This window comes from Rosa chinensis, chromosome 1 (genome assembly GCF_002994745.2).
Source record: "Rosa chinensis cultivar Old Blush chromosome 1, RchiOBHm-V2, whole genome shotgun sequence".
NCBI classification, from domain to species: Eukaryota; Viridiplantae; Streptophyta; class Magnoliopsida; order Rosales; family Rosaceae; genus Rosa; species Rosa chinensis.
The window spans coordinates 14,996,285-15,129,655 of record NC_037088.1 but is presented as its reverse complement, the minus strand read 5'-3'; the positions used below and the strand labels follow the sequence as shown (position 1 = coordinate 15,129,655).

The window sequence follows — 133,371 nt, the reverse complement described above, 5'->3', positions numbered from 1 at the left end:
GGTAAGGTGCACCCGAAATAAGCCTTACCCACTAAAATTCGACACCACATTAAAAGAATATACATATATTTTTAATCGGGGCGGTTCGGTTTTCTCCTATCGGTTACGGTTTTTTTGAGTGATTCGACCAAAATACCCTCAATAGTAACAGTGTGTAGTAAAATGTTTAATAATAATGACTAAAATGAATGATAGTTAAACTTGAGTGACTAAAGTGAATGACGGAGTTAAACTTGAGTGACTAAAGTGATATATTTGAAAAGTCAATGACCAAATGGTCGAACAAGTTAAAGTTCAGTGACCAATTGTGATATTCTCCCTCTTTGTATTTTAACAAAAACCCAGCTTCTTCTTCACCACCATCACACAACCCACAAAGACACCGGCCATGACAGACACAATTGACCATTTGTATTGAAAAATCACCCTTCTTCCCCACCATCGTGATTTCGTGAACTATGTAATTAGTTAACATATAACATTAAGGGAAAAATTTAAAGCCCGTTTTTATGTTTTGAAATAAAGTTGTGATTTCTATATGTTGATTTCTATGTTGCTTATGTGAGATTGCTTGATTAGTTTTGCTTTACAGAAAACTTTTACATGTTTATCTTATTTGGGTCGACATTTATAGGATTTGCATGTAATTGGAGCTAGATTGAGGTAAACAATTTACCTAATAGTTTTGTAAACCTAAATCATAAGTAGTAAAGGCTTTGGACAAAAGTCAAAACCAATTAAGGAGGATTGCAAATAGATGAACTTTTTCTTTGTTCTTTATGCATTGAATGTGTTCTTGAGTAGCTAGCTTTCTAGACTATGATTGCTTGTTCAATAGGTTTAATTTAGGTGTTTTCACTTAGATTAAATATTTAAAGAAAGTAAAAAATGGGAAATCGTTTGCTTAATTATTAACGTTTCACATGGTCAACTTCTTTCTCATGACATAGAAGATTAACTATAGGATTTGTGATTGGATTTCATTCATATGGATGTGGTTTTGATCTTTGTTCCATGTGTTCTACCCTTATATATATGTTTTTACATTTTATTTATTTTAATTTTTGATTTTATAATCCTAAAACCCCCTTATTTGTATTTACTTGTATATATTTCTATTCTTGATTTTATTTTTTGTAAATAATACTTTATACTTATATTAATTTTTTATTTGTTTATGCAATTACAAAGTCCTTCTCTACCCCACTCCTCTAAAGCATACCTCTAAAGGCTTTAAACCCTTTTTCTTTTCTTTTTTTTTTTTTCTTTTTTTTTTTCAAAGTTGAAGAAAGCAGAAAAATCAAGGGTTTAGGTTTAGCCACTAATCAAGCTCAAGATGTGGTCAAGTTCACAATCACATGTTAATGTTTTGCGGCTCTTTGCTGGGTGAGTTGTTGCTCAAGAAAAGATATATGCCAGTTTATCTGGCACCAACATAGAGCAAATAGCACACTATTGGTAGCCTCAATCTCTGTCTTCCATAGGGGGTATCATGGCCTCTATTAACGATAATGATTCTAGTAGCCTCAATCATCTTTCCAATGGCTTTATTCCAAAGTCATAAAAATTTAGGGAAATTAATCTGCTATTAGCTTTGTGATTTTCATGAGTTCTTATGTCATTGAGTGCATGTCACCTGTTCAGGGCCCTGCTAAGCTATTGGAGTAATAGAAAGAAGTTTGATTAAGTGCTCAAAGCTAATGTTCCTTAGAAGCACGTTTAAAATATGCAAGAGAACTGCATTGTATTCTTATATTCAAAAGTGAGAGTTTCTAAAAAGTAATGAAATGCACTATTATTTCAATCTGGGCGTTTTGATGGGATTAATTTATGTAAAACATTGTGTGAATTTTGACTTATTTTTCTCTCATTGTGTGAAAAACATGTCAAACCAGACGGTAGAAGTGTAAAGCCTCATTAGAACTAGATATCAGCAATGTCTAGTTAAGCTGATATTTTTGAGAAGTTTAGAGTTCAAATAAATACTAATATGTTGGATATATAAACTTGTAATCGAAAATAGTTTTATATATATTGAAATATGTTTGAATTTGAATTTCAAATTGTGTGGTTATCAATATCAATCCAATCTGACAAGGATAAGGAAGTTATGCAGCAGTTCCTTAATGGATGGAACTGCATAACTGTTTTGTCTTATATAAAGGATAAACAATGCCTGCATTGATCCTTGTTAGAACACCAAACCTCAATCAAATTGTCCCATTAACAATCTGAGATCAAGGGTGGATCTAGGAGAAGAATAATGGAAGGAGGCAGTGGAACTAGTTAGTCTCTCTACACACCCTTTGTCTTTTATTTTAATTCATATCGTCACTGCCATATATATGTGTGTGTGTGTGTGTGTGTGTTTATTGTCTTATAGGATTGCCACTACTACAAAAATCGAAACACACAACACTCATCACACAACAGAACTAAAATCTGCTGTTGTGTGTTAACACAAACTCTATCATACAACAGTACAATTATGTTTTTGTTGTGTGAATATAAGCAAATTGAAAACTTTTTTTTTTAAGAAGATATTGCACAACTGAATTGAGAAGTTTCCGTTGTGTGAATGTGAGGCCTAGATGGAGGGAAATGAGCACATAATTCCCTCCCAGAAGGAGCTCAATTTGAATTATCCACACAACAGTTTTTTTGATATCTGTTGTATAATGAAATGTTGCATGAACTTTGAGAAATCCTCTAGGTACACCTAGTGCAAGTTGCAAAAATTTGTACAACCGATTGTGATAGTGCTGTTGTCTGAGCATGGAAACAAATTGCACAGCGCGGCAAAATTTCACTCAAATGAAACCTATAATCACAGGCAGCAAATTTTCCCTCTCAGCCTGCTTTGTAATTATATGCTCATACAACGGTGTGCTTTAATTTTCTGTTGTTGGAGAAACTTGGAAGTCCCCCACGTACTAAACAACTCAAGTAGTCTTTATTGAAATCAATAGTCTCGATTGGGGTTTACTCCTCATTTCTTCTGCCAGCTCCCATTCTTCTTCTTCTCTTCCGTTCCCAATATCCCTCTCTCTGTCTCTCTCCCTCCCCCTCCGTCTCTCTCTCTCCAAATCTCCCCCAAATTTTCGATCTTTGGCCCTAAAGCTTCGACCTGTCTTGAATCAACCATGGATCTGGCCCCGGAAGAACTTCAGTTTCTCTAAATCCCAGACATTCTTCGAGAATCGACCTCTCCCCCCAAACAGTCCCCTAAGGCCTTCTACCTCATAAGCCTAATCCTAATGTTCCCTCTCTCCTTCGCAATCCTAGCCCACTCTCTCAGAAGGTAGTGTTCAGTTGGAGTTTTCCCTGGAGGTTTAGCAATGGCGTATTCTCATTAATCTGATAGATGTATCTTTCATGTTAATGGTGGGTTTTTCCAATTCCACACTTAATTTCAACCCCAACCTCCCATCATCATAGACCCCCTAAATCCCTAAATCCTGCACCTTCACGGGGAACCAACTACGATGGCCTCGCTTCTCAATCCATCTAAGTGGGTGATTCTCAATCCCTAAACCTCGCTTCTTCTATGTCAATCTCGCCAACTCGATCTCTCTCTCGCTCTTTGCAAGTCTGAGTTGCAACAGGAGCTAATACTCAGCGTCTATGGAGGTTCTTTCATTCTCGTAAGTAGCTTTTTGTTTTATGCAGAATCAATTTGGCTCAAGCTGATGTTGCTTCTATGTTCACTGTTCAATTTCTACTACAAATTGGGTGCTGAATTTATATTTTTTTTGCTATAGTTTTGAGCAGTAGAGCTGAGAAGGCAGGCAATTTTCTAGATGCAGAGTCTATTTTTGGTCCGGTATTTAATTTAACTAATTTTTCCCCTTAATTTCTTCCCTTTGTTATATTTCTGCGTGATCTGAATTGAACTAGTTGTTTGCGTAGTGAAGAAAGCTCTGTATCCAATTGGCAATTTCCCTTAAAGTTTTGATCTTTATCATTCTCATTAGGCAAAGCATTCTTCTTTGATAATTTTCAGGTACAATTGACCCTGGAGAATAATGTACAAGAAATGAAGAGTCCGCTGTCACATATTCTCCATCTCCAGTTTCGATGGAGGCTTAAGGGTTTTTTTTTTTTCCCAGTTATTTAGTCATATTCATATTCTTTTGGTTGATCATCTAGGACATCACCTTTTCAGGTTCTACTTTTCATGATATGGGGATTTAATTGTTGCAAGGTCAGTGTTAATTCTTTTGATCTTAATCACATTTGTTATGGATGCTTTTGAAGCATTGGTTTGGTAGATATATGATAAATTTTGTCAATATGCTGATACCTAAGTTGTTCTTTTGAAACAGATTGGATGGGATTCTGCCATGAGAATGAGTGCGAATTTGCGTAATTTATTCTTATATGAGGCCTTTTTGTATTATAACCCACCTCTCATCATGGTGAGGCTTGATTGTTGGTGTTTTTTTTTTTTTTAGTCTTATAACGTTCTTGACTTTGTAGCAGCTTATCTTTTTAATTTTATTTTGTTCCAGACTTTGATGGTTTGGCTTTAGGGAGTGAACTTATGGGTATTTTTGCAGGCCAACATTGGCAATGCAAAAATATTTGATCTTGATCAAAATCATCTCACTCACAAAGAAGTATGGAAGATACTAATGGTTCATTCGATTTTTCATTGTCCTCCCCTCCCCCCATCGTCTCTGTAAGTCTCTTCTCTCTATTAAAATTTATGATGTCGAGGTTTAAATGTGACTACTGCACTCAAACCATAATCATGTGATAGCCTTTCTTGAGGTTTTGTATGCAACAAAAAGTTTGTAATTTCACAGGCACAGTAATGTGCCAGCACATCAGATGGACTGCTGGCACATTAATCTGTCTGTCATGTCATATGATGTTGTAAATTTCACAGGACATATAGATAGGTTCAACTCTATATGAATGTTCATCTGTATCAGTGCTTGTACATGTTTCTAATACTATTTTTTTATATATGTAATGTAATTCTTGGATCACAAATGCTATACCATGTCAGTGCACATTTGAGCCAACCAAGGCCTTGCTAAATTGCAATCTCAAGTCTCATATGGTCTAAAGCCATATGTTAGACCTCTTCTACTTGCACCATTCATATGTTTTATTATTTATTAGTGTCTGGAATAGCATTTCCCTGAAAATACATTTAAGTGATTATTGTATTATAGCAACTTATGTTTTGTGTCATTCTCTTTCATCTATTCATGGTTTGATATTTACTGCCAATTCTTGTTATTATGTTAAACTATTCAAGAAAGAGGCACAACACTGATGATGACTATGATGAAGGTAAACTATTTACAAAAGTTTGACTTCTCAAAAGACAAAATAATTATATATTGTATTAGCTAATAGCTATAAGTGTAATCTTCTACTTTTGTTGTTTTATTTCTGTAAACTAGGATATTTTATTTAACTTGAAAGAAAGCAAATTGATTGTGAGAAAAACATAGATGCATACTTTGAACTTAAGCAAAAAAAAAAAAAAAAAGAATGCAATTTGATTGAGAGAGAAACATGCTAACAGACATATTCATTGTCAAAAATTTGTAGAGCTGTTGGGAATAGATCTTGGACCTCTCACTTTCAGTTTTTCTGAACTGAAGGCAGCTACAAATGACTTTAGTCTAGATAATAAGCTTGGAGAGGGAGGATTTGGGCCCGTCTTCAAAGTAAGTTACTTGCTGATTAAGGATTTTCAATTTTTCATGGTGTGTCTACCTACATTTGAATGCTTTAATGTTTACTGCTTGATGCAAGAATATTGTATATCTACTTCATATGCATGAGTGTAAACCTTGACATCTTGAAACACCAGATTCTTTGTTTCCTTCTTTTTTCCTAATAAACTTTCCAAAGTTTTTCTTCATGTCCCTTATAAAATATGTTGCTCTTGTATTCATGAAATGGCAGCAGTACGCACCTTACCAATCATGAGGTTTGGCTTATAATTGGTAGGATGCCAAGCACTTCCATTTGTGAAAATTAGGATGATATGAGAAAAAGCATCATCCTTAAAATAGTTGAAGAGCATAAAGCATAAGCATCTCATAAAGCACATGGATCTCTTGACTTATCTGAAATTTTGAAATCAAAGAGTGTTTGTATTAGGATCAGTGAAGTACGAACTCCATCTGGAATGGTATTTAGATGCTTGAACCTCTATTATGTAAAGTTTGACATATGTTCAGATATGGGACAGGTGTGGGGATGGGGATATGGAGGAGAAGGGTAGCTTGGTCTGGGCTCACGGATGCATATGGTGTCCTCCCCTCATCCTATACCTTGTATCAAGTCCTCTTCTTATGGCCTTGTATCAAGTCCTCTTCTTATGGGATCATGAATTTTCATTTTGCAGATTTTAAATGCATCATTGAAGGTTTTAGCAAGTCAACACCTTTCTCTATACTAATACAAATCATTAGTAGTAGGTCGTGTATTAGCAGTTTCCCTTCTTGTTCTAAGCTTTCATCAATGATTGTAGTGAACTAGTAATGAATAAAAGAAGATAATTTTTGTTCTTTATTCTTAGGCATAGGAACTTGTCTTGGAAAAAAAAAAGTTTATTTTTATTTAGTTTTTCTGTACTCAGTGAGTAGGTTGTTAAAGCTTCAGGTCTGAAGATGCTCAGACTTTGACATTACAAACCTTAAGGTTTCTCTGACCTATACGTAGCCAATAAACTTATATAGAGTTTGATGTAGACTGACTGATCTTTGAGGTAGGATTAGATCTTTGTTTGAAATGCACATTTACCCTCACGATCTTGTCTTTCATGTATTTACATTTCCCAAATTTTCTGAAGTTTTATATGTTCTAGTTTATCTGGACAGGCCTCATACTAGCAGTCTCGTGAATGCCTTCAGAAGGAACTTGAAGGATGCTGGTTTGATCATATCCCAGAGATCATGAAAAATGAATGGGCAGGCTGTAACGCAGGTACTTTTGTCATATCTCAGTTATTTAGATATGGATGCATCATTTGTTTCTTTTGGGGATAGTGTTGGTATCATTGTCTCTTAAATTTTTCTAACAGTTTATCTATTAATCCTCTGTGTGCAGGTGTATGTTAAGAACTCCTTGTTTCCACACTCTTTCTTCTTGTCTCAAGTATGAATCTTAACTTAGGTTTCTTGTTACTTTTTTTTTTCTAGTGAACTAATTGCTTAAGTAGTTATCTTATATTGATATTTGTTTTGGATATCAAAAGAATTATTAGCTTGTATGATATCTATTTGTTTCATGGATTCTTTTAAGAAAGAGTTAAATCGATTTGATTGAAAGCGTCTATTAGTTGGAATTTGCATGAATAGAATGATGAAGCATATGGAATTGCATTAATATAGGACTAACAGAATTTGATCAAGCCCTTGGTGCTGCGTTTTCTGTTACACATTTATATAGGACTAAAGGATATGAGGTATTGAAACCAATTAAGAATCTGATACTTCGTTGTATTTTTGAGAGAAACAAAAAATGAAGGATTTTCCTGGGACTTTGACTAGGCTTCTTCTAAGGATTTCACAATGCGTCTTTGCTAATACTTTATGCAGAAATATGATGCTGAAACAGCAGCAAAGGCAGCTGCTGCAACTGTCCTTGGCATCCAAGTTGGGTGTGGATTCAGGCCTAAGATTCCATGTAGGAGATGAATCTAGAACTAATGCTGCACCAGATAATGAACTTTTCCATCAGAATCCTCAAGCATATGCTGCACAAGATGGAAATTGGATTGCTAGTATTGCAGCATTGCTTATGGGTGAGGATCGAACACAATCTTCTATAGCTTATGAAATTGGAAGGCTTAGTTCAATGAAATGTTTAAATGCTTATAAAATTGTATATTGTGAATCGATTGGAGTTTGTTTTGATGTATCAAAGTTACTTTTAGCATTAATATAAAATTATTGCTCGTTGGTAATAATCTCTAGCATTGACTTTGTATGATTTCACCTAGTATTGATCTCATACAACACAATACAAAATAATGTATTGTATGATTGTAAATGATTTCAAAATTAAGGCTTCTCCTACAACAGTAATTGACTATTAGTCAATATGATTACAATATTCACACCACAGCTAACCAAATATAGTGGTTGTGTGAACTAACAACCAACAACAAAAGAAAACAAAGTTCTGTTGTGTGAGATTCGTAACACACAACAGAAATGAAATCATCTCTGTTGTCTGAGTAATCAACAGACAAGGGAGATAATTTCACTTCAGTTGTGTGTTGCATATCTCAGACAACAAAGAATGAGTAATATCTGTTGTGTGTTGCATATCTCAGACAATAAAAAATGAGTAATATCTGTTGTGTGTTATGAACCTCAGACAACAAAGAATGAATTATATCTGTTGTGTGTTATGAATCTCAGACAACGGCAAATTCCTTCTTCTGTTGTCTGAATGTGTCGACACATCCCCGTGCATGTCATGGCAGGCACATGCCTGCGCAGAATTCACACAACGGAAACAGGTATTCTGTTGAGCAAAGTATTGTCACACAACGGTGAAATCACCGTTGTGTGATTTTTCAATCACACAACACTCGTTTAGACCACAGTGAGGCTGGTCATCACACAACACAAAATGTCTGTCGTCTGATTAACTTATTGTAGTAGTGTGCAATGATTTACGCATCCTAACTTAGGATCAGAATAACATATCAGTCCTATATTTGTCATAGTTGATTTTGTTCATGTAAATTTGCAGACATTAGGACAGATATACTGTTACAGTCCTAAATTATGATACGACTATTACAGCAATCCTAACATGCAAATTATAGTATAACATCTAACAATTGGTATCAGAGCCTACTATGCTCAAATTAGGATTGACTATGATACTGTTTTAGTATGTTCAATATGAATATGTTTCTGAAATTGCTGCAAATGTTCCATTGTATCTTAGTATGCTGCCAAAGTAGCCACTAATACAAATTCATATGCATTCTGCAATGTTCTCTAGAATTGTTCATGCACATTATACTTCCTGCCATCAAAGTGGCTGCTGTGTAAATGCATGAATCAATTCATTCATCAACAGAGAACAAAGACTCACATAAACTTAAAATAAATCTGATGATTTTGATTTCCAAAGAAGTTAGTAATCATACATTTGGTTATTTGAGTCAACATATGCACTTCAATGAACATTCATATGATATTAGAGAAAAGTGTGTTACAAATAACACCAAAACTTCTTGAAAATACCATAGTTTGTTGTAATGTGTATTTGCATTTATTCAAATGTTATTTCATATCTTGATATAGCATTTTGGGACATATATATACTTCTGGTGTATTCTGCAAACACTAGAATGTCATACTGACTTAGATTAATTGCATCACATAACAGCAATGCATTTTCCTATGAGCATTAATCATATTGAGTTGCTTAATAGACTGAACTACAACAAGTGGAAGAGTGATATAGAATTGAATCTGGGGATCTTGGACTTTGATCATGTGTTGAGGGAGGAACCACCTGCAGAATTGGCCGCAAATGCAAGCAAAGAAGCAAAAGACAAGTATGCTCAGTGGCATAGGCACAACAGAATGGCATTGATCTGCATGAAAAAGAGTATGACAAATGCTGTTAAAGGAGGAATCCCTGATTCTGAGTATGCTAGAGTTTATTTTAACTCTATTGCTGAGAAGTACAAGGTGTCTGACAAAGCAGAAACAGGGAATTTGATGAACAACCTTATTAGGATGAAGTTCAATGACCAAGGGAGCATCAGAGAGTATATAATGAAGGGCATAGACATTGCTGGAAAGCTGAAAGTTTTGAACATGACCATTGAGGACTCCTTTCTGGTACACCTATTGCTCAACACACTGCCAGATCAATACAGCCACCTCAAGAGTCTCTACAACACTCAGAAAGAGCTAGAAATGGAGTTTGAATGAACTCATTTCAATCTGTGTGCAGGAGGAAGAAGAGATAATTAAGAAAGGCAAGGCAGTAAGTGTGAATTTGATGACAAAGCCAAAATTTAAGAAAACTTTTGGCAATAAGAAATTCAAGGGCAGCACTTCAACGAATGCTGTGAAACCTGAAAATGATAAGGGAAAATGTCCCAAAATCTCAGGTCCTGTGAAATGTTTCTTTTGTAAGAAGTTAGGCCATTTCAAGAAGGATTGTGAGGGATTCAAGAATTGGTTGAACAAGAAAGGTACTTTTCTGTCGAAAACTATTTTTGTTGTAGAGTCTAAAGTTTTTAATTTTGACAACTCATGGTGGTTTGATACTGGCTCACCTATACATATTGTCAATTCACTACAGGGATTATCAAGGATAACAATCCCAAGAAGGAATGAGACAAGAGTTTGCGCAGCAAATGGCCAAAGGGTGGCAGTTCAAGCAATATGAGTTGTTGAATTATGTTTTAGGAATAAGTTTGTATTAGCACTGAACAATGTTTACTGTATTCCACCAATAAAGAGAAACCTGATCTCAGGTTCTCAATTTGTATTAGGTGGTGACTGTGGCTTTTCCAGTAATAATATAGATATGTTTTTCTATTTTAAAGATGTTTGTTTTGGTGATGCTAAGTTGATAGATGGTCATTGGTTAATCGATTGTGTCAATAACGCAGTATCTCAACCTCTAGATGTTCTGTCAATAAACAAATCATCAGGATCCAAAAGAAAGAGCAATCCTAGTTCTTCATCTTTTCTATGGCATAAGAGGTTAGGACACATTTCCAAGTCTAGGCTGCAATAACTTGTTAAGCAAACTATTTTACCTCAATTAGATTTGGTGATTTTGAAACCTGTGTGAGTTGTTTGAAAGGAAAGATGACTAATGCTAGAAATTTTGGTTCTAAAAGAGCTGAAAACTTGCTTGAACTGATTCATACATATGTATGTGGTCCTTTTCCAGTCCAAACCATTTGTGGAAATTGTTATTTTGTCACATTCATTGATGACTTTTCTAGGTATTGCTTTGTTTATTTAATTTCTGAAAAGTCTCAAGTGTTAGATGTTTTTAAAGTGTTCAAAACTGAAGTTAAGAGACAAACTAAAAAACTTATCAAAATGGTAAGATTGGATAGAGGTGGTGAATACTACGGAAAGTATACTGAGAAAGGACAACACAAAGGTCCTTTTGCCATGTATTTGGAAGAATGTGACATTAAAGCTCAATATACAACACCGTACACACCTCAACAGAATGGTGTCTCTGAAAAGAGAAACAGAACCTTAATGGATATGGTAAGGAGCATGTTTGCAAGATCTGGGCTTCCAAAGTATTTATGGGGAGAAGCCTTAAAGACGGCCAACTACATATGCAATAGAACACCAAGTAAAGCTGTTAAAGGAACTCCTTTTGAGCTTTGGTGTGGATACAAGCCTAACTTGAATCATATACATGTATGAGGCTGTAAAGCAGAAGCAAGAGTCTATAATATAGAGAAAAATGATAAGTTGGACTCACTCTCTGTCATTGCTCATTTTATTGGTTATTCAGAAAAATCGAAGGGATTCGAGTTCTACAACTCAAGAAGAGTCACTAGAATTTTTGAAACTCACAGAGCCACATTTTATGATGAAATATTTGATGATATTGAAAGGATAGATGAAGGCTCAATAAGCACAGAACAATCACATCAGAATATGGAAGAATGGTTCGTCTATCAGGACTGTAGTAATGTTTCAGTCCTAAATCAGGACTACAACAATGTATTAATCCCAGATCAAGATTGCAGTGTTACAGTAATCCTAGACAATGGAATACAACTTGCAGAAGCAGTAGCACCTGAGAATGAAAACGCAGTAAATTAAAATCAAGTTCAGCATTTTGAAAGTGTGGAAAACTTAGAAATTGATATTCTTGGTACATCAGAAGTAGTGAGAAGATCTATCAGAACCAGAAAACTAGCAATTTCTAATGACTACAAGTTGTACTTAACTGAAGCTGACCTTGATTTGGGGGAAGAAAATCCTGTGTCACTAAAGGAAGCTATGCAATCAAAGAACAGTGAGCAATGGAAGATGGCAATGCAGGATGAGCTTTTAAGCATGTCCAAAAATGAAGTTTGGACTTTGCTGGATAGAACAGAAGATATGAAACCCATAGGTTGCAAACAGGTTTTTAAAACCAAAAAGGATGCAAATGGAAAGGTAGAGAGGCACAAGGCTAGATTGGTTGCAAAGGGATATAATCAAAAGGAAGGTATTGACTTCAATGAGACATTTTCTCCAATTTCAACAAAGGATGCATTTAGAGTGATCATGGCTTTGGTGGCACACTACAATTTGGAGTTGCACCAAATGGATGTCAAGACAGCTTTTTTGAATGGAAGTTTGCTTGAAGAGATATATATGTTACAACCAGAGGGATTTGTTGATGATGATGAGAAGGTTTGCAAGCTTCAAAAGTCCATTTATGGACTCAAACAAGCATCAAGATAATGGTATCTAAAGTTTGATGAAGTCATTACCAAGTTTGGATTTGAAGAGAATAAGTTAGATGAATGTATATACTGCAAGGTCAGTAGGAGTGAAGTGGTGTTTTTAATCCTACATGTAGATGATATTTAGCTAGCTAGTAGCAATATCAATCTACTGAAATCTACCAAGGAGTTTTTGCAGCAGAATTTTGATATAAAGGATATGGGAGAAGCGCATTATGTTCTTGGAATTGAGATTACCAGAAATAGAAGCTTGTGCACAATTGGTTTGTCTCAGAAAAACTATATTGATAAGATGCTGCAGAGTTTGGTTTAGAGAAATACAGGTCTGGTGAATCACCTATGTCAAAAGATGATAAATTGCATAAAGGTCAGTGTCCTCAAAATGCATTACAAAGGAAAGGAATGGAGAAGATACCCTATGCTAGCTTAGTTGGGAGTTTAAATGTATGCTCAGGTTTGCACTAGACCTGACATAGTTTTTGCTGTGAATATGTTGTCAAGATATCAATCTAATGCAGGACATGAACATTGGGTGGTTGGGAAGAAAGTTTTGAGGTATTTGAAGAACACAAGAGATCATATGCTTGTGTATAGAAAATTGGAGGATCAGGAATTGAGAGTAGAAGCTTACGCTGATGCATCATACAAGCAAGACTCAGATGATTTGAAATCCACATTAGGTTATATTTTCATGCTAGCTGGAGGTGCAATCTCTTGGAAAACAAACAAGCAGTCCTTGACAGCCACTTCAACGTTTCAAGCGGAATACATAGCCATTTATGAAGCTATTGCACATGCTTTGTGGTTGAGAAATTTCATTTTGAGATTGGGGATGGTGGATTCCATAGAAAGACCTCTGCCTATTTATTGTGATAATGCTGTAGCAGTATTCTTCTCAAAGAATAACAGAAGAACATCTGGTTCTAGAAACATAGATGTTAAATACTTCTCAGTTAGAGAAAGTGTCAGAGATAAGGAAGTGGAGGTGATTAAGATAGGCACCAAAGAACAGCTAGCAGACCCCTTAACCAAGGCATTATCAGTTTCTGTTTTCATTGATCATGTTAAGAATATGGGAGTATTAGACTCCATAGATATGCGATGCATTTTATGTGAACTAGTTGTGTCAACTATTATATTTTAATCAGTCAGTATCTTCATGAAATTCATCATCTGATATCTTATCATTTGAATAAAATTAGTTTTCAACATTTAGTTGTTGTATAGGTAGAACATGTACATTTGCATAACCATATACATATAAGGAACTTAATAATGATATACCAAATCATTGAATATGTACATATGCAGAAGAACTTGATACTGATGTGCCAAATTAGTAGGATAATGCAGCTCTTCATCTAGTTGAAATTAATTTTGGATCAAATATATGTTACAAATCAATTACTGTACGTAAATATTAAACAAGTACAAATCAGACTTGAGGTAGTTTCTGCAATTTTGCTTGCTATATTGTGATTGCAGAAGATCAATGTTTTGCTAATTCATTATATAGTCTTCTGTAGTTCAATGTAGTTCAGGAAAATTGACAGAACTTTGAGGACAGATAATGTTTTTGAATTCTGGTGCACACTTAAGAAACAACTCATTAATACAATAGATTATGTGTGATGTCTAGTTCAGTGGGAGATTGTAAAGCCTAATTAGAACTAGACATCAACATTTTCTAGTTAAGATGATATTTTTGAGCAGTTTAGAGTTCAAATAAATACTAATACGTTGTATATATAAACTTGTAATCAAAATAGTTTTATATATATTGAAATCTGTTTGAATTTGAATTTCAAATTGTGTGGTTATCGATATCAATCCAATCTGACAAGGATAAGAAATTTATGTAGAAGTTCCTTAATGGATGGAACTGTATAACTGTTTTGTCTGATATAAAGGATAAACAACGCCTGCATTCATCCCTACTAGAACACCAAACCTCAATCAAATTGTCCCATTAACAATCTGAGATCAAGGGTGGATCTAGGAGAAGAATAATGGAAGGAGCCAGTGGAACTAGTTAGTATCTCTACACACCCTTTGTCTTTTATTTCAATTCATATCGTATACTGCCATATATATATATATATGTGCTTATTGTCTTATAGGATTGCAATGATTTACGCATCCTAACTTAGGATCAGAATAACATATCAGTCCTATATTTGTCATAGTACGTTGATTTTGTTCATGTAAATTTGCAGACATTAGGACATATTTACTGCTACAGTCCTAAATTATGATACAACTATTACAGCAATCCTAACATGCAAATTATAGTATAACATCTAACAAGAAGTTCCAAGGACCATAATCCAAATGAAGCAGAAGGAAGGATTCAGGATACGACTATTAATTTGGGGATTGAAAATCAGGGAGATGAAATAAATTGTGCAAGTAGCACAACTGAAGTCACATATCTAACGGAAAAGGTTAGATTACAGATGTTTGGCTCCAAAACCAGTCTAGCATGCAAACAATCTCCTTTGAGTACGCAAGCGTGCCAGCACCGTAGGGTGCAGTCGTCGGGACATCCCTTGACCTGACTTCTTGATCAAACGTTGTGGACGAGGAGAGCACCAACCTCGTCACCAAGTTTTTTTCTATGCCTTTCTTAAAAGGACTTCTTGCCTTATGGATAAGGGCTTGTGTTGTGATCTCTTGCGTCACCGAGTCGATACTTAGTATTGTAGACTAAGCATAGCAATCACCGGGAAGTAGGAGAAAGCACGGGTTTTACTAAAGCGTGACTTTAGCTTCGCTGGGTTGCGAGGGCGTTACCCTTGCTTCACTTGTTTTCAACTAAGTTGAACGTAGATTTGCTCCGGAGAGGCTTTGATAATCTGAGAGATTAGTTGATTGAGAGTTTTGTTTTTTCTATATCATCTTTAGCCTCTATATATAGACTACTGCGGATTCTCCTTCCTAATAGGAATGAACTACTATATTTTAGGCCACAGTTATTGGACTTGAATCAAATCAAAACACTTATTCATAGTTTTGATAACTATCGTAAGCAATAATTAATGATTATCCTCTGTACGTGGCTAGAATGTAGGCACAGTTGATTGATTCAGTATATATAAGCCTCTAAATAGGCCATGAAGCTTGAATGCCATCAAGAAGTCTTTATGGACAGATCTCTCATAGACCTATACAGGAAAAGACCGTAGGTATTGGCCTTGAACGTTAATGATCAAACACGTATTCCAGATGGACTAGCTTGATCGTAATAAGTTTCCAAAACCACACTTTAGCTTTGACAGCTATTGCGATCCAGGCTTAGATATGTATAAACATATAGGCTAATTAGTAAAGCCTCATTGTTTGTAATGGACAAGAGTGTGCTGTAGCTATGCATGGCTTAGTCTACTATTGCACAGAATCAGCCGCGAGTAGCCATGAATTTGACCAAGAAGCAATGCTGCAGGCTGTTTTCATGTAAAACAACAATTCATGCACATGAAACCTGTTCAATACTTCAATGCAATTCTCAAGATGGGATAAAGGCCATGTAACTTGAATTAATTATCAACTAGAGCCACTTGCTGGCACAGCTAATAAATTAATCTCCAAACAAATCCCAGCCACAAGTGCAAGTCAAAGTGCAATGCGAAAGACTACTGTGGAGCAAAACTAAGAACTTTCCTTGGTAGTTTTGGTTCACGAGCTCTTGTTCGCTATATGTTCATCTTGTCTCAATTCACAGACTTCATGCGATTAATAGCTTGTTGTGAAAGTTTTCTCTTGCTGCGAAGGTTGTTTCAGAAAGTAAAAATTTGATTAAGGCCACAGGTGTTGGCCTCAGTGATATCAAGACAAAACAAGTCTTCATGACGCGTGACGGTGACCACATAAGTTTTAATCATGCTCAATTAAAAAACATCAGGCCACTATGCTGGCCCTACGTTTGTAGGGAAAGGTGCAATGCCATCATTCAATTAAAGAGCAATCGTGCTTTGCAGGAGATTCAAGATGGAACTTTGATAGGCAGGCCATTCGCCTCTTTTTGGAATGACACGTATCAAAAGAAGATTGATGAATATACCATCCACTTTTTGACCAAATGAATCCTAGCTTTGTTTGCCAGAAAAACTTTGGTGACAATGTTCCTTGCGAACACTCAGCGACTTTTGATATCTTTCGTTAACTAACTTTCTGGGGTGGATGCTATCATTATTCTTTCTGGACTCTTCGCGGTGACCAATCTCTATTTGCAGAGTGTTTTACACCGGTGTCATCATTACAAAAGGCTTCTTCCTTATAACCTCATCACGTCTTTCAATGAAGGCTACGTGTCATCGGCAAGTGCTGACAATTAAGCCAGCTAGCAGTATCTTAGAATTGTTCATACCAAAGCAGAGGGATATATCAATGAATGAATTATGGCTCAATGCAAGAATCATAATGCATGCACGGTTGCACCTATTAATGCTGCATGTACACATGTTGGACCGCCGCGTACTCTCCTTAATTATATGTGAACAGCAAACACATATAAGTCACCAATCTTCCTTTGCGAACCGTTCAGTTGCGAGACCACATGTATATTGAAGCCTCTTCGCTGCAAACAAGTCGCAACCCTTTTTTTTTTTTTTCTTCGCCACAATTATTGGCAAAAATATTGATTTGACCTCTTCCATTACTGATACCATACTAGGCATATTAAATGCCTCTTGTATATGTGCCCAGCCCAAAACCAATGGCCTCTAAGTATATCAGAAAGTTCAAGCCATTGTTAGGCAAGAACACAATTTTTGCATCCTCCGCGACGCACAAACTTGAAACTCTTTTTGTATTTTTCTATTATTTTTTTTTAAATCACGAAGAGATGCAAATTGAAAATTGACAGGAAATTAAAAGCAAAGAAAGAAAGAAGCTAGCAGCAACACGTTTGGCTAACCTCTAGAAAGTCATGGGGGAGGCCATCTATGCTTCACTCCAAACTCTGATGTGTCAAAATTTATAGCATGAAAACCCTTCTTGCGGGAGCTTGCAGGAAAAGAACAAAGGTACTTCACGTCGAAGACTTGGGAGAAATTTGGCTCGTAGGAGGAGTAATCTTGCCCCCCAAGTATCCTTGTTGGTTGGCGAAAGATGATCTTCAATTTCACTTTTGGAGATAACAATGTCTCAAGATCGGCTTTGTCACCAACGACCATGTCATAGAACATGGTGTCTTCAGAATCAACCACGAATTGGCTTTTGCATTTGACCACTGGTTGGTCTGAATCCTCAGGACCAAGAGCTTTAAAGGACTTGGACTGCTGCATGTGATTTTTGGAACCAATAATTGAATTGTAATCATCATCATACTCATCATAGATTGGCTCTGCATTGAGATCATACTTAGAGTCACCAAAAAGTGGTGAATTGATCTCTTCTTCAAAGATAAGCATATCAAATTTTTGTTTGCCTCTATTTTCTTTCTAGGCATTATATTGAGACGGCTCTATGGACTGTTTAGTATCATAGACAAATTTCTTTTGTAAGAAATTAAAAGCTGTATAATTGTAAACAAGAGTTAACTTGTATTGATGATACTCAAATTTATAGTCGCGAATGACAAATTGGCCACTAGAATAATTATTCTAGCCATTCTTGCAAGGTGGCCTTGAAACATTGATAAAGAATTTCAAGTTGAATTGACTAATAAAGCCACAGAATGGCTTCTCCAGACCACAACTTAATCCATAATTAAGTTGATCATGATTGTGACCATCTTCACCATGAGGTCCAGTAGCATGGCCAAGGCTAGATTGATAGTTATGTAGACCATGCCTTAATTGGTAATTAAGTGGACCATACTCTTGACCCTCTGCATGATCATGATAACGTCTAGCCACTATATTCCATCTTGATTGATAATTGAATGGACCACTTTGATCATGCTTTTGACCAAGATGAAGTCCAGTAGCAAAATCATAATTAAATTGATTATGCATCTGCTTCTGGTTATCAAGGGGGTGAACCTAGGCAATATCTTGCCCCCAATGCATCTGATCAGTAGCCACGTATTTGGTTTGATCAGTGGAGAAATCAGCTATCTGTTCAAAGACAATTTTCTTGTCAGAAGAACAATCTCGTGGACCATCTTCTCCATGCACAGCCTCTGTAAGGCTGTGATTCACCAGTGAGGCATTTAGGTTTATCGCCACCTGTAGGCAATTCAACCTCAGAAACAACCTCTCCGCTTGCAGATTCTTCACTTTCCAATTCGCTTTGCTGTGAACTGACTTGATTAGCCAAGATGGAACCTTCCTCGCGCAAGGTCACGAACTCTACTGTGGTGTTCATGACATGGTGAGCAGCCTATTTGTTACTGCTTGAGAAAAGCTTCTGTGATTGCTCTCTAGCTTCTTGAGCATTCTGTTCCATTCGCTCCTGTGTTCGCCGTGACCCTTGCTCGAGGTTTCGGGCCTTATTCCAAAGGTCATCCATCCTCTTTCGATCTTTCGCAAGGTCCTTTTTCATCTTCGCATAGAATGCGGCGTTGTTCTTTTGAAATATGGCGAGTCACTCCTTTATACTCGCATTCTATGGAATGGGAATGGGCACATAGCCTTCTATCGTCACTTCGTCATCTGCGGCAGCAGCGTCACCATCGGTGCTATTGGCCATCTTGCCTGTCTGCGAGTCTAGAGAAGAGTTCGTAGACACTTCTTCCTTAGAAAGACCACGACAAGCATCAGTTTTATGCGACTAGTAACTGAAGGTCTTGCACTTTAAGAAGTTTAGGAATTTGCACTTCTTCTTGAGAAAGACAGGCATGACTTCAGGAATTTCTTTTGGTAAAGATTTTCCTCTGCCATCCCAATGATGGCAAACACAAAAAGACACTAGTGCGGTCCCACTGGGCGTGCCAAAATATTTGGCTCCAAAACCAGTCTGTCGTGCAAACAGTCTCTTTTGACTTTCAGGCGTGCCAGCACCGTAGGGTGCAGTCATCGGGGCATCCCCTGACCTGACTTCTTGATCAAATGCTGTGGACGAGGAGAGCACCAACCTCGTCACCAGGTTCTTTTCTATGCCTTTCTTAAAAGGACTTCTTGCCTTACGGATAAGGGCTTGTGTTGTGATCTCTTGCGTCACCGTGTCGATACTTAGTATTGTAGACTAAGCAGAGCAATCACCGGGAAGTAGGAGAAAACACGGGTTTTGCTAAAGCGTGACTTTAGCTTCGCTGGGTTGTGAGGGCGTTACCCTTGCTTCGTTGGTTTTCAACTAGGTTGAACGTAGATTTGCTCCGGAGAGGCTTTGATAATCTGAGAGATTAGTTGATTGAGAGTTGTGTTTTTTCTATATCATCTTTAGCTTCTATATATAGGCTACTGTGGATTCTCCTTCCTAATAGGAATGAAATACTATATTTTAGGCCACAGTTATTGGCCTTGAATCAAATCAAAACACTTATTCATAGTTTTGATAACTATCATAAGCTATAATTAATGATTATCCTTTGTACGTGGCTAGAATGTAGGCAAAGTTAATTGCCTCTTGGAACCAATATATTGGATGCGAATCTGTTGGATATGCCCGTCTTAATTGCAAATATATCTCCGCGAAGACTCCCGTAGCTAAGTGGCATGCAATCATAAAGGATAAGATTGTGTATATATATCTTGTTTATTGCAATTAAAGGTGATTGCATGTTTCATGAATTGTTCCACTTCCCTTGATTGCCACGTATGTGGGAGACCTTGATTCTTTGCTATTAATTGGTCCACCATAGGACTTAATTGCATGGGCTATATATATACACCTTCCTTGATGACCACAATCAAGCATGATTGCATGCTTCTATCTATTGTACGTGCATGCCATTACACATTAATTGCATGGGAAACTTGACTATTCGCATGGCTCGCGTTATTGTTCCCTCTCGCGCAATACTTGGTAATCAAGTAAACAAATCACCATTAATTATCAAATATTTGATAATTACTAGTATATCAAGGAAAATCCATATTTGCTTCAGGATTGCTTGGCCTCCAAGTAGGCTTTATTGAGCCTCTAAACAATATATTCTGAACTTGTAAAAAATATATAGGTTGAGCCACGGACATTGGCCCGATTCTCTTTGAGTCGTCCTTGTCAGGAAAAAATGTTAATTGTAGATTCAAACAACAGAAACCCTCACACCTTCATTGACATAGCACAATTCTTAAATGTTTAAGCACCGGAAACTAACCGTACTATTCTAAAGAATCTTCAGCATTGGATTTTAAAATAAGTGAACACAAAATATGAATCTAGAAGCTTAAGGATTCATCATATAAGCGGGACTCGCAAAATCAAGTAATAAATGCACACGTCAATGCTTAATTACTCTTTGCCTCAATTCCAGAAATTGAGGAATCTTGATTTTAATCACACCATAAGTGCAAAGCAGAGTCGCAGAGACATGCATATGAAACAAGTGTCAAAACAAAGATGGCATCTCTAATTAGGTAGACAATTCAAGGCTGACAATGCCAAGTCACAACAGATACATTGTGGTGAATGAAGGACATTTGTTTTGGTGGTTGCTATGAGAGGCTGCCCAAAACACATCACAGTTGTTACTTTTATTCCCTGTAATTTTGTCAGGTTCTACTTTCAAAAATAGTTGCTGTATAATCGGAAATCAATTTGAAACGTCCAGGTCCCTCTTTTTGCCTTTATTGGATGAGGTTTGTACACCTGTTTTAGAGATCATATATTAGGAAAAATCATTCTTCACGACCCCATTTCCAAGCGATATATGATTAAATATTTTCTATAATAATTTCGTGCTTGAACCCCCCATATGGACATAGTAGTATAGGCTTTCCACAAATTGAGACTTGGCTATCATGTCAATCCTTAAGTAATGTTTCCATTAGTTTAGATTTATTTTCATATTCTTTCATAACCTAAATATTGTTAAGATTAGAGCCCCTGCTGTGAAAGCAAAAAAGTTTGTGACGCTGAAATAGGCCTCCCGATAGATTGGCTAAAATCGAAAATGCCTTTTTATCTCATACCACTATTTCGATAAGTAATCTAAGGGTTAAAAAAATAAATAAATAAATGTTTTAGGGAAACGAGATTTGAGAGGAATTTGCTCTGTATTCTCATTGATAATAGGGGCCTCTTTATATAGACGATTACAATGTATAGAATCTCAATCATATAAGGAAAGTAATCGTACATTGAATAGGAATCTAGATCCTTCTAATTCAGCCCTATTACCACTAGGTCAAGTAACCTAGAGTTTGGGCCAAACACAAATAGAGTTATCCTTAAACACTCCCCTTTGTGTTGTCCAAACGCGGTGCTTCTCTCGTTGCCTCTTTAAAAACCTTGCCGAGTAACAAAAACCCAGTGGGACAAAAATAACCTCTGTCGAAGGGGAAAAAGAGCACAACACACCCTTCACGTTTCGAGGTGAACATGTAGACATCTCCCCCTGATGTCTGCGTCTCCCCCTGATGACTACAATCATGGGAGTTCAGATAATTTCCGCAAGTCAATTCTTGCCACATGTTTCTCAAACGTGGATTTAGGCAATGACTTAGTAAACAAGTTTGCCATATTTTCCTCAGATTGAACCTAATTCACTTTGATCTTGAGGAAAGTCTATTGTTGCTGATTATGCTTGGTGTTGTTGCTTTTGATGTAGCCTAGCTTCATTTGTTCAAACGAACAACATTATCCTAAATGCTCGTAGGCTCATCTTGTGGTAGACTTCAAACCACAATTGTTCGAACATGCGTGATTATGGATCCAATCCATAAACATTCACGAACCACTTCGTGAAGAGTAATAATCTCTAAATGGTTCGAAGATATAGCGACGGTCTATTCTGTAGACCTCCAAGATATCGTGGTCTTTTCCCATGGTGACCATTTAACCAGTTTGGGAGCGACCTTTGTGTGGGTTAGAGAGGTACCCAGCATCAGCAAAACCTTCCAAAACACTCATATCGTTTTAGGATGGGGATAGAGAATGCAGGCCAGGGTTGGCGGCGTTCCTGGTGTGTGATGAGTCTGAATCCATCATCTCTTTATAGGGATAGAATAAGTCCATATCAATCGTACATCTCAAGTACTGAAGGATATCTTTTACATCAATCTAATGGCGTCGCGTTGGCGCAGAGCTATATCTTAGCTAACAAGTTCATGGTAAATGAGATGTCCGTCTTGTGCATTGAGCTAGGTACAATAATGCGCCTATTGTACTTAACTAGGGCATTTCTGCCCCTAGCGCGTCTTCGTTATCATCCTTCGAACGAAGAGGATCCTTTTTAGGATCAAGACTACGGACGATCATGGGGGTGCTTGAAGGCTTGACCTTGTCAAAATGCCTAAGCATCTATCAACACGATGCTCAAGTTCCAAACCGAGACATAATCGTGTTCTCCCATAATCCTTCATCTCAAAATCGGATTTCAAATGTTCAGCGGTTTCCCTTAACTCTTTAAGGCCTTCTAATAAAGATCATGTCCAACATGAACCGCGATAGAATCCGAAACTTGTTATGGAAACGCATGGGCATATCCCTTCCCAATCAAGTAGTCACTTTAGTGAGTGTTTCAACCTCTTTGTAAACGCGCTCCGTGGTCTAGAGCTACTTGACTTGGGTAAATGAAGTTCACCATGAACCTTCTTGTATATTCCGTATCTAGATCCCTATAGAGATACGTAGTGACCACATTTGTAAGCTGCATGTTTAGTTATTCAGAAACTACCAAATTGACAAGGTAGTGGAGTGAAATGACATCCATTACGAGAGAATATGTCTCATCGTAGTCGATTCCAGGGCGTTTTGTGAGAAGCCTTGCGCCATAAGGCGAGATAGCCATCCCTTTTTCTCATCACGCTTTCTAATGAAGACCCCTTAGTCAACAGGTTTTATGTTAGGAAGTATTGGCATCATTGGCTAAAAAACCTTCCTCTTCATTAGAGAATCCAACTTAACCTGGATCGCATCTTTCCATTTAGGCCAAAATCTCTCTACATTGGCATTCATACATCAACGGAGTGTGGTTCGATATCATCAGACTCAACAAACTCATGCGTAATGAAATGCACAACTACATCATCAATTATGATGGAGTTTCTATCCCACGTCTCAAGTACACTAGTGTAATTTTTATAGAGTTCTATATTCTCAGGGATAGGTTCTGACGTTGAGGCGTCCCCTAACGATAACCATAACCTGGAAGATTCTCATGAGACGGATTTTGAGTGTCGATGATTTAACGATTGGTTTGTGCCAATGTATCCTTCGAACCCACGGGCCTCCCATGCATCATAGCTGGGGCCATGGCCTATAACGCCTGAGTGCCACTCTCTTTGGCGTTGGCGCCATGCCTACCTCAGTGTAGGGTGGCGCTACGTCCTCTCGTAGGGACGTCCTTCCTTGCAGGCATGTTTGCAGCATATTTGTGTGATCTCGTCACTTTAATAGGGATCGAGATGAGACATAGTAGGGACAGGCCATGACAATATCTGTCGTTCCTGCTGAATATCCGTGTTCTTATCTCCCCCTAACGACAAGAAGACTGTCTCATCAAAGTGACAACCCGCAAATCTAGCGGTAATGAGATCGCCTTGCAAGGGCATTAAGTGGCGGACGATTGTTGGAGTCCCAAATCCAACTGAGTGGCCCATTCGTCTGTAAGGACCTATCATAGTGCATTGTGGCGGCACAATGGGCACATAAATGGCTCACTCAAATGTGCGTAAGTACAAAATACGTGTACCCAGTCACTAGCTATAACGCAGAGGTACATTGAGTGGCGGTAGGTCGTAGACGAATTAGCATAGCTGCATGAGATATTGCATCACCCCAAGCGGATGTAAGAAGATTGGTCCGCATTACCAATGTTCGGACTACCATCGTAGTCGTTTCTGCGAGACCAATTGGGTGTGTTCATGGGAATATAACGTCCAACATTAGTCCTAATGCAATAACCATCGAAAGTCTTCGATGTAAACACTCTAGCACAGTCAAATCCAATTGACTAAATAGGATGATCTGGGAAGTGAGCCCGTTGTCATATGATATGTGCTAGGAGTGTAGCATAAGCAGCATTTATAGGTGGACAATGGCACAACACGTGACCGGCGTGTTTACGTGTCAACCAACATCATGAAATATTTAAGCGTCCGCAAGTTGGTTGAATCAATTCACAGAATCCCCATGGATTCTATGTAAGAACATAATGAGTATTGTCATATCCTTTGCATAGGATGGTCTCAGTCCTAATTTCCCTAAGGAACGGGCTTTGTAAAATGAGCGAGAGGCTTTAGAAGCAACCAATGAGAATTTTTGTCGGGCCTGAGCAGCTTAAATGCTATTTGAAGCAAGTTGGTGATTGCAGCATCACCTAGGGCGCCATCACAATGATGGACGCCATCCATGGCGTCATGGATAGGGACTGCGCCAACCCTAGGCTGGTGGTGGACGGAGGTAGTGCCCTAGGCAGCAGCGTCGGTCACACTTAGTCCAGGAATCAACTTTTGATTCATGCTTCATTTCGCTCGAGAGAAAGGATGTCCATGTGAAGTCTTTGGTAGACAGATCATCATATCATGACTAGGATGATCTATCCTGTCGTGACAAAGCCAATATGTGTCTAAATCTAAGAGATCTTCTCTCATAACTTTTATTGGATTAATAGCTCGAATAGTGACATAGAGTCCACTAGAGAGACACATAAACTTCTCAAAGAAGCGTCTTTGTTCGCAATCATTAAAGGTATTGCAAAGGAACTCATTTCCGTTCTCTACATGCATTTTCTCATGGAATTCGTTGGCTATTCATAGGGTACGATTTTCCCTAAGAGCGTAGAGAGTTTCTGTGACAGCTGTAATCAAGGTGCCATTTGGCAAGTGGAACTAGGGCTATTCCATGTCCTTGAATTAATACTGATGACCCAGCCATCGTAGTCACAAAAGTCATATGCTCAAAATCAAAATGGAGTCATAAAGAACTCGAAATTTTATTCATAAGCCAACATAGTACATCATTGTCTCTTAACCATTAGGAGAATCTAATCCAAATGCTAGCTAATGCAAAACAATGGTAGTCGTCTAACTTCTTTTAGTAATTCCAAAATAAATGTGACCAGGTGAGTAGAGAGATGTCGGTGGAGCAAGGCTCGCTTAAGTACCACTAATCTCAGAACCTTCCTAGACATCACACTTACTTTGGGTGAGCCTACTTTGAAGAAAGACTACACCATTGGCATTTACTACAAAGTATATATATGGTAATTGCCTATTACATCTCTTGGAAAAATAAAGACTTAAACAGAATTGGCGATCTATTGATCCCAGCCAGATTTGTAGTCTTTGACCCTTCACTCTAGATCATCTTCATGATCTTCTTGTTCCACATAGTGAGCTTCTCTTGCTTCACAATATGCTTTGTAGGCAGTGATGATATCTTCACGAGCTCTACAAATGTGTGCCCAATGATTGGATACTCCACATTGAGAACATACATCTCTTCTCTCAGACTCCATTGATTGAGGCGCTTTGAAAGCGTCATTTAGATGGCTCTTAATGTTGGTGGCACCACCAACATGGCCAGAGGCGTTGCCTCCCTCTCTCTTTCCATGTTTACCTCTTCGGTTCCGTGTTTGCCTATTTTGAATATTACATTCTCAAGTAGAGTGATTATATGGACCAGAAAGTCCAAATGTATTCCTAAGATTAGGGTTTCACTCTTGGCGCCCTCTCTTTGGGGTGCGACTATAATTGGATTCCGGAATATGCTCTGTTCCCACGGATCTCGAATTATAGTTCTTTACAAGAATGTTGTCATACTTTTCAGCGACATTCATAGCTCCAATGAGCTCATGAAACCTTGTGACTCGTCTTGCAGTAACATCGATTCGATAGTTCTTAGCAACCGTCAATGCAGAGATGGGGAAAGTAGAGAAAGTCTTCTCAATCAACATCGCATTTGTGATCTCTTTACCACAGAATTCCATTAAGGATTTAATGCGAAGAGCTTCCGAGTTATAGTCAAGAACTGACTTGAAATCACAGAAGCGGAACCTATGCCATCTCACTTCTAAGGCAGGAAGCAGGGAGTCACAGACGTTACCAAATCTATCTTCGAGTGAGACCCACGGCCTTCTGGGGTCTTCTTCGTTCATATACTCGTACTGGAGCGAATCATCCATATGACGAGTCATTAGGATGATGGCTTTCGCCTTATTTGCCACTAAGGCTGCTCTATTTGCTTCCAAAGCTTGAGCTTGCTCAACAGTTAGCACGTCCTGGCTAGGCTCGAGAATCATATCCAGGATTCTATCAGCCTTGAGATGCTGGCGGATATTACGAACCCACCTGTGATATCCAGAGCCAGTTGTTCCCAATGGAGCAAAGTCTAATTTGTTCAGGTTTACTCATCCTAAAATAGAACAAGAAATTAGGGTTAGTTTCGGAGCGAAATAGGCTACCACGAAAACATATGAAATTTCTGAGCGTAATCGCTTCCAAGGAATTAGGAATTTCCAAGCGTAGTCGCTTCCAAGAAATTTGATTCCAAGAGATATTGGATTAGATCGAAACAATGATGTAAGTGGTCGATCATAAATTCTCTACAAACTCTAAGTTTGGAGATCTCAACAACCTCTAAGCTTGGAGTGAGCACGAACCCCCACAGTTCGGCTTAATTTGGTCTCCCCTATAATGAAGAAAAGGGGGTAGAAGAAGGGAGGTTGCAAGTCCCTGAAAAAGAAGAGAAATTGAATTTAAAAACTCTAAAAAAAAGGGGAACGTTTAGTAAAAAATACCTTAAAATAGGTTGCCGGAAAATGTGTCCGGAAAAAGGTTGACCGGTCATTGACCGGAGGTGCTGACGTGGTAGGTGATTGGATGACGTGGCCGCTGACTGGGCTTGCACCTTTCTTTCTGGTCTTCTAGTGGCAAGTGGGCCGCGGGGCCCATTATTTTCTTTTCTTCTTCCGTTTCTTCTTCTTCCTTTCTTCTTCTTTCTTATCTTTCTTTTCTTCTTCTAGGGGCCCGCTCCTTCTCTTTCTTTCTTTCTTTTTTTTTTTTTTTTTTCTGGTGGCAGGTGGGCTGCGGGTTCTCTCTTTTCTTTTCCTTCCTCTTCTGCTGGGCGCCGCACTCCCCCTTTTTTTCTTTTTTTATGCTGGGCCCGCCTCTCTCCTTTCTTCTTCTTCCTCGTTTTCTTCCTTTTTTTTTTCTTTTTTTGCCCAGCACGTGGGCTACTCCTTCTCTATCTTTTTTTTCTTCTCCTTCTTCTGCCCAGCACGTGGGCTGCTCTATTTTTTTTATTTTTTTCTTCTGCCAATGTGCGCAGCATCTGTTTTTTTTTCTTTCTTTGCTGCCTCTTAGCGTCTTGAGTCTTTTTTTTTTTGTTGACGGCAGCAACGTAGTAGTGTGGGGGAAGCGCAAGCGAGGTCGGTAACTGGGCTCCTGAGATTGAAGGCTACGATATTAGGGTTTCAGGGTTAGGGCTTCGTGCTGATAACGTGTTTTAGGGAAACGAGAATTGAGAGGAATTTGTTGTGTATTCTCATTGATAATAGGGGCCTCTTTATATAGAGGATTACAATGTATAGAATCTCAATCATACAAGGAAAGTAATCGTACATTAAATAGGAATCTAGATCCTTCTAATTCAACCATATTACCACTAGGTCAAGTAACCTAGAGTTTGGGCCAAACACAAATAGAGATATCCTTAAACAATAAATAAATAATAAATTTCATATCGAATTCGAAGTGCCATGCTATTATTACTTAATATCTTCCATGAGATTTGGTTATCCCTTCCTATTCTTAATAACTATAAATGCCTAAACCATGAAGTCTCTTGCAACTCATCAAATGGATAGATGAATTTTCGAATTGTTAAAGAAAATAGTGATCCATTTTCTCGTCGTATGTTATGAATAAACCTTTTTTGTAAAATCTCACCTACTAATCTAACGCGAGCACATCCGGTAAAGGCATGCTGTCCGCCTAAAAGATCTCATTTCCACCCCTAAGCTTTTTTTTTTTTGGTGATTTAAATATTTTCAGTAATAATTTCGCACTTGGACCACCCATATTGACATAGTAGTGGAGGCTTTCCATAAATTGAGATTTGGCTATCATGTCAACCCTTAAGTATTGTTACCAGTAGTTCGATTCTTCTTTGTACAAGTTTTGAACTCGAATGTGAATCATGATTTTGGTTAGTGGTATTCTCATATGTTGTTAATAGCTTTGTGCAGGCAACTGTAATGATAATTGGCTCATTCCATTTTCTTTGACAACCGAGTATGGACCTCCAACAAAGGATTAATGTACTTCCTTTGTGCTCTATAGATAGCTTGAGTTCTTTTGTTGGTAGATATAGCTAAAGAGAATATTAGTAGCAGTTTCATTCTTCCTTTTTTTTAAAAAACACCAGCGTCTATAATATGTAAATGGTAAAATTTTCAGTTTAACATTTCTTAGCTTATGGTTGCGACTCCATTACAAACAAATTTGAGGAAAAGAAAAAAATGAACCCGCAGCATTGTGCGGGAATAATACCTAGTTCAAAACCAAACTTCAGAATGCATGTTACCAGCTGTGTATGTAATATATAGGTACGTCGGCATGCCTTTGTGGACTAGCAAGTCCTCACGACTCATTTAGTCATTTGTAGACTTGGAGGCTTAGACAAATAGTAGAGATGTAATTGTCTCTGTTAAGAATCTATCTGCGTCTCCTCTGTCCTTTCGTGTACTGGTCCGGTTTTTTTTTTGCTTTCCCATTGATTAATTGATTAGTATCTTAATTTTTGCTTTCAGCTGATGTGGACGATTTTGTCTGCCAATGACCGTCTCCACAGCAATTTTCTCACCACTACAAATTTGATCAAAAGCCACGTACAAGAATGTGCCTTTGACCCCCCAACACCCACGATTAATTGTTGCTATGGGTAAAGCAACGTTGCAGCCACTTTTTAGAGGGTCAGTGCGCTGTGGACCAGTTGCTTTGATAGAAAAAACACGCATGTTTCTCTCGTGACTTGGTTTCAAATTCAGACATGTGGGACCCATGCAAGTGGCTTTATATTATTATCATATTCTTGTAGTCACATTTGCTTTTGTTCGTGTCTTCTTTCATTAAATATATATATATATATATATTGATGAGAAATAAATTATGGGATATTCAATTTCAAATTCACTTAAATACAAACACTAACTTTCATACTAATTACAATACATCAGTACTTTTACTTCTACTTCTACTTCTACACGTCCAAGTCCCTTCTGCTCCATATGAAAATCTTCTCAATGTTGTCAGTTTCTGTACAAGTGTATATCACCGGAAGCAACAATCAAACATCAATTGGAATCCTCCTCATTGTTTCTGATCATAGACAGGAATTCCAGCTTAACCAACCATCAGAGGAAATACTAGACTAGATCACAATACATGGCAAATTGAAAATTAGAAAATAGATTCAAACTTACCCGAGAAGAATTTCAAACAAATCCTAGAGAAAGAACTGAATTTTATGCATAACGCACCTGAATTGAAGAGGGATTGAGGAGATGGTTCCATATACTCTGATGCGTCGGTGACTGATATGAACAATAACACCACTTACAGAAATCAAAGCTTAAGACATCAAAATAAGCCAAAGATCTTGTAGCAGATCCAATAGAACCCAGATATGAACAACAATACCACTTATAGAAAAAATAAAAATAAAAAGAACATGAGCACATATAGATTCAGTCTAAATGATTGAGAAGTAAAACAAAATGACCCACCAGTCATAAATCACTGTTTTCTGTTCAAAGATTTCATTGACTGCATGAAAAACTCTCCACAGATCTAGATGAAAGCCCAAGCTCCAGTTGCTAGCTGAGGAAATGAGGTAAAGTCAGAAATTTTTTAAGCTCTGAATTGCTTATTTTTAATCATGAAACAAAAATTCCCAAAAGCAAAGAGACAGCTACTGAACTAGTGAGCTTCTCTGATTAGCAAACAAACTCAACAAAGTCTGGAAAGATTGTAGCTATATCTTTAGCTCTGCAATTTTTCTTCTATTCAGAAAAAATCAAACAGAGAGAGAAGCAGGGGAAAAGATAAGGAAAGAAAAAGAACGAAGGAAATGAAAGGCTACAAAACGAGATCCATTTGCGGATCTCCAAAAGAACAGTAAAGAAAAGTTGGGAGTGCGAGCCGCGTCCAATTTCTTATTGCATTTGTCGGAGTAAGTCAGCTTTTTGTTGAAGGTAGGGCCACAATAGCTTATAAAACCATAACCTATTCTCAAGTACAAAAAAAATACTATAAACTATTCCACACCCACGATTATGAACTGTTAGTGGAATGAATAGAAACTCAAATACTGTAAATGCCAAAAGTTAAGCCCACCTCCACAATTGTTTCTATCCGTGGCAAAACAAGTGTGGCCTTAGCCCATATTTGTTGTGGTGTCTGCTTTGCTGAATTTAAAACCACCCGCTTTCCTTGAACTCATATGGAGATCGGGGTTCTGGGTTCATAGGTTAATTCCCTTAGAGTAATATGCAGATCTGATATCTTGTGGGTTGTGAGTTGGTGGTTTTCTGACCAATTTTTGGGTTTAATTTGTTCCTCAGTTTCATTCTTTTCTGGGATTTTTGTGGTTGTTTTTCATTTTCTGGATTGTTAGTGGCCGATGTAGTCTCTAGTCTCATCTGTGAACTTACACTAGCTTCAGTGAGTACAAATTATATTTACCTTTTAGTCCAAGGCATGAACCTTTTTTTCCTTCGACCTCTTCTTCCTCTGTCTCACTGTTTCCGAATGGGGTGGCTCTTGTGTTACCTTGTAACAGTGCTCTTATCTCATATCCTGCCATTCTGTACCTGCCAAGACAAAATTGTACCAGGACAGCATATCAGTGGTAACCTGACTTTGGTTTCTTCCCTTGGGACCTTTTCATTAGGCTTCTTCAATCCTGAAAATTCTACTAAATACTTCCTTGGTATACGATTCAACAAATCCCCAACTACTGCATTAGTATGGGTAGCTAATAGAGAATCTCCACTTGATTCTCCGGGTTTCTTTATGCTCAGCAGTGATGGAAATCTTGTGGTGTTGGATCAGACTAGAAAACTTGTCTGGTCAACTAAAGCATCCGTATCTGCTTCTGCAATGAATCACACAACTGGATTACTAGAGGATACCGGAAACCTTGTTCTGAGCTTTGAAGAAGTCACTTTGTGGCAGAGCTTCGATCATCCCTCTGATACTGCGTTGCCTGGCATGAAGATTAGCTTGAACAAAACGACTGGCAAACAAAGGCGCCTTACATCCTGGGCAGCGCTTGATGATCCACAACCCGGAAAGTTCACCTGCGGCATAGATCCTAAAGTACCATTTCAGGCCTTTATCTGGAAGGAAACTACTCCGTATTATAGAAGTTCTGTGTTCATTGGCAAGGCTACAAGAACACAGTTTCAAAATCCAGGTGGAACCGCGTTTTTCTTTTCATACAACTTTGATGTTGATGAGGTCTATCTTGTTTACAGTGTCTCGGATAGCTCAGTAAAATTGAGGGTCTGGTTGGATCCTACGGGGCAACTTAAACATCAGTTGTGGCAGAATTCTAGTAAAACGTGGTTGGAAGTAGTGAATCCATGGCCCGTTGATATCTGTGATTTTTATGCTCATTGCGGTCCCAATAGTGCCTGTCGTAGAGGTGAACCCCTGTCATCACCATGCAAGTGTTTGACTGGTTTTACAGCCAAGTTTCCGAACCAATCGGCGGTAGGGGATTGGTCCAGTGGCTGCATTAGGGAAAAGGTGTTGACATGTGGTAACGGCAAACAAGGTTACTTTTCAAAGCTTGAAAAGGTGAAACTGCCGGATCATTCTGTTCTGTTAGAGAATAGGAGTATGAGCGAGTGTGACTCTGAATGCCAGCAGAACTGTTCTTGTACAGCTTATGCTTATGTAAATGCGACAGATGGAAGTAATATTGGGACTTGTTTGGCATGGTTTAGCGAATTACTGGATCTAGTAGAGAATAAAACTACTGATGCAAATGATATTTATATTCGTGTTCATGGCTCCGAACTAGGTATGTATTTCGTTTTTGGCTATTTTCTTTGTGGATGTGTGAGGTAAATTCCTTGGCATACTGTTAAGTTGAGATTAAATTCATTGGCCAGAAACTGACCATTACTTAGAGCTACCTTTATTAATAGTTGACCACCAGATCATTTGTCTGTTTTGCAGGCAAAAAGGGTCTTTCCGTTAATTCCTTGAAGCGGACCCTTGTAATTGCAATAGTCTCTGCAGCTGCAGTTGGATTGCTTACAATAACTTTTGGCTATTTCTTTTGGAAGAAAAAATTGGAAAAGAAAGGTAAGCAGAATATAAGTAATGTTAGTGCAGGAGGTGGGAAGAATGATACAGAATTACCACTCTTCAGTTTAAGGAGTATGCTAGCTGCTACAAACAACTTCTCTGAAGCGAATAAGCTTGGAGAGGGGGGTTCGGCCCTGTTTATAAGGTGACACTTCTTCATTTTGGTACTTTCCCCTTGTTAGTTTCCTAAATTAGTTTTGACTTTTGAGGGTAAGGTTTGGTTGTCTTTGCTTTGTTCTATAGGGAATTTTGCCAGAAAATCAAGAAGTGGCCATAAAGAGGCTATCAAAGAAGTCTGGGCAAGGACATCATGAGTTCAAGAATGAGTTGAAACTTATAGCCAAACTCCAGCATACCAATCTTGTAAGGCTATTGGGTTGTTGTATGGAAGGAGATGAAATGATATTGATCTATGAATACATGTCTAATCGAAGTTTGGACAAATTTTTGTTTGGTAAGTATGCTTATGACTTTTAAGATTAAGTTTTGACAATGCGACGTCAAGTTTGATTCTGCTAATTCTTTTGTTAAGACCTATCCTTTACAACTTTTCGTATGAATGCAATTCAACATTCTACTAATTCTGCTTCTCCTTCTTTATGATATGTTCAACAGATGCCTTTGAAAAGATAAAGTTAGATTGGGATACACGCTTTCGAATTATACAAGGTATTGCTCAAGGAGTACTATATATCCACAAGTACTCTAGATTGAAAATCATCCACAGAGATCTAAAAGCAAGCAATGTTCTGTTGGATGGAACAATGAACCCCAAAGTGTCTGACTTTGGAATGGCGAGAATTTTTGACATAAATCAAATTGAAGCAAATACTAACAAGGTTGTTGGAACATAGTAAGTGTATATAGCCCATGATTTCTATCATCTAAACTTATAAAAAATCAATATTGATGCTCATTCCTATACTATTCTTGCAGCGGCTATATGTCTCCTGAATATGCACTCTTTGGTCATTTCTCCGAGAAATTGGATGTATTTAGCTTCGGAGTGTTGTTGTTAGAGATTGTAAGCGGAAAGAAGAATGCTTCTTTTTATAGCTTTGAAAATTCACTAACGCTTGCTCAATGGGTAAGTACAAGAAATTACTTGTTTGTTTCTACATTGTTTTTAAGCCTTGCATTTTAATTATGCAATTTTTAGACATTGTGAATCGGAATGCAATAGGAAGATTAATAGGATTATTTGTGTAAATCTTAGGTATGGGAATTATGGAAAGAAGGTAGAGGAGTGGAGGTAATTGATGCATCAGTAAGGGAAACATGTCGGATTCATGAAGCTTTGAGGTGTATCCATGTCGGGCTTTTGTGTGTTCAAGAAGCTCCAGTTGATCGACCAACAATGTCATCCGTGATTCATATGCTCGAGGTTGACGAAGCTACATCACTTCCACCCTCCAAAGAACCAGCTTTTTCAACATGTAAAAATTCAAGTCCTGTTACCATTTTTTCTAACAATGTAATCACCATTACTTTGCCAGAACCTCGATAGAGCTTAATAATGTTTGCATTGAAAGTCGTATATTTAAAAAAAAAAAAACAGATATTGACATGTCCATTGCTTAGCTCATGCTTAAATAGCTTGGGCCTCATCAATTGTACGTCCACGTTTCCTTTTTGTGCTTCACAAATGGAAGCCTCGTTTGTATTGAATCGAAATTGGAGGGAGGGAAGCATTCGCCGTTCACGGCACTTCTATGCTGGGTTGGTCGTGTGTTGTCAATGTCCTTAATTTCGATTCTCAAATTGATCTTGTATTTCTCTTTCTTCTGGATAAGGAAATCTTGGCTGATTACTAATGTCTAAGAATTTCTTAAGAAACAAATATTGTTTGGTAAAAAATTTCATAGTGTTGAAGGATATTCAATTTAGCACATGACCAAAGAAATTTCAAAGTGCTGATTATATGTAATTTGTTATATTTAATTCATGTGTGCCTTACCAAACTAGAATTACTTTTCTATTGTTGTAATTGGAGAATATTGTTCTAGATTTCTAGTTCTAATTAGAATAGGATTTCTTGTACTCGATTACGTACTTGTCCTTAGGGGCTCCTATTATCAATGAAAGACACAACTATTCTCCCAATTCTCTCTAAAATTCTCTTTTCCTAGCCTTAATTACTTTATCAGCACGAGACTTAACTCTGGATCAGAAGCCATAAAATCTCCTTGTTCTCTGATCTTGTCGTGATACCCTAGAACCCTATCCTAGGACTACCTCGAGTGCACCCTTGTGCCGCGCCACCACCTCCTGAGCGCCGCCATCTAGCATGCTCCAGGATCGAAGCAGCCCCTAAAATCGTATAAACTTGCACCAACACGCGCGCGTATAAAGGTTTCAAGCTTCGAATTTTACAAGTAAGTTTTTACATTAAAATTCCCGTTTATGAAATTTAAATTAAATTTTGTTTTTTCTTGGGGACTTCCAAAATCTCTTCTTCTTAAACCCACCTTTCTTAAGATTGATACATTGTTGCAATCCCTTCATATTTGATCTATATATTGTCGTTAAATTATGTTTATATATACTATAATTATATATTGTATTTAGCAATAAAGATGATATGGGGCTGACCAATCCCCACTTTTGTAACAGTAAGAATCGGGAGACATGTGGGTACGAAGGTTGTGGCAGGCATCGAGGATGTATGACTTGTGAGACAAATGCTTGAGGTATAAGGCAGAGGCCCTATCATTGCGACACAGGACTCGAGTCGAGATACCAACAGCCCAATGATAGTTGCGAGTATATTGCGACCCAAGTTGTAACCAACTCATGGACCAGGCTTTTCACCCTTAACTGGGTTTGGTAAGGCAACCAATCACTCTTACTCACTCAGTTATAAGAAGATTTCTCATTTAGGCAGCGAAATATTTTTCACCAATTCCCCTTTCCCTCATCTCTTCGAGAATGTTGTTACGAGTCAACATTCAAATCACAGTCAAGCAATCAAACTCCTGCTCCAGTTTGATTCAAGTGGTCAATGAAAGTCGTACCAAATTTTCTTGCACCAAGAAACAGTGTCACCAACATTTGGTTTTTCTATAATGCCCTTTTAAAGATATTATTAGTTGAGTGCTTCTATTCATACCTCTAATATTTGTATTTGGACCTCCTACAATATTTTTATAACTATATTTTCAGTTTTGCCCTTATTAGTTTCTGTCTACACCTCCCTTTCTACCTCCCTTCCAACCTCCACTACAATCTGCAGTTCTGCACCATCAACGTCTTCACCTGAAGAGATTTTTCTCCTCAAAACAACTGATTGTTTCTTTGATAAGAAATTGAAATTTCTTGGAAATTGAAAAATTTTCTAGTTAGAGATTTTTCCAATTCATAAATATTGATAGTTTCTTTCTTTGAGAATTTAAGATTTTTGGATTGCGGAATAAGTTTTGTGCAATATCTTTGATGTTCATACATAATCAGGTCCATCTCAAGGCCATGTGTAACTATTGTGATTAAAACCGGTCTCGGAGTATGATTTGAAGATAACAAATGGTGATGGAAAAATGTAATTGAGAGTGCCAATTCGTACTTTAGCAAGATTGTTAATAAAAATAAAAATAAAGTTTCAAGATTGATGCATTCCTCATACTGTGATTGTAAACCCAGATAGATGTTTATGTCAACTGAGAATACAGTAAAGCCATAAAGATGTTTATGTCAATTATAGTGTCCATGTTAACATGACAACGCCCATATCAAAACCAATCCAATACGGTATTCAACTTGAGCAATGAAACTATCACTATTTATGAACTTGAAAAATAGAATTCAGGGAAAATCCTTAAAAATTGTACTCTGTTTGTATGAGAGAAAGATGAATACAAACTGGAGATATTATTATTTTTCAGCTTAATTATATTAAGGGTAAAATAGGATTGTGAAATGTTCAAAAATTGAAAAAAGTCTAACTGCTGATTTTGGAAGTATGAATAGAACTTCCCTTATTAATTAGATTGATCTAATATTTTCTCAAGATAAAATTGTTAACCAATATAATCAAGTAAAGGTACACATAGATGTGGTTATTATTTTTATATAAAGCATTTGTTTTCCCTAGGATGCATGATGTTTAGTATAATGCATAATTTGTTTGAGTTGCCACATCAATTTGGCCTTTTGTTGGAATGTTGCCGTCGAAGATGGGTAAGTGTGAACATTACAAAACCAGAAGAGATTGATGGATGATGAACAACTAGCAAGTCGTTTCAATAGAGATACTTTTCTCTTGTTTCTTTCCCGATGAGATTGGTGTTTTACACACTACTACGTATTATCTTATATCACATTGCATTTGATACATTAGGTCATTTTTCGAGTCATAATTGATGGCAATCAACAATCTCAAAGCAAACACATAATATATTAACAACACCAAAAAGTAACAAGACCAAAAGAGAAGTCTCTAGGAGATTAGAGATTGATTTTCAATCTAGGACTTTGCAGTGGCTATCAGATGAGATGAGATGGACTTATTACTTTTAACATATAGTACGTAGCGTCATACTTGTAATGTTTTAAGTAATTTGAATAAGAGAAAAATCCAGCTACCGTCCCCAAATTATTTTGCCAAGACCAATTTGATACCCGAACTCTCAAAAGTATCAATGTGATACCCAAATACCTAAATTGGCATCAACGTAATACTTCCATAAAAAAAATCCAACAGTTTCGTCTGTTTGCTGACGTGGAAAACAAGTCAAAAAAAAAAAAAAGCATAATCAGTGGCTGCCATAATCAGTGGCTTTAGCAATGAGGACTGCACACCACAAACAAAATGCAGCAACATCAACCACAATCAAAGCACTGGATATAGCCACCTCATCATTAAATTGAATGAGTTCAAAGTTAATGAATTAAAAGAGAGTGGTTAATATAATACTGATACTTGTCATTTTCTTTGAAAACCTTTAATTATTCAACCTTTTTTATTTATTTGGTTCAAATGGAAGCTTTAGGAAATGACCTTTTTTTTTGTTTGAAAGAAACATCTTTTGAAAACACAAGAAAAACATAGCACAATGAGTCCACCAAAGATAAAACTTGACAACTATAACAAATTAGTTTCATCTAACAAGGGCTCAATGCCTGTTAAAGATTCATAATTTATACTAATGAATGGTGAACTCTTATATATAAGGCAACACTTAACACTCCACTTGTCCTCTAAAAAGAGAAAAATAACTATTAAGGGGAGTCGAAGATATCTGCTCTTTCATCTTTTACAAACTTTGGTGATGAACCCCATAGTCCCATTTACTATGTCAAATATATGAAAACTTGAACAAAAATTTAAACCTCAGCTAAATTTTGAGCAACTTTTCAGCTCATAGCTTTTTATTTCTTTGACATGTAAGCAACTTGTTTGACAATAGACATTTTTGATTGGCCACCTATGAGCTCCTTATGAGCTACTCACACAGAACTGTTTTAACTAAAAGTTTTGATTGGCCACCATCTGCACTGAGAACAAAATTGAACATAAAGACTCGGAAGCAATCAGACTAAGATTATACACAGAAAACAAACTAACATGACATATGCATCGCTTATATTACATTACAAGAGTTGTAAGCTGCAAGCCTACATTTTCAATTTCAAAGTATTGAAGCCATGATTTTCGTGGTCGTAAAATATAACAGTAATTATTTTCGTAATTTAAATTCGGAAGTGTGTCATGGGAGGAGTCCTCCTGAACACATCAATTCCAGCGGCTAAATCCTTTTTTTTACCTTTCACGGGGGCATGTTGCAGGAAGAAACAAACTTTATTAAATCAAAATCAAAGTATCAAACTCAAAATTGATGAATTGCAGAAAAGAGTTTGCACATGAAAAAGAAATTGCAAAACCTATGAAACACCAGAAAGAAAACTTGAAGAGAAAACAGTTGCTGCCCACCCAATTCCACAAAATGGAATACAGAGGAGCACCGCCAAAGGCTGCTGAAGCAAAAGCCCAGAAAGATGACCAATAAAAAAAAATCCCGCAATTATGCTCCTCAATATCTGATTATTCCTTTCCAACCAAATGACCCATAAACCACCAGAACTTTGCATTTCCACAAGGCTTTTGCCCTACTCCATCCTCCAAAAGCCCCTACACCTTGAACTTAACAGAGGATAACATCCCTCTGGAGGATCCCAGACCATTTAAACTTCCCTGAAAGGATTAGACCAAATCTGATGACCAACTTCACACATAATCAACACATCTTCCTAATTCTGGGGTATTCCTCCTCAAGTATTTGCTTAGAGGTCAAATATGCTGAAAACAAAAGAAACTGAAAGCAACATCTATACTTCATATTTTATTTCTTTTATTTTCCTCCACTTTGTGTTGCAAGCAGTCACTTACGACTAGCAATAGTATATACTGGAAGTAGACATATATATTCCCAAACTCATTCCTTTGAAGGTAGATTAAGATTCTTCCCTTAACCAGGCTAAACTTCAAGCCTTTAAATACTCTATGAACATTATTCTACCAACTAAATTATGTAACGATGACAGTATACAAGATTGATTTATCCACTAGCTCCTACAGTCAGAAAAGAAGTCACAATTACCTTAAACAACCAACAGTTTGACAAAAGCCCTATCAAATTAGTCTTTTCTTGGAAACCCAATTCAATTGACAAATTGGCGAATACAAATCACAATGAGAAACAACAATGTATCTAAGGCACTAACTTTTCTATGATGACCAGGCAAATGAAAACAAACACGAAGAGAGGGCATGTAAAATATAAAAATACCTCAGCAAAGTGGAGGAATCTGCGACAAGTGGTGGACAAGTGAGATGACATGGGCTTGGTTTGGACTCACAAAGAGATGCATACCAGTATTGGGATAAGAAAGGGACTGAGCCACAGACCTGAACATAGTGAGTGACCTCTCAATAGTACTGTGAAACAGGATATTTCATTCAGTACTATTAACCCTGGAATGTAGTTAAGCCTCAATAATACAACGTAATTGATTGTTCACATAAAACATACTTTTGCTGTTTAACCATACAGTCTCTCGACTTGAACAAAGAAGCAACGAGTTCCATGTGAAATAATCAGGAGTGATACCCTTTCCTACCATTTGCAAAACGAGTTTTAAAGCTTTCTGAAAATCCCCCTTCTGGCAAAAAGCACCTACCAAATGACTATAACTTTCTATATCAGGTAAACAACCTCTACCAATCATCTCATCGAGGAGCTTTAGCGCACTACCAACTTTTCCTTGCTCACAAAACCCGTTAATCAGAACATTGAAAGTTGATGAAACAGGAAAGTAACAATGAGCAATCATCTCATTCATAAGCTCATAGGCTTGACGAACACACCCTTGTTGGCAAAATATATGGATTAGATAGTCATAAATCAAAACACATGGGACTGCCCTTTCCACAATCATCTGATCATAGACCTTCTTTGCATTCTCAGTGGCACCCTCCTCACAGAAACCTAAAATCCTAAAGCTCCTATTAACAGCTCTGGGAAATAGTTTACCCATATTGGCAAGAAACTCAAGTGCTTCGTCCAAACGTTTTTCCTTATACATGCCATACAAGACACTATTAAAAGGACCTATTTGACCCCTACAACCATCTTTGCTCTCATTCATCAAATCCAAAATTTTTAACCCATCTTCAGTTCTTCCTCCTGAACACAAGCCTCTTATTAACGTATCATATGCAGCAAAATTCCAATTGATGCCATCTGTTTTCATATCATTAAACAGATCAAGAGCTTTATCCAACATCCCAGACTCACAAAAACCTGAGATCACGACATTGTAGGTATCAACATTTGGAAGACACCCTTTCCTCTCTATCTCCTTCAAAATGCGAAGACCCAGTTTTGCTTTCCCTAATCGACAGTAACCCTTAATCAGTATTATATGCCACAACGTCAACCAACCCTCCATTGCTCTCCACTCTCTCTATAACCTTGACAGCCTCCATTACCCGACCATCATTGCACAGAATTTCCAACACCTTGGTTGTCGTGACAACATCAGGCACATACCCCAGACCAAAGCACTTGTCTAACATAACAAGCGCTTGCACCAAATTCTCTTCTCCACAATAACCAGATATCAAAATATTAAAAGTCACATCATTGGGGTCTTCCATCTCATTCATCAAGCTTCTGGCTCTCCCAACTTTCCCATTCCTGCAAAGTGCATGCAGCAATGTGTTATAAACCACAGTATTCGGCGCAACTCCTCTCGACTTAATAGCCTGCAAAAGCTTAAACCCATCACCAATCCGATTCGTCAAACAAAGACCTTTCATCAAGATACCAAAAGTATAATCATCACCCTTGACGCCACTTGCCATCATCTTCTTCCTATAAAACTCCCTAGCTATATCTATATCCTCCTTCACAAGAACATCAAGAATCGAATTGAATATCTTGAGAGAAGGTTTCTGGTTATACCTGCGAACCAAGTCAAGCACCTTGATCACTTGCTTCACCAAATGGGCTCGGCCGAGGCCGTGAATGAGTGTGACGAAAATGTGGTCATCTGGGGGGAGGCCGATTGAGTGGGGCATTTCGTCGAGCACTTGGTGGGCAATGTCGAAGCGGCGAAAGGTGCAGAGCTTGTGGATGAGGGCTCGGTGAGTGGACGGGGAGTGGGTGAAGCTGGGGAGTTTGGAGGCCCATTGGAAGGTGTCGAGGACCTGGGTGGCTGATTTTTGTTCGAGTAGAAGATGTGATATGTGGTTGTGAGATGGAACAGCAATGGATGAGAGAGTTCGAAGAAGATGGGTGAGAGAAGAGATTGGGGGAAGCTTTGAGGGATTGGAGATTAGCATTGGGCACTGGCCATTGCAAAGCTTTTTAAGGATGTGTGGAAGTCGTCTGAGCTGCCGGGTATTTGAGACCAGGGGTCCAAGACTAAAACTGTGAGAGAGAGGCTCCTCCTTCTCTCTAGAAATTTTCTCAGATCAGCCATCATTTTGAGAGTCTCACCTTCCCCTCCGTTTCCACCACCCACCCCACCATTACTTTTACCTCCATCTCCACTCCATCCACCCAGCCTCTTTCTTGACCAGATCTGCCCCTTCCCTTCATTTTCCTCCTCTTTCTCTTACCTCTTTTTCCTTCATATTCTCCACCTACCCATCATATGCTGCCATCATGAGCTCCCTCATGACTGGGCGAGCTCTCACTCTCATCAACCCCATCACCTCTCCACCTCTTCACTCCATCATCACAACCCAAATCCTATCTCAAATCAACGTTTCATAAGCTTTTTTGCACAGATTTTCCTCCTCCTTTGTTATTGTTCTTGTTTGGCAGGTTTGACCGATTTAGCTTTCAGATCTACTCCCTGCTCCACCACCTCTAAACAAACTTTCACCCGTTGGCGAATTTTTGTTATCTCAAAAGAGGGTGTTCAGATTACCTTGGTAATCACTCCCTCTTCGGTTACTCAGTTTCTATTGGGCGTTCCTGAGCCTGGCGTGTGTCACAACCGGTGGAGAAGGCGGTATGATCTGGTGCTGCGGCGGCGAATTCATGTCAAGCAACAGCTTGATTACTGTGGCAGGAATACTTTGCGGCTGATGAAAATGTGGTGGCTGTTAGGAATTTTAGGGTTTCTTTCTTTTAACTTTGGGCTTCTGAGATGTAATTTGGCAAAACTCATTATGGGTTTTATTTTGTTTATGCTGGGCCTAAGTGCCTCTATTGCTGGGCCTATGTGCCTCTTGTTGCTGGGGCCTATGTGCCTCTTATTGCTGGGGTCTGTTGTACCTCTTGTATTTTGATGTACCTTTTGGATCATCTAATACAATCGACCAAAAAAAAAAAAAAGACTAAAAGTGTGAGTTAAGGACTTCAAGGACCTTAATTGCTCATTTTTCATTTTTCATGAATGTCAATTTACCCCCTTCACTTTTGATGAATTGCAGTCAATTTAGTAGTTTAGTTTAGGCTTATCTTAAATCGTAAGCAGTTGTAACTTTTAGCTTATAAAAATTATTTTTGTCAATTTTTATAAGCAACAAGTTAATAATATAATCAGTATTAATTAAGCAAACAACCCTTAAGGTTAAATTTTCAAAATACCTGAAATTGCCCTTCTTTTATTAAATTTTAAAATTTGTAGTTGCATGTATATAGGCTATAATAGTAACTTTAAACTGAGGCAGTTTTGTTTTTGATTTAATGTTGAGCTTAGAAAAATAATTTCTCTGCAGGGAAGTCCAATGCATTTACTTTTGACAGAAAATAAAACTTCAGCATTCTCGAGATTCCTGAACAAAATCCCTTGCTGCCTTGAGAATTGAGAATTTGTTTTGTTGATGTCTAAACTCCTTCCGTCGTGTTTGCACAAAAAAGAACAATTCATTATTGCACTCTTCATTAGTTTTGCACTCTTTATAAGTTTTTTTTTTTTTTCGCAAATCATTCTTGTATGCTACAAAATCTATTCATCTCTTTATGTTCCATTATTGTTTTCCAAAGTATATCCTATAAGTCTCTCCGTGACCCTGAACATTTTGTCATCCTATGCAGATCCTCATTTGACAATTGTAACATCCATTACTTCTGTTATCGTTTCCACATTTGCCATTTGATGTGCAGAATAATGATAGAAGGGTCAGTATTATGTGTATTTTTGATTTTCCAATGGATAAAAAATTTCTTAGTGGGCATTTCCTAGAGCCATTGAGTTTTTATTTGTCCGAAGTCCTTCTCTACCCCACTCCTCTAAAGCATACCTCTAAAGGCTTTAAACCCTTTTTCTTTTCTTTTTTTCTTTTTTTTTTTCAAAGTTGAAGAAAGCAGAAAAATCAAGGGTTTAGGTTTAGCCACTAATTAAGCTTAAGATGTGGCCAAGTTCACAATCACATGTCAATGTTTTGCCGCTCTTTGCTGGGTGAGTTGCTGCTCGAGAAAAGATACATGCAGAAAAGATATATGCCAGTTTATCTGGCACCAACTTGGAGCAAATAGCACACTATTGGTAGCCTCAATCTCTGTCTGCCATAGGGGGTATCATGGCCTCTATTAACGATAATGATTCTAGTAGCCTCAATCATCTTTCCAATGGCTTTATTAATCCAAAGTCGTAAAAATTTAGGGAAATTAATCTGCTATTAGCTTCGTGATTTTCATGAGTCCTTATGTCATTGAGTGCATGTCACCTGTTCAGGGCCCTGCTAAGCTATTGGAGTAATAGAAAAAAGTTTGATCAATTGTTCAAAGCTAATGTTCCTTGGAAGTAGTACGTTTAAAATATGCAGGTGAACTGCATTGTATTCTTATATTCAAAAGTGAGAGTTTCTAGAAAGTAATGAAATGCACTATTATTTCAATCTTGGCGTTTTGATGGGATTATTTTACATTGCGTGAATCTCGAATTATTTTTCTCTCATTGTGTGAAAAACAGGTCAAACCAGACTGTAGAAGTTCCAAGGACCATAGTCGAAGCAGAAGGAAGAATTCAGGATATGACTATTCATTTGGGAATTGAAAATCAGGGAGATGAAATAAACTGTGCAAATAGCACAACTGAAGTCACATATCTAGCGGAAAAGGTTAGATTACAGAAACCCTCACACCTTCATTGACATAGCACAATTCTTAAATGTTTAAGCACTGGAAACTAACCGTTCTTTTCTAAAAAATCTTCAGCATTGGATTTTAAAATAAGTGAACACAAAATATGAATCAAGAAGCTTAATGATTCATCATATATAAGGGGACTCGCAAAATCAAGCAATAAATGCACACGTCAATGGTTAATTACTCTTTGCCTCAATTCCACAAATTGAGGAATCTTGATTTTAATCACACCATAAGTGCAAAGTAGAGTCGCAGAGACATGCATATGAAACAAGTGTCAAAACAAAGATAGCATCTCCAATTAGGTAGACAATTCAAGGCTGACGATGCCAAGTCACAACAGATACATTGTGGTGAATGAAGGACATTTGTTTTGGTGGTTGTTATGAGAGGCTGCCCAAAACACATCACAGTTGTGACTTTTATTCCCTGTAATTTTGTCAGGTTCTACTTTCAGAAATAGTTGGTGTATAATCGGAAATCAATTTGAAACGTCCATGTCTCTCTTTTTGCCTTTATTGGACGCGGTTTGTACACCTGTTTTTTAGAGATCATATATTAGGAAAAATCATTCTTCACGACCCCATTTCCAAGCGATATATGATTAAATATTTTCTATAATAATTTCGTGCTTGAACCCCCCATATTGACATAGTAGTATAGGCTTTCCACAAATTGAGAGTTGGCTATCATGTCAATCCTTAAGTATTGTTTCCATTAGTTCACATTTATTTTCATATTCTTTCATAACCTAAATATTGTTAAGATTAAGAGCCCCTTATGTGAAAACAATAAAGTTTGTGACGCTGAAATAGGCCTCCCGATAGATTGGCTAAAATCGACAATGCCTTTTTATCTCATACTACTCTTTTGATACTTAATTTAAGGGTTAAAAATAAAAAATAAAAAAATAAAAAATTCTCATATCGAATTCGAAGTGCCATGCTATTATTACTTAATATCTTCCACGAGATTTGGTTATCCCTTCCTATTCTTAATAACTATAAATGCCTGAACCATGAAGTCTCTTACAGCTCATCAAACAGATTGATGAATTTTCGAATTGTTCAAGAAAAAAGTGATCCATTTTCTCGTCCTATGTTATGAATAAACCTTTTTTTGTAAAATCTCGCCTACTAATCTAACGCGAGCACATCCGGTAAAGGCATGCTGTCCTCCTAAAAGGTCTCAACCTTTTTTGTAAAATCTCGCCTACTACTCTAACGCGAGCACATCCGGTAAAGGCATGCTGTCCTCCTAAAAGGTCTCAACCTTTTTTGTTAAATCTCGCATACTAATCTAATGCGAGCACATTCGGTAAAGGCAGTTTGTCCTTCTAAAAGGTCTCAACCTTTTTTGTAAAATCTCGCCTACTAATTTAACGCGAGCACATCCGATAAAGGCATGCTGTCAGCCTAAAAGATCTCATTTCCACCCCCAAGCATTTTTTTTATTTAAATATTTTCAATATTAATTTCGCTCTTGGACTACCCATATTGACATAGTAGAGGAGGCTTTCCATAAATTGAGATTTGGCTATCATGTCAACCCTCAAGCTTTCCATAAATTGGATAAAGCCTCTTCTACTATAGGTACGTTCGCATGCCTTTGTGGACTAGCAAGTCCTCGCGACTCGTTTAGTCATTTGTAGACTTGGAGGCTTAGTCAAATAGTTGAGATTTAGCACCCAAAAAAATAAAAATAAAAGAGAAAAATATTAGAGATGTAATTGTCTCTATTAAGAATCTATAAATCGGGATGGATTCATCTCCTCTATCTTTTCATGTACTGTTCTATAGTCCCATTGATGGATTCATCTCCTCTATCTATTAATCGGTGTTTTCTTGCTTTCCCATTGATTGATTGATAAGTATCTTAATTTTTGCTTTCAGCCGATGTGGACCATGGAAGACATTAGGCTATAGCTTAATGTAAAGAAGGTATTGACGTTTAGTTGATTCTCTAAAATGGTGAAACATTATACGTAAATACACATGGTCGAAATTGGTGAAATATACTCCTCAATTCTTCAACCAAAATATCCTCCGCCATAAGATTTTGTCTGCCTATGATCGTCTCCACAGCAATTTTCTGCCTTGCTGAATTTGAAACCACCCGCTTTCCTTGAACTCATATGGAGATCGGGGTTCGGGGTTCATAGGTTAATTCCCTTGGAGTAATATGCAGATCTGATATCTTGTGGGTTGTAAGTTGGTGGTTTTCTGACCAATTTTTGGGTTTAATTTGTTCCTCAGTTTCATTCTTTTCTGGGATTTTTGTGGTTGTTTTTCATTTTCTGGGTTGTTGTACTTAATAGTGGCCGATATAGTCTCTAGTCTCACCTGTGAACTTGCACTACTTCAGTGGGTACGAATTAAAACTAAGGCATAATCCTTTTTTTCCATCCTCTTCTTCCTCTGTCTCACTGTTTCCGAATGGGGTGGCTCCTGTGTTACGTTGTAACAGTGCTCTTATCTCATATCCTGCCATTCTGTACCTGCCAAGACAAAATTGTACCAGGACAGCATATCAGTGGTAACTTGACTTTGGTTTCTTCCCTTGGGACCTTTTCATTAGGCTTCTTCAATCCTGAAAATTCTACTAAATACTTCCTTGGTATACGATTCAACAAATCCCCAACTACTGCATTAGTATGGGTAGCTAATAGAGAATCTCCACTTGATTCTCCGGGTTTCTTTATGCTCAGCAGTGATGGAAATCTTGTGGTGTTGGATCAGACTAGAAAACTTGTCTGGTCAACTAAAGCATCCGTATCTGCTTCTGCAATGAATCACACAACTGGATTACTAGAGGATTCCGGAAACCTTGTTCTGAGCTTTGAAGAAGTCACTTTGTGGCAGAGCTTCGATCATCCCTCTGATACTATGTTGCCTGGCATTAAGATTAGCTTGAACAAAACGACTGGCCAACAAAGGCGCCTTACATCCTGGGCAGCGCTTGATGATCCACAACCCGGGAAGTTCACCTTCGGCATAGATCCTAAAGTACCAGTTCAGTCCTTTGTCTGGAAGGAAACTACTCCGTATGCTAGAAGTTCTGTGTACATTGGCCAGGATACAAGAACACAGTTTCAAAATCCAGGTGGAACTGCGTTTTTCTATTCATACAACTTTGATGTTGATGAGGTTTATCTTGCTTGCAGTGTCTCGGATAGCTCAGTAAAATGGAGGGCCTGGTTGGATCCCACGGGGCAACTTAAACAGCAGTTGTGGCAGTATTCTAGTAAAACGTGGTTGGAAGTAGGGAATTCATGGCCCGTTGATATCTGTGATTTTTATGCTCATTGCGGTCCCAACAGTGCCTGTCGTAGAGGTGAACCCCTGTCATCACCATGCAAGTGTTTGACTGGTTTTACAGCCAAGTTTCCGAACCAATCGGCGGTAGGGGATTGGTCCAGTGGCTGCATTAGGGAAAAGGTGTTGACATGCGGTAACGGCATACAAGGTTACTTTTCAAAGCTTGAAAAGGTGAAACTGCCGGATCATTTTGTTCTGTTAGAGAATAGGATTATGAGCGAGTGTGACTCTGAATGCCAGCAGAACTGTTCTTGTACAGCTTATGCTTATGTAAACGCGACAGATGGAAGTAATATTGGGACTTGTTTGGCATGGTTTGGCGAATTACTGGATCTAGTAGAGAATAAAACTATTGGTGCACATGATATTTATATTCGTGTTCATGGCTCCGAACTAGGTATGTATTTAGTTTTTTGCTATTTTCTTTGTGGATGTGTGAGGTAAATTCCTTGGCATACTGTTAAGTTGAGATTAAACTCATTGGCCAGAAACTGACCATTGCTTAGAGCTACCTTTATTAATAGTTGACCACCAGATCATTTGTCTGTTTTGCAGGCAAAAAGGGTCTTTCCGTTAATTCCTTGAAGCGGACCCTTGTAATTGCAATAGTCTCTGCAGCTGCAGTTGGATTGCTAACAATAGCTTTTGGCTATTTCTTTTGGAAGAAAAAATTGGAAAAGAAAGGTAAGCAGAATATAAGTAATGTTAGTGCAGGAGGTGGGAAGAATGATACAGAATTACCACTCTTCAGTTTAAGGAGTATGCTAGCTGCTACAAACAACTTCTCTGAAGCGAATAAGCTTGGAGAGGGGGGTTCGGCCCTGTTTATAAGGTGACACTTCTTCATTTTGGTACTTTCCCCTTGTTAGTTTCCTAAATTAGTTTTGACTTTTGAGGGTAAGGTTTGGTTGTCTTTGCTTTGTTCTATAGGGAATTTTGCCAGAAAATCAAGAAGTGGCCATAAAGAGGCTATCAAAGAAGTCTGGGCAAGGACATCATGAGTTCAAGAATGAGTTGAAACTTATAGCCAAACTCCAGCATACCAATCTTGTAAGGCTATTGGGTTGTTGTATGGAAGGAGATGAAATGATATTGATCTATGAATACATGTCTAATCGAAGTTTGGACAAATTTTTGTTTGGTAAGTATGCTTTTGACTTTTAAGATTAAGTTTTTGACAATGCGACGTCAAGTTTGATTCTGCTAATTCTTTTGTTCTCTTATCCTATCCTTTACAACTTTTCGTATGAATGCAATTCAACATTCTACTAATTCTGCTTCTCCTTCTTTATGATCTGTTCAACAGATGCCTTTGAAAAGACAAAGTTAGATTGGGATACACGCTTTCGAATTATACAAGGTATTGCTCAAGGAGTACTATATATTCACAAGTACTCTAGATTGAAAATCATCCACAGAGATCTAAAAGCAAGCAATGTTCTGTTGGACGGAACAATGAACCCCAAAGTGTCTGACTTTGGAATGGCGAGAATTTTTGACATAAATCAAATTGAAGCAAATACTAACAAGGTTGTTGGAACATAGTAAGTGTATATAGCCCATGATTTCTATCATCTAAACTTATAAAAATCAATATTGATGCTCATTCCTATACTATTCTTGCAGCGGCTATATGTCTCCTGAATATGCACTCTTTGGTCATTTCTCCGAGAAATTGGATGTATTTAGCTTCGGAGTATTGTTGTTAGAGATTGTAAGCGGAAAGAAGAATGCTTCTTTTTATAGCTTTGAAAATTCACTAACGCTTGCTCAATGGGTAAGTACAAGAAATTACTTGTTTGTTTCTACATTGTTTTTAAGCCTTGCATTTTAATTATGCAATTTTTAGACATGGTGAATCGGAATGCAATAGGAAGATTAATAGGATTATTTGTGTAAATCTTAGGTATGGGAATTATGGAAAGAAGGTAGAGGAGTGGAGGTAATTGACGCATCAGTAAGGGAAACATGCCGGATTCATGAAGCTTTGAGGTGTATCCATGTTGGGCTTTTGTGTGTTCAAGAAGCTCCAGTTGATCGACCAACAATGTCATCCGTCATTCATATGCTCGAGGTTGACGAAGCTACATCACTTCCACCCTCCAAAGAACCAGCTTTTTCAACATGTAGAAATTCAAGTCCTGTTACCATTTTTTCTGACAATGTAATCACCATTACTTTGCCAGAACCTCGATAGAGTTTAATAATGTTTGCATTGAAAGTCGGATATTAAAAAAAAAAAAACAGGTATTGACATGTCCATTGCTTAGCTAATGCTTAATTAGCATGGGCCTCATCAATTGTATATCCACGTTTCCTTTTTTGTGCTTCACAAGTGGAAGCCTCGTTTGTACTGAATCGAAGCAGACGAGGCTTATAAAGAAGATTGACGGAGACTTCTATGCATCGATTTCCAAGAGTGGGGATCGGTTAGCCCCAGATCATCTTTATTGCTAAATACAATATATAATTATAGTATATATAAACATAATTTAACGACAATATATAGATCAAATATGAAGGGATTGAAACAATGTATCAATCTTAAGAAAGGTGGGTTTAAGAAGAAGAGATTTTGGAAGTCCTCGAGAAAAAACAAAATTTAATTTAAATTTCATAAACGGGAACTTTAATGTAAAAACTTACTTGTAAAATTCGAAGCTTGAAACCTTTATACGCGTGCGTGTTGGTGCAAGTTTATACGATTGTAGGGGCTGCTTTGATCCTGGAGCATGCTAGATGGCGGCGCTCAGGAGGTGGTGGCGTGGCACAAGGGTGCACTCGAGGTAGTCCTAGGATAGGGTTCTAGGGTATCACGACAAGATGAGAGAATAAGGGGATTTTATGGCTTCTGATTCAGGGTTAGGTCTCGTGCTGATAACGTAATTAAGGAAAAGAGAATTTTAGAGAGAATTGGGAGAATAGTTGTGTCTTTCATTAATAATAGGAGCCCCTAAGTACAAGTACATAATCGAGTACAAGAAATCCTATTCTAATTAGAACTAGAAATCTAGGGCAATATTCTCCTATTACAACAATAGAAAAGTAATTCTAGTTTGGTAAGTCACACATGAATTGAATATAACAAATTACATATAATCAGCACTTTGAAATTTCTTTGGTCATGTGCTAAATTGAATATCCTTCAACACTATGAAATTTTTTACCAAACAATTTTTTTTTTTTTGAAAGAGGGCCAGAACAGCTGCCCTTAAGCCTTGATCATTAATGAAACTTCAGAATACATGGGGGGGACATAATACCTGAACCCCAAATTACAATAAATATAAGGAGAACAACTCGAGATAATAACGAGAGTCTCCACTAAAGTATGTATTCTAAATAGGCACCAACTAGCGAAGAGTGCACTTCTGGCTACTCTATTCGCTTTACAGATACGGCGACATACCGGAAAGTAAATGCTTACTTGAAGCCATAATATACTAATAAGATCAGCTTTCCCACTATGTTGCCACCGGAAAACTATTCCGGTGACACGTAGTTTCATCCTGCCACTAGGAGGTTGCGACCATTTGGGAACTCGCAGCCTAACTAGGGCAGACCAAGCACACAAAAGGTGCAGTCCGGGACAGAGCCCACGTCGCCCTACCACTACGCGGTAGGGACTTATTGCCGGCATAAAGCCACATTTAATTGAAAAAAAGCTATAAAACATAAAATAAAAATAGTGTGAGACCTGAGCCCACACCCAAGCCCAAGCTCGAGCCGAAGCCCAGGCCCACACATCATCCAGCCCAAGCCGCGAGCGCTGACTTTCAGAGTCACCGAACTGCCATCTCGCACGCGTAGCCTGCAGTCTTCCACCGTCGGCGGCATACCCACCACACCGTCGACGGCATACCCACCATACCGTTTACCAAACAATTTTTGTTTCTTAAGAAATTCTTAAACATTAGTAATCAGCCAAGATTTCCTTATCCAAAAGAATGAGAAATGCAAGATCAATTTGAGAATCGAAATTAAGGACATTGACAACACACGACCAAGCCAGCATAGAAGTGCCGTGAACGGCGAATAACACCCTCCCTCCAATTTCGATTCAGTACAAACCAATCACTCTTACTCACTCACTTATAAGAAGATTTCTCATTTAGGCATCGAAATATTTTTCACAAGTCCCCCTTTCCCTCATCTCTTCGAGAATGTTGTTACGAGTCAACATTCAAATCACAGTCAAGCAGTCAAACTCCTGCTCCAGTTTGATTCAAGTGGTCAATGAAAGTCGTACCAAATTTTCTTGCACCAAGAAACAGTGTCACCAACATTTGGTTTTTCTATAATGCCCTTTTAAAGATATTATTAATTGAGTACTTCTATTCATACCTCTAATATTTATATTTGGACCTCCTACAATATTTTTATCACTATATTTTCAGTTTTGCCCTTATTAGTTTCTGTCTACACCTCCCTTTCCACCTCCCTTCCAACCTCCACTACAATCTGCAGTTCTGCACCATCAACGTCTTCACCTGAAGAGATTTTTCTCCTCAAAACAACTGATAGTTTCTTTGAGAAGATATTGAAATTTCTTGGAAATTGAAAAAATTTCTAGTTAGAGATTTTTCCAATTCATAAATATTGATAGTTTCTTTGTTTGAGAATTTAAGATTTTTGGATTGCGGAATAAGTTTTGTGCAATATCTTTGATGTTCATACATAATCAGGTCCATCTCAAGGCCATGAACTTGTAACTATTGTGATTAAAACCGGTCTCGGAGTATGATTTGAAGATAACAAATGGTGATGGAAAAATGTAATTGAGAGTGCCAATTCGTACTTTAGCAAGATTGTTAATAAAAATAAAAATAAAGTTTCAAGATTGATGCATTCCTCATACTGTGATTGTAAACCCAGATAGATGTTTATGTCAACTGAGAATACAGTAAAGCCATAAAGATGTTTATGTCAATTATAGTGTCCATGTTAACATGACAACGCCCGTATCAAAACCAATCCAATACGGTATTCAACTTGAGCAATGAAACTATCACTATTTATGAACTTGAAAAATAGAATTCAAGTAATGGAAAATCCTTAAAAATTGTACTCTGTTTGTATGAGAGAAAGATGAATACAAACTGGAGATATTATTATTTTTCAGCTTAATTATATTAAGGGTAAAATAGGATTGTGAAATGTTCAAAAATTGAAGAATGTCCAACTGCTGATTTTAGAAGTATGAATAGAACCTCCTTTATTAATTAGATTGATCTAATATTTTCTCAAGATAAAATTGGGAACCAATTTAATCAAGTAAAGGTACACATATATGTGGTTATTATTTTTATATAAAGCATTTGTTTTCCCTAGGATGCATGATGTTTAGTATAATGCATAATTGGTTTGAGTTGCCACATTAATTTGGCCTTTTGTTGGAATGTTGCCGTCGAGGATGGGTAAGTGTGAACATTACAAAACTAGAAGAGATTGATGGATGATGAACAACTAGCAAGTCGTTTCAATAGTTTTCTCTTGTTTCTTTCCCGATGAGATTGGTGTTTTACACACTACTACGTATTATCTTATATCACATTGCATTTGATACATTAGGTCATTTTTCGAGTCATAATTGATGGCAATCAACAATCTCAAAGCAAACACATAATATAACAACACCAAAAAGTAACAAGACCAAAAGAGAAGTCTCAAGGAGATTAGAGATTGATTTTCAATCTAGGACTTTGTAGCGTCATACTTGTAATGTTTAAGTAATTTGAATAATCATTCAATTCTAATCGTAAGAAAGGAAATCCCCGCTGGATCGTGGAAGAACCACTCACTTCTAAATTCTATCAAGGTAACAGTAATAATTATGAAGTGTTGAATTTGGAGTGTTAGATTTATCTATTGGTACAGTAACACAGTACAAATTCTGCTGTCGGTGAACAATCCAGATACTGCTAAGTCTCCGTCAAACTTAGGCAACAAGAGAGTACACAAGTCTGCAAAATGAACAGCAATTTATGTCCATCTCGTCAATTTCAAATGGCAATTCTATCATTGACATGTATGTCTTCACTTGTGATTCAGGAAGCCGAACACAAGAATGACCTTCTCCTGCAGATGAAATTTCTAATTACATTGCTTTCTGGTTCTATTACAGCTCCCATCAGATCCCACTCTTGAGGAGCATCCCTTGTTTATAACTACACGACTGAGCCAATATTCCAACTACCGGGGAAGCAAATGATGCAAGTATGGAACGGAAACATCTGTCCAAAACATACACATTTCTTTTGGGGTCTCTCAAGAACTACCTCTGCAAAATCTGAGACAAGAAAGAGTAAAGATCAGAAATCCCCTTTTTCTTATGGCATGTTGAAGATGTTTATCATTAATTTTTCTTAATATGGAAATAACTATGATATCTACCAAATAATTTATTCCCATTCTTAAGTTTTGGTTAGTGGCAATGCCACTTTTATATAGGAGCCATCTGGAAAGTGTGAATTGTTTCAAATTAGAAGCCTGCCGCTGTACCACATTATCGGTTGATTCATGCATAGATGTGTTTAAGTGGTTAGACAAGAAATACGTTTCAAAGACTTACTTGTTTGTAGTGTGATCATTCCAAGATATTAAGAATCCCATTATGAGCAAATGATGATAGACGTTGATGGATCCAGTGATACAAGCAGAAGAATTGCTGAAAAGGGATGGAAGATGCCAAGCAGATATGTGCTAGAATTTTCCTTCCAGCATTTGGCAGACGCATGGAAAGGATATAACCCATACTGCCCAAACGAGCCCCCAAGGGAATTACCAGTATGTCACAAACAAGGCAATGGGCAATGCAGACCACACGAGAAGCATGTAAATTCCAGCCACATGGGTGCAAACAATGCTGACCAAGGAAACGAGAAGTAACATCCTAACCACAAAAATATGGAAAGGAATTTCTAGTTATTGACTTGCCTTCCTGAGCAAGCACCTCTACTTCTGACAGGTTTACTAGAAATGTAATGGCTATCTTTTGTTGCACCATCGTGAAACTGTGGATCAGATAGCATGGAGACTAACTGAAGACAAACTTGAACACTAATCGGTCCAACACGATGAAGGAGACTCGTCCAACTAGGTATTTCACTAGAGTTTAGTACTGTCAATGTTCTATATAGCAAAATTATCGAACCAGTTCCAAAAGCTGTACCTTGGCTGCCATAATCAGTGGCTTTAGCAATGAGGACTGCACACCACAAACAAAATGCAGCAACATCAACCACAATCAAAGCACTGGATATAGCCACCTCATCATTAAATTGAATGAGTTCAAAGTTAATGAATTAAAAGAGAGTGGTTAATATAATACTGATACTTGTCATTTTCTTTGAAAACCTTTAATTATTCAACCTTTTTTATTTATTTGGTTCAAATGGAAGCTTTAGGAAATGACCTTTTTTTTTCCTTTTTTTTTTTGAAAGAAACATCTTTTGAAAACACAAGAAAAACATAGCACAATGAGTCCACCAAGGATAAAACTTGACAACTATAACAAATTAGTTTCATCTAACAAGGGCTCAATGCCTGTTAAAGATTCATAATTTATACTAATGAATGGTGAACTCTTATATATAAGACAACACTTAACACTCCACTTGTCCTCTAAAAAGACAAAAATGACTATTAAGGGGAGTTGAAGATATCTGCTCTTTCATCTTTTACAAACTTTGGTGATGACCCCCATAGTCCCATTTACTATGTCAAATATATGAAAACTTGAACAAAAATTTAAACCTCAGCTAAATTTTGAGCAACTTTTCAGCTCATAGCTTTTTAGTTCTTTGACATGTAAGCAACTTGTTTGACAATAGACATTTTTGATTGGCCACCTATGAGCTCCTTATGAGCTATCACACAGAACTGTTTTAACTAAAAGTTTTGATTGGCCACCATCTGCACTCAGAACAAAATTGAACATAAGACTCGGAAGCAATCAGACTAAGATTATACACAGAAAACAAACTAACATGACATATGCATCGCTTATATTACATTACAAGAGTTGTAAGCTGCAAGCCTACATTTTCAATTTCAAAGTATTGAAGCCATGATTTTCGTGGTCATAAAATATAACAGTAATTATTTTGGTAATTTAAATTCGGAAGTGTGTCATGGGAGGAGTCCTCCTGAACACATCAATTACAGCGGCTAAATCCTTTTTTTTACCTTTCACGGGGGCATGTTGCAGGAAGAAACAAACTTTATTAAATCAAAATCAAAGTATCAAACTCAAAATTGATGAATTGCAGAAAAGAGTTTGGACATGAAAAAGAAATTGCAAAACCTATGAAACACCGGAAAGAAAACTTGAAGAGAAAACAGTTGCTGCCCACCCAATTCCACAAAATGGAATACAGAGGAGCGCCGCCAAAGGCTGCTGAAGCAAAAGCCCAGAAAGATGACCAATAAAAAAAAATCCCACAATTATGCTCCTCAATATCTGATTATTCCTTTCCGACCAAATGACCCATAAACCACCAGAACTTTGCATTTCCACAAGGCTTTTGCCCAACTCTATCCTCCAAAAGCCCCTAAACCTTGAACTTAACAGAGGATAACATCCCTCTGGAGGATCCCAGACCATTTAAACTTCCCTGAAAGGATTAGACCAAATCTGATGACCAACTTCACACATAATCAACACATCTTCCTACACATAATACACATTTTGGGCTTAAACAAGCATCTAGGTTCTTCTCAGCATGGGCTGCAATCCATGCCAAAACTTTGACTCTGAGCTAGCGTACTTGTTCAAATTTAACAAATTTTTTTTTTTTTTTTCTGGGGTATTCCTCCTCAAGTATTTGCTTAGAGGTCAAATATGCTGAAAACAAAAGAAACTGAAAGCAACATCTATACTTCATATTTTATTTCTTTTATTTTCCTCCACTTTGTGTTGCAAGCAGTCACTTACGACTAGCAATAGTATATACTGGAAGTAGACATATATATTCCCAAACTCATTCCTTTGACGGTAGATTAAGATTCTTCCCTTAACCAGGCTAAACTTCAAGCCTTTAAATACTCTATGAACATTATTCTACCAACTAAATTATGTAACGATGACAGTATACAAGATTAATTTATCCACTAGCTCCTACAGTCAGAAAAGAAGTCACAATTACTGTAAACAACCAACAGTTTGACAAAAGTCCTATCAAATTAGTCTTTTCTTGGAAACCCAATTCAATTGACAAATTGGCAAATACAAATCACAATGAGAAACAACAACGTATCTAAGGCACTAACTTTTCTATGGTGACCAGGCAAATGAAAACAAACACGAAGACAGGGCATGTAAAATATAAAAATACCTCAGCTTAATAGCCTGCAAAAGCTTGCAAACCATCACCAATCCGATTCGTCAAACAAAGACCTTTCATCAAGATACTAAAAGTATAATCATCACCCCTGACTCCACTTGCCACCATCTTCTTCCTATAAAACTCCCTAGCTATATCTATATCCTCCTTCACAAGAACATCAAGAATCGAATTGAATATCTTGAGAGAAGGTTTCTGGTTATACCTGCGAACCAAGTCAAGCACCTTGATCACTTGCTTCACCAAATGAGCTCGGCCGAGGCCATGAATCAGTGTGACGAAAATGTGGTCATCTGGGGGGAGGCCAATTGAGTGGGGCATTTCGTCGAGCACTTGGTGGGCAATGTCGAAGCGGCGAAAGGTTCATAGCTTGTGGATGAGAGCTCGGTAGGTGGACGGGGAGTGGGTGAAGCTGGGGAGTTTGGAGGCCCATTGGAAGGTGTCGAGGACCTGGGTGGCTGATTTTTGTTCGAGTAGAAGATGTGATATGTGGTTGTGAGATGGAACAGCAATGGATGAGAGAGTTCGAAGTAGATGGGTGAGAGAAGAGATTAGGGGAAGCTTTGAGGGTTTGGAGATTAGCATTGGGCACTGCATATTGCAAAGCTTTTTTAAGGATGTGTGGGAGATCAAAAGAGAGGAGTCTACTGGTCTGAGCTACCGGGTGAAAGTCTCTCCTTACTGAGGCAGTTTTGTTTTTGATTTAATGTTGAGCGTAGAAAAATAAATTTTTTTTTTTTTTTGTCACAAGGGAGCCTACAAAGGCCTGGTAAAAGAGCAAAGCAAAACAAACTAATCAATTAGCCTATCATTAGGCCTAGCAGAAGATCTTCTAATTCTAAAAGTTTCCTCAAGGTCTTCAAGAAAAGCACTAGCAGCATGAATAGGAGGAAGGTCGAGCCAAACCATATTCATGATTGATGCTATTTTTGACCAAAGAGTCAGCAACCATATTAGATTCCGTGTAGATATGCTTCAAAGTGAGAGATTGGAATTTTTCCATAAGGGCTTTGCAGCAATTAAGTAAAGAGCCAAGAGGATGATAATCAAGGTTGTAATCCTGCATCAGATTTACCAGAATGGCAGAATCAATTTCAATTTCCACATTATTTATCTGACAATCAGCAGCAAGTTTGAGACCATAGAACAATCCCCAGGCTTCTGCATTTAAGATGCCTCCAATGCCAAGATTAATTTGGAATCCTTTGATCCAATCACCTGTAAAAGAAATTTTAATACCGCCAGCACCAATCTTCCCAAAAATACCACTTCTTGTGCCATCAACATTTAACTTGTAAACACCATGAGGAGGTTTACTCCAATTGAGCATGTTAAGACAATAATCTATGTTCTTCAAATTATTTATCTGGACTCTACCCCACTCCTTCACAGCAGACCAAATAATCACCTGAGGCATACTAGGATAATTGAAATTTGGTTCAAAGATGTGTTTGTTTCTCCATTTCCAGATGAACCAGCAAATAAAAGTAAAAAGAGTAGCCTACTGAGTACTGGATTCCACATAACTAGAACAATGGAGGTGAGCAAAGAGCCACTCCTTCCAGTTCATAGCAAAGGTATTAGCAACGGAAACAGGAATAGAGAAAGCATTCCAAATATATTTCACACTAGGACAATCTCGAAAGAGATGAGCTAAAGATTCCCTACCTCACTGGCAGATTGGACATGAATCATCTTGTGTGATGCCCCTACGCATCCGGTGAACATTAGTTAGCAGTTTTCCATGACTGAGCACCCAAAGGAAAGTTTTCAATTTAGGAGGGATTTGAAGCTTCAAAATATGCCTCCAGGGAGAATTATTTGTACAGTAAGAGTCAAAAAAGATGCTAAAAGCATATTTAACAGTGAACAATCGATTAGAAGTGTGCCTCCAAATTTGAATATCATTATCACAACCATCAAAGCCAGGGGGAACATTCAGAATTTGGTCAATAATATTTTGGGGCAACCAAGTAAGTAATAGATCAACATTCCAACCATTAGTATCCCAGGAATCACATGCCAAAGCATTAGTATCAACAACAACATCAAAAGTAACATGCGTAATAAGGGGAACAGGAGGCAGCCACACATCAGTCCAAATTTTGATTGTTCTCCCATTACCAACTCTCCATATCAGACCTTGTTTTAGCAGATTCGCCCCATGAACAACACTTCTCCAGGTACTCGAACAATCTTTAGGGGTTTGATACTCCAAATTAGTCAAAATTTCATGTCGTAGATACTTCTCCCTATAAATTGCAGCCCAAAGACCAGGATCGTTATGGTACAGTCTCCAACCAGCTTTAGCCAACATGGCTTGATTCATATCACATGTTTTTTTTATCCCTAGACCTCCAAGGGCTTTAGGAAGACACACGGTCTCCCAATTCACAAGATGGACTTTTTTCCCTCAGTAGTATCACCCCATAAAAAATTCCTATTGAGTCGATCAAGGTCATCACAGATACTCATAGGGAGCTTAGCAGTTTGCATAGCATAGGTAGGTATGGTAGCAGTGACGGAATGAATCAAGGTTAATCTTCCAACTAAGCTTAGGTTTTTGCATTTCCAGCTGGAAAGCCTGCTTTGAACTTTATCTAAAAGATTAGCATAAGTGTACTGTTCACTTTAGAATGAATAAGAGTCATACCCAAGTATTTTCCCAGATCATTGGTGAGAAGAGAGCCACAAGTATTGCTGATGTCAATAGCCAATTCATGATCAGTATTCGGAGAATAAAAAATAAGAGATTTTTCATAACTTACTGCCTGGCCAGAAAGGGAGCAAAAAATATCTAAGCATTGCTTGAGAACATCAGCTTGGCGCTGGGAAGCCTCAGAGAATAACATCAAGTCATCAACAAAGAAAAGATAGGAGATTCTAGGCCCAGATTGAGATGCTTTTACAGCTTTCCACTCACCAATCTCAACAGCAGAATGAATTAAGTGCGACAACTTTTCCATACATAAGACGAAAATATATGGTGAGAGAGGGTCACCTTGTCTAATACCTCTTTGCGCATTGAAAGATTCAGTAAGTTCTCCATTGAAGTAAATCTGGAAACTAGTGGATGAGATGTAGCTCATGATCAATTTAATTATCAAGGGAGGAAGAGAGCTTCATATATATAGCACAGATTCAATAAAATGCTAACTAAGCCTTCGAGAGATCCACTTTCCAAGCAAAAAAACCTTTATGTCCAAGAGATTTTCTGAATTTAAAAAGCAATTCCTGAGCAATCATAATGTTATCAGAAATATGCCTCCCAGGTACATAGCTGACTTGATTAGGACTAATGAGCTTCTGCATTAGAGGTCTAATTCGATCCACAATTATTTTTGAAATGACTTTATAAATGGTAGTGCACAGACTGAACGGTCTGAATTGAGCCATAGATTGAGGTCCAGGAACCTTGGGGATGAGAGAAATGATAGTGTGATTCAACCCAGCAGGGATAACTCCATGACTGAAAGCATTTTGGACGGTAGAAAAAACTTCAGGAGCATAAATGTGCCAAAATTTTTGGTAGAAAATAGCAGGAAATCCATCATATCCAGGGGCTTTAAGTCCTCCAATGGAAAACATAGCTTGTTTAACTTCACACATGGAAATAGGCCTGCAAAGATCATCGAATTGATTAATAGGAATATGAGGAAAGAGCCTAGGAATGACAAACCTCACATTAGTTTCCCTAGATGTAGAAAAAAGATCTCTGAAGAAGGTGACAGCAATATTCTTCATAGAACTTTTATCGGTGTGCCACTGCTGTTGATTATCAAAGAGCCCTTCAATCTTATTTCTTCTTCTTCTAACAAGAGTAGTAAGATGAAAGAATTTAGTATTTTTATCACCATTTTGCAACCATCTGCCCCTCGATTTTTGCTTCCAAAATAAGTTCTCTTGGTCTCTCAGCATTTCATACTCTTTTATTAGCTCAGCTTCAAGATTGACTAGGAAAGGATTAACAGATTTATCCCTTGATTTTTGTATGCCACCAATTCTGGCAAGAAGACGTCGCTTTCTTTGGAACAGATTGCCAAAAGTGTGAATGTTCCATTGATGCATTGTTTGTGATAGAGAGGCAGTTTTATCCATAAAGGAGCCACTATCAGTGTTCCAAGTATTGAGCACGAAGTTAGAAAACTCACTATGGGTAAGCCACATAGTTTGAAATTTGAAGGGAAGCATGCTTTTGTTCACAACATTATTCGAGTGAAGTTGGAGAAGAATTGGACAGTGATCAGATTTCATTCGAGGCAAATGTCTGATAAAAGCCTCAGGAAATGAGGTTCTCCAATCACAATTACAAAACGCCCTATCAAGTCTCTCCTTAATCCTATTGTTAGTCCAAGTATAGCATGATCCCTGAAATCCCAAATCAATTAAGGCATTCTTGTTCACCCAATCAATCCGACCACCAAAACGACCAACAAGGGAGCCAAAATTCTTATTAGAACTAGAGAAAAGTTCATTAAAGTCCCCGATATAAATCCAAGGCAACTGATGAATTTGATAGAGATTTTCAAAATACGACCATAAGGATTTTCAAACAGAAGAAGTAGGACTTGCAAAGAGAGCAAAGAGAATCCAAGAGCAATCTCTATGCATGGTAATTTTGATAGAAATGGACTACCTATTAGAATCAATGACATTAACAGAGAATTTGCTGTCCTTCCAAAACAGCCATATGCCACCAGAAAAACCATAAGCCTCCACAATTTTGTGATCAGTGAGCCCAAGATTTAAAAGAGTATCACTAGCCTTTTGAAATTGAACTCTAGGCTCACAAATAGCTAAAATATCAATATAATAAAGTTTAACAAGATCAGTAATAGCAGATCGAAATTTCTCACTACCTGCACCTCTAGAATTCCAAAAAATGATTTTAATCATTGAAAAAGGTAGGAGAGAGGGTGGAGTACCCAAATTAGTTTTCAGACATACCCTCAGAACTAGAGGGTATGTAGGTGCTACCAACAGTAGCCATATTATCATTATCAATCATTGCATTATCATTAACAGGGTCAGAACAAACCTGGCCACTGCAAGGAATTCCACTTTGAGGCATGCAATCAGGAATAGTAACGGAAGAGCACACATTTAGAATCTCAGGAGGGCAATGTCCAAATATAGCTGAAGAATTAGCATGAAAATGAGGCACTTGAACACCCAAAATCAAAGCATTAAGGCTTGGGAATTGAGGCTTTTTGGCTGCATCCTGCTTAGAAATTGACTTTTTCTTAGGAATAATAAAAGCTGAGGCCTTAGTAGTGGTTGACTTACCATGAAGAGTGGTGCTATTCAATTTTCTACTGTAAACTGAGGGCTTATTGTTTGAAATATCCTTGAGAACTCCAATTGAAGGACCTGTGTAACCAGTTTTTGAAGTGGAAGCACCCATATCCATCTTTGGCTTATGCAAAGAAAACTCTGGAGATTCAAGCTTTTCTTGCACTTTCTTCCACACTTTCACAATTTTAGGCTCAGTGTTAATCATTAGAGTAGCAGACTTCTTTGTCTTAATAGCAGTAGAATTAATCTTCTCAGTCTCCCCCTCATCATTGAGATTTTGAAGTAAAGCAAATCTAGAGCCAGGTTTAGATGGGGCAACATTGCTAGGAGTCTTTGCAGTATTTATCTTTTTATTCTTATATGACATCAACATCCAAGGCCCATGACCCCCAGAGGGAGTTGGATTGGTTGATTTGTTGTCTGAGGAGTCAGGTGAAGCATTAGTGTCCATATTGGTAGGCTGTTCAGCAACAAAAGTTTCAACATGTATAGTAGAAGATGAGGAATTTTCAACATGCATAGAATTGTCAGGAACATGATCATCATTAGCTGTGGTAGGATTTTGGTAAGTACAACTCGCTTTAACATGCCCATAACAACCACAGTTAAAGCAAATCATAGAGATCCCCTCATAAACCACACTGTAAGCAACTCCTTCAACTTCAACATAAGGCAATAAAGGTTTCTGCAGATCAATTTCAACGCATAGTCTAGTAAATTTACCTCGAGATTGAGCTAAAGTGAGCTTATCCACTCTAATCGCTAAGCCCAGAACTTTTCCAACCATGTTAAGAGTGTAATCTTTGAAATATCTCACTGGTAATCCCAAAATCCTGACCCAAACAGCCATTCGAGTAATTTCGTCATTATGAGGATCAAAATTAGGTCTCCATTGCTGAACCACTAGGGTTTGTCCTGCAATAATCCATGGTCCTCCGCACAAGGCATTATTCATATCTTCATCAAGGGTAAACTTAACAATGAAGTAATCATTAGGCAGATCAATCAGTTGCCAAGGACCATGAGTATTCCATTTTCGAGTAAGACCATCAAACATAAATTTCCAAGCATTACTGGTATTAGGCTTACCCATTAATTTGATGATAACTGCACATCTCCAATCCAGGTCCAGCTTATCCTTGACTCTCTGAGAAAGCATATGTTTGGCGCCAATTTTCCTTCAGAGATCTGATAATCATCATCGGTCATTTCAAAGCTATCAACTGCAGCGCGGCCATAATTGCTAAGAGGATTCAGTAGCCGAGCGGCGTAGCTATTAGAATTTGATGGCATCTCAGGAATTGACAACTCAGGTTCAGATGCACTGACCTGAACAGCTTGAAGTTTGTCACAGATATTATCATCGGTTTGGATACGTTTAAACGCAGAGGAATCTCCTCCGCCGATCCCCGATGGGAGGGCGGAAAAAGCAAAGACGGGAGAGCTCGCCGTTGCCAAGATCGAAGTAGATCGGAGTGTTACGAAAGGTTGGTAGAGGTTGCGGCCAGAGAGAAAAGTCAAAGAAAAGCCAGAGAGAAAAGTTAGTTCTGCCACTTACATTTATTTGTTTTTAGAAAAATAATTTCTCTGCAGGGAAGTCCAACGCATTACTTTTGACAGAAAATAAAACTTCAGCATTCCTGAGATTCCTGAACAAAATACGGTGCGTTTGGATGAGAAAATTATAAAATCCGTAGGAATTTATAAATGATGGAATCTCTAACTCCATCAATCTAAAATTCCATTAATTGCAATTTCTATTGTTTGGCTGCATCTATTTAGGATTTGAAATGTGTAATAAATTAAGAAAGTTTAAAACAAATAAAAAGATAAAATAGAAAAAAGTTTTGTTTTAGAAATAAAAATTGAATACTGCAATGAATTCGTAAATGACACATATTTTGATGGAAATTGAAGTGAGAAATTTAAATAACGAATTCCTGCATTTTTTCCACAGAGAAATTTAAAATTTCCAATCTAATAATGCCAAATGAGGGAATTGGCTTTTAGGAATTATGAAATCCTCACTATCAATTAAATTCCATCATTTTTTCTCTCATCCAAACACACTTTGCTGCCTTGAGATTTGAGAATTTGTTTTTTTTTTTTTTTGGTACATAAAGTTTAGGTAAGAGGGAGGCTTCTCTACACTACCAGGGCCAGGGCAAACCTAAGACCTCAACCCAACAGGACTTACGAAACTGGCCAGTGTCCCAGCCCAGCCCATTGGTATGGAATTATGCAAGACATTTTCTAGATTGCCCACCAAATGTGAGATTGTTGGTAGCGAGGATCGAACTTGTGTGGGTTTACACCTCAAGTCCGCCCTTACCAACTAAACCAACTCTCATTGGCATTTGAGAATTTGTTTTTGTTGATGTCTAAACTCCTTCTGTCGTGTTTGCACAAAAAAGAACAACTCATTTTTGCACTCTTCATCAGTTTTGCACTCTTTATAAGTTTTTTTTTTTTCATATCATTCTTGTATACTACAAAATCCATTCATCTCTTTATGTTCCATTATTGTTTTCCAAAGTATCCTATAAGTCTCTCTGTGACCCTGAACATTTTGTCATCCTATGCAGATCCTCATTTGACATTTGTAACATTCATTTACTACTTTTGTTATCGTTTCCACATTTGCCATCTGATGTGCAGAATAATGATAGAAGGGTCAGTATTATGTGTATTTTTGATTTTCCAATGGATAAAAAATTTCTTAGTGGGCATTTCCTAGAGCCATTGAGTTTTTATTTGTCCAAAGTCCTTCTCTACCCCACTCCTCTAAAGCTTAACTCTAAAGGCTTTAAACCCTTTTTCTTTTCTTTTTTTCTTGTTTTTTCAAAGTTGAAGAAAGCAGGAAAATCGAGGGTTTAGGTTTAGTCACTAATCAAGCTCAAGATGTGGCCAAGTTCACAATCACATGTCAATGTTTTGCCGCTCTTTGCTGGGTGAGTTGCTGCTCAAGAAAAGATACAAGCAGAAAAGATATATGCCAGTTTATCTGGCACCAACATGGAGCAAATAGCACACTATTGGTAGCCTCAATCTCTGTCTGCCATAGGGGGTATCATGGCCTCTATTAATTAACGATAATGATTCTAGTAGCCTCAATCATCTTTCCAATGGCTTTATTAATCCAAAGTGATAAAAATTTAGGGAAATTAATCTGCTATTAGCTTTGTGATTTTCATGAGTCCTTATGTCATTGAGTGCATGTCACCTGTTCAGGGCCCTGCTAAGCTATTGGAGTAATAGAAAAAAGTTTGATTAAGTGTTCAAAGCTAATGTTCCTTGGAAGCACGTTTAAAATATGCAGGTGAACTGCATTGTATTCTTGTATTCAAAAGTGAGAGTTTCTAGAAAGTAATGAAATGAACTATTATTTCAATCTTGGCGTTTTGATGGGATTATTTTACGTTGTGTGAATCTCGACTTATTTCTCTCTCATTGTGTGAAAAACAGGTCAAACCAGACGGTAGAAGTTCCAAGGACCATAGTCCAAATGAAGCAGAAGGAAGGATTCAGGATACGACTATTCATTTGGGAATTGAAAATCAGGGAGATGAAATAAACTGTGCAAATAGCACAACTGAAGTCACATATCTAGCGGAAAAGGTTAGATTACAGAAACCCTCACACCTTGATTGACATAGCACAATTCTTAAATGTTTAAGCACCGGAAACTAACCGTACTATTCTAAAGAATCTTCAGCATTGGATTTTAAAATAAGTGAACACAAAATATGAATCTAGAAGCTTAAGGATTCATCATATAAGCGGGACTCGCAAAATCAAGTAATGAATCCACATGTCAATGCTTAATTATTCTTCAGCATGAGGAATCTTGATTTTAATCACACCATAAGTGCAAATCAGAGTCGCAGAGACATGCATATGAAACAAGTGTCAAAACAAAGATAGCATCTCCAATTAGGTAGACAATTCAAGGCTGACGCTGCCAAGTCACAACAGATACATTGTGGTAATGAAGGACATTTGTTTTGGTGGTTGTTATGAGAGGCTGCCCAAAACACATCACAGTTGTGACTTTTATTCCCTGTAATTTTGTCAGGTTCTACTTTCAGAAATAGTTGGTGTATAATCGGAAATCAATTTGAAACGTCCAGGTCTCTCTTTTTGCCTTTATTGGACGCGGTTTGTACACCTGTTTTAGAGATCATATATTAGGAAAAATCATTCTTCACGACCATTTCCAAGCGATATATGATTAAATATTTTCTATAATAATTTCGTGCTTGAACCCCACATATTGACATAGTAGTATAGGCTTTCCACAAATTGAGACTTGGCTATCATGTCAATCCTTAAGTATTGTTTCCAACTTTCCATTAGTTCAGATTTATTTTCATATTCTTTCATAACCTAAATATTGTTAAGATTAAGAGCCCCTTCTGTGAAAACAATAAAGTTTGTGACGCTGAAATAGGCCTCCCGATAGATTGGCTAAAATCGAAAATGCCTTTTTATCTCATACTACTATTTCGATACGTAATCTAAGGGTTATAATAATAATAATACTAATAATAATAATAATAATAATAAATATAAAATATAAAAAATTTCATATCGAATTCGGGTGCCATGCTATTATTACTTAATATCTTCCATGAGATTTGGTTATCCCTTCTTATTCTTAATAACTACAAATGCCTGAACCATGAAGTCTCTTACGACTCATCAATAGATAGATGAATTTTCAAATTGTTCAAGAAAAAAGTGATCCATTTTCTCGTCCTATGTTCTGAATAAACCTTTTTTGTAAAATCTGGCCTACTAATCTAACGTGAGCACATCCGGTAAAGGCATGCTGTCCGCCTAAAAGATCTCATTTCCACCCCAAGCATTTTTTTTTTTTTTGTGATTTAAATATTTTCAATAATAATTTCGCGCTTGGAACACCCATATTGACATAGTAGTGGAGGCTTTCCATAAATTGAGATTTGGCTATCATGTCAACCCTTAAGTATTGTTACCAGTAGTTCGATTCTTCTTTGTACAAGTTTTGAACTCTAATGTGAATCATGATTTTGGTTAGTGGTTTCTCATCTGTTGTTAATAGCTTTGTGCAGGCAACTGTAATGATAATTGGCTCATTCCATTTTCTTTGACAACCGAGTATGGACCCCCCAACAAAGGATTAATGTACTTCCTTTGTGCTCCATAGATAGCTTGAGTTCTTAATTTGTTGGTAGATATAGCTAAAGAGAATATTAGTAGCAGTTTCATTCTTCCTTCTTTTTTTTAAAACACCAGCGTCTATAATATGTAAATGATAAAATTTTCAGTTTAACATTTCTTAGCTTATGGTTGCGACTCCATTACAAACAAATTTGAGGAAAATAAAAAACAAACCCGCAGCATCGTGCGGGAATAATACCTAGTTCAAAACCAAACTTCAGAATGCATGTTACCAGCTGTGTATGTAATATATAGGTACGTCCGCATGCCTTTGTGGACTAGCAAGTCCTCGCGACTCATTTAGTCATTTGTAGACTTGGAGGCTTAGACAAATAGTAGAGATGTAATTGTCTCTGTTAAGAATCTATATGCATCTCCTCTGTCCTTCCGTGTACTGGTCCGGTTTTTTTTTGCTTTCCCATTGATTAATTGATAAGTATCTTAATTTTTGCTTTCAGCTGATGTGGACGATTTTGTCTGCCTATGATCGTCTCCACAGCAATTTTCTGCTTTGCTGAATTTGAAACCACCCGCTTTCCTTGAACTCATATGGAGATCGGGGTTCTGGGTTCATAGGTTAATTCCCTTCCAATCACAGATCTGATATCTTGTGGGTTGTGAGTTGGTGGTTTTCTGACCAATTTTTGGGTTTAGTTTGTTCCTCAGTTTCATTCTTTTCTGGGATTTTTGTGGTTGTTTTTTCATTTTCTGGGTTGTTAGTGGCCGATATAGTCTCTAGTCTCATCTGTGAACTTACACTAGCTTCAGTGAGTACAAATTATATTTACCTTTTAGTCTAAGGCATGAACCTTTTTTTCCTTCCTCTGCCTCACTGTTTCCGAATGGGGTGGCTCTTGTGTTACCTCGTAACAGTGCTCTTATCTCATATCCTGCCATTCTGTACCTGCCAAGACAAAATTGTACCAGGACAGCATATCAGTGGTAACCTGACTTTGGTTTCTTCCCTTGGGACCTTTTCATTAGGCTTCTTCAATCCTGAAAATTCTACTAAATACTTCCTTGGTATACGATTCAACAAATCCCCAACTACTGCATTAGTATGGGTAGCTAATAGAAAATCTCCACTTGATTCTCCGGGTGTCTTTATGCTCAGCAGTGATGGAAATCTTGTGGTGTTGGATCAGACTAGAAAACTTGTCTGGTCAACTAAAGCATCCGTATCTGCTTCTGCAATGAATCACACAACTGGATTACTAGAGGATACCGGAAACCTTGTTCTGAGCTTTGAAGAAGTCACTTTGTGGCAGAGCTTCGATCATCCCTCTGATACTGCGTTGCCTGGCATGAAGATTAGCTTGAACAAAACGACTGGCCAACAAAGGCGCCTTACATCCTGGGCAGCGCTTGATGATCCACAACCCGGAAAGTTCACCTTCGGCATAGATCCTAAAGTACCATTTCAGGCCTTTATCTGGAAGGAAACTACTCCGTATGTTAGAAGTTCTGTGTACGTTGCCCAGTATGCAAGAACACAGTTTCAAAATCCAGGTGGAACTGCGTTTTTCAATTCATACAACTTTGATGTTGATGAGGTTTATCTTGCTTGCAGTGTCTCGGATAGCTCAGTAAAATGGAGGGCCTGGTTGGATCCCACGGGGCAACTTAAACAGCAGTTGTGGCAGAATTCTAGTAAAACGTGGTTGGACGTAGGGAATCCAGGTGATATCTGTGATTTTTATGCTCATTGCGGTCCCAATAGTGCCTGTCGTAGAGGTGAACCCCTGTCATCACCATGCAAGTGTTTGACTGGTTTTACAGCCAAGTTTCCGAACCAATCGGCGGTAGGGGATTGGTCCGGTGGCTGCATTAGGGAAAAGGTGTTGACATGTGGTAACGGCATACAAGGTTACTTTTCAAAGCTTGAAAAGGTGAAACTGCCGGATCATTCTGTTCTGTTAGAGAATAGGAGTATGAGCGAGTGTGACTCTGAATGCCAGCGGAACTGTTCTTGTACAGCTTATGCTTATGTAAATGCGACAGATGGAAGTAATATTGGGACTTGTTTTGCATGGTTTGGCGAATTACTGGATCTAGTAGAGAATAAAACTACTAGTGCAAATGATATTCATATTCGTGTTCATGGCTCCGAACTAGGTATGTATTTCGTTTTTTGCTATTTTCTTTGTGGAAGTGTGAGGTAAATTCCTTGGCATACTGTTAAGTTGAGATTAAATTCATTGGCCAGAAACTGACCATTACTTAGAGCTACCTTTATTAATAGTTGACCACCAGATCATTTGTCTGTTTTGCAGGCAAAAAGGGTCTTTCCGTTAATTCCTTGAAGCGGACCCTTGTAATTGCAATAGTCTCTGCAGCTGCAGTTGGATTGCTTACAATAACTTTTGGCTATTTCTTTTGGAAGAAAAAATTGGAAAAGAAAGGTAAGCAGAATATAAGTAATGTTAGTGCAGGAGGTGGGAAGAATGATACAGAATTACCACTCTTCAGTTTAAGGAGTATGCTAGCTGCTACAAACAACTTCTCTGAAGCGAATAAGCTTGGAGAGGGGGGGTTCGGCCCTGTTTATAAGGTGACACTTCTTCATTTTGGTACTTTCCCCTTGTTAGTTTCCTAAATTAGTTTTGACTTTTGAGGGTAAGGTTTGGTTGTCTTTGCTTTGTTCTATAGGGAATTTTGCCAGAAAATCAAGAAGTGGCCATAAAGAGGCTATCAAAGAAGTCTGGGCAAGGACATCATGAGTTCAAGAATGAGTTGAAACTTATAGCCAAACTCCAGCATACCAATCTTGTAAGGCTATTGGGTTGTTGTATGGAAGGAGATGAAATGATATTGATCTATGAATACATGTCTAATCGAAGTTTGGACAAATTTTTGTTTGGTAAGTATGCTTATGACTTTTAAGATTAAGTTTTTGACAATGCGACGTCAAGTTTGATTCTGCTAATTCTTTTGTTAAGACCTATCCTTTACAACTTTTCGTATGAATGCAATTCAACATTCTACTAATTCTGCTTCTCCTTCTTTATGATATGTTCAACAGATGCCTTTGAAAAGATAAAGTTAGATTGGGATACACGCTTTCGAATTATACAAGGTATTGCTCAAGGAGTACTATATATCCACAAGTACTCTAGATTGAAAATCATCCACAGAGATCTAAAAGCAAGCAATGTTCTGTTGGATGGAACAATGAACCCCAAAGTGTCTGACTTTGGAATGGCGAGAATTTTTGACATAAATCAAATTGAAGCAAATACTAACAAGGTTGTTGGAACATAGTAAGTGTATATAGCCCATGATTTCTATCATCTAAACTTATAAAAAATCAATATTGATGCTCATTCCTATACTATTCTTGCAGCGGCTATATGTCTCCTGAATATGCACTCTTTGGTCATTTCTCCGAGAAATTGGATGTATTTAGCTTCGGAGTGTTGTTGTTAGAGATTGTAAGCGGAAAGAAGAATGCTTCTTTTTATAGCTTTGAAAATTCACTAACGCTTGCTCAATGGGTAAGTACAAGAAATTACTTGTTTGTTTCTACATTGTTTTTAAGCCTTGCATTTTAATTATGCAATTTTTAGACATTGTGAATCGGAATGCAATAGGAAGATTAATAGGATTATTTGTGTAAATCTTAGGTATGGGAATTATGGAAAGAAGGTAGAGGAGTGGAGGTAATTGATGCATCAGTAAGGGAAACATGCCGGATTCATGAAGCTTTGAGGTGTATCCATGTCGGGCTTTTGTGTGTTCAAGAAGCTCCAGTTGATCGACCAACAATGTCATCCGTGATTCATATGCTTGAGGTTGACGAAGCTACATCACTTCCACCCTCCAAAGAACCAGCTTTTTCAACATGTAAAAATTCAAGTCCTGTTACCATTTTTTCTAACAATGTAATCACCATTACTTTGCCAGAACCTCGATAGAGCTTAATAATGTTTGCATTGAAAGTCGTATATTTAAAAAAAAAAAAACAGATATTGACATGTCCATTGCTTAGCTCATGCTTAAATAGCTTGGGCCTCATCAATTGTACGTCCACGTTTCCTTTTTTGTGCTTCACAAATGGAAGCCTCGTTTGTATTGAATCGAAATTGGAGGGAGGGAAGCATTCGCCGTTCACGGCACTTCTATGCTGGGTTGGTCGTGTGTTGTCAATGTCCTTAATTTCGATTCTCAAATCACTTTCTTCTGGATAAGGAAATCTTGGCTGATTACTAATGTCTAAGAATTTCTTAAGAAACAAATATTGTTTGGTAAAAAATTTCATAGTGTTGAAGGATATTCAATTTAGCACATGACCAAAGAAATTTCAAAGTGCTGATTATATGTAATTTGTTATATTTAATTCATGTGTGCCTTACCAAACTAGAATTACTTTTCTATTGTTGTAATTGGAGAATATTGTTCTAGATTTCTAGTTCTAATTAGAATAGGATTTCTTGTACTCGATTACGTACTTGTCCTTAGGGGCTCCTATTATCAATGAAAGACACAACTATTCTCCCAATTCTCTCTAAAATTCTCTTTTCCTCACTACTACAAAAAAATCATTTTAGGACGTTCGAAAAACGTCTTCGAAAACTTAAGATGACACGCAAAAAAAAAGTCATCTATCAAGGAGTCATTGTAAGTCACTTACGAGGACGTTCAAAAAACGTCCTCTAATGTTTATAAGGACACCAAAAAAACGTCCTCTAATCTAAAAAAAAAGTCATCTAATGTATTTAAGGACACTAAAAAAGCGTCCTCTAATGTCTTTAAGGACATTAGAAGAGCGTCCTCTAATGTATATTAGGACGCTAAAAAAACGTCCTTATATCTATTATAGAACACAAAAAAAAAAAATTCCTTGAAACAAAAAGAAGACATTTACAAACAAATAATCTTTACAATCCCAAAACAAATGTCATTGTATCTTTTACTCGTTACAATATACTTGGACTATAAGAACAATCCAGTAATTAATTCCTACTTATAAGTGTTCTAATGTTATGTAATCCTAGATGACAAGAGACATACATACTTGGCCTCTCATCATTTGAACTTAACTTACAGCCACTTATCTGTAAGGGAAGAATGGCATGGTTTCTGTAATGAGCTTTTTCAGAACTTCCATAACTCATGCTTCTTCATGAATCCTTTTTACCTTCGCTCCACCTGATAAAATAAAATAAAAAAAGTTCAGCGATTAACAAAGCTTAAGTGTGTACTTATATATAGCAGGCAACCATACCTACCAATATACTTGACTGCTATGATATGAAATGAATAAATAAGATCATCATATAAGCTAATAAGCATATACACGTGAATACATTTATCAACAAACTCTAATTTACCTTTCAGATTTCCTTCCTCTTAAACTTTTGTAAAGCTACTCATAGCATGAACCAATGTACTATTTGAAGTCTACACCTGCAATGGAAAAGATAAGCATCAACCACGTGACACATGACAACCTACAACAAAAACACAGCATACAAATGTACAGAGCTTATCTAGAGAAAAACATATAACACAACACTATTAAAGAATCTCCAGGGGTATAGTTTGTTTAATGTATCTCTATTCACAATTACGATTTATGCAGAATTCTCTCAAGGGAACAAAACCTACAGCTTAAAAAAGAACTTGACTTTGACAACTGAACTTGTGGATAGCTCAATCAAATAGGGTGGAGGGAAAAAAATTACTTTTCAGTACAAAAGAACCAACCAATATTGGTAATCATAATCTTGTACAAGTGCCCCTTAGACAAAATTGCTTAGAAAACACATTAGAGTGGAAACAAATGTGCCATGCAGAGACATACATACGGCCATGATATAAGAACGACCTCTCAAGTGCACATGAATAACTATGTTCCACAATCTGAAACAGTCAAACACAAAGTATAATTATCCAAAAAAATAAAAAGTAATTATTGGATTAAACTAAAAGAGCCATGCACATGGACAAACATTAGACATATCTCATAAATAACTCCACATATTAACATATACAAAAATTCAACCCAAGTCACCTCATTTGGAAGTAGATCAAACATGGTTTGATGGGGTCCTGGCTTTTGATGAACAACTGTGGGTTTTTGTTTATCTAAAGGTGTGCTTCGGCCACCACCATAACCATTCACAACCCTACCACTGATTTCAAGGTGATAAGACATAAAATCAATAAAATAGTAACAATAACAATATTAACTAAGAAAGGAAAGGAGTGTGGAGTGTACAATTGTCTGGTTCCACTTAAATAGTACAATTTCCATCAATAGTATGTTTTTGTTCATGGTCTAGAATAGTGAATCAACAAAGCATAATTGAAGGAAAAAGAAGAGTAACAATAAGCCAACTGTGGGTTGCAATATGGAAAGGTAAAGCTTGTAGTCTTACTTTGTGCAATAAATGGAAAAGTGAAAGCAATTTTGAAATCAGAAGTTTCATATCATCATACAAACAGTAAAATGAAACTCAGGAAATATATTCATTTCTAGGCATGATTAAAAAGAAACACAAACATCACCAGTAATGTTCTACTTCTAAATTACACAAATAAAATAAATGGCTCTCAAGATAAGATGAAAGAAAATGTTGAGAAATATAAATGAGAAAGGCTACCTTGGAGAAGTTATGGGAAGTTTTATTGATTTTATATGGAGACAAACCTGACAAGCATCAAGAACACTATTGGTAATCATACACTAGACAAAATTTACCTGATCAATGACCCTTCTTCTTTTTTGTGTCCTTAGATTTCAATCAAGATTTGGATCTTTCATTCCTTGAGAGAATTCTGTTCAAGAGTTGCTGATCCAAGAAGCAATCCAAAAATACAAAACCAATGATCAGCCTTTTTATTAAGGTCTCAATGAAAAACAAGCATAAGTAAACTTACTCAACCAAAACTGGAAAAGAAAAGAAAATTGAACAACAGTGGACTGAAGTACCGTTTCAATCCCAGCAGTTTGCTTCCACGTAAATTCATGGCAAGTGTTTGAAAATTTCAAACCTGTGATTCAACAAAACACTTCATATGATAGACTTTACAAAACAAAACAGAGCAACAAAATCCATAAAGCACCATAGCAGATTAATGCAAAGAAAAGAATATAGACAAGATGATAAATTTATACGAGTGGAGGAGACAGCCAAAAAAAAGAGACACAAACAATACATATTGTAGACTCACTCTAGGCTCATCCTAGGATTTACCAGTTACCACCATATACTATTAAACCTAGAGGATACAATCATATCTTCACCAAACTGTACTCAGCTAAATCAATTCTCTAAAGCATAACATTTAAATTATATCTATCAAGACAGCTTATATTTTGTATCTAGTTACCACCTAAAGAAACTTTTTATTCTTAGAGTTAACAGTCCTCACAGTAATCCAAATTATCATAGAGCTCTTACCTGAAGTAACAAAGTCTTTAAGGCATATATGATCATGCAGTACCTGTGAACTCCACCAAATTTTCTAGGCTGTAATTGATTCCTCAAGGGCACCTCCATTCAAAGCCCCATACACATACACTGCCAAGTTCAAAGAAAAAAAAACTCATATAGTACAGAAAAGGAAGCAACACTAAGACAAAAATATTGACTTTACCTTCATGTAGATTTGTATGTGTTTAGCTTCAGATACAGATTCAAAGGGGACAAACATTCTTTTTTTTTTCTTTCATAAGAAAAGAAAGAAAAAAAAAAAAGCAATTTCAGAGGATAGGGGAATGATAGATGGAAACAGACAATTAGTGCCAGTACTAGCTAAACCACACCACGATTGAAATACCTAAGTTCTCTGATCTTGATTATCAGATCTGACCAATTCAAAAAAAGTTAAATTTCCACACCCTCACCAAAAGAAAAACCAGATCTGGAAAGGTATTACCATAGCCCATTGCCCAAAACCAAATCGCCTGTCGAAACGCTTGCTAAACCAGAAGAATAGCGTGAGAGAGTGGTTGAATAAAGATACGACGGATCGAGATACTTTGGGGAGAAGTCTCCATATGGGTATCTAATTTCAAAAGAAATTGAGAGAGAGAGCGCGAGAGGGCAAAAGCCAGAATTTGAGAATGATAAATCGAGGGCCTTCCATGAATTTCGATCACCAAAAGAGAGCACTAGGAAGACCGAGAAGATGTAGGGAGACGATCTGGTAATAGTCGTCGCGAATGAGGAGAGAGAGTGTATTGTTGTTCTGTGTTCTTTCTGATAGACTACCTCTCTTTATTTTTTTTCTCCTTCTAAGTTTCAGCTGTTTTGGGCCCAACGTCATTATATGGGTTTCATGACACTCAACATAAAAAGATGTCCTTAAAAAAAAAAAAAGGGTGTCCAGGATTGTGTTTTGTGTAGTAGTGCCTTAATTACGTTATCAGCACGAGACCTGACCTTGGATCAGAAGCCATAAAATCCCCTTGTTCTCTCATCTTGTCGTGATACCCTAGAACCCTATCCTAGGACTACCTCGAGTGCACCCTTGTGCCGCGCCACCACCTCCTGAGCGCCGCCATCTAGCATGCTCCAGGATCGAAGCAGCCCCTACAATCGTATAAACTTGCACCAACACGCGCGCGTATAAAGGTTTCAAGCTTCGAATTTTACAAGTAAGTTTTTACATTAAAATTCCCGTTTATGAAATTTAAATTAAATTTTGTTTTTTCTCGGGGACTTCCAAAATCTCTTCTTCTTAAACCCACCTTTCTTAAGATTGATACATTGTTGCAATCCCTTCATATTTGATCTATATATTGTCGTTAAATTATGTTTATATATACTATAATTATATATTGTATTTAGCAATAAAGATGATATGGGGCTGACCAATCCCCACTTTTGTAACAGTAAGAATCGGGAGACATGTGGGTACGAAGGTTGTGGCAGGCATCGAGGATGTATGACTTGTGAGACAAATGCTTGAGGTATAAGGCAGAGGCCCTATCATTGCGACACAGGACTCGAGTCGAGATACCAACAGCCCAATGATAGTTGCGAGTATATTGCGACCCAAGTTGTAACCAACTCATGGACCAGGCTTTTCACCCTTAACTGGGTTTGGTAAGGCAACCAATCACTCTTACTCACTTAGTTATAAGAAGATTTCTCATTTAGGCAGCGAAATATTTTTCACCAGTTCCCCTTTCCCTCATCTCTTTGAGAATGTTGTTACGACTCAACATTCAAATCACAGTCAAGCAGTCAAACTCCTGCTCCAGTTTGATTCAAGTGGTCAATGAAAGTCGTACCAAATTTTCTTGCACCAAGAAACAGTGTCACCAACATTTGGTTTTTCTATAATGCCCTTTTAAAGATATTATTAATTGAGTGCTTCTATTCATACCTCTAATATTTGTATTTGGACCTCCTACAATATTTTTATAACTATATTTTCAGTTTTGCCCTTATTAGTTTCTGTCTACAGCTCCCTTTCTACCTCCCTTCCAACCTCCACTACAATCTGCAGTTCTGCACCATCAACGTCTTCACCTGAAGAGATTTTTCTCCTCAAAACAACTGATTGTTTCTTTAATAAGAAATTGAAATTTCTTGGAAATTGAAAAAATTTCTAGTTAGAGATTTTTCCAATTCATAAATATTGATAGTTTCTTTCTTTGAGAATTTAAGATTTTTGGATTGCGGAATAAGTTTTGTGCAATATCTTTGATGTTCATACATAATCAGGTCCATCTCAAGGCCATGTGTAACTATTGTGATTAAAACCGGTCTCGGAGTATGATTTGAAGATAACAAATGGTGATGGAAAAATGTAATTGAGAGTGCCAATTCGTACTTTAGCAAGATTGTTAATAAAATAAAAATAAAGTTTCAAGATTGATGCATTCCTCATACTGTGATTGTAAACCCAGATAGATGTTTATGTCAACTGAGAATACAGTAAAGCCATAAAGATGTTTATGTCAATTATAGTGTCCATGTTAACATGACAACGCCCATATCAAAACCAATCCAATACGGTATTCAACTTGAGCAATGAAACTATCACTATTTATGAACTTGAAAAATAGAATTCAGGGAAAATTCTTAAAAATTGTACTCTGTTTGTATGAGAGAAAGATGAATACAAACTGGAGATATTATTATTTTTCAGCTTAATTATATTAAGGGTAAAATAGGATTGTGAAATGTTCAAAAATTGAAAAAGGTCTAACTGCTGATTTTGGAAGTATGAATAGAACTTCCCTTATTAATTAGATTGATCTAATATTTTCTCAAGATAAAATTGTTAACCAATATAATCAAGTAAAGGTACACATAGATGTGGTTATTATTTTTATATAAAGCATTTGTTTTCCCTAGGATGCATGATGTTTAGTATAATGCATAATTGGTTTGAGTTGCCACATCAATTTGGCCTTTTGTTGGAATGTTGCCGTCGAAGATGGGTAAGTGTGAACATTACAAAACCAGAAGAGATTGATGGATGATGAACAACTAGCAAGTCGTTTCAATAGAGATACTTTTCTCTTGTTTCTTTCCCGATGAGATTGGTGTTTTACACACTACTACGTATTATCTTATATCACATTGCATTTGATACATTAGGTCATTTTTCGAGTCATAATTGATGGCAATCAACAATCTCAAAGCAAACACATAATATATTAACAACACCAAAAAGTAACAAGACCAAAAGAGAAGTCTCTAGGAGATTAGAGATTGATTTTCAATCTAGGACTTTGCAGTGGCTATCAGATGAGATGAGATGGACTTATTACTTTTAACATATAGTACGTAGCATCATACTTGTAATGTTTTAAGTAATTTGAATAAGAGAAAAATCCAGCTACCGTCCCCAAATTATTCTGCCAAGGCCAATTTGATGCCTGAACTCTCAAAAGTATCAATGTGATACCCAAATACCTAAATTGGCATCAACGTGATACTTCCGTAAAAAAAATCCAATAGTTTCGTCTGTTTGCTGACGTGGAAAACAAGTCAGGAAAAAAAAAAAAAAAGAAGAGAAAAGACCAAAATGACCCTGATGTTAAATCTCATCACCAATTTTTTTTTAAATCTTCTTCTGGGTCTGCTTCTTCTTCCAGCTCGGTGGTTGGATGCTGAGAAATTGAAGAGGATGGGTTGGGTTGGCGGCGGCGGCGGTGGAGGGTGATAGGAGAAGCGGAGTTCGGCAGGGATCGGGAGTTGGGGTTGGCGGCGAGGTCGAGGCAGGAGATGAGGGACTTGAGGGAGGGGTCGCGGTCGATGAAGGCGGGGAGAAGGAGAGGAGAGGATATCGGTGGGGTTAGTGATGGTTTGGGTGGTGGAGAAGGAGAGGAGAGAGAGGTGGTGGAGAGAGAAGAAGAAGAGTCAGGTTGAAGAAGAAGAAGAAGAAGAAGAAGAAAAAAAAGAAATGAATTAAAAAAAAAAAAAAAAAGGGTAAAAAGTCTATTTTGCCCTTCTTTTTTTTTGCCCATGTGCTTGCCACATCAGCAAACAAACGGAGCCATTGGATTTTTTTGACGGAAGTATCACGTTTATGCCAATATAGGTCTTTAGGTATCACATTGATACTTTTGAGAATTCAAGTATCAAATTGGCCATGACAGCATAGTTTGGGAACAGTACTTGAATTTTTCTCTTTGAATAATCATTCAATTCTAATCGTAAGAAAGGAAATCCCCGCTGGATCGTGGAAGAACCACTCACTTCTAAATTCTATCAAGGTAACAGTAATAATGATGAAGTGTTGAATATGGAGTGTTAGATTTATCTATTGGTACAGTAACACAGTACAAATTCTGCTGTCGGTGAACAATCCAGATACTGCTAAGTCTCCGTCAAACTTAGGCAACAAGAGAGTACACAAGTCTGCAGAATGAACAGAAATTTATGTTCATCTCGTCAATTTCAAATGGCAATTCTATCATTGACATGTATGTCTTCACTTGTGATTCAGGAAGCCGAACACAAGAATGATCTTCTCCTGCAGATGAAATTTCTAATTACATTGCTTTCTGGTTCTATTACAGCTCCCATCAGATCCCACTCTTGAGGAGCATCCCTTGTTTATAACTACACGACTGAGCCAATATTCCAACTACCGGGGAAGCAAATGCTGCAAGTATGGAACGGAAACATCTGTCCAAAACATACACATTTCTTTTGGGGTCTCTCAAGAACTACCTCTGCAAAAGCTGAGCTGCAAAATCTGAGACAAGAAAGAGTAAAGATCAGAAATCCCCTTTTTCTTATGGCATGTTGAAGATGTTTATCATTAATTTTTCTTAATATGGAAATAACTATGATATCTACCAAATAATTTATTCCCATTCTTAAGTTTTGGTTAGTGGCAATGCCACTTTTATATAGGAGCCGCTGTACCACATTATCGGTTGATTCATGCATAGATGTGATTAAGTGGTTAGATAAGAAATAAGTTTCAAAGACTTACTTGTTCAGTTGTTTGTAGTGTGATCATTCCAAGATATTAAGAATCCCATTATGAGCAAATGATGATAGACGTTGATGGATCCAGTGATACAAGCAGAAGAATTGCTGAAAAGGGATGGAAGATGCCAAGCAGATATGTGCTAGAATTTTCCTTCCAGCATTTGGCAGACGCATGGAAAGGATATAACCCATACTGCCCAAACGAGCCCCCAAGGGAATTACCAGTATGTCACAAACAAGGCAATGAGCAATGCAGACCACACGAGAAGCATGTAAATTCCAGCCACATGGGTGAAAACAATGCTGACCAAGGAAACGAGCAGTAACATCCTAACCACAAAAATATGGAAAGGAATTTCTAGTTATTGACTTGCCTTCCTGAGCAAGCACCTCTACTTCTGACAGGTTTACTAGAAATGTAATGGCTATCTTTTGTTGCACCATCTTGAAACTGTGGATCAGATAGCATGGAGACTAACTGAAGACAAACTTGAACACTAATCGGTCCAACACGATGAAGGAGACTCGTCCAACTAGGTATTTCACTAGAGTTTAGTACTGTCAATGTTCTATATAGGGCAAAATTATTGAACCAGTTCCAAAAGCTGTACCTTGGCTGCCATAATCAGTGGGTTTAGCAATGAGGACTGCACACCACAAACAAAATGCAGCAACATCAACCACAATCAAAGCACTGGATATAGCCACCTCATCATTAAATTGAATGAGTTCAAAGTTAATGAATTAAAAGAGAGTGGTTAATATAATACTGATACTTGTCATTTTCTTTGAAAACCTTTAATTATTCAACCTTTTTTATTTATTTGGTTCAAATGGAAGCTTTAGGAAATGACCTTTTTTTTTTGTTTGAAAGAAACATCTTTTGAAAACACAAGAAAAACATAGCACAATGAGTCCACCAAAGATAAAACTTGACAACTATAACAAATTAGTTTCATCTAACAAGGGCTCAATGCCTGTTAAAGATTCATAATTTATACTAATGAATGGTGAACTCTTATATATAAGGCAACACTTAACACTCCACTTGCCCTCTAAAAAGAGAAAAATAACTATTAAGGGGAGTCGAAGATATCTGCTCTTTCATCTTTTACAAACTTTGGTGATGACCCCCATAGTCCCATTTACTATGTCAAATATATGAAAACTTGAACAAAAATTTAAACCTCAGCTAAATTTTGAGCAACTTTTCAGCTCATAGCTTTTTATTTCTTTGACATGTAAGCAACTTGTTTGACAATAGACATTTTTGATTGGCCACCTATGAGCTCCTTATGAGCTACTCACACAGAACTGTTTTAACTAAAAGTTTTGATTGGCCACCATCTGCACTCAGAACAAAATTGAACATAAGACTCGGAAGCAATCAGACTAAGATTATACACAGAAAACAAACTAACATGACATATGCATCGCTTATATTACATTACAAGAGTTGTAAGCTGCAAGCCTAAATTTTCAATTTCAAAGTATTGAAGCCATGATTTTCGTGGTCATAAAATATAACAGTAATTATTTTCGTAATTTAAATTCGGAAGTGTGTCATGGGAGGAGTCCTCCTGAACACATCAATTCCACCGCTAAATCCTTTTTTTTACCTTTCACGGGGGCATGTTGCAGGAAGAAACAAACTTTATTAAATCAAAATCAAAGTATCAAACTCAAAATTGATGAATTGCAGAAAAGAGTTTGCACATGAAAAAGAAATTGCAAAACCTATGAAACACCAGAAAGAAAACTTGAAGAGAAAACAGTTGCTGCCCACCCAATTCCACAAAATGGAATACAGAGGAGCACCGCCAAAGGCTGCTGAAGCAAAAGCCCAGAAAGATGACCAATAAAAAAAATCCCGCAATTATGCTCCTCAATATCTGATTATTCCTTTCCAACCAAATGACCCATAAACCACCAGAACTTTGCATTTCCACAAGGCTTTTGCCCTACTCCATCCTCCAAAAGCCCCTACACCATGAACTTAACAGAGGATAACATCCCTCTGGAGGATCCCAGACCATTTAAACTTCCCTGAAAGGATTAGACCAAATCTGATGACCAACTTCACACATAATCAACACATCTTCGTACACATAATACACATTTTGGGCTTAAACAGGCATCTAGTTTCTTCTCAGCATGGGCTGCAATCCATGCCAAAACTTTGACTCTGAGCTAGCATACTTGTTCAAATTTAACAAAAAAAAAAAATTTCTGGGGTATTCCTCCTCAAGTATTTGCTTAGAGGTCAAATATGCTGAAAACAAAAGAAACTGAAAGCAACATCTATACTTCATATTTTATTTCTTTTTTTTTCCTCCACTTTGTGTTGCAAGCAGTCACTTACGACTAGCAATAGTATATACTGGAAGTAGACATATATATTCCCAAATTCATTCCTTTGAAGGTAGATTAAGATTCTTCCCTTAACCAGGCTAAACTTCAAGCCTTTAAATACTCTATGAACATTATTCTACCAACTAAATTATGTAACGATGACAGTATACAAGATTGATTTATCCACTAGCTCCTACAGTCAGAAAAGAAGTCACAATTACCTTAAACAACCAACAGTTTGACAAAAGCCCTATCAAATTAGTCTTTTCTTGGAAACCCAATTCAATTGACAAATTGGCGAATACAAATCACAATGAGAAACAACAATGTATCTAAGGCACTAACTTTTCTGTGATGACCAGGCAAATGAAAACAAACACGAAGAGAGGGCATGTAAAATATAAAAATACCTCAGCAAAGTGGAGGAATCTGCGACAAGTGGTGGACAAGTGAGATGACATGGGCTTGGTTTGGACTCACAAAGAGATGCATACCAGTATTGGGATAAGAAAGGGACTGAGCCACAGACCTGAACATAGTGAGTGACCTCTCAATAGTACTGTGAAACAGGATATTTCATTCAGTACTATTAACCCTGGAATGTAGTTAAGCCTCAATAATACAGCGTAATTGATTGTTCACATAAAACATACTTTTGCTGTTTAACCATACAGTCTCTCGACTTGAACAAAGAAGCAACGAGTTCCATGTGAAATAATCAGGAGTGATACCCTTTCCTACCATTTGCAAAACGAGTTTTAAAGCTTTCTGAAAATCCCCCTTCTGGCAAAAAGCACCTACCAAATGACTATAACTTTCTATATCAGGTAAACAACCTCTACCAATCATCTCATCGAGGAGCTTTAGCGCACTACCAACTTTTCCTTGCTCACAAAACCCGTTAATCAGAACATTGAAAGTCGATGAAACAGGAAAGTAACAATGAGCAATCATCTCATTCATAAGCTCAAAGGCTTGACGAACACACCCTTGTTGGCAAAATATATGGATTAGATAGTCATAAATCAAAACACATGGGACTGCCCTTTCCACAATCATCTGATCATAGACCTTCTTTGCATTCTCAGTGGCACCCTCCTCACAGAAACCTAAAATCCTAAAGCTCCTATCAACAGCTCTGGGAAATAGTTTATCCATATTGGCAAGAAACTCAAGTGCTTCGTCCAAACGTTTTTCCTTATACATGCCATACAAGACACTATTAAAAGGACCTATTCGACCCCTACAACCATCTTTGCTCTCATTCATCAAATCCAAAATTTTTAACCCATCTTCAGTTCTTCCTCCTGAACACAAGCCTCTTATTAACGTATCATATGTAGCAAAATTCCAATTGATGCCATCTGTTTTCATATCATTAAACAGATCAAGAGCTTTATCCAACATCCCAGACTCACAAAAACCCAAGATCAAGACATTGTAGGTATCGACATTTGGAAGACACCCTTTTCTCTCTATCTCCTTCAAAATGCGAAGACCAAGTTTTGCTTTCCCTAACCGACAGTAACCCTTAATCAAGGTATTATATGCCACAACATCAACCAACCCTCCATTGCTCTCCACTCTCTCTATAACCCTGACAGCCTCCATTACGCGACCATCATTGCACAGAATTTCCAACACCTTGGTTGTCGTGACAACATCAGGCACATACCCCAGACCAAAGCACTTCTCTAACATAACAAGCGCCTGCACTAAATTCTCTTCTCCGCAATAACCAGATATCAAAATATTAAAAGTCACATCATTGGGATGTTCCATCTCATTCATCAAGCTTCTTGCTCTCCCAACTTTCCCATTCCTGCAAAGTGCATGCAGCAATGTGTTATAAACCACAGTATTCGGCGCAACTCCCCTCGACTTAACAGCTTGCAAAAGCTTAAACCCATCACCAATTCGATTCGTCAAACAAAGACCTTTCATCAAGATACCAAAAGTATAACCATCACCCTTGACGCCACTTGCCACCATCTTCTTCCTATAAAACTCCCTAGCTATATCTATATCCTCCTTCACAAGAACATCAAGTATCGAATTGAATATCTTGAGAGAAGGTTTCTGGTTATACCTGCGAACCAAGTCAAGCACCTTGATCACTTGCTTCACCAAATGGGCTCGGCCGAGGCCGTGAATGAGTGTGACGAAAATGTGGTCATCTGGGGGTAGGCCGATTGAGTGGGGCATTTCGTCGAGCAGTTGGTGGGCAATGTCGAAGCGGCGAAAGGTGCATAGCCTGTGGATGAGGGCTCGGTAAGTGGACGGGGAGTGGGTGAAGCTGGGGAGTTTGGAGGCCCATTGGAAGGTGTCGAGGACCTGGGTGGCTGATTTTTGTTCGAGTAGAAGATGTGATATGTGGTTGTGAGATGGAACAGCAATGGATGAGAGAGTTCGAAGAAGATGGGTGAGAGAAGATATTGGGGGAAGCTTTGAGGGTTTGGAGATTAGCATTGGGCACTGGACATTGCAAAGCTTTTTTAAGGATGTGTGGGAGAGCAAAATAGAGGAGTCTACTGGTCTGAGCTACCGGGTGAAAGTAGTCTGAGCTGCCGGGTGAAAGTCTCTCCTCATTTGAGACCAAGGGTCCAAGATTAAAACTGTGAGTTAAGGACTTTAAGGACCTTAATTGCTCATTTTTCATTTTTCATGAATGTCAATTTACCCCCTTCACTTTTGATGAATTGCGGTCAATTTAGTAGTTTAGTTTAGACTCATCTTAAATCATAAGCAGTTGTAACTTTTATAAGCAACAAGTGAATAATGTAATTTTTAAAATAAGTTGTTTTCTTTCATTTTACCAAACACTTTTTATAAGTTAATTTATAAATTAAACATGTTTTTGTAAAACGTAAGCTATGTCAAAATGAGCCGATCCAAATCTTCCTTCAAGCTGGCTTCACATGAATGAGGGTAATTTCGCCTTAATCGTCATATTGATAATCAACAGTACTCTTTACATCCATTCGATTGATTTCATGTTTAGATGTAAAAAATCATTCACAATTTAAAATTAAGTAAAATTATTCACACTTCTTCATTAAATTTTGATTTAGGGATGGCAAAAATCCCCAGCGGGGCGGAGCTCCATTGGATACCCGCCCCAAATGGGGGGAGAATTCGGGAACAAATGGGGAATGGGGATGGGGATCCCCAATCCCCGCTATCTAAGATCAGGGATGGGGCGGGGATGGTATTATGATCTCCATCCCCAAACCCGCCTCAATGATATATATATTGATATATATATATATATATATAAATTAAATATATATATATAATTTATATATATATTTATTTATTTTTATAATATAAATCACAAATATATACATTTAAAGTAGTTTGACTTTTGCACTCACCAAATTATGATTTATGAATTTAATCATGTTTTAATTTTACTTGTTGTAAATTTTGATTTTAAAAAAGGCAATATGAGAAATAAAAATAATTCTATTTTTTAAATTCTTATTGGGGATTTGGGGCAGGTTTGGAGCTTCGTCCCCAGTGGGGATGGGGACGAGAAATCCTCAATATATTTTTATTGGGGATTGGGGCGGGGATGGGGGTGAAGAATTACCCCGGGGATGGGGATGGTATTCTGATCCCCATCCCCAACCTGCCCCATTGCCATCCCTATTTTGATCCAACAATTATGGGGCACAACAGACTAAAAAATATATCGAGTTGAATAGCGAGTACATGACCAGAACTGTGATAATCCAAGATGATGGAAAGTGGGAAGACAGACGTTGATGAATCCACGGCATGGCATGGGATGAATCAGAAGATATTACAAAAGTCTGGGTACATTTTATATCAAAGAACCAAAGGGGATGAACAAGCATGAAAAAGGTTTAGGCAAAACCATATTATCCAAGTCTATACCAATTGGTTGTTAGAATAAATTGAGACAACTATATTCAAGAATTGTTTTTGATCCAATCCATAGAAATCAATAGAAAAGGCAAATCCTCGGTTATACGAAAAAATATTTTGTGAAAAACAAAAAAACACAACAAAAAAAAAAGAGCAAAGAATAAACCTTTTTTCTTTTTCTTTTCTTCTATTTCTATTTGTTTTACCCCTCTTTTAAATGCCACAAAGAAAGGTAAGTACACAGAACAGGCATGCCCATTTAAAAGCAGTAACAAGTTAAGAAGATACTGGGCAAATCAAACTCCACTGATTTCCCATTAGAAACTTCATTACGAAAACCAGGTGTCCCTATTTCATAGTTTATTTAAGGTACCTTAGCATGCCTTAGGAGCAACATGCATAATAAGCACCATCCTAACTACCCAATTCTCTCACACCCAAATTGTTCTCCAGTCAACCTCAAGTCAGCTTTACAGGTTGAAGCTACTTAAATATTTGGCAGACAATATTTTACCATTGAGCCAACTATTTATATCTATTCTGTGTGAAACAGATACCTCACCAAGCAGCTAAAACCATATTTGCTTCCACAAGGAGACAACCCCTACTTCCATCCTTTTCTCTCTTTTTTTAGCCTTTTTTCTTTTTTTCTACAGAAGAATTTCATAAGACGCTTAGGATACCATACGATCACGAAATATCTTTCTTGAGTTACGCAGACGCCCATTCAAAGTAATGGCAGCGGGCACCTCTAGTGGCAGTCCAGTTCCCACAGCCAAAGAAGACACTCCCCTGTTTTGGCCCTGGCTTCCTGACCATTCCTCTGCTGCTCTTCACCCCACAGAAACAGAATGGGTGATGATACTGGCATACAGGAATACTCATATCCTTCAGTTTCAGAGTGTGATGAGGCGGTGACAGGTGTTCTGGGGACTGCTTCAATGTTAGAGGACGATCAGCCGTCTGCCACAACAATGAATTTGTTATGGCAAATTTGAAACCCCTACGCATGAGGACAGAAAGTAGGCGAGCAGTGTTTTTGGCATCATCCAGGCCACAGTGAGCCCGTCCCTGCCATGCTAAGCCTGCCATTTGAACTGCCTCCTTCAGATTGCACCTCATGCCACCGAAAACCTCACGGAAAGGCACCTTCAAGTTGATCCATCTATCGAGAATCAAGAGAAAAATATTTGAACAAATAGCTACAATATTTTCCGTATATACATCAGATAAAAAAGACAATTATTTATCTCGTGAATGGCTAAAATGATCAATAATTACTCTCATCCACATTTCTTACCGGTTAAAATAAGGAGGCTTTCGAATTTTCTTGAATCGACACTCAGATTCCAACATAACCCGACAGTCCCAGTTTGACCACGTAACAACAGCAAAGTTGGTGTTCTTTATCCCCTTCTTCTCAAGCCATTTATCATGCCTAAGAAGGGCCTCACTCAGAGTTACTCCTCTGTCCACCTGCCAAAGCCCAATACATCAAAATAAATTCAAAGGTTCACACTAAAGAGGGAAAAAACAAAAAAAGCCACAGTTTAGTTTACTAAGAGCATGCTGTCAACACAAGAATTCAACTTTCACCATTGCAACCGTGAAAGCTAAAAATTCGAAAATGTGTTTACTTCCAAGGCCTTAACTGCACACAACCTATAATGCTCAATGAGAAAAAATAATAAACTAACAGCAATATTAAATAGCCATTGCAACCTTGAATGCTGAAAATGTGAAAACGTGTTTACTTCCACAGGTCTTAATTCCACACGATCTAAGTACCCAATACGTGTTTATTTTCTCAACAGTCTAATAAAGATTTTGTGTTTCTCCTACAAATCGAATACATGAGAACTATTCCAATCTCATCCAGGACATCACCTAATCCATTTTCTCGTCAAACCATTGTAAATGCATGAAAAGCATGGCAGGAAAGCTCAACATGTCTTAATCAAAGCAATCAATAAAACATTCTTAACATTTAAGACAAGAATGAAAACCCACAGCTCAATAGAATCAAGGAAAGCTAAACATTAGGGCAAGTATCAACCAACAGATCCTACAGGTTCGTTATAAGACAAAAAATGATGGTTTTTTGGTGGGCCCAGTGTGTGAGACTCCTGCCTTTGTGGGTTAGATGCGCACAACCAAACACCCACTTGTGGAGACTTTCCTGTTTGAATCCCAATTATAGGAACCTTATGCCAAAGTTTACACTCTCTTTAGTTGGTTGGCGAAGTTAAAATCAAACATACATATTACAAAAACCAGTGGTCAAAAAGTGTTGTAACCAAAGCAATTATGGACCAAAAAGAGTAATCCAAGAATCAAAATAAGGTTCCAATATACACAAATCAGCGTTTCAACAAGTACAATTTGAAGTAGGTCTAGAGGAGTGATCCTGAATTACAATACTTTCTATAGTACTTTTGTCAACATGTCCAGAAGACTTCAAAATCTGGAACATCGCATTGCAACCAAAGACTTGTATACTAATACACCTCAGTTGCGGGGTTTTTCAAAAATGAATAGTTCTGTACAGTGTGGATGTCATTTGAAAATAAAAAGTTTCAAGAAAGTCAAACTTTCAATTGAACAAGCACTTGGGATGGATTCTATGAATGAAGACTTGGTCTCTCTTGATCCCATTAAGTTAAGCTGAGTATGACTACCACTAAGGTAATTAAGAGTTGACTCAAACTGGAAGAAAAGGCAGCTTTGCTTCTCAACTCATCAATTGAATAAAAAATTACAGTTAAGACAGAATAAGGGAACACAAAGACACAAACCTTCTTAGAGGCTGTTTATCATGTCATTTTCTGATATAACATCACTTCTGAACAAAAGTGAACTTTTTAGTGGGTTTGGTTGTCAAGTTAAAATCCAATTTTGGAATCATTTAGCGTAAAGCTACTATAAAACAGACCACTTATTTCTAAATTGAATTTTTTTTTTATCATTGAAATCTAATTTTATAGCACCTTAGAGAAAAGATATCCAGTTGATGCAAGATGGCCCATCAAGTTTTCTACACTCCTAGCAATTCTCCATATCCCTTCCTCGCCAGTACTCACTTTCAGACCCCTTCAGTATCTTACAGACAACCTTTTCCAACTATTTTCCAGGGTACGCCAAAAAAAGATAAGCAAAGAAATTAAAGCCTACTTTCCCACTCCTGTTGACTCCTCGCTAAGTCGGGACATCTTCAAGCATAATTGCATCAAATCCGCCATGCAGCCACAACAAGAACGACCATATATTCTCGATGCCTATTTCAACCGAGGAAGGGACCAATCGATTCAAAGTGATAATCAATTTATCATCCGCAGGAAATAGATACCAAAAGAACGAAATATAACAAACAAATTGGCATGAAAACAGAAAGATTCATCAATTAGAAAAGTCAATGAGCACCAGTAGCATACAATATGTGCAACAAAGGCATCAATCTTGAGCATTTCGCAATCCACAATAGTAAGCTAAGAAACAGGAAGAGTAACTATCCCAACAAAGAGGAAACTATTATTAAGAATACAACTTACTGGTCGAAATACATAACATACTCAACCAACATTCCATCTTCTGATAACAGGCAATATATTACTGAGCCAAGACAATGAACCATTAAGTTCTTTTACCAGAATACCCCAATGGCAAGAAACATGCATATCATTTCTTAGCATTGTGGACAATATCAATTAATGAAGCAATCAATAAATACAGCCACAAATCAGTCTGCACAGCATTTCCGTCCCAGTGGTATGTAAATCATGTAAGCCAAGTAGAACAAACCTGAATTTGCTGTATGCCTGTCAGATCCTTGCAGAAATCACTCAGCAGATGATTGCAGGTCGGCCGCACATAAGTTTGAAAACATGCTTCCAATTGGCCAGTCACGCTACTCACTATCACAGATGGAAACTCAATTATCTCTTGAGGATGGGGATTTCTATCCTTATCACATGTAGCCTCAAAGTCTATTACCACAAAATACTGAAAATCTTGGAACTGGAACTCGTTCGGGTAGCTTTGAGCAAACACATTGAATGGAACATAATGAAATCGATTGTCGACAGGAAGCTGATAAAATTGGCTCTCAAAAGCATTCATCTGGCACTGTTGCAACTTTTGAGAATCAAAATGAAAGGCTGACCAGTACCCAAAATCATGATGGTAGGTAGGTTTGTTGTGACGTTCAGTTGGGGGTTCCAGAAATTCGCTGCCTAATGGACGGTCGGACTCAGAATTATCCCCACCTGGATGGTTACTAAGTTCATCTTTATGCTCTGGAAATCCTTCTATGGGATTTCCATTACATTGTAGGTTGTAAGGGAATCCCTTACTGTGGAGGCATTTTAAGGAAGCCTCACAGTTCCTTTGCATATTTTCTGCACCAGGAAAGAAAGGTAATGAGAACAAATCATTGGCTAGTCCATGACCGACATAACCATGAGAGATCATTTTCTATCAAACAATAAATACAAATGAATATTATGCATTTCCAGTGACAAAAAATGAAAAGCACAGATGAACATGAAGCATTGCACAGACAAAAAGTATGAGTGAGACAATATACAACTCCAACAAAAAACCAACTCCCGGGTGTCCCAAAGAAGAGAAGAGAAACCAGGTGTTCATATGGTCACAACACAATATCCCATCTGTTGGGATCAGACTATACGAAACGTATTCTTTAGATGCACTCAGTCAAGGACCATATCCTCAATTAGAACATAGAAAACAGTATATCACTGCCTGAACTCCCTTTGTACTTTTTATTTTAAGTGGAAATCGTAAAACGTAGTGCTACCTTAGAAATTGGCATGAACTTAAACTGATACCCTGATGAAGAACGAGCTCATAATATTCAGAGGAAAAGTAGGTTTTCTCAATGTTCCATCAACTTACCAACTTACCAACTTACTAAAAAAAAACAAAAACAAAAGAAATTTAGAGAAAAGAAAATATAAAGACTAAAACAAATCCATCTCTCTGGATATGTAGGCCTTCCTTTTCTGAAAATATTTGCTAGACTCAGTGTTATGCCTAGTTGGGTAGTGGATGCAGGTCCTGTGCACTGCTGCAGAAGGTATTGGTTTGTCGTAGCCTCCTAGGAGCTTGGCTGCTCTACAGACTCAGGGAAACAAAAGAGAAAAAATTGAAAAGGACACCTGAGGGAAGAGAAGAGAAGAAAGCAATCTATAGGAGTGATTATATTACGGTTTTAAAAGGACTCCTCAAGGAACTACTTTCCAAGGTTTCTAAATTGCAATTCCAGCCATTTCTCAAAAGAGAAAAAAATAATAATAATAATAATGAAAGAAAATGAAGATTAGACATCATTTTGCAAATTTCATTTATAATCTTTGTAATCAGTAGTAGAGAGCTACATGGTGAAGGGTGCTCACACCTGAGGGGAGGGAAGAAGACAATCCATTGCAGTGATCATATTGGGAGTGGGATGCCTTAGGGCACTATATTCCAAGGTTTCTCTAAATCTATAATTGGAGCTCTTGGATTTTATAAAGAAAACAAAGATTTAAAATTCAATGTGCAATCACTTGCTTTTCTGTACCGTTTTATATTTAATAGTACAGCAGCTACACAAAGGATGCTTACCCCTTACCCCTCCCCAAAAGTAACAAGCAACATTAGCTATAAGGATGTCTTTTTAAACACTTTCCTTTTTTTCACTTAAAGGAGCTAAAACAGAACTAAAGGGAAACCACTGAACCAAAATTGGAAAAAATTTATATTGCTATTACAGTCCTTGAAGGCCTGGGTAGATACCAAATATTAGCATAAATTGATCAAAACAGAGCCTGCATAGCAGTGGCACTTCATAATTTAGAGACAGAAATGTTCAGTGCTCTTGCAAAAAGTCCTTGCAATAGTATGACTTCATTAACGGCGTAGGGAGAGATCGGCTAATTCAACCAAAAAGTAATCCGCAGCCCTACCTAAGAAAGGATGTTGATGTATGGCCGACAAATAATGGAAGACTAGGAATACAAAAACTTTAGATATAATAAGTCACCACCTCCATCTCCACCTTGCTTCACTAATATATTATCATTTGAGCAAAAAGCAATCTATAGGAGAGACCATTATTGAGGATTAGAAGTGGGACTCCTCCAGGGACTACATTCCAAGGATTCTCTATATTGCGGTTTGTCCCTTTCCCCAAAGACAAAAAAAAAGAGACAGAAAAAGGAAGAAGATTAAACACAAATGGGGTTTGGTATTTCGGAGGTTATGCTCAGTTGTGTATTGGATTTGCAGGCCAATCTCTCAGGCTATATAGGGCTCCAATATTTTACTAATAATTATATCCAACGCTGTGCCTAGTTGAGGATCTTAGAAAAGGGTCTTAATTGATTAACGAACTTAGTAAAGCAGTATCGGAAGGGTAAACACCACTAAAGTTCAAATGCTATACGCAGCTTCTGCTACTATTTTCTTTATTTTTCAAGAACAGAGGAACTTTATTACTTCAATCTCAAGAAAAAGAAGACCACAAATGAAAAATAAGTTAAAAAAACCTGGCTTGGAAATTCTAATATCACTGACATGGCTCTAGTTTGTGAGATTTCTAATATGATTTCATGATACCATCTAAAACACCTTTATTCATAAATGAAAACAGTTAGGGCCATGTTTCTCCAGGTTAGATCGGCAACCCTAATTTGCAGCATACAGAGCCAAGGTAGTATCGGTTACTTTTACACTGCTGCTAACCCAGTGTAATCAGAATTTCAGTCAATATAAACAGGCCAAGGAATGTTTCTTCTATTTTTCGATTTAAAAGTTCAGTCTTCTATGATTTTGATTGAAAACCTCTAACAACCTTTTCGCATCTCAACTCCACACTACAATCAAAATCTCACATTGCCCCACCGACTACGCAACCACATTCATCTATCAAAGAAACACAGAAGCCACTATCATCCACACAGTTCCAACAGCCCAAAATACCCTACCCCATTGCCGAAGCTCTTCTCCTTCACATCTCCCCCAACCCTAATTACACCTAATCAAGCTCACGTAACTGTTCCCAAACACTCAAGACCAAAAAACGGAAAAGAAAATTACTTGCAACAACACAATTGGCCATCCAAATCAAAATTGCACAAATCACTGAGAATTGGAACCGAATAATTTCGTAAAGGAAACCAAAAAAAATTTACAAATTGAAAAAAAAAAAAAAAAAAAAAATCGAACCTGTTTGTTCAAGGGCCATCATGATCTTTGGTGTAGTTGAGATCCACCAGCAAGTACATCAGATCTTCCTCTATAATTTCCGCCTGTAAATATCAATTACAATCAGCGAATTAAAAAAAATAAAATCCAGCCAGAAATTCATAAGAAAAAATTGGATAGATAGAAAAGAGAAGGGGGGACCTGGTTTGGTTAGATTAGAGAGAGAAGAGGGAGGAAGAAGAAGAAGAAGAAGAAGAGGTGGAGCTGTGAAAATAAGGTGGGCTGGGTGCTGTTGGAGAAGATTGGGCCCCACGCAAGTGAGAAACGTATTCCGTTAGGGGTTGCCACGTGTGATGGTGGCAGTCGGTCGTTAGACTTTGGAAACTGGGCAAGTACAGGAGAGGGGGAGAGCGCGTCCCTAGATTTTTTTTCTGTGAGAGGGCACTCCAGAGGAATAAGAAAATCTTGCAAGAGTCGATCAGGGCCGTTGATTTTGTGGCTTTTGTCCAGGTGAACGGGTTGGATTGGAGAATCTTTGGGGTATCGCTGGTGGGCCCTCTACGGACTCCTTGTAAGATGTGCATAAAGTAGTCATGTTACGGAACAACTAGTTGTTGAAAGACCGTGAGCTCAAATAACATGGTTGACCTTATTAATCACAAAAAAAATAAAATTAAACGACTCATATCGAAAGAGTCGAACTCCATACCTCCTACTTATAAAGAGAATATATATACAACTAGACCAAATGGTACTGAATCGAACAAAAAAAAATGTTATAATTTCATATTTTAAAGTTAATACATGTGGCTGAGATTTTTTTATCACTCGTAGGTGCAACACTGAAATACATAGTAAAATATGTCATGTATATAATATGGGGAAAATACTTAATTGTATTGTTCAAACAATTTCATTTAGTAGTTTGATGAAAAATTCAGGATTGTTCAAGTAAAACCCTAGTTTGTGTTTGACCCAAACTCTAGGTTACTTGCTCTAGTGGTAATAGGGTTAAATTAGAAGGATTTAGATTCCTATTCAATGTACGATTACTTTCCTTGTATGATTGAGATTATATGCATTGTAATCCTCTATATAAAGAGGCCCCTATTATCAATGAGAATACACAGCAAATTTCTCTCAATTTCTGATTCCCTAAAACACGTTATCAGCACGAAACACTAACCCTGAAACCTAATATTCGTAGCCTTCAAACCACAGAAACCTCTGCCGCCCTCCTTGAAGCCACAGTCTCTAGGAACTCGAAACCGGCGGCGCCACCCCCAGAATCGGGCGGAATCCACCTAAACCGGCCGTCGGAAGTGACTGAACCGGCTCCAAGAAGAATCCTTTGGTTCCCTACCTGGTTCACATCCTTTCAGTCCACTTTTCACAGCCATCCTCTGTCAGAAGTTTCAGCGCCACCCCAGTTTTCGGGAATCGGAAAAACCCTTCCCGGAACTGGCCGGAAAGTACCCGAACCGCCCACCGAATACCACTGCACCGTGAACCGCTGCCTGCAAATTCCATCTGCAGGTTCTCTATGTCCCTCAGCCCAACCCAGAATCAACAGATCTGCCTTCGGCCCAGAAATAGAAAAGACAGGCCTGAAGCCCACTGGCACCAGCCAAGCCGCCAAGTTTCTGCCACGCAAGCGTCCAATCAGCCTGCCACGTCAGCATCGGCAGCCACGTCATCACTTGCGGTCAACTGCCGGTCAACACTTTTCCGACCACTTTTCCGGTCAAATTTTCCGGCAACCTATTTCGAGGTATTTTTTTTATTAAACGTTCCCGTTTTTAGAGTTTTTAAATTCAATTTCTCTTCTTTTTCGGGGACTTGCAACCTCCCTTCTTCTCCCTAGGGGTGTGCAAAACAAGGTACAAACCGGTCAAAACCGACCGGTAAATATGGTTTGGTTAAGGTTTTTTAACTTTAAAAATTGAAAGCCGGTTCAATACCGAATCAAACCATTTATGAATTGGGTTGGTTTGGTTTCTCTTTTGCTTAAACCGCGGAACCCGAACCGACCGGTATGTTTGAAATATAATAAGAAAAAGTGTTATATATATATATATATATTCATTTGTCCAGTCGTTGTAAGTAAGTATCCAATTATAACTTTATTCTCAAATGATATACTACCATATCGAATCCAATGCCCAAAGGCTTAGAAGTCTAATATATAATCGCTACGATTAATTTGATCCTCTCATATCACATATCTCAATCTCTCATTCTCTAACCTTTAATACTACCATATTAAGCTAGTATTTATAGCTAAGCCATCAAATAATTCAAACACTTTGAAACTATTCTAGATTTTGGTTTTTGAATATTAGTTTTGGATTTGATTATTGTATTTTAAATTTAGATTATGCTTATTTAATATAATTTTTATTATTTAGATTGAATTTTACTAGAATTTTTTTTTCATAAATAGTATGTTAATATAATATAGGTTAAAACCTACTAACCGACCGAACCAAACCATCTTTAATTGGATTGGATTGGATCGGGTTAAGCTTTTTTTTTTTTAATGACCGGTTGTCCAAAATGCTTAAACCGCTCACTTTAGTATAGAGACGGTTTAAAGACAAAACCGAACCAACCCAATCCGTGTGCAGCCCTACTTCTCCCCCCCCCCCCTTTTTTCACTATAGGGGAGACCAAATTAAGCCGAACTGTGGGGGTTCGTGCTCACTCCAAGCTTAGAGATTGTTGAGATCTCCAAACTTAGAGTTTGTAGAGAATTTATGATCGACCACATACATCGTTGTTTCGATCTAATCCAAAACCCCTCTTGGAATCAGATTTTCTTAGAAGCGACTGCGCTCAGAAAATTCCTAATTTCTTGGAAGCTACTACGCTCAGAAATTTAATAGTTTTTCATGGTAGCCTTTTTCGCTCCGAAACTAACCTAATCTTGTGTTGTTTTTCAGGATGAGTAACCTGAACAAGTTGAACTTCGTTCCACTAGAGACAACTGGCGCAGGATACCATAGGTGGGTCCGAGATGTGCGCCAACATCTTAAGGCTGATGGACTTCTGGGAGCCATCTAAAAGCCTAGTCAGAACGTGCTCTCCATTTAGCAAGCTACTGCTTTTGAAGCAAAACAAGCTAAAGCCATAATTCTCATGTCAAGACACATGAATGACGTGCTCCAAAATGAATACCTTAATGAGGAAGACCCAAGAAAGCTATGGGTAGAACTTGAGCAATGATTTGGCAACGTTTGTGACTCCCTACTTCCTGATTTAGAAGTGCGATGGCATAGCCTCCGCTTTTGTGATTTCAAGTCTGTGCTTGATTATAACTCGGAAGCTCTTGGTATCAAGTCCCTGAAGGAGTTTTGTGGCCAAGCCATAACTGATACGATGTTGATCGAGAAAACTCTCTCTACCTTCCCCGTCTCTGCACTGATGATTTCAAAGAATTATCGGATTGATGTAAATGCAGGACGTATCACAAGATTTCATAAGCTCATTGGCGCCATGAACGTAGCTGAAAAGCACGACAATATTCTTGTGAAGAACTATAATGCTAGACTCGTGGGAACTAAGTCTATTCCGGAGTCTAACTATAGTCGCGCCCCCAATGGAGGACGCAAGGAGCGAAACCCTAAGAGTATGAACAATTCTGGACATTCTGGTCCATATGTTCGCCCTAAAGAGGAAGGAAATCGCCAAGAGAGGCGTGCACGGAACCGTGGAGGTCAACGTGTGAAGAGAGAGAGAGGCGGAGCCTCCGACCATGGTGGTAATGCCACCAAGAGCATTGGTCGTCCAAATCGCGCCCCAATGGTGCCTCGATCAAGAGAGCCTGACCATAATGATGTTTGTTTTCGATGTGGATCAACTGAACATTGGGCCAAAGCATGTACAACACCCCAAAATGTTGCAAACGCATACAAGACGTATCGTGAAGCAAGGGAAGCAAATTACATGGAACAAGAAGATCAAGATGGCGTTCTCGATCTAAGGGTGGAAGACTACAAGGATCAAGACCCAGAAACTGACGATTTTGATTAAGTCTTTTTATTTTCCAAGAGATATAGGCGATTGCCACATTACTTTTGTAGTAGATGCCAATGATATTAGTCTTTCTTCAAAGTAGGCGTACTCAATGTAAGTGTGATGTCTAGGAAGGTTTTGAGATAGGTGGTACTTAAGCGAGCTTTGCTCCACCGACATCTCTCTACTCACCTGGTCACATTTACATTGGAAATACCGAAAGGAGTTAGACGACTACCATTGTTTTGCATTAACTAGTTTATTGGATTAGATTTTCTTTGATCAAAGAAACAATGATGTACTCCATTGGCTTATGAATAAAATTTCGAGTTCTTTTCATTATGACTCAATTTTGATTCTGAGCATATTACTTTGTGACTACAATGGCTGGGCCATCAATATTAATTCAAGGACATGGAATAGCCCAAGTTCCACTTGCCAAATGGCACCTTAATTATTGTCACAGAAACTCTCTTCGCTCTTAGGGCAAATTGCCCTATGAATAGCCAATGGATTCCATGCGAAAACGCATGTAGAGAACGGAGATAAGTTCCTTTGCAAATACCTCTAACGATTGCGAACAAAGGCGCATCTTAGAGAAGTTTATGTGTCTCTCTAGTGGACTCTATGTCGCTATACGAGCTATTAAATCCAATAAAGTTATGAGAGAAGATCTCTTGCATTTAGACACATATTGGCTTTGTCACGACAGGATAGGTCATCCTGGTCATGATATGATGATCCGTCTACTAAAGACTTCACTTGGACATCCATCCTTTTGAGCAAAACGAAGCAAGAATCTGATGATGCCATAAAAGGCGCCAACCATGAGCATAACGTTATGGTTGTTCCTCCTTGTGGCCATGACGCCATACATGCTAATTTCCATGGCTCCAACGCCATGATGGGTAGTTACACATTTTGCTTCTAATAGCGCTACAAACGCTCAGGCCCAACCAAAATCCTTATTGGTCGCTTCTAAGGCCTCTCGCTCATTTTGCAAAGCCAGTTCCTTCGGGAAATTAGGACTGAGATCGTCCTACACAAAGGATATGAAAATACTCATTCTGTTCTTACATCAAATCCATGGGGATTCTATGGACTGATTCAACCAACTTGCGGACGTTTAAATATCTCATGATGTTGGTTGACACGCAAACACGCTAGTCACGTGTCGTGCCATTGTCCACTTGTAATGCTGCTTATGCTACACTCTTAGCACATATCGTATGACAACTGGCTCACTCCCCAAATCATCATATTCAGTCAATTGGATTTGACTATGCTGGAGAGTTTACATTGAAGACTTTCGATGGTTATTTCATTGGGACTGATGTTGGACATCATATTCCCATGTACACAGCCAATTGGTCTAGCGGAAATTACTACGATGATAGTTTGGACATTGGTCATGCGCACCACTCTCCTTATATTTGTTTGAGGTGATGCAATATCGCATGCAGCTATGCTAATTCATCTACAACCTACCGCCACTCAATGTACCCCTGCCTTACAGCTAGTGACTGGGTACAAGTATTTTGTACTTACGCACATTTGAGTGAGCCATTTATGTGCCCATTGCGCCGCCACAGCGCACTATGATAGGTCCTTACAGACGAATGGGCAACTCAGTTGGATTTGAGACTCCAACAATCGTCCGCCACTTAATGCCCTTGCAAGGTGATCTCCTTACCGCTAGATTTGCGGATGTCACTTTGATGCAACAGTCTTCCCGTCGTTCAGGGGAGATAAGAACACAGATGTTCAACAGGAACGACATGAATTGTCGTGGTCTGTCATCACTATGTCTCATCTTGATCCCTATTAAAGTGACGAGATCACACAAATATGCTGCAAACATGCCTGCAAGGAAGGACGTCCCTACGAGAGGACGTAGCGCCACCCTACATGGAGGTAGGCATGGCGCCAATGCCAAAGAGAGTGGCACTCTGGCGTTATAGGCCATGGCCCCAGCTAGGATGCATGGGAGGCCCGTGAGTTCGAATGATACTTTGGCACATTCCAATGCTTTGATCATCGACACTCAAAATCCGTCTCTTAAGTATCTTCCAGGTTATGGTTATCGTTGGGGGACGCCTCAACGTCAGAACCTATTCTTGAGAATATAGAGCTCTATGAAACTTACACTAGTGTACATGAGACGTTGGATAGAAACTCCATCATGATTGATGATGTAGTTGTGCATTTCGTTGCGCATGAGTTTGTTGAGTCTTGATGACATCGAACCACGCTCCGTTGATGAATGAATGCCAACATAGAGATATTTGGCCTAAATGGAAAGATGCGATCCAGGTTAAGATGGATTCTCTAACGACGAGGAAGGTTTTTTGAGCCAGTAATGCCAACACCTCCTGACATAAAACCTATTGACTAATAGGTCTTCGTTAGAAAGCGTGATGAGAAAAAGATATGGCAATCTCGCCTTATAGCGCAAGGCTTCTCACAACACACTCTGGAATCAACTACGATGAGACATATTCTCTCGTAATGGATGTCATTGCGCTCCACTACCTTGTCAGTTTGGTAGTTTCCGAATAACTGAATATGCAGCTTACAAATGTAGTCACTACGTATCTCTATGGGGATCTAGATACGGAATATACATGACGGTTCATGGTGAACTTCATTTACCCAAGTCAAGAGGCTCTAGACCACGGGGCGCGTTTACAATAAGATTGAAACGCTCACTAAAGTGACTACTTGATTGGGAAGGGTTATAATAAGTTTCGGATTCTATCGCGGTTCATATTGGACATGATCTTCATTAGAAGCCCTTAAAGAGTTAAGGGAAACCGCTGAACACTTGAAATCCGAGTTTGAGATGAAGGATTTTGGGAGAACACAATTATGTATCGGTTTAGAACTTGAGCATCGTGTCGATAGATGCTTAGGCATTTTGACAAGGTCAAGCCTTCAAGCACCCCCATGATCGTCCATAGTCTTGATCTTGAAAAGGATCCTCTTCGTCGAAAGGATGATGACGAAGATGTGCTAGAGACAGAAGTGCCTTACTTAGTACAATAGGCGCATTATTGTACTTATCCCAATGCACAAGCCCGGACATCTCATGTGTTGTGAACTTATTAGCTAGATATAGCTCTGCGCCAATGTGACGCCATTGGATTGGTATAAAAGATATCTTTCGATATTTGAGATGTATGATTGATATGGGCTTGTTCTATCCCTACAAAGAGATGATGGATTCGGACCCATCACACACCAGGTACGCCGCCAATACTGGCCTGCGTCCACTATCCCCATCCCAAAACGACATGTGTTTTGGAAGGTTTTGCTGATGTTGGATATCTCTCTGACCCACACAAAGGTCATTCCCAATCCGGTCAAGTGTTCACCATGGGAAAAGACTGTGACATCTTGGAGGTCTACAGAATAGACCCTAGTCGCTATATCTTCGAACAATGCAGAGATCATTGCTCTTCACAAAGTGGTTCGTGAATGTATATGGATTGGATCCATAATTACGCATGTTCGAACAATTGTGGTTTGAAGTCTACCACAGATGAGCCTAAGAGCATTTAGGATAATGTTGCTTGCATTGAACAAATGAAGCAAGGCTACATCAAAGGCGACAACACCAAGCATATATCGCCCAAATTCTTCTACAATCAGCAACAACAGAAGTTCCTCAAGATCAAAGTAAACCAGGTTCGATCTGAGGACAATGCGGCAGACTTGTTTACTAAGTCATTGCCCAAATCCATGTTCGAGAAATATGTGGCAAGAATTGGCTTGCGGAAATTATCTGAACTCCCATGATCGTAGTCATCAAGGGGAGGCAAAGACATCAGGGGGAGATGTCTACATGTTCATCTCGAATCGTGAAGGGTGTGTTGTGCTTTTTTTCCCCTTCAACCGAGGTTATTTTTGTCCCACTGGGTTTTTGTTACTCGGTAAGATTTTTAATGAGGCAACGAGAGAAGCACCTCGTTTGGGCAACACAAGGGGGAGTGTTCAAGTAAAACCCTAGTTTGTGTTTGGCCCAAACTCTAGGTTACTTGCTCTAGTGGTAATAGGGTTAAATTAGAAGGATTTAGATTCCTATTCAATGTACGATTACTTTCCTTGTATGATTGAGATTCTATGCATTGTAATCCTCTATAAAGAGGCCCCTATTATCAATGAGAATAGACAGCAAATTTCTCTCAGTTTCTGATTCCCTAAAACAAGGATTACATTTTTAATTAGTTTTTTAAATTCTAATATATTCATTTGTATTCATTTATGTTCAATAATATGGGTAAAGCACCCGATGAAGAAAAGATGGCAGCAAGAAGAAAATAGTCGAATCAAAATCAATGTCGATGGTGCTTTCTTGTCAATATTGACACAGGGAGGACTTGGTGGTGTTGTACGTGGCTCTCAAGGTCAGTTCATTGTTGCTTTTGTTCATTCCATTCAACATGTTTGTTTTACCAAACATGTGGAGCTATTAGCCATCAGGGAGGGTCTTGACCTGGCACAACAAATGCAAATGTCACAGGTTTCCATCGAATCTAACTACCTTGCTGCAGTTTAAGAGATTGCCCATTCCGGCTCTAGTTTCTCTGATTTTGGTAATATCATTGCTGACATTTAGGAGGACGTAAGAGGTCTACAAGGTGTCCAGATCATTTTCGCTCCTAGAACTTGCAACCAGGTTGCTCACAGACTAGCAAATATCGGCTTTGAATCCAGTCAGAAAGAAGCTTGGTTCACTCAAGCTCCTAGTTGTACTAGTGACTTACTTCAACATGATTGTAACCAGCAGATCTAGTCTCTCTTTTTAATGAAATTTTCTTCATTTCAAAGAAAAAAATAATAAAAAATAATATGGATAAAACGTAAATAGCATAATAGTACTTGTATAATATTTTTTACTTCAAAATTACGAAAAATTTAACGAGTCTCTTTTAGAAATACAAAGTACGTAAATACATTTTAAAAAAAAAACATCAGTATGTGTTTTATTTGCATATTATATGACAAATTACTATAACATGTCTTCCAAGTGTTATGAAATTTTGTGTTCCTTTCTCCGTGATGATGGTCAATTTCTCTTAATCCGGTGGTTCAAATGTCAGGGGCTTAGATGTCACGCGAATAATTGGCCTTGGTCTATATAACATTGTCGTTACTAGTTCTCATATCTTTTACATGTTAAAAGGATGGAGGAATAGCAGGACATATTTTCCAGTCAGTTTCATACTCGTCGTAACTAAGCTAATATCTCAGACTGACAAATTGAGAATACAGAAAAGTACATTCTTGACAATAAAAAAACTAAACTGAGCTAGTCGACAATAAAAAAGCTAAATTGAGCTAGTAATAAATGGAGAAAGAGAGGTTTTCTCTCCTGGTGATAAATTTCCTGGCTGTTGGAGCTGCTTCCAAAAAGTTTGCCATATATTAACTCCAGTTTTGAACAAAATAGGCAAAACGTAACATACAATTGAAAATCAACAGGTGAAAAATCAAAATGGAACAACAAAGGAGGCAAACCAAATACACACCAGCAGCCAAAAAAGGAAGATTTCCAGAGGGTGAGTTTGGATTTTGAGTAACTAATGTAGATTGTAAAGCTGCACAGGTCAGTTGTGTTTCCGACCATAAAGATCAAAGCTCCAGCAGTTCAGAGGGATTGTCAGTATTCAAATGCTAAGCACTGACCATCAGGATCGTGGATCTTTATCATTAGACTAAGATAGATTAAAGAGTTGCACAGGCCAGCTGTGTTTCCGACTATGAGGATCAATTCCAGTAGTTTCTAGGGAAATGTCAATGTTGCGATGTTGAGAAGCACGGGCAATACTTATGCACAACTGAATCCGCGCAGCAGGACATACTTCGGTGCCAACTGCTGCTGATCTGTCCATGCAAGATTCTCCTGATGTCACAGCAATTGGTTCCTGGAATGTCAAAATTGTTTGCATCCAGTGGGTTTGGGGAGTGTATGGGGATGTGGACAAAACAGCTGGCTTTTCCTTGCAGAACCTGCTGGTAAAACCAGTCTCAAACCACAAGACAACTCCATAACACCAAGTTGTTTCAGATTTCAAGTCATTCGAGCCACTAGTTGCACCATCGCAGTTTGGTTCCAACACAACACTTGCAGTAAAATCGACTTCATCTGGCTTCATAGTAACCAAGTCAAAGGTCTGCGCAGCAAAAAAGAGGAAATCATTGTCTACCTGATCAGAGTTGGAGGTACATATATTGTCTAGCTCTCCGAACCACTTCAACTTACAAGGAATTTCAATTGCACAGAAATAAAAAAGTATGGAGGTTAAAATACAAAGTTCATAAGATCCTTCAAAGATGCTTCTAACATCAAATATCTTGGGATAGGTTACAGCTAAATCTTGATGTGGCTTTCCCATTCACCTTTGATATGTTGATCCTTACTCTCATGCTGAGTTTGATATGTCTAGTACCAAGGCTTGGGAGCTAGCCGCTGCCATATTAGGGTCTACTATAAATTATTTATTGCTTGATCTGTTGAGTTATCAAGGACATTATGCAAAAAGAAACTGAGTATCACAGATTCAAAGACATACAAAAAATGGCTGATCCATCACATACTCGAGGTATTAAACCAATAGCAAATTTAAGTCATATGATGTGCAAATTTCACAATTAGATAATAGCACAACATCAACCTGGAGAATAGCAGCACTGGTCACCAAACCATGATCTTCCACGACATCAACTATAGGGACTTTAGCCGCACCATCAACGAGCTCCTTGCCAACACAAGACATGTTGAAACCATACACATTTTCCCAAAATGGAAGACTCGTAGCACCTTTTCCAAATCCAGCAACAAACTAAGAAGAAAAGGAAATAACAAATTAGAAGGAAAAAGAAAAAAACAAAAAGGACCATGAGGACATGATTTGGATAAGCATATAAAGAACTGTAGATTCTAGAGGTGAGAGGACTCACAATGGTTGCTGTGTCAGGGAGGATGGCGCCTCCAGGTTTCAACCACTTATCCCGTCAAAGAGCACTGAACTGAGCATTGCCTCATAAAGTAGGCAATACCCCATCCATTCACTCAGTAATACATCAACACTATGAGGTTGGATCACCATGGATTTATCAAGCTCCTCAACCATACCTTGAACCACTTCTATTACCCCAGTGCCATTGGCAGTACTGCCAACTGGACTCTTCCACAAAAGACCATTATCTTTTGCTATCTGCAATTGACAAAACCAATGAAGTAACTAGAACCAATTCTTAGGACATGAAGGAACGGAAATAAGAAGATTACTGAGATAGTTTACCAGAGTTGCCACTGAAGCCATCTTCTCACTTGCTTCAACTGCAATTACCCTTGAAGCCCCTGCTTGTGCTGCAAAGAGACTATTAGGAAAAAAAAAAAAAAAGAGATAAAATTAGATGTTGCTAAGTAACAGATCATTATCAAAATTGCATGAGATTAATATCTATAGACTCTGTATTGTGTTCTGCTTCCGGACAACTTTTTTTTTTTTTTTTGGGTAAATACTTGTGGACCGGCAAACAATGCAAACATTTGAACGTCGCTCACATCAAAGTATATCAAAGATATAATATAGTAGCTGGAGCAAGTTAGCAGCCCAGATAATCACATGCCCATTTATGTGATATGCTTAAAATTGAACAAAAGTACTCATTCATATTGCCACAGAGAATACAAAGTATGCTTAGAATACTATTCTTCTAAATTGGGCATGTATAAAAGAATAAATGTCAGCTGCAAGAGCCAACTCAAGACAGCGCTCAGCCACCCCCATTGATTCCCTCAACTCATATATAGTAAATTGTTTTTTAATGAATGCCATGTATACACATAACTTTCTAAAATATCACAGACATTAAGCATCTTGCAACAATGATTTGTCTTCCAAATACAGGAATATGCTTTGATTTCCCATAAATCAATAGTTCCTTCCAACCAAAATTATCCCTTTTTCATGCTACCATTACCATGGTACTTTAACTAATATCACCATGTTTAATTCACATTATTTTCAACACAATGTGTGCACAAATTAGTTCACTAGTTGTCAACTAAACATTCCATGTTCAACAATCATGGTAATTTGGGAAATTAAATCTACTACAAATGTTACAACGATGCAGGTAGTGAAAAGCAGAGTGTTTTTTCAATATAACATCGATGTTAAGAGTAAGGAAGGGGTGGATTGGCACTGTTAGCCAATAATGAATTAAAGACAAAAATTACTGATGTGTAGTCTCACCTAAGTATGCCTGTGCCACAACCTACATCCATCACTATGCGCTCTTCAAGAGGGAGGGATTCTTTAAAATAGACTGTCCATAAGCATCCATTCTTACCTGCATAACCACATCAAAGAGGTATAAGAAATAGTTAAACACGAAAGAAGTCGGGGATTTTCAGTTCAAACTTTCTTCTGTGATGAATAAAGTAATGTAACTGTATTTTCAATTCTGCAAGAACCTCAAATGAAGTGCTTTTTTTTTTTATACCTTATCACTGAGCATTTCTCTGTGAATGCCATATGAGCTGTAAGAGGCAAAGTAATTGTCATTGATATTCTTCATATCCTTTGAAACATGATTTGGAATATATGCTTTTATACTCTTTCCTTTTGTCTTTCTATCAGCTGACACAACATGCTCTACTGAATTCACACCATTAGCAGTCACATTTCCAGATGAGCTAGCTGTATTCAAGTAGCCATTCGATGATGAATCAACAACTCTTTTCCCACTCTCACAAGAGTTATCCGAATCACCAGCAATCTTTTCCACATGAATCTGATGATCAATGCAAATCTCTTCAAAATGCCGCAAATCACTCATAAGTTCATCCTTGTCAACCGCTACAGTGTAGTCATCGTCGCCTTCTTCATCTTCACCGAAACTAAACAAGACTGAATCATCTTGCAAGAAAGGTTTGAGATACTCATCGCTATTCCACATAGGTTTAATATCTTTCAAATTGACTGTTTCATGTAAATGACTTTGTAAATCTTTGTTGGACTGACAGCTTAGCCCGCAACTCCAACATCTGTTATCCGCAACCTGGTTACAAATGTAAATCAGCAGATAATAAGAAAATAAACCCTCCAAATTATCTTGCAACAATAACACATTGCTATGCAAATTCACATCCAAATTCCTAAGACAGAACACTACACTATCTTGCATCTGAAAAACCAAAAGAAAAAAAAGTACATGCCGAAAGAGAGCATAAACTCAGAAAAAGAATTAAAACACCTTCGAAATAACCACTGACCAGCTAATGAATACAAAATGTGCCGATTACAAGTATTCGACAGTGTTGACTTGGGGTCTTCTGTGTAATGTTGCTCCTCCGAGGAGTAATATTACCACATATGGGCACAAACATTGTTCTTTTTCACCGTTTAATCGTATATATCCTAAGCAGGGTAATGTAAAAATCCATTGCACAATGACACAGAAGAGTTCCAATCCCCCACAGAATCTCATTTATTCACATATCTCCATTTTTAGAGGAACCAATAACAGTAAGAATCGACATTTTAGCAAACTCTAATGCAATTACAGACCTAAATAATGAAGAAAATTACACTTTACTATTCAATAAAACATGATTTTCATTCCGTTTTCTGAGAGCAGTGACTGACCTGAGAGCGAAGGTAGTTAATAAGCCCAGGGCTTTCCGAATGGCGGGAAAATCGAAATGGTGAGTGGCGCTGCAGTGGTCGAACAGTTCGTCGCAGGAACTGAACCTGGAGTGGCAGAAGAAGCAGAGAAAGTCTGAGTCCAAGTCGGAGCTCTCTTCTTCTTCTTCTTCTTCGGCGTTCCAATCGTCCCAGTCTTGGAGCTCCTCAACTTCGTCTTCGTCGTCTGTCAAGGTCGGGTCGTATTCCGTACGGTTCGCCATGACTGATTTGAGAGAGAGAGAGAGAGAGAGAGAGAGAGGTGAGAGATAGAAAGTTAGAAACGGCTTAAACCCTTCACAAACCCTACAAGTTTTTATTAAAAAAATCCAAACGGTAAATACTTGCATTTTATTTTATTTATTTTACCTTTGGCCTACAGTAACTAAAAGTTACCTTTGGCCTACAGTAACTAAAAGTTACCTTTGGCCAAAAAATCGGTGACACACCGTAATCAGGTTAGAGTCAAATCAACTCAAATTAAATATAAATAAATAAAAGCAAGAAGTGTGGAAAACTAAGTGATTGATCACTTTGTTTTAAACGAATAGTAAGTACTAGAAATTGCCAACACACCCTTTGAATGGTGTGTGAGTTATGGATTAAGGTCGAAATTATATGCATATACACTACAACAAATATGGGCTAAAGATGTCATTTAGTCCCTACAATTAGATGAATGGTGACAGCACCCAAAAAAGACTCACCAATCCTCTCTTTTTTTTTGGTCCTACACTCACCAAAGCCCACAAACGTGTGATTGCAATTTACATATTCATAGGAAAAAAAGATTTCAAACTATTCAAAGTCACCGAATACAATTTTATTTAGATAAGTAGGGGTTTACTACCAAAACAAGGGCAAAGCCCTGTTCTCAGAAACAAAAATGAAAGCCGACATGAAAACTCTCTCCCCCCATTTCTCCCTTCTCCCTTCTCTTTTACCAGCAACTATGGTCTCCGACCATCGGTTATTGTCACCGCTCAGCCCATCTGCCGTAGGAACCAACGATCTACAAACTATACGAGCGCGTTGGATCTCCCTCTACTCAACCAGCTATGATCGACAGTTTTGGATCTCGTCGTCAATTGGTAAGTCAATTTGCAATTGGATCTAGTTATTTTCGCCTTTGCATGTTTGTTCTCTCTCAACTTGCAATCATCGTCTGCTCTTTGCATCGGGCTTCTATTGGATCTTTAGCATCTGTTCTTTTCTTTTAATCTTGGTGACTGGATTGGTTTTGGGTAGACGGAGAAGTTGGGGCCAGCAACGGTAAGTCGTTTTTCGTCCTTGCTGATTTTGTTTATATTTCAACTATATCTATCAGATACAAGCGCAGCATCAGACGCCGGGTTATCGATTTTGGTTGTTGATAGGCCTGGCATTTAAACTCTTAACCCGCATGATACCCACACGCTAAAAACCTGCACAAACCAGTCCGTTTATTAATCCGAACTAAAAAAAGCCCGCACGCAAAAAACCCGCAAATTAACGGGTTTTGCGGGCTAAACTCGTTGGAATCCATATTAACTCAAAAACCCATTTCTAGCAAACTTTTAGGATTTTTAATTTTTTTTAATTTGATTTACTCTCAAACTTTATCTTATTCTAGCAATCATTACCAAACGAGGCTTTAATTGTAAAAATACGTGATCCGTGAGGATTCGACCATTGGATAGTAGTATAATTTTGTGAGGATGATTCTAAAGGCGATCTGGGACGATCCAACCATTGGATATTCACATAATTTTGAGAGGATGATCCTAAGGGCGATCCATGAGGATCCAACTATTGGATCGTCATATAATTTTGTGAGGATGATCCCAAGGGCGATCCGGGATTATCTAACCGTTGGATCTTTGTATAATTTTGAGAGGATGAACCTAAGGGCGATCCGTGAGGATCTGACCGTTGGATCATCGTATAAATCGGTAAAGATGATCCTCTAGGTGATCTGTGAGGATCTGACCGTTGGATCATAGTATAAATCGGTAAAGATGATCATCTAGGTGATCCGTGAGGATCTGACTGTTGGATCTTCTTATAATTTTAAGAGGATGAACCTAAGGGTGATCCATGAGGATCCGACCGTTGGATCATCGTATAAATCGGTAAAGATGATCCTCTAGGTGATCTGTGAGGATCCGACCATTGGATCGTGGTATAATTGTGATTTGTGAATTATTTTTTGTCAAAAAAGGAAAAGGAAAAAAAAATCTAAAAAGGTAGAAAATAAAAATTTTCAAAATAGAAAACCAAAAAAGTTCATATAGAGAAAATGGCCAATGCGGCCATGCAGGGTTATATACATAAGTCTTAATTGGTTTTAGTTGCTTTGATAAAAAGTTTAAAAAAAATAAAAAATATTTACGGGTCTTAACAGGTTCCAACGGATAACCCGCAAACCCGCCGGGTTTAGCCCGCGAAACCCGTTAAGCTAACGGGTTCTTACCGGGTCGACCCGTTAAAAACCCGCACTATACCCGCACGTTGCCAGGCCTAGTTGTTGGTTTCAAATCAATAAATTTTCCTTTTTTTTTTATGATGGGTTTTGTTGGATTTTGGTTGTTCTTATGGGTTTTGTTGTTCCCCCGACAGAGAGGAGGCGACAGTAAAAAGAGAGAGAGAGAAGAGAACAGGGAAACAAGAGAAAGAAGAAAGAAGAAGAAGACGGGAAGCTGTGTGTGTTTTCTTTGATAAGTTGGTATTTGTCTACTGTTCTGCTTGAATTATGTGTTTTTCTTTTTTTTTTCCCTCTCCCATCTTAACTTGAAACTTGGAAGTAGAAGATCAAGGTTTTATCACTTGAGAATTCCTTGCAGTTTGCATCGGCATAGGGTTGGAAAGGGTGCAACTTTTACTAGCTTGGCTTATTTTGTGTGATAAGGCTAAAATTTATACAACTTTTGGCCTAGATAAGATTAATGTCCTTTGCTTAATTTATACACTTTATGGTGGTGTCGTTTGTTGGGGAGCAGTATCTTCTTTGCTGTTAAGGAGGAGTAGTTTGTTAGTTTGCACTCATTGGTCTGCAATTTAGTTAGGGAGGAGCAGTATAGTTTTCATGCAAGGGCTTATAGATTTGCCTATTGTAATTGTTTCCAATTCATTATTTGTTGTAAATTTGTCTGCAATCTCTAGGGAGGAGCAATGTAGTTTTTATGAAAGAGGTTATAAATTTGTTTGCAATCTTTGGGCAGTTTAAATTCAGTTTAATTTTCTTTATTTTACAATGAGTTGTTTTAAAAGGTTTTTTCTGATTCAATGATGTCCAGTTTGTATTTGGATTATATTCACATTATATTCACTTTTAGGTAAGATTTCGGTTTTAGATTTGAGGTTTGCGATGATTTTCATGTAAGATCGTTTGAGTATTTTGATTTTATTTAGGTATCACTGAATTTCAATTTAGGTTTAGGGGGAGGGTCTATCTTAATACATGTGAATTGTTTTTTGGCTTTTGTTTTATCTGTTTTATAATTACTTTCATGATCTCATTATTGTTTTTTTTTTTTTTTGGGTTTTGCAGATTGTGTGGACGGAATTTTTGATTAGTTTCACTGCCATTATTCTTCTGTCTGTTGATTAACATTATCTTTATCTCTTATTGTTATTCAGGTAGACCTGTCACAGTTTATTATCTTGATTTTTGGTTTTGTCTGTATTTGGTGCTTTTCTTTTTCGTATTCAGATCATAGTTTGTGTGATAATGCTGCTCTACAATTGTCTAAATTCAATTGTTTGATTCTGTAGGCACTGGGAACAGTGTGCTATCAGCTTCTGTTACTATAGATTCAGGTATGAATTTTATAGGAACAATTATTTGCTGGAATGAACATTGAACCGTTATTTGTTTAAATCATTGGTTATTATGTGAACCATGATTGCTGACATTCAAGAGTTATTTACTTCAGTGAGTAATTTCAGTATTATATGGTTCGGTTCTTAAGATTTGTTCATATCCTGCATTTCTGCTTTATCTAGATCAAACGGAAAAAAGAAACAATGAATGGAAGACAAGTAGGTTTGCATTTGTTAATACTAACTACTTCTATTTTTGTTTTCTCTTCTTCATGGTTTTTGTCCTCATTGCGCTCTTCTCTTCTTTTAGCCTGTTGCTCAAAACATAAGGGTAGATCATCATCCTGGTGGTGGGCATTGGTTTGCTACGGGTCTCTCTCCTGATGTAAGCTCGCTGCTCTAACTGTTTGGTTGTCCACATCTTTAACCTATCTTTACTATAACAATGCTTGCTCCTCTGCAGATTCCAGGCAGAAACAGGGTCTCCATGCATAGCAGGCCACATTTTCAGGATTGAAGTAGCAATGAGTCTTCGTTATCCCATCATCATATCAGATTGTAGTTGTTTTGTCCATGGTTTTGTGTAACATAATCCCTTGGGAGTATTTGAGAAAGTTAGATGAAGCTCTTGAGGTATATACTTACAAGTCATGTGCTGCCATTTTCTATACGACAGTCTTTAGCAATAGTTTTTCTTCTAGACACTGTTTGGTTGTGTAATTATTTGATTAAAAGTACTTCCATGTGAACTCAAGAACTTGATATGAATGTTAGGTTGCTGCTCATAATTTTTCTCTTGTGTTGATAGTCTACAATGCTGGAACTGATATTCTAGATGGCGATCCTTTGGGCAGGTTGAAATTAACATCTTTCTCTGATCTTTTTCAATCTAGGAGAATATCACTTGCAGTCATGACTATGATCTATGAATTGCAGATGTGATCTGTGTTTTTGTGGCTTGTTTATGTAGTCATCCATGGAGGAGAAGTGGAAGTTGCAGATCTCATGCCTAGAATTAAGGCTGCTAATTTTTTTTCTTTCACAAAAGTGATTTGATAACAATAGTTTGTATATTAATTTTAATTTTTTTTTTAAAATTTGAAATATTGCAGTCACCATTGTTAGATAGTGTGTTTTCTGATGATGGGGCCCACAGTTTGAAAGTCACCAAAAAAATGATAGTTTCTTTTTGAGTTTTTGTCACGCGAGCAAAGGCTACCTTCCTTAATTAGTGTCTATGGGGGTGGCTATTGCTATTCCACACCAATCATGAGTGTCTTTAGCTTCAATCCACACCATTCACAATGGTTTTCTTAGCTCAGTTTTGTGGTAGTGATATTTGTGGTGGGTGGTGGATTTGAAGGAGAGGCAAAAAAGTAAAATAACACAATATTACTGTTCACTATTGAAGGTTGAATGACATAGTCGTAATAAAACAACAAAGATGGGTAAAACAGTAATCCAATATGGATGTTACTGTTCATAAGGAGTTAGAACTTTAGTATAGGTAATGTAGGGCTTTTAAATTCACTACAAGCACACATATAAAGATGTATAAATCATTTCACTAAAAAACAAACCAAATAAAATGAATTAGAAGTAAGAAGTGTGGAAAATTAACGTAGAAAAACTAAAACTAGAAACTAAGTGATCACGTAAGTCCCAAAACCCTAGCCGCGTTGGGTCTTCGGAGGAGGCTTATTCCAGGTCCAACAGCATGCTCTCGCGGCGGAGTCGACGGATGGGCCAGAAGGGACCTGGTGTCCGGTGCTTGGTGGTCTAATCGAACGGAAGGCGGCGGACTAGCATCCTTATCTAGATTTCTTGGAACCGTCGGAGATTGGCAGCAGCGGGTAGGTGGATTAAAGGTGGCGCTGGTGTCGTTCCACCCTAAATTGAAGTAGAGACGGCAGGATGTGTGGTCACTGGGTGGGGAGGAGTGGGTGGCGGCGAGATCGGGACCTGATGCAATCAAATCAGATTGAAGGTTTCTGATTGAGTTTGGGGCGTTGAGAACCGATCTGAGGTGGAGGATGGTTGGGAGGGGCAGTGCTCTTTGTTGGATGGATGTGGATGATGCAGGGATGGAGGGACGCCTAATAGTCGGGTCGTGTGGCGGTGGAGCTGATGCCGGTGGTGCAATGGCAAAGGTTTCTTGCAAGATGGTGGTGGTGCTGCATCTGTTGTCTTCTAAATTAGATTAGGCTTGCTGGCTTTTGGGCCTGGGCTCTAACCCTTAACCCATTCTAATGTTTTGTTTTAAAATTCTATTTTGGGCTACTAAGGTTTTGAATAGTTTTTTGCTGTTTATTTCCAATAATTCCCTGTTTTTTTAGGGAGCTATGTTGTTAGTTCCTTAATGAGCGCTAACAGGTGTAGTTAGGTGATTTTTTAGCCTGCAAATTATGATGTTTCTTAGAGCATCTTTAGCAATGCTAGCCATTTTTGAGTTAAATTTTAGCCAAAATAGCTAAAAAGTCATTTTAGCTAGCCACTTTAGAAATATGTCTGCATCAATGCTCTCTATTTTAGTTAGTTTTGAATTTATTTTATTTTTTAAATAAAGATTAAATAGTTTAAATGCATTTATAAACTACATAAAATAACTTGAAAGGAATGTTTTAAATTATAGAGAGCCTCATCTCGCTCTCTATATTTAGGAGCGAGATAGCTAAAAGTTATAATAGAGAGCCACTTAGGAGTCTGGTGCAGCTACTAAAATAGATAAAAAGCTAAACATGCTCTCCAAAATAGCTAAGGAGCCATAATAGAGAGTCTGCTAAAGATGCTCTTATACATCTTGATAATGGAAGCTTCTGGGGCACCGCAATGGAGCGCATTGGAAAAGGAAGTTCTCACACGAAATTATCCTTTATTATTATTATTTTATTTTATAAAAAGGATCAAAGAATTTCACTCCTACCCCCATAGTGACTCAAACTCAGGACCTAGATCCTAGGTAGTGAGCGCTCTAACCACTGAGCTAACTCACACAAAATTATCTCTTTATAGGGTAATGTTGTAGTTTGTTAGACTCCTTGTTTAAGTGAGCTTCGATGTTTTAAGCGAATGGTACATGATTCTCGTTCCTGATAAATTTGTAAGTGTTGTTCTGGCCTACAAATATCAATGAAATCTTTATTTACTCAAAAAAAAATAATAATAATAAGTGATCACTTTATTTTAGATGAATGGAAAACATCTTGGACTTTGAATCTCACTAGAACACATGTAAATATTTAGAAGCCATTTCACTAAAAAACAAACTAAATCAAAAGAATTAGAAGTAAAAAATGTGGAAAATCAATGTAGAGAATCTAACACTAGAAACTAAGTGATCATTTTGTTTGAAATGAATGGAAAACATATAGAGCTTTAAATCTCACTAGAACAACACGTATAAAGATTTAGAACTCATTTCACTAAAAGACAAATCAAATCAAATAAATTAGAAGAAAGAGGTTCGAAAAATCAATGTAGAGAAACTAACACTAGGTTTAAATGAATGGAAAACATCTAGCTTGCATTTTTGTATCTTACTAGAAGCATAAATGTAATGATTTAGAAGCCATTTGATTGAAAGACAAGTAAAATAAAAAAATAAAAAAAATTAGAAAATCAATGTAGAGAAACTAAACTAGAAACTAAGTGATCACTTTATTTGAAATAAATGGAAAGCATGTTGGGCTACAAATCCAACATTTTTTTTTTTTACAAATCCAACATATGCTCAAAAGAAAAAAAAAGTGAGAATGCAATTTTTTTTTTTAATAGAAGCGAGAGGAGGACTAAATCATCGTCCTCTCTCGAAATTTTATTAATACTCAAAGAAAATAATACAAGTGGGATGGAGGACGCAGCCAAGGCCAATCCCAAACGAAGGTACATGAACAAATGAAAAGCCAAACAAAAAAAGAACTTTCTAGAAAACTCCATGCAAGTACACAAGGGACAAACAATCAAACTCAAAAACCAACAACAAAGACATGAGACGTCCATGATGAACCTGGGAACATAATTAAGAGAATCTATATACTGGCCTTGAAGAGAAATCCCGTCCAAAGTCAGCAACCAAGAACGAGGGCAGAGACAACCACAAATTCCCTCCGTCATGAGAGGCACCGTAATTAGCCAAGGTGTCAGCAGGGGCATTTCGTTCTCTGATTATGTGTGAAACATGCAGATGCAAAACCTTTGCAAGAGCCAAACAATTGAACCACTGAACATGGAGCCACCAAGGAACCAATTTTGGTGAAGCAAAATACCTTAAAACAGTTGTCGAATCCGTTTCGACCCATAAGTATTGCCACTCTTGCAGCTTGGCCACCTTGATAGCCTCAATAAACGCTAATACCTCAGCATCAAGAGCACTAGGAACCCGCACACGTGAAGCAAAAGCCAGAACAAATGCACCATCATTGTTCTGGGCAATGCCACCGAAGCCTGCGTGATCCTGAGCTCTAAAAGACCGATAAATATTTATTTCTATCCATGGGGACGGTGGAGGCACCCATGTAACTCGATTACACTTAGGAGCACATGGACGTAGCAGCAACAAATGCAAGAAGCCAAACATAGGAACCCCAGATTGAGAATTTGACGATGCAAAGATCAACCCAGCTGACTCCTTTAAAGCCAATAGAAGAAAGTGCATGAATTTGTGCCAATTAAACATACGTCCGTCATGCCACAAACGGTTCCTCTCTGACCACAGACACCACAAAACATTGCACACGGTAATACGCCAAAGTAGCTTTGAAGAAGTAGAAAAATGTGACATAAACTCTAAAGTAAGCAGGTCGTGCAATGAGAACAATTAGGGGAAAACAATATTGAACATGTGAAAGCACCACTTCCAGACATCCATCACAATCGCATAGCCCGAAAACATATGCAGCCAATTATCATTCCCTGCACCACAGAAGCTACACTGAGAACAAAGTGAAATCCCCAACCTCTAAAGCCTCTCATCTGTCAGAATTCTCCTATGAAGAATCTTCCAAGAACAAATGCTCTTGCGTGGCTAAATTGCAGGATGCCATAGCAAAGAACCCCAAGCTAACGGAGGGGATGGTGGGGCCAAGGTCAGGTAAGCCTCCTTTGATGTCAAAGCGCCCGACGAAGAATCAGACCAAACCACCTGATCCTTTGTTGGCTCGAAAGGAAGCGTAGTGGAGGTAAGGGCCGCTACAACCTCAGGAAACACCTGAACAAAGATATCAGGAAGCGCCCAATTACCATGAACAATGAACTCACTAATTGTATTATCAAGGTTAGCCAGTGCCTGGGGACTCAAGTTGAACGCCTCCCCCAAAATCTCGCCCATCCAATTATCCTTCCGGAGCCTAACCGAATTGCCATCACCGAGGTAGATAAAAGGAAGATAAAAGGAAGCTTACCAACTTTAATACCCAAGAGATTATGAATAGCAATCTGCTGACTAAGAGCTTGCTTGCCAAGGAAGAGAAGAGATTTATTGCGGTTTACCAATTGCCCTGAATTAGCTCCATACTCGTCCATAAACTGAATGAGAGCATTAAGACCTTCTGGCCTAGCCTGCAAGAAGACCATTATATCATCAGCAAAAAGAACATGTGATGGAGGATAGCACACACTAGGGGCAGCAATGCAATCAATCTTATTGTCCGCAACTAATGCAGATAAACCCCGACTCAACACCTCCTCTGCCAGACAAAACAGAATTTGCGAAAGCGGGTCACCTTGTCTAACACCTCGCGAACAGGTAAAGAAACCGCAAGGCTGGCCATTAACCAAGATAGAGAGATATGCCGACTGAAGCACGCAATAAACCCAGTGCACAAAAGTTCTATCAAAACCAAAAAGTCCGGAGAACCCGGAGAAGAAAATTCCAATCCATGGTATCAAAGGCCTTAGCGATATCGAACTTAACATCAATGTTCCCAAATTGACACCGGTGGTCCAAGAGATTCATGCATTCAGAAGTAAGAATAATAGGGTCTGAGATTGACCTACCACGTATGAAGGCACTCTGATTTGGAGAAATAATTCTTGGAGCAATCTGACTTAACCGATCCGCCAATAGTTTAGTTATTATTTTGAACATAAAATTCGCTAGTGCAATAGGCCTAAAATCAGAGATGCCGTCAGCTTCAAGCGTTTTTGGAATCAGAATAATTAGATTGGCATTGAAGTGCGGAGGGATGAACCCCGTTTCAAAAAAACTCCGAACTGTTAGAATTACATCACTTGAAAAGAAAGACCAGCAAGCTTTGAAAATGCCCACTCCAAATCCATCAGGCCCGGGAGAGCTACTACCATCCATTGATTTGACACCCAAAGAAATCTCCTCATCACTGGGAATAGAAACAAGGGACAAATTTTCTTCCTCTGTGACCAATTGTGGGATTATTCTCTCCACAAGGCCGGAGTAAATTATACTTTGATCTTGAGTAAACATATTAGTGAAGTGTTACACGATGTGGCTAGCAATAGAATCATGATCCTGCAGAATGACCTGCCCATCAGACAAAGAAGAGATCACTTTATTTAAACGACGCACCTTAACCATGTTGTGGAGAAAAAAAGTATTGTAGTCACCCTCTTTAAGCCATTTCACACGTGACTTGTCCCTAAGAAGAGTATGTTGCAGTGAGAGTTCAAACTGATAACTCATATTGGCTGCATCTTCACGTAAAAATCTATCATTTGAGGGCCCCAAGGCTGCAATTTCAGCTTGAATAGCATCCAGGCCCTGCCTAGCAGCATCCACCCGTGCATGCACATTACCAAAATAGTTTTTATTCCATGCTTTAAGCATAACTTTGAGAGCACGTAACTTTGGAGCACATAACAAAGATTGGGCAACCATAGAAATATAAACCTTCCCAAAAATCCTTAACAAGTTGGATAAAGTTGGGAGCCTGCAGCCACATATTCTGAAACTTGAAGGGGGTTCGATGTGATAAGGAAAACTTTGAGAATGAGAGTATAATCGGACAATGATCAGAGGTTGATCTTGTCAAAGTACTGCACTCCATAACCTGCCATGCCTCCAACCATTCAAAATTACCTAGAGCTCTGTCGAGCCTAACATCAGTCTGACGATTGGACCAAGTATATGCAAGACCGGCAGTAGGAATGTCCACAAGACCGCATGCATTACGCATTTGCTGGAAGTCCGTACAAGAAACCAAATTTGGAGGATTACCACCCCGCTTTTCATGCGCACCCAAAACACAATTAAAATCTCCTAGGACCACCCATGGGCCCTGAACATACGTGTTGCGAATAGCAGTAAGCTCCTGCTAGAGAGAGCGTCTGTCCACTGTAGAAGTTTTAGCATAGACAGCAGTAATTACACAGAGCACACCGTCTAGCATACAAGAAAAAGTAACCTGCTGAGAGGTAGAGGAAAGAACAGCAGGCTAAAGTCCTTCATGACAAAGAACCCATAGATTGGGGGCTTGCAGACCCCGGTCATTAGTAGCAAAAGGAAAGAGTCGTAATGACCTCCAAAACGACCAATTAATAGAACTAAGAGGAACAAAAGGCTCAGATAAAGCCACAAACTAGGACGATGAACACGTACCAAATCCAGTAACGCCCCCTGAGTGTCAATGTTTGCGATGCCACAGGCATTCCAATAAAGAACCTTCATTAATATAATTTATGCTTTGCTCCCTTTTGCATAAGAGCACGTCCTGTAATAGACTTACGAACTGGAACTATCAAATTAGACTTTTTAATCTGTTTTTTGGTTCTCTTTGAGGCGACTGGCGTAAATTCCCTTCTTCCCTGGTTAGGGTTGGGTCCCCAAGTATCTGGTTTTCCGGTTCCACAACATAGTCAGAAGATACCAAACCAACACCACATGCAACGTCAACCACCGGTGAATTAGTGATGCTAGCAGATTGAACAACAAGAATCTCTGCCTGCTTCAAGTTCTCAGGTGGAACCCTCTGAAACCCAGGTGGAACACTATCAAAAGAGGAGTCTTGATCAGATGCCTGCTGCACAACCAAAATCTGTTCAACCCTTTCAGTCACAACATTAAACTCTCTAATATTTTGTTCAACCGTTCCAATCACAGCATTTGCCTCCATAGCTGCAACAGCTTGAACGGAAGGCATTCGTTGCCTATTACCATTACTAAAGGAACAATCTTCGATAGAGGTTGTAGGTTCGACATTCGGACTGCGAGGAACAGAAACAGAAGCTTTCACCCTCCTCCTTCTAGACCTACGAGTGGAGGAGCGGCCACGCTGAGGAGATGCGTCAGCAGTGGAAGCTATATCCTGTCAAGTAGGAGATATCTTGGAGATATTTAAGTTCTATAGGAAGGTGAATCCACACATTGAAGATGCCTCAACTTTGTCTTGGTCATCTGTCAAGGTCGGGTTGTATTTCGTATGGTTCGCCATGACTAATTTGAGAGAGAGAGAGAGAGAGAGACAGAGAGAGAGAGGTGAGAAACAAAAACGGCTTAAACCCTTCAGAAACCCTACAAATTTTTATTTAAAACTCCAATGGTAAATACTTGCATTTTTATTTTGTTTTACTTTTTTACCTTTGGCCATTTGTGTGGTTACCGAGCTACAATAAATAAAAGTTACCGAGCTACATATGAGATTTAATAGAAAAAGTTAACAATAATGAGACAAACAATGTGAGACAAATAGAATGAAAGATAAGCAATGTAATAATAGTTTTAATTGACTCTACCTAATGACTGATAAACCAATAGACAAAGAAATGAGACAATTATTGTCAAAAAAGAAAATAGAAAGAAAAACAAAGCAAAAGCGATGTAATATAATTTGATTGACTGTACCTAATGACCAGTGGGCCAATCAAAGGAATGTATGTATCCGTGCCATTCTGGCTTGAGATGAACGAATGATTTGGTTCAAAAATGACCAGTGGGCCAATAGGCAAAGAAATAAGATAATTATTGACCAAAACAAAAAAAAAAATATCAAGAGAGAACTTCCTTAAACTTGAAAAGTGAGAACGCTTTTATTTTCAGGATGTATTTTAATATCATAACCACATATTTTCTAGTTATCTACACACATGAATCCTACAAGAACGTTTTTATTTTCAGGATGTATTTTAATATCATAACCACATATTCTCTAGTTATCTACACACATGAATCCTACAAAATATATATATATATATATATATATATGATTGCTCATTAGACTAACTTTTCGATCACATACTCACATCTTAACATTTCAGTTTTTGGGTACATATGAGTAGATCATCTCTACAAATTTTCACCCAAATTGATAATCATTAAGTATTCATAACAGCGATTTACAATTATGAACACGAATGTGGGATTGATTATTAGACTAATTTTTTTTTATCACATATCAACATTTCCTGTTCAATTTTTAGGTCTATATGATTAGATCACTTCTGCAAATTTTCAGCCAAATTTGTGACCATTAAGGTTCATGTTTATAATTGTAAATCATAGTTTTGAATACCTTAAAAATTATCAATTTGGTTAAAAATTTGCAAAAGTGATCTACTCATATAAATAAAAAAACTGAACGGTGGAGATGTTGATATATGATCGAAATGTTGATCAAATAGTCGTCCCTAAAATGGCCGAAAAAAGGGATCCCTCCCTAAAATGGTCATTTTAAGGGATCACTCATTAGATTCACTTTTCGATCACATAACATCTTAACCGTTCAGTTTTAAAGTATATTTGAGTAGATCATCTCTACAAATTTTCAAGTAAATTGATAATCATTAAGGCATTCATAACTGCAATTTACAATTATGAACACAAATGTGGGATCAATTATTAGACCAACTTTTTGATTAGATATCAACATCTCCACCGTTCAGCTTTTAGGTTTACATGAATAAATCATTTATGTATTTTCAGCCAAATTGGTGACCGTTAAGGTATTGAACTGGAAAACCAAAAGAAATATTGATTATCAGAAAAAAAATCTTTATCAACAAGAAACATTAGGATGGAGAAAATTTTAAACCCCAACCGCTTCGGCATTGGGTCCCAACATCGGAGTAAGTTGCTGACCCTAAGCGGAATAATCCTCTCCGCCACGCGTAGCTTGTGCGCAGCTTTCCAACGTCAACTATGTTTGACGAACACCCGATCAGATCTGCAACATTCCGGGGTGCGAATGGTCTTGCACCTCTCCGAGAACAGCCCTTGCCGGAGTGAGTTCATTAGGGAGAACGATTGGCGGGTAGCGATCAGTTGAAAAATTCGATCTGCGAGGGGACGCCTCAAGGCCCTGTGTGGATGTGGTGATTCTGATGAGTCACTGGCTATTCTTACCGCCGCTGGGTGGAGATTGAGGCTTGGGTTGCAAAGGATAACCATCTCTGGTTGGGCTATGATGCAAGAATGGCTTGGGAGAGATGTCCAACACAAAGTGCAGTGGGATCTTCGATCAAAGAAAGTGGCGGCGTCAAGATACTCGGATCTCAGTTCTAAGATGGTTACGGCGATGATCGTCGTGCACCGCTCTGCATGTGCAACTATGGCGTTGAGTTCGGCTGTGGGGAAAACAGGTCACGTTGAAGGGGTAATCTGGTCTGAGGACCTGGCTGCGAGTAGTTCGGCAGTAGGTGGACAATGGACAATGGCAGCATCGGCCGTGATGGGCAACGAGGCAGAAGTAGGGGTGCCCAAATCATTTTGGGGGCCCAATTGGATTTGGTGGCCTGAATTAGTCTGGGTGCCCAAATCAAAGGGGTTTGGGGTGTTCAATGCTGATAAGAGTACCCTTTGGTTGTGGGCTCTTTGGTGGACCAAATTGTTGGGCTCGGGTTCTTCAGGGTTTCGGATTTGGGATCCAGGAGGATCGACTCAGAAAATCACTTACACATTCCTTTCAAACCTCCTAGCCCAAGTGTTATGGGCAAGGAGAAAATTTAGTTTAGTTTTATTTCTGAACTTTGCCTAATTGCTATGTGTTAATTTTCATAGTTCTTAGGCTCGCTAAATAAGTGAACACTGGTTGTCTAATGGGTGGTGCTAGCATACCACGTCCTAAACTTGCCCTTGAGTTTGGCAAGGGAAGGTCTGTATCCTTGCCATTCTGGCTTGAGATGAATGAATTACTTGGTTCAAAAAAGGTATTGAACTGGATTAAATCAATGGACGAACCAAATCTATCCAATCCAAACCGTTTGTGTTCATAATTTGTAAATCACTATTATGAATATCTAAATGATCATCAATTTGGCTGAAAATTTACAAAATTGATCTACTTATAGGAATCTAACAAATGAACGGTAGAGATGCCGATATGTGACTGAAAAGTTATTCTGATAAACTATCCCTTAAATTGGCCAAAAAAAAGGATTCCTCATTGAAAGGGCCTCACACACACACACACACACACACATATATATATATATATATAATAGGCGTTAAGTCATTAACCCTAAAAGGTCTCAATGCCTCTATCCTTTTATGCCTGAGAGATGCAAGGTTTACCGACTTCAATGACAGTACCTTAGGAATCATTGAGTCAAGCCTATTCAACGGCCCAATCCATTTTGATTGCTATTCAGATTTTACAATTAGTCTTAGTGATCCTGACATATTAAAAACATTAACTTTAAATATTAGAACTTCAGGTTACTATGTCCTAGAAGGTACCCAACCCTTAGCTCTAATTTATCGAATCCATTACAAAGTCACTGGTACAAATATGAACTTCCAAGCCATAAGTAAAAGCCCAAAACATCAAACTCTATTAATCCAAAGTAGTCAAGAAAATGCTAATATTAGAGTTCCACATACAATCAGATGGTCTGATGTCCATCTCCCTTATGAATGGTCTCTCACTAGTAAAAACCAACTTATCAATATACAACATAATCTATCTGATTTAAATTGTATCCAACAATACAACAATGGCACAGTAATGATCAACTTTAATAATCCTAGAATAAGTCAAAAACTTAGGATTCATGAATTAGGTCAATCCTGAAGACATTCTTTCACAGGCCAAGGCATTCTTTTGCCGGCTCCACCTCTGCTGAAACTATGTCAAGACAAAATTGTGACTTACATAAAGAAATAAAGAATATTAGAATAAAAGAATTAGAAGAAGAGTTACAAAAACTAAAAATAAAACATATTAAAACCACATCTCAAGTTAGTTACCCCAGTTACGTAGAAACTCAACAAGTTCCAGATGAGGAACAAACATCTCCCACAGCTACCTTATTCGAGGTTGTTCCTCCAATAAACCCTCAATTAAATACACTAAGTCGACCATTTACAATTAATTATTCAAAATTAGATAAAGATCTTGAATCTGCAAAAAATATTCATAGACGAAACCTCTACAGAAAACAATACCCCTTAATTGAACTACAAAAACAATTGTTTCAAAATTGGCAAGCTTTTATGCTTGAAACTCATTCTGAAATATTTTTTCTTGATTTTATAGACCTAGAAACTCAAAAAAATATTCAAACCCTAACCAAAGCAAATTGGAAAACACCAACCAATTCAATTGTTTCTTCCAGTCATCCCCCTGTTGAAACCATAGTCATTGATCACCTCCAAACAAATATAACCCTTTAAAATTGCTGGAGATGATCCAGAAATTAAAAAAAACTATTGAACTGTTTAAGGAAAACTGAATTGGGAGAGAATTGAGTCGTACTTTCATTGATAATAGGGGCCTCTTTATATAGAGGATTACAAGCATAGAGATAGAGTTGTACATGGAAACATAATCGTACATTGATTGGATATCTCCTAAGATTCTCTGAGAATATCTCTAATATAAACCCTATTTCAACTAGAGCAAGTAACCTCCAGTTTGGGCCAGACACATATTCTGGATTTACTTGAACACTCCCCCTTGTGTCGCCCAAACGTGGTGCTCCTCTCGTTGCCTCATTAAAAATCTTGCCGAGTAACAAAAACCCTATGGGACAAAAATAACCTCGGTCGAAGGGGAAAAAGAGCACAACACACCATTCACGTTTTGAGACCATACATGTAGACATCTCCCCCTGATGTCTGCATCTCCCCCTGATGACAACGGTCATGGGAGTTCTGATAACTTCTGCAAAAGATGCTACCAATATGTTTCTCGAAAGTGGAATTTAAGCAATGACTTAGTGAGCAAGTCTGCCACACTGTCCTCAGATCGAACCTAGTTCACTTTGATCTTGAGGAGAGTTTGTTGTTGCTGATTATGCTTGGTGTTGTCGCTTTTGATGTAGCATTTGCTTCTTTATTCAAAACAAGCAGCATTATCTTAAATGCTCGTAGGCTCATCTGTGGTAGACTTCAAACCACAATTGTTAAAAAATGCGTAATTATGGATCTAATCCATATACATTCACGAACCACTTTGTGAAGAACAATAATCTCTGCATTGTTCGAAGATATAGCGACTAGGGTCTATTTCTGTAGACCTCCAAGATATCATGGTCTTTACCCATGGTGAACCCTTAACCATTTTGGGAATGACCTTTGTATGGGTCAGAGAGATATCCAACATTAGCAAAACTTTCCAAAATACATGTCATTTTAGGATGGGGATAGTGGACGCAGGCCAGTGTTGGCGGCGTTCCTGGTGTGTGATGGGTCCGAATCCATCATCTCTTTGTAGGGATAGAACAAGCACATATCAATCATACATCTCAAGTATCAAAAGATATCTTTTACACCAATCCAATGGCGTCGCGTTGGCATAGAGCTATATCTAGCTAACAAGTTCATGGCAAATGAGATGTTTGGTCTTGTGCATTGAGCTAAGTACAATAATGCGCCTATTGTACTCAAGTAAGGCACTCCTGCCTCTAGCATATCTTCATTATCATCCTTTCAACGAAGAGGATCATTTTCAGGATCAAGACTACAGACGATCATGGGGGTGCTTGAAGGCTTGACCTTGTCAAAATGCCTAAGCATCTATCGACACGATGCTTAAGTTCCAAACTGAGACATAATCATGTTCTCCCATAATCCTTCATTTCAAAATCGGATTTCAAGTGTTCAGCGGTTTCCCTTAACTCTTTAAGGGCTTCTAATGAAGATCATGTCCAACATGAACCGCGATAGAATCCGAAACTTGTTATGGAAACACGTGGGCATATCCCTTCCCAATCAAGTAGTCACTTTAGTGAGCGTTCCAACCTTATTGTAAACACACTCCGTGGTCTAGAGCCACTTGACTTGGGTAAATGAAGTTCACCATGAACCTTCATCACCATGAACCTTCATGTATATTCCATATCTAGATCCCATATAGATACGTAGTGACCACATTTGTAAGCTGCATGTTCAGTTATTCGGAAACTACCAAACTGACAAGGTAGTGGAGTGCAATGACATCCATTACGAGAGAATATGTCTCATCGTAGTTGATTCCAGGGCGTTTTGTGAGAAGCCTTACGCCATAAGGCGAGATTGCCATCTCTTTTTCTCATCACGCTTTTTAACAAAGACCCATTAGTTAATAGGTTTTATGTTAAGAGGTATTGGCACCACTGGCTCAAAAACCTTCCTCTTCGTTAGAGAATCCAACTTAACCTGGATCGCATCTTTCTATTTAGGCCAATCTCTCCATGTTGACATTTATTCATCAACGGAGTGTGGTTCGATATCATCGGACTCAACAAACTCATGTGCAACAAAGTGCGTGACTATATCATCAATTATGATGGAGTTTCTATCCCACGTCTCATGTACACTACTGTAATTTTCATAGAGCTCTATATTCTCAGGAACAGGTTCTAACATGGAGGCGTCCCCCAACGATAACCCTAACCCAGAAGATTCTCGTGAGACCGATTTTGAGTCTTGATGATCAAAGGATTGGGATGTGCCAAAGTGTCCTTCGAACCCACGGGCCTCCCACGCATCCTAGCTGGGGCCATAGCCTACAACGCCAAAGTGTCACTCTCTTTGGCATTGGCATCATGCCTACCTCTGTGTAGGGTGGCGCTACGTCCTCTCGTAGGGACGTACTTCCTTGCAGGCATGTTTGCAGCATATTTGTGTGATCGCGTCACTTTAATAGGGATCGAGATGAGACATAGTGGGGACAGGCCACGACAATTCCTGTCGTTCCTGCTGAACATCTGTATTCTTATCTCGCCCTAACGACGGGAAGACTGTCTCATCAAAGTGACAACCCTGCAAATCTAGCGGTAATGAGATCGTCTTGTAAGGGCATTAAGTGGAGGACGATTGTTGGAGTCTTAAATCCAACGTAGTTGCCCATTCGTCTGTAAGGACCCATCATAGAGCGCTGTGGCGGCGCAATTGGCACATAAATGGCTCACTCAAATATGCGTAAGTACGATACTTGTACCCAGTCACTAGCTGTAACGCAGAGGTACATTGAGTGGCGGCGGGTCGTAGACGAATTAGCATAGCTGCATGCGATGTTGCATCACCCCAAGCGGATATAAGGAGATTGGTGCGCATTACCAATGTCTGGACTACCATCGTAGTCGTTTCCGCAAGACTATTTGGGTGTGTACATGGGAATATGATGTCCAACATCAGTCCCATTGCAATATCCATCGAAAGTCTTTCGATATAAACTCTTTAGCATAGTCAAATCCAATTGACTGAATAGGATGATTTGGGAAGTGAGCTCATTGTCATATGATATATGCTAGGAGTGGAGCATAAGCAGCATTTATAGATGGAAAATGGCACAACACGTGACCAGCACGTTTGCGTGTCAACCAACATAGTGAAATTTTTAAGCGTCTGCAAGTTGGTTGAACTAGTACACAGAATCCCTACGGATTCTATGTAAGAACATAATGAGTATTTTCATATCCTTTGCATAGGACGGTCTCAGTCCTAATTTCCCTAAGGAACGGGCTTTGTAAAACGAGCGAGAGGCTTTAGAAGCAACCAATGAGAATTTTGGTTAGGCCTGAGCTTCTGAAACGCTATTTTGAAGCAAGTTGGTGATTGCAGCATCACCTGGGGCACCATCACCATGATGGACGCCATCCATGATGTTATGGATAGGGACTGCGCCAGCCCTAGGCTGGTGGTGGACGGAGGCGGTGCCGTAGGCAGCAACGTTGGTCACACTTAGTCCAGGAATCAACTTTTGATTCATGCTTCATGTCGCTCGAGAGAAAGGATGTCCATGTGAAGTCTTTAGTAGATGGATCATCATATCATGATTAAGATGACCTATCCTGTCGTGACAAAGCTAATATGTGTCTAAATCCAAGAGATCTTCTCTCATAACTTTATTGGATTTAATAGCTCGAACAGTGACATAGAGTCCACTAGAGAGACACATAAACTTCTCTAAGATGAGCTTTTGTTCACAATTATTAGAGGTATTGTAAAGGAACTCATTTCCGTTCTCTACATGCGTTTCGCATGGAATCCGTTGACTATTCATAGGGTACGATTAGCCCTAAGATTGTAAAGAGTTTTTGTGACAGTAATCAAGGTGCCATTTGGCAGGGGAAACTTGGGCTATTCCACGTCCTTGAATTAATATTGATGACCCAGCCATCATAGTCACAAAAGTAATATGCTCATAATCAAAATTGAGTCATAATGAAAAGAACTCGAAATTTTATTCATAAGCCAACGAAGTTACATCATTGTCACTTTAACCAAAGAAAATCTAATCCAAAATGCTAGCTAATGCAAAACAATGGTAGTCGTCTAACGTATTTTGGTAATTCCAAATTAAATGTGACCAGGTGAGTAAAGAGATGTCGGTGGAGCAAGGCTCGCTTAAGTACCACTGACATTTACTAATCTCATAACCTTCCTAGACATCACACTTACTTTTGGTGAGCCTACTTTCAAGAAAGACTAAGCCATTGACATTTACTACAAAGTATATGGCAATTGCCTATTACATCTCTTGGAAAAATAAAGACTTAAACAAAATTGGTGATCAATTAATCTCAGCCAGATTTGTAGTCTTCAACCCTTCACTCTAGATCATCTTCTTGATCTTCTTGTTCCACATAGTGAGCTTCTCTTGCTTCACAATATGCTTTGTAGGCGGTGACTAGTTCTTCACGAGCTCAACAAATGTGTGCCCAATGATGAAACACTCCACATCGAGAACATACAACTCTTTGCTCAAACTCCATTGATTGAGGCGCTTTGAAAGCGTCATTTAGATGGCTCTTAGTGTTGGTGACGCCACCAACATGGCCAGAGGCATTGCCTCCCTCTCTCTTTCCACGTTTACCTCTTCGGTTCCGTGTTCGCCTATTTTAGCTGTTACCTTCCCAAGTAGAGCGATTATATGGACCAGAACGTCCAAAAGTATCCCTAAGATTAGGGTTTCGCTCTTGGCGCCTTCTCTTAGGGGCGCGACTATAATTAGATTCCGGAATATGCTCTATTAATTTCCACGGTTCTCGAATTATAGTTCTTCACAAGGATGTTGTCATGCTTTTCAGCGACATTCATAGCTCCCATGAGCTCATGAAACCTTGTGATCTGTCTTGCAACAACATTGATTTGATAGTTCTTAGCAACCATCAATGCAGAGACGGGGAAGGTAGAGAGAGTCTTCTTAATCAACATCGCATCTGTGATCTCTTTACCACAAAATTCCATTAAGGATTTAATGCGAAGTGCTTCCTAGTTGTAGTCAAGAACTGACTTGAAATCACAGAAGCGGAGGCTATGCCATCTCACTTCTAGGTCAGGAAGCAAGGAGTCACGGACGTTGCCAAATCTTTCTTTTAGTGAGACCCACAACCTTCTGGGGTCTTCTTCATTCATACACTCGTACTTGAGCGAATCATCCATATGACGAGTCATTAGGATGATGGATTTAGCCTTATTTGCCTCTAAGGCTGCTCTATTTGCTTCCAAAGCTTGAGCTTGCTCAACAGTTAGCACGTCCTGGCTAGACTCAAGAATCGTATCCAGGATTCCATCGGCCTTGAGATGCTGACGGACATCACGAACCCACCTGTGATATTCAGAGCCAGTTGTTCTCAATGGAGCAAAGTCCAATTTGTTCAGGTTACTCATCCTGAAAGAGAACAAGAAATTAGGGTTAGTTTCGGAGCGAAAAAGGCTACCACGAAAACAAATAAAATTTCTGAGTGTAGTCGCTTCCAAGAAAGTAGGAATTTCCGAGCGTAGTTGCTTCCAATAAATTCGATTCCAAGAGGGGTTGGATTAGATCAAAACAATGATGTTTGCAATCAATCGTTTTATCTCAACAAACTCTAAGTTTGGAGGACTCTACAAGCTCCAAGCTTGGAGAAGCACGAACCCCCACAGTTCGGCTTAATTTGGTCTCCCCTATGATGAAGAAAGGGGGGTAGAAGAAGGGATGTTGCAAGTCCCCGAGGGAAAGAAGAGAAATTGAATAAAAACTAAAAAAATGGGAACTTTTAGTAAAAAATACATTTAAATAGGTGGCCGGAAAATGTTGCCGGAAAAATTGGCCTGAAAAATGGCGGGAAAGTGGCCAGAAAGTTGCCTGAAAAGTCACCGGAACGTTGACATGAATCGGTCAACCGACGTTAACCGGTCGCTGACCATTGTTGACATGGCAGTGGGGTCCTGATGCTGACCCGACAGTGGGTCCCTAGGTGCTGATGTGGCAGTGGGTCCAGGAAGCTGACGTGGCGGTGGGCCTTGTCAGTGGGCCTCTGGGCTTCAGGGCTTTTGGGCTTCCTTCTTTTCCTCTTTTTTTTGTTTTTTTTTCTTTTCTTCTCTTTTCTGCCTGTTTTTTGTAGAAGATTTAGTCGGCCGGTTCACCAACTTTTAGGCCTGTTTTTGTGCTTTTTCTTCCAGTTCCTGAATCTTTAGCTTGAGAGGCTTCTGCTACCAAAATTTGGTGGAAATTGGAGGTCCGGAAGATGGTGAACCGGTGGAATATTTTCTGCGAGTTGTATGGAGCTTCCGGTGGCCGGTTCGGTAGGTTTCCGGCCGATTCTTGTGGTGGGGCCGCCGGTTCTGGACTCCTGGGATCGAGTTCTTCAAGGTGTGAGGTGGAGGCAGAAAAGGCTTCAAGGTTTTGTATTCGGATTCAAGGTTTTTAGTTTCTTGAATCAGGGTTTGGCTATTTGTTTCAGGGTTAGGGCTTCGTGCGGATAACGTGTTTAAGGAAAACTGAATTAGGAGAGAATTGAGTCATACTTTCATTGATAATAGGGGTCTCTTTATATAGAGGATTACAAGCATAGAGATAGAGTTGTACATGGAAACATAATCGTACATTGATTGGATATCTCCTAAGATTCTCCGAGAATATCTCTAATATAAACCATATTTCAACTAAAGCAAGTAACCTCGAGTTTGGGCCAGACACATATTCTGGATTTACTTGAACATGAACAAAAATTATACAAACCAAAGCCTAGTCACTATAGGAAATCAACTAGACAAAATAGAAACAAAAGTAGATAACATTTTTTCAAAAGTAAGCATTCTACCCCAAAAACAATCAGAAACACCATTAATTCACTTTAGTGAAATAAATACACCCAATCTCAAGCCTATCTCCACTACACAAAAAATTGAACAGATGTTAAAAGAACTAAAAGCCGAACCTAGTAGACTTACAGTCATCCATAACCATGAATCATCTTCAGAATCTTCCTCCCATTCTGATAGTGATTCCAGTACGATTTTAAAAATAAATCAAACATTTAGAGACCTCCAAATACAAAAAATAACTCACCCACATAAAAGAAATTTCAAAAACTGGACAGAACGCCCTCTGCCATTAGATATTCAACCCAGTACATATCCTAGTAATCGGTTTTCAGTCTCCTCCGATCAAACATACGAATGGAACATTGATAATTTATCAGAACAAGAAATATTAAATAAATTACATCAAATGTCCATGGTAGCTAATAACTATATCACCAATCATAATTTCAGCCAGCCTGAACTTGTTGACATTCTCTCCACAGGATTCACAGGAATGCTTCATTCTTGGTGGGAGAAACATCTCACACCTGATTCTAGAGCAGCCATTAAACAAGCAGTTAAACATGATGAGGAAAGACTTCCAATCTTCGATGAAAACATCAGGATGAGAATTTCTGATGCTGTCAACACTTTATTTTACACAATTATTCAACACTTCATAGGCACACCTAGTCACATTACCTCTAGAATCCATGATCAACTTAGCAATCTTAGGTGTCCAACCTTAAGCGATTTTAAATGGTATAAAGTTGTCTTCATTTCTAGAGTTATGCTTAGAGATGATAGTAACCAACCCTTCTGGAAAGAAAAATTCATAAATGGCTTGCCCAAACTATTTGCTCACAAAATTAGACAAGTTCTAAGTAATGAAACAGGACACATTAATTATGATAGCCTTACATATGAAAACATTATTACAGTTATCCAAAAAGAAGGATTAAAAACGTGCATAGATATGAAATTAAACTCTCAAGTAAAATCAGATAAGAAAACAACCAAATACACACACACATATAGCCCTTCCACTAAAAGATCCTTTTTTTTTTTGTCTTTTCTAGGGATAGGGCATTTGACTAACTTTTCGATTACATTTTAGCATCTCAACCGTTTCCTCATTGAAAGGGCCTTTTACACACACACACACACACCATCCTTCTTGGCTAAGGATGTCCTTACCTTAGCCTTAGGAACGGATTTCCAGTTTTTGACCACTTTTTGATCACATATTCACATTTTAAACGTTTAGCTCTTAGGTCCTATTGTATAGATCATCTGTGTAAAATTTCAGCTAAATTGATGATTGTTAAGGCATTCAAAATTGCAATTTACAGTAATGAACACGAACGGTTCCGGTTCGACAAATTCGGTTCATTTATTGGTTTAATCGAGTTCAATACCTTAACAATCATCAATTTGGCTAAAAATTTGTAGAAGTAATATATACATTAAGACCTAAAAACTAAACGGTTAAGATGTGAATAAGTGATCGAAAAGTGGTCAAAAACTGGAAATCCGTTCCTAAGCTAAGGTAAGGATATCCTTACCTGAGAAGGACTGTATATATGTGTGTGTGTGTGTGGCCATTTTTTTTTTTTTGTCTTTTATAGGGATAGGGCATTTGACTAACTTTTTGTTCACATTTCGACATCTCAACCTTTCAGTTTTTACGTCATAATGTGTAGATCATTTCTGCAAATTTTCAGCTAAATCGGTCATCGTTAAGGTATCAAACTAGATTAAATCAATTAACTAATCAAATATGTCAAACTTTAACCGTGCATACTTATAATCTTAAGTCGCTGTTTTGAATGCCTTAATGATAATCAATTTGGCTGAAAATTGGCAGAAGTGATCTACACATTAGGACCTAAAAACTGAATGATTAAAATGTCAAAATATGATCGAAAAGTTAATCTAATGCCCTGATATATATGCGTGTGTGTTAAGACCATCGTTCTTCATCGTCAACAACCATTGCCTTCGCTGCACTAACAACTTGGTGCTCAACGAATCTCACCTGCGCACCACGCTAGCCACTTGCCGCCACCCCCCTAGACCATTGGCTTAAATTAAGCACTACCATCTAGAATAACTCCACCAACTACCGCCCTGAGTAAGACATCGCGAACTGCCGTGCCAGAATTCATTTTCTAGTACGGTATTCTGGGACGTCAATTTGTCAAGTTCTACCAGTCATTTTTTATTCACACTAGTGACACTAACATGCATTCACGTATTACAATAAGTTCAATCACACTGCCCACTATTATATGCACATCTGCTCTGAAGTTGTCTTTATGTGCCAAATTTTCTCGCTCTGAGGTCATTTTTTATTCACACTACCATGCATTCACGCATTACAATAAGTTCAATCACACAATCAAACATAGACTTTTTCCAAATTTTGTGTTTCCTTCACACTGCCAACTATTATATGCACATCTACTCTGAAGTTGTCTTTATTACACGCACCGAACCTTGGCCATTCAATCCTAGAGGAGAAGAGTTGAGAAGATAAGACTTTCCCCTAGTGTTCTTAATGCTTTCAAATTTGACAGATGGGTGCGTTGCCCTGAGGCCTGAAGTATGAATGTCACCAAACAATGTTTTTCTAGTTCTCAATATTTTTTGGTTTTTTTTTTTTTAATTCCCAAATGATATGTCTGGCAGCATTTCGTCCTTCCTCACTTCAGGTAGGTACTCTGGATCTGTCATGGTACTGAATGAGCTAAAATATGAATTATACAACTCACAAGACGAAAATCCTAAAATTGGATTCAGATGATCGTATGTATAGACGTCAACTTTAGAATGTTTATAGAATTCTCATCATTTTTGTTGCCTTGAACCGTTACATTATTTTGGAAATATGTGGCACACTGCATATGGACATGCATTCTTTTATATCATCCAGCCATTCTTTGTAAAACTTATACAGGGGAGCTTACAATTATGGAAAAGAAAAAAGATAATAATCTACGTGACTCAATGAAGTCAGGTGACCTAC

At 38.1% G+C, this 133,371-nt stretch overlaps 4 protein-coding genes and 3 pseudogenes across 11 annotated transcripts; 3 read left to right on the top strand and 4 right to left on the bottom strand.

Moving 5' to 3' along the window:
• The first annotated feature begins 30,899 nt into the window (after positions 1–30,899).
• On the top strand, positions 30,900–34,355 carry LOC112188730 (annotated as a pseudogene).
• Positions 34,356–39,061: 4,706 nt separating this feature from the next.
• Positions 39,062–42,475, bottom strand: LOC112188797 (pentatricopeptide repeat-containing protein At2g17525, mitochondrial). The gene is given in 2 exon segments (XM_040515921.1): positions 39,062–40,723; positions 40,725–42,475. Coding segments are annotated over 2 exon segments (1,860 nt in total). The 5' UTR covers positions 41,654–42,475; the 3' UTR covers positions 39,062–39,792.
• A 3,801-nt stretch (positions 42,476–46,276) lies between these two features.
• On the top strand, positions 46,277–49,975 carry LOC112188747 (annotated as a pseudogene).
• Positions 49,976–55,652: 5,677 nt separating this feature from the next.
• On the bottom strand, positions 55,653–84,947 carry LOC112188755 (pentatricopeptide repeat-containing protein At2g17525, mitochondrial). 6 transcript variants are annotated; one of them, XM_040516023.1, is made up of 4 exons: positions 82,745–84,947; positions 81,769–82,028; positions 79,984–80,629; positions 79,216–79,740 (listed from the first exon to the last, which is right to left on the bottom strand). In XM_040516023.1, the coding sequence occupies exon 1, from the start codon at positions 84,801–84,803 to the stop codon at positions 82,941–82,943; it is 1,863 nt and encodes a 620-aa protein (XP_040371957.1). In that variant the 5' UTR covers positions 84,804–84,947; the 3' UTR covers positions 79,216–79,740; positions 79,984–80,629; positions 81,769–82,028; positions 82,745–82,940. The 6 variants fall into 6 exon arrangements, with proteins under 6 accessions (XP_040371988.1, XP_040371957.1, XP_040372014.1 ...); XM_040516080.1 differs by lacking the exon at positions 81,769–82,028 and having other exon boundaries at positions 82,745–84,156; positions 84,424–84,947; XM_040516007.1 differs by lacking the exon at positions 81,769–82,028 and having other exon boundaries at positions 79,984–81,334.
• On the top strand, positions 67,845–71,693 carry LOC112188740 (G-type lectin S-receptor-like serine/threonine-protein kinase B120). 3 transcript variants are annotated; one of them, XM_040515874.1, is made up of 7 exons: positions 67,845–69,022; positions 69,143–69,687; positions 69,846–70,123; positions 70,222–70,432; positions 70,595–70,832; positions 70,916–71,066; positions 71,196–71,693. In XM_040515874.1, the coding sequence occupies exons 1-7, from the start codon at positions 68,376–68,378 to the stop codon at positions 71,484–71,486; spliced, it is 2,361 nt and encodes a 786-aa protein (XP_040371808.1). In that variant the 5' UTR covers positions 67,845–68,375; the 3' UTR covers positions 71,487–71,693. The 3 variants fall into 3 exon arrangements, with proteins under 3 accessions (XP_040371808.1, XP_024183699.1, XP_024183689.1); XM_024327931.2 differs by having other exon boundaries at positions 67,845–69,040; XM_024327921.2 differs by having other exon boundaries at positions 67,845–69,687.
• A 1,515-nt stretch (positions 84,948–86,462) lies between the features above and the next one.
• LOC112188785 (ERI1 exoribonuclease 2) lies at positions 86,463–93,707 on the bottom strand. The gene is made up of 5 exons (XM_024327998.2): positions 93,633–93,707; positions 93,453–93,535; positions 90,024–90,619; positions 87,526–87,701; positions 86,463–87,390 (listed from the first exon to the last, which is right to left on the bottom strand). Exons 2-5 carry the CDS (start codon positions 93,472–93,474, stop codon positions 86,937–86,939), a joined length of 1,248 nt encoding a protein of 415 aa, XP_024183766.1. The 5' UTR covers positions 93,475–93,535; positions 93,633–93,707; the 3' UTR covers positions 86,463–86,936.
• A 9,089-nt stretch (positions 93,708–102,796) lies between these two features.
• LOC112201998 lies at positions 102,797–107,427 on the bottom strand (annotated as a pseudogene).
• Between the last annotated feature and the right edge of the window lie 25,944 nt (positions 107,428–133,371).

What these genes read in the sequence shown, in the direction of transcription:
- LOC112188740 (XM_024327921.2), top strand. Translation starts at nt 68,376, where the DNA reads ATGAACCTTTTTTTCCTTCCTCTGCCTCACTGTTTCCGAATGGGGTGG. An exon ending in TGTTCATGGCTCCGAACTAG is followed by an intron (nt 69,688 to 69,845) that starts GTATGTATTTCG and finishes TCTGTTTTGCAG; the next exon opens with GCAAAAAGGGTCTTTCCGTT. An exon ending in CACTAACGCTTGCTCAATGG is followed by an intron (nt 71,067 to 71,195) that starts GTAAGTACAAGA and finishes TGTAAATCTTAG; the next exon opens with GTATGGGAATTATGGAAAGA.
- LOC112188755 (XM_040516054.1), bottom strand. Translation starts at nt 84,803, where the DNA reads ATGCTAATCTCCAAACCCTCAAAGCTTCCCCCAATATCTTCTCTCACC.
- LOC112188785 (XM_024327998.2), bottom strand. Translation starts at nt 93,474, where the DNA reads ATGATGGCCCTTGAACAAACAG. An exon ending in GATGGCCCTTGAACAAACAG is followed by an intron (nt 90,620 to 93,452) that starts GTTCGATTTTTT and finishes TTCCTGGTGCAG; the next exon opens with AAAATATGCAAAGGAACTGT. An exon ending in CAGGCATACAGCAAATTCAG is followed by an intron (nt 87,702 to 90,023) that starts GTTTGTTCTACT and finishes GGGCTTTGGCAG; the next exon opens with GTGGACAGAGGAGTAACTCT.